The sequence below is a fragment of the Eptatretus burgeri genome, chromosome 3, assembly GCF_056783735.1.
Source record: "Eptatretus burgeri isolate ZD-2024b chromosome 3, Ebu_testis_v1, whole genome shotgun sequence".
NCBI classification, from domain to species: Eukaryota; Metazoa; Chordata; class Myxini; order Myxiniformes; family Myxinidae; genus Eptatretus; species Eptatretus burgeri.
This window is the reverse complement of record NC_140963.1, coordinates 112,897,610-113,041,788: the sequence shown is the minus strand read 5'-3', so window position 1 is coordinate 113,041,788 and position 144,179 is coordinate 112,897,610. Positions and strand designations below refer to the sequence as shown.

Below are 144,179 nucleotides of genomic sequence, written 5' to 3'. Positions count from 1 at the left end.
ACCTGTGTGATCAATTTGTGCACGGTATTTTAAACATATGCAACACAACCATATGATTATCACAACAGCACTAAACTAGATACACTTGTATAAGAACTACACAAGGTTAATTTAAGCTTCTCCAAACTCCATTGTAATTAATAACTTGAAAGAATCTCAAAATGCAAATCTCGTCTGCATCTGCTTTGTACTCAAACTAAACTTTACGAAACTGCAGTTTAAAAAACAGTCAAGTTTATGATCGAACTTGTGTTCTCCATATTGTCATAATAAAGGTTTGTTGAATATTTGGTGACAAAAGCTCAAATGGTGAAAAAAAGAGAGAAAAAAGTAGCCCGGGTGGGCATACACACACACACACACACACACACACACACACACACACACACACACACACACACACACACACACACACACACACACACACACACACACATGATTGCAAAACTCTGTCTCCCGTTGAGCAGCAAATGGGCTAATTAAAATGAAGTTTTATTCTAAAACACGAAAAAGGCCAATTTAAATTTGGCAAGTTAGCAGGAGCTTAGCAATGCTCATTGGCAGTGTATATATCCATTCATCCATTGGGACCATACTCTGTGCAGAGCGTTGGTGCTGCCTAAGCAGTCTCCTTGGCTATTGGACACAATCCTGGATGGGTGGCCACTCCAACACAGTATACCAGCAAGCTGGCGCTCATTTTGCCGACCTCAGAAGGATGATAGGCAGAATCAACCTCACCTGGTTTTAATTCAACAGCCAAACAGGATTTGAACTCAGGATCCTTGGATCCCAAGCCCACCTCCCTATCCATTAAGAGTGTGTGTATGTAAACATTGTATTTTTCTTTAAGATGCCATGAATGCTCTTAAGAGATCTAATATGCACGCTTACTACCCCTCTCTTCACTCCCTCACCCACCATGTTCAAGCAACACAATTATGGAGATATCTCACTTTAGAATCAAACCCTTCCATTGTTCCTTGCCTTTTGGTGAGATTAATATTCATTGTATGATTTTTTTCCTTTGCCTTTGTCTGTGTAATATTTCTGAGAAATGTCTTGATAAGTAGAAGTATGAGGGGTGTTCAAAAAGTTATCGTAATGACATACTCATGATTATCCATAAAATGGCAAGGTTTTATATTTTTCAATATGTGGGTGTATATAATTACAGTAAACATTTAAATACCTTTGAATATTTGAATATCGCGGGTTTTGACCAATTGTGGGCAACCTCTTGTGTCCTGATTTAGTTACTGGTGGGGTTTAATTTCGACCAATCGTGGTTTTTGAGCTGATTTGTGATGTTAATCTCACACCACGAGCCTTTTGTTGTTTTTCTTTAATAATGACATAACAAGTGTAAAACGCTGGACAAATGAAGTGATTATTGTTAACAGTTTCAACTTCACACATATAATTATAAATCAGAGGGTGACTGCTGCAAGCAGGTGGTAACTAAAACAAGAAGTGTGTTGAATACTATAGTGTACTGTACCTACCTTCATGTCAATACTACCTTGGTGGAATCTTCTGTGCCATTGTTTCAAATTCCTTTGTTTTGTTTTTTTTGTTATTATTGCCCTTAATGATTTTTATCCAAGGCTCCCAATAGGAAAACTGTTGCTAGTATTGAATCAAATGAAAAAAGTCGAAGAAAGTGACATCTCACTCAAAAAGTGGAGGTTTTGGAGAAACGTGGTCAAGGTGAGAGTGTGTTATTTATTCGCTGGTATTCAGAGCTCTGGAACGATTTATAAAAGAATATTGACAGCTTTAACAAAAAGAGGAAAGGAAGGTGGAGGATTTGGGGCTGGCAGGATGGGCTGGAGGTACACGCACACACGCCTCTAAGCTGTCTAGCCTGGGTTTGAATCCCGACTCAGATATAAACTGACATCCCGGTGTTTCACAGGGAGGATGGTTCATCAATATGTGTTCCATCACTTGAATGAATGTTAAACTGGGTGTCACATCTGCCGCCATTAGTTGGCGGATGTTTAAGACCCAATGGTATCCTTTGTGAAGAGTAAGGCAGGCTATTGCCAGCACCCTGAAGAAATTACAAATTCCTGCCCTCACTACTCTGAGAAGGCAATTGCAAACCACTAAGTATAGGCCTTGCTCAGGAAGCTGTGTCGGTGGCACCGATGCTCTGTGAGGACTATGGCACATCAATGAGAGAAAAACACAGGGGGGGGGGAGAGAGAGAGAGAGAGAGAGAGAGAGAGAGAGAGAGAGAGAGAGAGAGAGAGAGAGAGAGAGAGAGAGAGAGAGAGAGAGAGAGAGAGAGAGAGAGAGAGAGAGAGAGAGAGAGAGAGAGAGAGAGAGATATGGGGGCTTTGGATAAATTACAGAAGGAAAGGGACATGTTTAGTCTGCTTTTGAATGTTTAATCTCCTTCAATGCAGTGGGAGACCTCGTAAAACTGATTTGTATTTATTTTACAAGTTTATTTCAATTGTGATGTGTTTATTTTTGGCTCTCACCAACCTCCTTCTATTTTTACTGGAAGCCCAAGAACCTAACCCCCTGATTATCAAACAAACTTGGTTTTAACTATCATGGTATTTTCCATTAATGTAACCCCCATGATACTTAATGGTTTACTGTACGAAGAAAATATTTTTTCTTTCCAAATAGATATGCCTACATATGGCGAATTAACAAAACTCGACTATTGTAAGTATCTCATTCGTATAATTTTTGATTGGAACTCATAATATATTTTCTCCTTTAAATGGATGATGTCCTGAGAGTGTAATGGAGTACATGAAAAGTTGAAGAAAGATGGCATCCATACTTGTTATTGTCTCACTTTTTCATTAATTCACACCTTGTATAAGGGCTTGTTGTTGCTCAAATATGCTTGATTCTGAAATAGGATTGTTGATACATGGCTTTCATTCTCATTTGAACATTGTGTTCTATCTTTTTAGTGGTTATCTGTCACCCTGAAGTTCTGTTTCTCCCCACGTTGGAGGCAATATATATATATATATATATATATATATATATATATATATATATATATATATATATATATATATATATATATATATATATATATATATATATATATATATATATATATATATATATATATATATATATATATATATATATATATATATATATATATATATATATATATATATATATATATATATATATATATATATACACACATATACTCTCTACTTTGTGAAATGAAAAACAGTCACTTTTTTATCATATGCTTCCAGAAATGTGGTATGCCTTTCTACCATACCTATCAGTTCATGTATTATCTTATGGGGGCTTTTAAAGACTGCATGCGAAATGTGCCCCTTTTGCTCAAGGGCCCAGGAATACTGTCAGTCTGCCTTTGAAATGTGAAAAAATGAATTGGCTGATGCTTTGATGCACTTGGGTAAAACCAGGAAGGAGGTACTTGGTGGACACATTGGGGATGTGACATGGAATATTTGATTCAATTTTGGTGAGGATCCACATTTGGATCTGATAAATTTTTGAAGCGATTCTTCACCATTGAGAGATGGAGTCAAAAAATAAATTTATCATGATATTAAAAAAAAATGTACTGGGCCTGATTTGTTCTTTGTGGACCATACTCTTGAACAGAGCATTGGAACTGCCAAAACAGTTTTCCTTGGCTATTTGGCACAATCTTGGATGGGTTACCACTCCAACCATTTGTTGGAGCACAGCTGTGCCACTAATGCTGTGCCCCTTTTACCAGTACACTGGTACTCATGTCACCAACCTCAGGAGGATGACAGGCTGAGTCAACCACCATCTGGGGTTAATTCAGCAGCCAAGTTAGCAATGCCAGCCCACCCCACGGATACTTTTCTGACTCGTCACAATAAACATAACATGTGGACAATACTGAAGTTATCATAAATACATTTAACAGAAACTTATCACAGTGATACAGGGATGCTAATAATTGGCAATCCAAACTTAATTCACCCAAAAATATCTCCAACTCTTCCCCGTTGTCTGAGATAAAGGGATTTGAGATGGAGAATCTATTATTGCCATCCCGTTGCAGACAAATTGTCCACTATTTTTCGGCTGTCTAATATCTGGTTATGTAACACTTGCCTTCTCAGCCCTTTGTGTCTCACGACACTCCACCACGTTGTACACGCTCATCATACTGCCCACACCTTCTTCCCCTCATCAAATCAATACTGTACCACATCTATCCATTTATTTCCTTACTCTGTGGAATAACTTCCATGAGTCAGCACATTCACATTCTCCTTTAAGATGGGAAGACTCCAGCATCTCATGTTGTTCCGTATTCACTCATATTTATGACCCTTTGTATTCTCACTGACTCTTCTTTCCAGTCACCAGCACTTTTCTTCCACATTTATCTTGCTTGGCAACATTGTATAACTGCTCTCATGCCCTTTATATACTTATCATTTTCTGTTCTATTATCCTGTCTTTCCAATGAACACCTTTTCATTGTCTTACCAATGGACATATTAAAGTCAGTGAAAGATTAACTACATATCCATAAATTGCTCTGATATGTTGAGAGAATGCACATTTCTGTATTTCTATCGTTAAATTTCGACAACAATTTGCATCCGTTTATAATTAAAGCATTTAAATGAATAATTTGTCATTAATGTCATTCCAACATGTTAGAAAGGTGAGAGTTGGTTGATTGGGAGGGGGGAGAGGGTGGGCAATGGTGATTGAAGTGTGGATGTGAAGATGTGGTGATGGTGGATGGAGGGGGAGGAAAAGGGTGGAAAGGAGAGTCAATAGGGTGAAGCTGTTGGAGAGGTAGCTGTTCCAGCAGTATGCCTGCAGTGCCCATGATCAGTGTGATTTATCTCTCTAACACCTACACACACACACACACACACACACACACACACACACACACACACACACACACACACACACACACACACACACACACACACACACACACACACACACACACACACACACAATGCCAGGCACAAAATGTGAGACAGATCATTAACTCTTTGTGGCAAAGCTACAATTTAAATTGAGAAAAGTGAAAAAAAAATCAAACAACCCCGACGCGATATGACCTTGAAAACATGTCTAAGCAATAAGCAAAAAAGTTTAATAATAAAAAAACCCATTTTGCAAAGCTGGACTTGGTTGACAGAATGACAGACAAATTGTGGCGAGGGGTTGAAGACATTGTAAAAGAAGAGGCAAAAACAATCTGCCAAAAACAAATAGGAAGAAGAAGGCAAAATATCTGTCAGAAGAGGCAATTGATAATTCAGACAGAAGAAGAGAGATGAAAACCAAAGGAGCATCAAGAGAGGACATTAAGCGGCTCAATGCCGACTTCCAATGACAAGCTGGGAAAGACAAAGAGAATTATGTCAAAGAAGCGTGCGAAGAGATAGGCTGTGAAAACAGTGGGAAAGATGAGAGGTATTCTTAAAACATCAGAGAGATCACAGAAAAGTTGAGGTCTAGGATTGGGGTCCTCAAAGTAGAACAGGAAAAGATCTGACAGAAGAAACAGGTGAAAGAAAGATGGCAGGACTATCTCGAAACTCATGAGATAGCAATATGATGGCAACCTTTGAACAAAGAGAACACGAGCAAGAACCATTAGTGATATAATGTGAGGTACGTAGAGCCCCGAATGAGCTGGCAAATGGAAAAGCTCCAGATGCTGATCAAATTCCAATAAAACTCTTCAAGGTAGTTGGGGAAGAGGCAATTAAAATTTTAACAGCTATCTGTACACAGATCTGGAGCAGGACTGTACGGCCTATAATGTGGAAGTGGTCAGTCGACATACCGTTGCCAATGAAAGGGGATCCAAAAGAATGTTCAAATCACCGAACCATTGCCTTGATTTCACATGCCAGCAAGATATTACTAAACATCATTCAACACAGAATAGAAGAATTCATGAAGTGAGAAATGCTCATTGAGCAGGCAGGTTTCAGAAGAGGATGAGGTACTCGAGATCAAATTGCAAATCTGATATGGATCATGGATAAGGCAAGGGAATATAAAAAGAAGGTGCATCTCTCTTATTGATTGTCGTAAAGCTTTAGATTCTGTTGATCATGAATTGATGTGGATTATTTTGAGAGAAATTGGGATGTCGGATCACCTGATATGTCTGATAAGAAGCCTGTACACTAAACAAGAAGCTACAGTAACAATTGAGTATGGAGAAACGGAATGGTTTGGAATTGGTAAAAGGAGTTAGACAGGGGTGCATTCTCTCCCCTGACTTGTTCAATCTGCATTGTGAGCACATCATGAGGGAATCAAACTTGGATGACATGGAAGCTGGAGTCAGGATTGGTGGACAAAGTATCAACAATCTCAGTTGTGTTGATGACACTACTATGTTAACAGAAACTAAGAAAGTAAAGAGCACTTCATGAAACTGTTGGAGACAGTGAAGAAGGAAAGTGAAAAGGCTGGTCTTTATTTAAACCTAAAAAAAGATTAAACTTGTCAACTGAAAAGATCTTCGTGTTCAGATTGGGAGACGTAGAAATAGTGGAAAGTTTTATCTTCCTGGGTTATAAGTTTTAAGTTAGTGGAAAATGTGGAGAATAAATGAATAGAGAGTTAGCATTGGGGAGAACAACAATGTCAGAATTGACAAATATCTGGAAAGACAAAGATGTGACAACACAAACCAAGAGGAGGCTGGTGAACACTGGTATTTCCAATTGCAATGTATGGATGCGAGTCGTGGACAGTGAAGAAGAATGAAAGGAAGAAGATCGACAGTTTTGAAATGTGCTGTTGTAGACTAATGTTCAAAATCCCATGGACTAAAAGAAGAACAAACAAATTGGTGCTTGAAGAAATTAGACCACCATGAACATTAGAAGTGCTGATGTTAAAACAGAAACTGTCATACGTTAGACATGTCATTCGTACAGAGATTGAACATCTGGAGAAATCAAACATGCTGGGAATGAGTGAATGAAGAAGAGGAAGAGGCAGACCTTCTACGTGCTGGATGGATGGGATAAGGCTACAACCAAGCTGTCTCTGGCAGAGCTTCAGGAAAAATCTAATCATGAATGTCACCAGAAGTTGGCTATGATAATACAAAAAATAACCCAAAAGATCAACATTGGGTTATTTTGTCTTTGGTAAAGCATTAAGAATGTTGTTTGTGAAGATTAAGTGATAAATAACCAAAGCCAGGAACAAGGTGGAAAGAGGGAAACACATCAACAGCACTGTGGAGAGATACAACAGAGGGATACTTGGATGAAGAATTGGCAAGGGGAAGAAACACCCAGAAAAAAATCATCTCAGCCCAGAAATGGATGTTTTCATTCGTTGCAAAACTTAACTTGGGAGTGCAACATGGCAATAATGGGACAAATGGCCTCCTCATTTCCTTGCTTGAGGTTATATAGGATTGTGTAATCTTTCTTTTGATGCACTGACATCTTGCGGAGACTGTGGACCCTGTGTCTATTAATTTACATTCTGCATACAGAAAATATAGATACTATAGATAAATGCAACAATATACAGGATTTGGTTTCCGACAGAGCATTGATCGCACAGGTGCAGTCCAAGCTCCACCACTCTCTCGGCAGTGTGAGTCACGTGATGTGCAATCCTCAATCTCCCAAAATGAGTGTTCTTGTTTTTACATAAATTTGATGACAAATTGAATGTTTTTATTGTGACATTGATCCTCTGCATGTGAAAACAATTTGGGACAGCAAATTGGCCCAGAGGCTTCAAACGTATCATTAATAAATAAACAACAAATATATATATATATATATATATATATATATATATATATATATATATATATATATATATATATACATATGAATATATGTATTCATATATCGCACTTACATGCATGCACGCACGCACGCACACAACCAGAGTGAATTTGTGACAGGCTCCCCCTGTTGGTCAAGACGCCTGCAGTAAGTGCTGGTGTGGCATAGGTGTATATAACGGGAGGAAATTAAATGAGTCACAGACGTAGTTTCTGGATGATCTTTACAGTGACAAGCTTTCGGCCAAATAAGCTTTCTTCTATGTCTTCCTCAACGAGAGCGAACATACATACATACATACATACATACATTCATGCATTGGGAGCACGTGCTTCACAGCGCATCACTGGGTCCACTTTCCACTGGTACTCCAGAGGCCTCCGTCCGGCCATCCCCCAGGCAGATGCCTGGCCCATCCCTATCTCTGGGGTAGGACATTCCAGGCATCAACCCGAAGGGACCGCCTCAGGTTAACCCTAGGAGACTGCTGTCTGGTGGATGACACACCACACCGCTTTGTGTGTTTTTGTGGAGTGGTGTTTTATGGTGGCCGGAGTGCAAATCCTGCTACTACGCATATACTTATACATATAAATATACTTATACATACATATATCAAACATACATAGATCACACGATTTTCATTCAGACATACTGGTAGGACTCGTATGTACATTACACCTGGTGCCATACACTCCCCCACCCAAGCCATACCAAGCATATGAACAAAAATTAATAAAAATTGAATTTGTATTTGCTATTTGTTCAATTGTGATCGTGCCCGTCATGTCAATTAGCTCGGTGAATTCCTTTATGGAATCTGCTACCATCTCTATCTCTATCTTGATGCTTAATAGTGTGTTTGTAATCACAGTGGGCAAAGTGAAACACTTGCATCGCGTTGAACAGTATCGATGTGTAGATGGTTTTGTGAAATGTGTTTCCAGTTTCTGAGTGAAATATAATGCCTATCTGTAAAAGCTTCCAAAAGGAATGTCAATATTCTGTATTTGTTATGTGTATGTGAGGTAGTGTTATTAGCAAATGAGTGTCGCTTCATGAGTCGCTTTAATTTTTAACCATTGTCTGGATATATAAGGATCGCTGGTTAAGTTCATGGCTCTCTGCATGCAACAGTGTTATTTCTAAATTAAATAATCAGAACAATCCAAAATTTTCAGGACAATAAATCAGACCAAGTCTTAAGGAAAATTATCATTTTGTTTTTGCTTATGAGGCAGGTAAACGTGACCATGAATTACAGGAAGTTATTTAAAAAAATAAGTGAAGGAATTATTGTACTTTAATAAATGCAACATAGATTTATGCATCATGTGACTTCATTAACAATGACACCGACCTTTGTGGGTATGTTCTGGACAATAATTTCATCATGCAAGCTGTGATGTTGATCAAATTTAACAGATGGCAGATTTTTATATATATATATATATATATATTTCACATTGATCATGAACATATATATATATATATATATATATATATATATATATATATATATATATATATATATGTATAAAAATTCCTGCGTGGGGCGAGTGCGAAATGACCAAGGATATTAAATGCTGGTCTTACTGCAGAGGTCAAATAATTACTTAGCAAATCTCATGGATGTTTCATGGTTGGTAGTTGGCTTTGTTGATAACTTATTGGTATTTGGGTGGAAATGATTACTTTAGTTGATTATGTGTTGCATATACCTCTTGTTGAAACAACACGGCTCTTACAAGGTGAAACAAAATGGCTCTTCTGACGTGTAATTCAACATGATCTCATCAATGCGAATAAAGCTTTTTAAAAGCACACAAGTAATTCTGTGTCTATGTGCCATTCATGCAAAAAAAAAAAAGTGTTGAATAGTTAAAAAATAATTAAAAAGTCCAAAGCACTGTATAGTTCGGTTTGAATCGTAGAAAAACTCAATTTGCTTTGGTGAAAAATACGAAAATTGCCTTGTGTTTCAGTAAAGTGGAACATACTGTTTATTCTCGATATAATTTAGTTTAACAACAACAAACTTCTGGTATTTTTTGAAGTCAGGTTTTTACGTGTTATAGTGTGACATCCTTCAAAGGGAAGGGAACAAATTAGCCACCAGTCACATTTGCTTGTGTTTGCATGCTGGAGAACAAAATATCATATAAATATATCTTTTTTTGTAATGAGCATTAAACTAGTTAAAAGTCGAGGTCAAATTAGAAGCATCCTTGTCGATGTAAATCTAAAAGTTATGAATGTGCAGACAAATAAATATAGAAATCTGGAAAGTGGCCTTTTATAAATACATGTTTGCTTGCAAGGAAGTTCACTTCTGGAGGAAGCCATTCAGCCCATCAACCTTGTAAAATGGTTACTAACCTCTGGTTGTTCGTCCATGCTATATCCTTACAGCATCAAGCAAGGAAGCATCGAGTAGAGTTTTAAATTCTTCCTTATGACACAACCAGGGTTCAAACCACTGACTTCCACACTTGAAGTCGACCCTCTAATGTTCCAACCACCAACCTTCCAAACTCAGAGCGACTCTCGAACCATGACGTCACTGAGTCGAGTTAAATGAATAAGGCAATACAATATACCTCATTTATTCAAATGAAAAGGTAATATACTTCATTACACCAAAATACATACATTTATATCTATAAAACAACGTTTTGTTATCTCAATATTGAGAACACCACTCTTACCTTCATTTAATATTCCGATACACGATTATGATGCTTGGGGAGGGGGGTGTTCCATTTTCCATAAAAAAAACATGAAAATACCCTCCCTCTCCCCCCCCATCCCCTCCACCTCCCTGCTCCCCCTCTTTAATACGACCCCAGCCACCGAGACATGAGGCGGTACCGTGGACAGTCAGTGGTGAGGCGGTACCGAGGGCAGTCAGTGGTGAGGGTGTACTGAGGGCAGTCAGTGGTGAGAACATACTGAAAGCAGTCAGTAGTGAGAACATACTGAGGACAGTCAGTGGTGAGGGTGTACTGAGGGCAGTCAGTGGTGAGAACATACTGAAAGCAGTCAGTAGTGAGAACATACTGAGGACAGTCAGTGGTGAGGGTGTACTGAGGGCAGTCAGTGGTGAGGCGGTACCGAGGGCAGTCAGTGGTGAGGGTGTACTGAGGGCAGTCAGTGGTGAGGGTGTACTGAGGGCAGTCAGTGGTGAGAACATACTGAAAGCAGTCAGTAGTGAGAACATACTGAGGGCAGTCAGTGGTGAGGGTGTACTGAGGGCAGTCAGTGGTGAGAACATACTGAAAACAGTCAGTGGTGAGAACATACTGAGGACAGTCAGTGGTGAGGGTGTACTGAGGGAAGTCAGTGGTGAGGGTGTACTAAGGGCAGTCAGTGATGAGGGAATACTGAGGGCAGTCAGTGGTGAGGGGAGCGAAGGCAGTCAGTCGTGAGGGGGGCTGGTTGTGATGGCGGATAGTGGTGAGGTGGTAGCGAGGGTAGGCAGTGGTGAGAGTGTAGCAAGGGTGCAGCAACAGAAATAGGTAGGAATGAGGTCAGAGAGTTTATGTTGGTGATTAGAGGATAAAATATGTCGATTCGTCATTCTGTAGGAAGGATCGTACACAGAGAGAATTCTGTGCAGTTTTGAAGGAGCAGGAGTTAGGGACATGAAAGGAAGGGTAAACGACATCATATCGGGTTAGGACAGCAAGACGTGTTGGTTGTGGTCCACCAAGGAGCAAACGATTTTGGGAAAATTTAATCTGAGGATTTGAAAAACAGACACAGGATATTGGGTCAGCGAGTGAAAGCAAAGGGTTGTGAGGTCATGTTTCCTGGGATTCTCCCAAGATTATGGAATGGAATAAACTTTTTGAGCAGAGCAATAGATGTCAACCTATGGCTAGAAGAGCAGTAAAGGGGGAAAGGTTTGTACTTTGCAAACAGTGGGAATCATTTTGGGGGAGGGATCGGTGTTTACAGCCTGAAGGAGATAGGACTTTATACAGTATAAAGTAGGCAATTACGAGGGAATATGATAAAGATGTTTAATATAATAAAGGGTATAAACAAAATAAGTGAAGAACTCAGCAGAATCGGCACTCACAGACCCAGGAGCCATAGCCTAAGAGTAAAGATGAGGAGGGTTAAGATGGCAGGAAGGCAGGGAGGGGTCTTTCACGAAGATGATTAATACACAGAATGGTCTCCCTAGAAAGGTATGGTGGCATCAGAAACAGTCGTTAGTTTATAATTGGAAATAGAAAGGTACCGATAAGCAGTGGAGATAGAGGGGTTTAGTACAGGGATATTGGCAGCACTTGTAGGTAGATTGAGTATGGATGGGTGATTGCTTTCATCTGTGCTGAATATGATGTCTGAGAGAGTTTCGTCAAGGGATAGTGTGTGGTCAGTGTTGTGCATTCTTCACCCTAAAACCACCTTCGCCCACCCTTCCCCACAAAAGAAAAAGATTATTTGATATCCTTGAACTTGCCACACATTTCTCATCCCCAGTCCTTCCACCATCCCACCATCCCACCATCCCCCCAATTAAATTAGGTCATTAGCTTGACAGATTAATTTAATCCAGTGTTGGTGTAGTGCAGGCATGATGGGCCGATTGACCACTTCCTACATCAAATTTCGTTCTTATAGCTTTGTGGCAGGTGCACTCCGAGCCTGGCACCCCAAGTGGTCACCTGCCCATAAATGCGGCCATCACACACAACCACACACACACCTTTTGCAAGTAAAACTCGAGGAAAAATCTTCTTTTGTATGCAGCAAATAGTCATGGGGTGGCATCATGATATGAATTCCAGCGTGACGGAATCACCATTTGCGCGAGACTTTTCTGGATTCAAATTGATATTTTCAAGTTATATCCCAAAATGTCACGATGATAATGCTTTTGTAATGACAAACATGATCAATAGGAATGATCAGTCGAAAATAAATTCCAAGACAAATAGCACTTAATTAGTAATCATTAATTGAAACTGCGTGACGGAATCGCACACCAAAGGACATAGGTTACGGGAAGGTATCTTTATTACGAAAACTCTGCTCGTATGCCGAATTCTTGCAACTGCGCGATGCATATCGCAAAAGCTCAACTGATGAACTAATGAATTTCACCCGCTTTCTGCTCGAAAGTAGTCTCATCCAATTTTCACGGCTGGTAAACTGTCGTGACGGAATCACAAAATTTCCAATCTTCGAATTACAGGCTCAACATATTGTTCATTGCAAAAATGCAATAAAAGTTGAAAACGAACGAAAAGGGTGTTCGTTCTCTCTTTTGGTATTTTATTGAAATGAAAAACTAATTCTGCTGTCGTCAGAACGAAATTTATTTTTTGCATCGCTTGTCCAGTTTTACGTGGAATTCATCATCAGCTGAGGACACAGCGGCACCACTGATACAACGCCTCCTGTAGGTTACGACAGGAATTTTAAAATTGTTCAGGATGCTGATTGCTGGCTTACTCTCTGTGAAGGACACCATTGGATCCTTAACCTCCACCAACTAAATGCCGACAGACAGGAGTTTTGGCAGTGTCGACTGTCGGACGATGACGGGTATTTCTGCTGGAGTAATACAACTGATTTATCAATTAATACAAAATCCTTCATGGATTGGAACTGACACTGAAAAACAAAACCTACCGACCTGTAGTAAACATACGACCGGCGTTTTGATCTTCACTAAAGCCTCCGTTGTCACCATCTTCGTCTGAATCGATCGCATAAGGCTCGAAACGATATGGCACCATAATTTGGATCTTCACCAAATTCCCCAAAAAACCTTTCCAACACTAATTTTGTCTCCATTCGTTTCTTCAAAGTCCCACTGACAAGTTTCAACACACTGAGAACCTTCAGAACCGCTCATGACGGTGGTGGAATCAGTCTTGAAATCCGAGCTCGCAATACTCCGTTTCTCCACCTGAGCCATCATTTGGATCAAGGTGTGATCCAAATGTGTGACGTCACACTGAGTGTGATGTAACTGTAAAAAACAAAAAAATCGAAAATCGACACTTTAGGGGTTTTTTCAGCATTTTGTGATTGGCAAAATCTTTTCAAAATCTTTCTCCCTTCAAATTAGACCGATTCATTTTTCAGTTGGTTTATCAGAAAAAAGAAAACATTTGCGTTTGGGTTTCCTTTTAATCACCGAATGAAGGACCATGACAGCGTGAATTCACTCCAAGATCAAGTATATTTATTAAGCAAAACAATGGTCACAACAAGGACAACAAGGAAATCCAACACAGGTGGAGGTCATTCAGCCCACCATGCCTGCGCGAACACCACACCAACCCAAGATCCAAGAAAGAAAATGCAAAAAAAAAAAAAAAAAAAATTTGCTTTTAATTAATGAAAGAAAAAAAATGTTTCATTTTTTTTTTCGTTTTGTAGCTTTTTTTTGGCAGTTTTTTTTTTGTTGTAATTTTTTTTATTTTATTTGTTTTTTCTTTTCTTCCCCTCGGAGATGGGGCATGGGCTTGGTTAAAAACATACATCAACCACACAACCCCCCTTAACAAGACCCCCACCAACAGCACTCCGTACAAAATCACCCATGAATACTCAAACTACCTAAAAGTCTTATCAACATCCCCATACCCCTCTATCTCCATAACTTCCAGGGACATATCTAATTCTAATTTAAACTTATCTACTTTTTCTACTGCTACTACCTTTGCAGGGAAGGAAGGAAACAAAAGGAAGCAACTAGAACGGCACTCTTGACCTACTTGACTTGATTACATAGGGCTATGATCTACCCCTCCCAAATCTGCACTCCAACCCATGTCCTCCACCGGTCTGAACAGTTTACGTTTTGTATCCTACCGATAGGTCGGATCTGAATCCACACCGTAACCAAATTCTAATCGGCTTATTCTTGTCACCTAACCAACTCACCCACCAAATTTTATCATAATCTGTCCACAGCCTTTTGAAATATCGTTTTATGTTTTGTTTTTGGCCAGATCTCTCAGTTGTAAAGAATCTCCTTTTTTTAATTTCAGTTCCAGATCCAGATCTTCAGCAAACTCTATTCGGTTCGTCCTTGTCAAACACCCAACCTGTTCCCCAAGTTTCGTCCAAATCCGCCCAAATCTTTTGAGATATCGTGCTCTATTTTGTTACGGCCACAGGTCCCAAGTGTATTATGAGGGGTTTCGCCTCAGAAGAACCGGACCTGGGGCCACCGCACACAAGTAACTTCGTGGTGCGGTGGGTTGCTTAACAACCATGAATACCAATCAGTTAACCACGAGTTCCAGTGTCCGCCGTCTCATTTGCAGTTTAACCAGAGGTCACGTGGCCTCCTGACCGGAGAACGCGCTCTCGGCACCAATCTTATCTTGATTAGATCGTAATGAATGTGGCTGAGCGTTTACGGCTGGTGCACGCCGACTCTGACAGGTTAATTAGTTTGGGAATTATAATCCCCCAGTCTATTTAGGTTCGGACAATGCTGGATCAATGGAAGGAAATGACAAGCACCGACAGGTTGAAACGTCAACAAGGAACTGAACTGAACTTTTTTTTATTATTTTTTTTAATGTTAAAAAAAAGGAACTTTTTATTAAGAAAAAAAATAAACTGAAGAACTTTATATTTCCTTGTGGTGTAAATGGATGAATTCAAATCAATCAAATGTTCAATCAACAAAAGAATCTCAAATAAATAATTCAACAAGAATTTATAGAAAAATGGACAAAGAGCAGATGCTTATCACGATGCCTTACTTATCAATTAAACACAGGACATGGGTACCCAGCAGATCATTCAGGGGGAAAAGAAATCCGGTCTCAGCTTACCAAGGCAGAAGTCGTCATGTGTCCACTAAAATGACCCAAAATGTGTGAGTGTGCCTTGGTCCGCAGCCAGCGCTCTGCCTCACAGTGCATCCACCCACAAACAGGCTCGAACACCAATCGACATCACGTGGTCACTCCCAGGAGCCAGGAACGCTAAGAATCAGGTGCACCAAGAGCCAGGTACCGAGCAGAACTATCAGAAACGGCCCAACAGTCACCAACAGTCAGGAGCTGTAACCAATGGTCAAGAGCTGCAAATAGCTGTAACCAATTGTCAGGAGGTATCAGGAGCTGTAACCAACGGTCAGGAGCTGTACGAAGCTGTAAGGAACTGTCAGGAACTTTCAGCAACCGTCAGGAACTGTCGTCAGAAATCAGAGTTAGAATCCCACCAGACCAGGGGTATGGGCCTTTTCTGAACATGCATTTATGGAAATAACTGTCTGAGGACCTGGATGTTGTGTGCATTAGTCGGATCCGATTCTGAAATGCATAACACTACCCCTTCCCCTATCCCAGACTCATCCCGAGTCCAACAGCTGGAGACATCGGTTAAAAGTTAGCATTATGGTGTGACATACGGGTGAAGTTACCCCCTATCTCGCATGTTTTAACTCTTCCCTTTAGTGTGTGTGACAATTTAAACAAGATATGTCCTGCCTGATGTGTTGTGAACTACCGAACTGACTCACACAAACAGCCTTATGCTACACCGAAATTGCCAGATTTTTTGAAACTAAAACATATAACCGGTGGGCTTTAATAATCTACACAACTTTACAACTATATCCAATTTCTGACCCAGGACCTAAAGCAATTCAAAAGGAAAATTGTGGATGGGGGACACCTGCTGACTTCTTGCCACCTTCATGCTTTTCGTGCCCTTCACCAGCACACCTAACAAAAACAAACTGGCAGGACAGTGACTGGCATACAAGCCATAAACGTTGTGGAGTTCTAAACAAGAACCAACAAGAACTGAGCCACTTCCTCCACCGAGCTGCATTTGTGCAATTCATGGTGGGGGCAATTTGTGGCACAATAAGTGAAGCAGACTGGCAGGAGACTGGCATGAGGCTTGAATGAGGCCAGTATGAGGTTAGTATGAGGCTGCAGCAAAGGGGGCAGTCAATAAGTGCGGTAGCATGCTGCTGCAGAAAATGCAGTTCAAACAAAAGAAAACAAAACAAAGCCGCCATAAAAATTGTAACGGTGTCACCTGGTATGAGGCTGCAGCAAGTGGCAGTTCACAGAACAGGTGGGGGTGGAACACAGGCCATGGAGCAAATGGTGCAGTGAGGTGAGTGATGCAATGGATGCAGAGCAACTGATCCAGCAAGGTGAGTGATGCCATGATGGTCCTGGGGATGGCGAGACAAAGCAAAACGGCAAAGCAAACAGCCTGAAAGGAAAAAGGTAAACCAGGTAATGCCATCAAACAAACACCAGGTCCGACCAACATGGTCAGCCGGTCCCTGGTGTGCACATACCTGGGGCAGTGGCTGTAGTGCCGGGAGAGAGAGAGAGAGAGAGCTCGAGGTTGGCCCGACTCGTCTGCACCCATGATCACTGGTAATGATCCAATCCCTGTAGAGATCAGCCAAGGTGCAGTTTCCCGAAGCGTTGAGATTGCCATCACACATGAGGAAGCAGATACAATGATCATCCAACAAGCGGCTTCTGTTGGAGCTGCTCACGTTTTGGTTGTAGCCGATGACACAGACGTATTCGTCTTGTTATGCCACTTCGTGTTCCACGGTGATATCACTGGATATATCATGATGATATCCCCAATCAGAGGAAGGACCGTCATTGACATCAACGCCAGTGTAGACAATAATCGTGCTGTCATGGGACATCTTCTGGCAGCTCATGGTCTTACAGGATGTGACACTGTCGCAATATATCATGGTATCGGGAAAGGGAAGGCTGTGAAGGTTCTGAGGTCGAACACTCACTCTCTCTCAAAGGTTGGTGACATAACCACCTCTGTTCCCGATGTACTCCGACAGGCAACACCATTCATGTTATCCTGCTATGGCCACCCTGAGTGTGATTCAATGACTGCAGCCCGACAGAATATGTGGTCCACAAAAGTATCACGCAATATTGGTGCTGCCCCAAAGCTTCAAAGCCTTCCACCAACAAATGAGGCATTCAGAGACAATGTAGCCAGGGCACATCTACAGGTGGCCATATGGAGACAGTCGTTGCAGCTGAACCTGCCTGACATGGATCCCCTCGCACACGGATGGACAAGACGAGATGGTTCCACATCTCTGATACCAGCTACTGTTGCTGATAACGTGACTCTCGCGCCTGATGAGATATTGAAGATGATCAAGCGCTCTTGTGACAGTGACATGCCATGTAAATCTAAGAGATGTGGATGTCACAATGCCAACATGGCTTGTACTGCGTTTTGCGCGTGCCAAGGAGGAGATGGGTGTTTCATTCAGAACACCAGGGATCACATTCAGGCAGAAGATGCTGATGAAGATGATAGAAATGATGACGGGAACGATGAGATCGAGACTGATGATGATTAATTTGATCATACCAATATAACTATGACTAGGTTTCTTACTTCTACATTAAGTAAACTTGGAGAGTTATTCGTGCTATTAGGTGCTAGGTGAATATGCACGTCCAAATTTATGTAAAATGTAATCTACATGATTCCGCTGGACTTTAGGGTCCATTAAGATATATATAAATCCTATTATATAGATATAAAATATATTAATGATGATTGTTATAATAAAGTGGGGGCATTTATATCAATAACAGAATTGTTTTACACCAAAATAATCATGTATTCTGATAAATTAAAACTGTACATACCGGTATTGACCGAAATATTGTCACGGCTGTGGAAATTCGCAGAACACCATAAAGGTTCCTCAGTTCAGTTAGATTTCCCCACCGTTGTTTAATGGGTTTTATTCGTGTCACCCGGGCTGTGAATATTCAGGTCGCCGTTATTCTTTGCTATCGTTATTTTGGACCAACCGCTTCACACAACCCCCCTTAACCACAAGCGCATAACCACACCACCACGTCTCCACCTCGGCACACGGTTGCCAGAGGCCTGGTCTTCGTCGAGGAAAGCAGGCGGCCCCCTTCCCCCCCCCCTTCCCCTGACGAATGGCGTCTCCACGGTGAATTCCACCCTGCTGTGGAAGAAGACAAGTGCAGCGGCAAGGGCGCATCCCCGATTTGGTGGGAAAACGCCTCCTCCGAGAAGGTTCCCGCAGATTCTGGAAGGAGGGTGGGGCGAGAGCGGAGGGGAGGGGAGGGGTGGGGCGAGAGCGGAGGGGAGGGGAGGGGTGGGGCGAGAGCGGAGGGGAGGGGCGAGAGTGGAGGGGAGGGGTGGGGCGAGAGCGGAGGGGAGGGGCGAGAGCGGAGGGGAGGGGCGGGACTAGAGCGGAGGGGCGGGGCGTGAGAAATAAAAAGGACGCACGGGGGCATTCTCTCTCTCTCTCTCTTTCTCTTTCTCTTTCTCTTTCTCTTTCTCTTTCTCTTTCTCTTTCTCTTTCTCTTTCTCTTTCTCTTTCTCTTTCTCTTTCTCCTCCTCCTCCTGGTCTGTCTCTGTTTCTCGTTCTCTCTCTCTTTCTCTTTCTCTTTCTCTTTCTCTTTCTCTTTCTCTTTCTCTTTCTCTTTCTCTTTCTCTTTCTCTTTCTCTTTCTCTTTCTCTTTCTCTTTCTCTTTCTCTTTCTCTTTCTCTTTCTCCTCCTCCTGCTGGTCTGTCTCTGTTTCTCGTTCTCTCTCTCTCTCTCTCTCTCTCTCTCTCTCTCTCTCTCTCTCTCTCTCTCTCTCTCTCTCTCTCTCTCTCTCTCTCTCTCTCTCTCTCTCTCTCTCTCTCTCTCTCTCTCTCTCTCTCTCTCTCTCTCTCTCTCTCTCTCTCTCTCTCTCTCTCTCTCTCTCTCTCTCTCTCTCTCTCTCTCTCTCTCTCTCTCTCTCTCTCTCTCTCTCTCTCTCTCTCTCTCTCTCTCTCTCTCTCTCTCTCTCTCTCTCTCTCTCTCTCTCTCTCTCTCTCTCTCTCTCTCTCTCTCTCTCTCTCTCTCTCTCTCTCTCTCTCTCTCTCTCTCTCTCTCTCTCTCTCTCTCTCTCTCTCTCTCTCTCTCTCTTTCTCTTTCTCTTTCTCTTTCTCTTTCTCTTTCTCTCTCTCTCTCTCTCTCTCTCTCTCTCTCTCTCTCTCTCTCTCTGGCGTTCGTTCTGTCTCTCGGTGGTTGCTGGAGTTGTCGCGGCCACTGGACACCGCGGAAGGACCTGGGCTGCTTCTGCCAGAGCTGGGTGAAGATCGGGGCTCGTGGGGAGCTGGGAGCAGCCAGTCGGCGGAGGTCCGGGCGTCGCGAAAGAGACGCGGGCGGGAAGCGCAGCCCTGCTGTGACGCGCGAACCTGCGCGTTCGTGTGGGGAGAGCCGGCGAGAGCTCGCCGGCCACGAGGAAGGCCCGAGCTCAGGCGCAGCTATGCTAGCTGCCGTGGGGACGGGACGTCGAGGCTCAAGGCACCACGAGGGTGCAGGTAACCTGCAACGGTCTCGTGGGACTCGTTCGGTCTGCCAAGTCCCACGCCATAAAGACCCAAGAGGTCCAGTCTGACCCCATTGCCTTTGATAGGGTCTTTTCCTCGGTTTATTTGAATGAATATTGTGACGCCGTGTCCGTAAGTAAAACTGTGCAAGTGACTGTACATTGATAATTGCTTATAGACGGTTGTAGTGCTTTGCCTTGCCCGTGTCTTTGTCCCTGTCCCGCAGTCTTCGTAAAACAACTGCATGCATGTTTTGCTTTTGTTGACTGCATACGTGTTTTTGCATACCTGCATGGCTGCATGATTGTTGTATATGTCATACCTGCCAACCTTTTTTGAAGGAAAAGCGGTAGGCTGGCGTTGCACGTGTCCCTAGGGCGGTCCAGGGGCATGCTCCCACGGGAATTTTTCAAAAAAAAAATGAAGCAAAATGGTGCAATCTCCTGCATTTTGAGACCACAGTTCGTTGAAATATATTGTTGCGAATTCGCGCCCGCCGGCGTGCGATCGGCCGCGTAACTCGAATCGCGGCACATCGCCCACCGGACGGACAATTCAGTCGTGACCCTCCGGGAACTATTGCCCGGAGCCAGTCACGGGTGTGGGTTTAACCTCACCACGATCGTGCCAATTGGTCACCCGTGCAGGATAGGGTTGCTCGCCAAATTCGACCTACCTAAGTACCTGCGCGAGTGGTCGACCGGGTGATCACGCCACAGGCCGACTCCAGACACGAACCGCTTAAGTGGTTCGTTCCGTATTACAGGGATAACCGAGCGGAGTTATCGTCGGCCTTGACGGTTCTGATTAATTACCGGGCGTTTTAAACCCACTACGAATCTTACGCGATGCAGGATGGAGAGTCAATAAACAGGAAGGAGACTAAGCAGAGCGGGAACAGTTCAACAAGCAAGCATTTTACACGCACGCACGCACGCACGCACGCACACACACACGTATATGCAACAAAAGCAAATGCAGAGTTAAAACTGACTACACACGGAAACACTTACACAGTTCTACTTGAAAGACGGCGCCACCACAAGCATTTACGCAAAAAGCAAAGGAAGAAAGCCACCCTCACAGGCAAGGAGGCAGACAGGCCCGTAGACCAAATGAACGTGGATCCCGGAAGATTGGCCAGGTCCACGAGACCGGGGAGGTCTTACCCACGTCCTCGTGACACGATGTCGGGCAAGCCGCAATGTCCGTGCCCTGGCGTGGTCGGCGAGTCCTCTCCGGCGAGCGGTCCCGTTGGCACCACGTTTAGGGTGGGGGGGACGGGGCCCCCCTCGGCACTATCTCAGCGCGAATGGGGGGGGAAATCGTTGATGCTCAGGGAGAGGGGTATGGCTGGCCGGCCTGGATCTCACGACCCCCCCCCCCCACACCGCAACCTCGTCGCCGTCCGCTGTCTTCCCTGCAACTCCTCCGCAACTTCTCTCCAAGGTCGACTCCCCCTCTCTCAGTTCCACTTAGCTCTGCCCTGCTCTTCTCCCAACTCACCCTCGCGAGTCGCCTTGCGCTCGTCCCTTTATAGGTCTCAGGAGGAGCCGATATGCAAATATGCGGATCAAAACGCGATTGGAGGCGGGGCCACACCACCCTCTGTTCAGCCATTGGTCTGGCAAAAAGGGGCGTGAACCTCCCTTGATCCGCATATCTACATACACGCACTTGGAGGCGGGGCCTCTCGTTCGCCCATTGGTCGGAGGGGGAGTGGGCATGAAGCTTTTTGGATCCGAATTTTCCCCTCGGAAAGGCCGCCATTCGCGCTTGCGGCTCGGTGCGTTTGGCACCAATCGCCGAACGGGCCCTAGACAGCCCGACGTTCAGTGTTCACAGGTGGTGTGGTTGTTGGTTGTGAAGGAGAAAGGCAAAAGGTGGTGGAGGGTTTTCGGTGGTGGTTTGATGGTTATGGTGTCGTTTGGGAATGGCGGTGAAGTGATGTTTGCGGGATGGAGTTGTGAAGGTAAAGGTAGTGGCTGTTTGCGTTGTTGGTGGCTTAATGGTCGAAAATAACAATAGAGAAAAAAAAATGGCTTACTCAAAGCGTCGCAGCCCGGATGAGTCGCACATATTCCCTCTATACAATGAGTTTGGGCTAACTACACATGGACTTACCGAGAAATCTCACCTGAGGGCTCTTTATGGTGTAATGCGAATTTCCACAACCGTAACAATATCAACACGAGATAAGAAATAAAGGTCAAGCCCGAGTTTTGTAGAATGTGGAAGCAGCTGCGTGTGATACGATCTTGGCAGTGAGAAACAAACGCAAAACTGAAAGAACACAACTATTTTTTTTTCCAATAATAATTTCCAAATGCGGTTTGTCTGACTAACAAAATCGGTCGGCGTTGGGAGCTATAGAAAAACGGTAGGGTTGGCAGGTATGATGTGTGTGTGTAGAAATAATAATGTGCTTGTATGAATGTTACCCCATTCGTCGTGTCGTTTTCTCCTTCTTGAACTGCCATGTTGTTTCTCGGAATAGTAGTGGGTTTTAAATAACCGTTAAATAGAATCGGGTCTGGCGATAATACCCACTCAGTTATCCCAGAACGGAACGGACCGCTTAAGCGGTTCGTGTCCAAGCAGGCCTCCGCCGAAGTACGGTTCGTTACCCGCGCGAGTACTTTGGTATATCGATATTCGGCGATTGACCCTATTTCGCGCGGGTAGAATACGGACTGGACCGTGGTGGGTGGTTAAGGACCCACCCGTGACTGGTTTCTGGTGTTGTTCCAGAAAGTCACGACTGAATTGCTTGTTCGGTGGGCGAACCGGCCGCTATTGGTTAACGCGGTCGTTCGCACTCCGGGCGGGCGTAGATTCGTAACAATATTATCAAAAATGAGTTATTATGGCAGCCATTTTAAAATTAAAGATGGCTGCCATGACAAAAAGTAAGTGAATGTTATGTATAATATATACATTACTTTTATTTGATAATTTAATTTATAAAATATGGGTTTATATAACAAAATGTAGGCTTTGTATGTCTTAATAGTCAATATATCTGTAAAACGAATGGCGGACAATTATCCGAATGACGGCCATTTTGAAAATGTTGAATATATAAAATTGCCCAAGAGTGAGAACTTCACACCCACCTAGATATCATTGCATCGGTCCTCTACTATGATAATCAACAAAGAAAAAAAACTATCTCTGGGAATTTTGGGTGAAGCTCCTTCCTGCCGGACTATTATGCCTCCTGCAACTGTTGGCAGAGGCATAAAAAACTCTCATGATGTGATGAAAGCTGCTATATCTCCACATGTGGGTAGGTTTCAGGGGGTGTAAAGGAGAACCTCCATAAAGTGTGTGTGTGTGTGTGTGTGTGTGTGTGTGTGTGTGTGTGTGTGTGTGTGTGTGTGTGTGTGTGTGTGTGTGTGTGTGTGTGTGTGTGTCAAACCCATCACACACGCACAACCAACCACATCTACCATTCGTACAACTAGCAAGTTGCCCGTGCTCTCACTAGATTCTATACGGGGTAGGGATCGGGATGGCAAAAATGTAAATGTCATTGAGCCGGCAAGTTGGGAGCAACAATTCGCATTTTTCGCCATGTCTGATGCAATTTAAATGCTCTAATGTTGGCGAGGTGCTCCATTTGAAACTGGTTGTTCAATACATGTAGCTTTTGATGCCGAGGATCCACAATAACTTGCATTGGTGTCAAAGCCAGTGATCAATTGTAAATCAATAGTACGAGGATGCTGCACTTGGAAACATGATGAAGAGTTTTGATCTGAGTCCCACCGTCTATTTGTGCAGACATGACACCTACGCCCTCCTGTCTGTAGGGTATTTAACACCCGTTACACACTACCTGCATTATCACAGGTTAACACCACTTATAGTGATTAAAACGGTCGACCTGATCCTTACTTACCACCCCCTCGGCCTACTAGTCTAGAAGCCAAACAATTTTTTGGGGTTGATTCATCATCTCTGAGCTATCCTGAATCAGAATCAGCCGGGTGCCAGACTCGCACCCTGAAGAAATTTTATTTTAGAGGCGAAAAACAAAATGGCCGCCACTGACTTTCGATAAATTCTGTTTTGGGCTATATCTTCACTTCTAATGCACTTGCACACAATTTTGGTGTCTAGTACTATGTTTCATGCGACAGACAAGGTAAACATTGATGATTCTCTCAAGATTGGACGACAACAGATGGCGGAATTTGAATCTGGATGGCCAACAAGCTTCAACAGGACACTAACCAAGAAAGTGACCCTGATGACTTCGAACAAAAAGAGCATCAAGCTGGATGGAAGGCCGGTATATGATACCGAATTGATCTCTACCCGAGTCATATGTCTCCAACAATACAGGGATATTGATATCAAGGATGTCCTCTCTTACGACTGTCCCCTGTCCCAGCCTCCTTGTTTGAGAGCGGTGCGATGCAGGCTCAGTCGAAAGCAATCCTGAAGACGAAACTCCAAGTTGAGCAATCAAGTCGAATCCAAAGTGTTCTAGATACTCTCATCATCGATGGATGCGCCATGTTATGGACTGTACATTGGCCCACAAATGGTACAGTTGAGGATTATGTGATCAACTTCATGGGAACCATCAAATACCACCTGGAGTGTTGTGACATATACCTGATTTTTGACAGGTACATCAAAATCAGCACGAAACAAATGACGAGATCCAGTCGCGCAGGTCATGATTCAAGTCGCAAACATCAACTCAACTTACACACAACACTTCCAGCACAAAAAGTGGTCCTAAATGTAGTCTACACCAAAGTACAATTGATCGATTTGATCTGTCAGTATCTGATGACCCACATTGTGGACAACCAGACCAAACTGGTGATCACCGGAAAAGATCTGACACCAGTGCAAGTATGGAACAATTCCACTCTCCAGAGACAGGATCTGAAAACACACCATGAAGAAGCAGATGTCATCATCCATCACTTGGTTAGAATTGTGTCAGGTGTCAGTGGTGACTCGCACATCAAAGTTTTCTGCGACGATACAGATGTCTTTGTCCTGTTGATTTATTTCTACCTCGAGGAAAAGATGCACATTGTTGAAGTCTAAGGGCAGGGTTATGGGGATGTTTTTGAACATGATTTTGGATTAAACAACAATCTTAACGATAAAGAGCTATCAGAGATTGCAGACCCTCACCAGGACTTGTTTTGTGTGGTGTATTTTCTGTGGCAAATTAATGAAAGGATCTCCTAAATGAAAGGTCATTGATTGCAAATGAAAGGTATAAATATGTAAGAGCAAATGTCTGAAACGTTGAAGGTGTAAAGGTCGAATTGGTCCAAAATATCTAAAGGGTCTTGAAAGGTCGAAGGGGTCTCAATGGTCTTAAAGTGTCTACAAAGAGTTTAAAAGTCAAAGGGGTCTGCAGAGTAAAAGGTCTGAAATGTGTGAAGGTCTAAAGACCTCAATGTTTAAAAGAGTCGAAGGATTCTAAGAGGTCTTAAGGTTCTTCAGGATTCTAAAGGGTCTAATAGGATCGAAGGGTCTTGGAGTTCAAAGGGTTCTAAAGGTTGTGGTTGGGTTTTTGTGCTCTTAGTGGTCCAAGGGAATCTATATGGTCTACAGGGTCTTAAGGATCTGAGGATTCCAAATGATCTTTGGGGTTTGTCGGGGCTTAGGGATCTAAAAAGGTCATAGGGCTCTCAGGGGCCTGAGGAATCTCGAGGGTATTAAGTAAGGGTCTTTTTTAATGCACTTTTGAGGCTCGTGTGAGAGCTAAAACGCAGAAATGCACAACAAGGGGGCGGGAGGCAAGAGGGGCAGGAGAGGGAAGGCCAAAACAGTGGGGAACAGGGACATGAGATCTGTGGAAGGGAGAGGAATGGGGAGGGGTACACTGGGTAAACAAGATGGACAATAGAGGGACTTTCAGGTCCTTATGCAACAGTGACTTTCAGGAAGGAAAGCAGGGAATTTGAAGGAGGTGGGTTTGGGGTGGATTAGCGGTGGTAGAAAATATCGTGGTTTTGGATGGGGGGAAGATCGGTGATGGTGGTGAACAGCTGTTTTGAAGACTTGAAGAGAGTGTGGGAGTTTGTTCCAAAGGTGTGAAAAAAGAGGAATGAAAAAGTAAAGGTTAGCAGTGATTCTTGATTTTGTTAGTTCTGCCAGAAGGGGATGCTGGCGTATCTTGAATGCCCTGTGGAAATGTGGGGAGTGGGGGGGGGGGGTCTGGGGACATATCTCAGACAGAGTTGTGGGGGGGGACCTGCCTGCAGTGAGAGAGTGAGAGGCCCAAAGACTCAGCCTCATCACTGGGAATACCAATAATCCTAAATGCATTGTTTTCCACAGCGTGAGAGGTAGGAGCACCAGCCCAGAGGGGAGAGCAGTACTCCATTAGGCTGTGGATGAAAGGACAGAGTCCAGGAACAGCTGGGTGTGACTGGGTAAGGTGGGTACAGAAGGTGATGGGTTTGGGACACAAGATTTAGAAGCAAACACCGAGTTTAGGCATTCAGCCTTTTCACGTGCAGTGTCAGCTGTGCGGGGGATGGGAGGGGATGGAGGGGCAACATACACCAGAAACAGACGAAACTCGATGCCGCCAGGATTTGGAGGAGGGAGACAGGTTTGAGAGTTCAGACTTGAGATTAGAAAGAGGATGTTTTCTGGCTCTCCTGAGGGTAGATACACACTTGTGATGAGCTTTGTGGAACGAACTGAGATTGCCTTCAGTTGGATTTGCCTTCCATAAAGCGAAAGCAAGTTGTTTCAGGACAACTGTCTCACCACAAGCTTTAGTGTACCAAGGGTGGGAGGAAGGGAAGGACAACTCAAGACGAGAGGGGACAAATCTGTGCATGAGGGAGAGCAAGTTTCTTTGAAAGAATTCCCAGGACGAGTTGATGTTGGAGGGAGTAGAGATGGGAGACCATTCCAGAAGTTTTATGGCTGCTTGAAGACCCTGCCAGTCGGCCTGAGTGAAATGCCAGACTCGACGGCGGTGAGGTGGTTCTCTGATAACAGCCAGAGAGATGTCCACTTTGACAAGGACGTGGTCAGAAGAACCGATTGGAGCAAAGGAAGAACAACAGATATTGTCAGGGAAATTTGTCAAAATCAGATCCAGAAGAGATGGAGGATGTGTGAAGTGTGTGAAAGTATGCAGTACGCAGTGTGTGAAAGGCCCGAGAGGAGTGTGGCGAACCGATGATGAGAAACCTGCTGGAGAGAAGCGACCGGACCGAGGTGACTCTGGAACGAAGCAGGTACGAGGACACATGCATACATGGTGCGGACGATGAGCCCAAGTTAGGAATTGGAGTTTATGTTAAGGAGGAGACTCCGTCCGATGGGGGCACGCATGCGTGACCCCTGAATGTGTGTGTGGAGTGCCTGTGAACGAATGCTGAACCCACAGTCCAGACTACAGCACCGGTATGTGCTGCCGAGGCCGAAACATGTCTGGGTACTCATCTGGCGGTCGAGAATGTAGCCCTGGAGTGCGAGGCAGTTGGTCAGTGCACAGACAAGGTTGAAGGTGTGGAATGTCAAAAGATAACCTTGGAATGTGTGCAGCTTACTGTGTGTGGGAGCCCTGAGCATGGAATGAGTTGTGACATGGGAAATAGGTTTGAGGTGCAAGGGAAAATAGAAATGCCACCAGGACAGAACTTGAGCCAGGGGACGGAAACCATAATGGACAGCTCCGCATGGGTTCTTACAGAGTTGGAGGTGCTGCATCCAGGAGCAGGCTTTAGAAATTGGATTTTAATTTCTCTATCAGCCTCACAGGGACTTTGGAGTGGAGTTCAGATGAGTGGTGAGTGGCACTGGCGTGTGTTACTTTGTCTTCAAACCTCTCTGAGCACACGAGGGGTTTGGCTAGCTGAGTGGGGTTTATCTGTCTTCAGGGAGTTGTGGAGAAGAGGGGGAGGCCATTCCACCGATTGGGGTTTGCCTGACTTCCACGAACCCTGGAGAAAAGGAGGGGGTGGACCACAACCCCAATTGAGACGTGACCCCTTTGAGCCGTGGCGGAACGGCGGCGGGGTCATGTAATGGGAAACGAGGGATTCGTTCCCTCACTCCCCTTCCAATGAGCCAAAGGAGCAGGCCATATGGGGATGTGAAAATTTTCATTGAAAATTATACCGAAAGTGATTGCAAATTGAGATGACAGAAGGGATAAGAGTGGCACGAGTGGATTTAGGTGATTATTGGAAAAAAAAAAGTGATGGAGACATTACAAGCAGAGTGTTAAACACACCTGAAACGAGTGGATGACAAGGAGTTGCTTGTTTGAGGAAGGATTGAAATGCCTGCTTGGAACCCTGCAGAGGTTCCATGGGGCTGGTGAAGAGATTTTGATGTTTCGTTTAAATTATTGGAAATAAACAATTAGGGCAGTCTGGAGGAGGCCAGCGGACGACGGACGTGGTGACAATTTAATTGGGGTTTGATGAAAAGTGTACCAGTTAAATTTGATGACCAAGTGGGATCCGAGGGACTGGTGTGTTTTTGTTTTCACATGAAAGTGAAAGGTGTTGGATGGTGTTGTGGGCTGGGTGTGTGGCACTGTGGGGGGAATGACTACAGTGTTTGGGTGAATGGCGTGATTGTGCAGATGAGGAGAGTGAGTGCGAACAACCTACCCTGTCGGTAGGAGTCTCTTAACCAAGTTAGTGTAGGTTAGGGGGACTTGGAGGATTTGACATGGATTCTGGTTGCTGTTCCATTGTGCAGGCGGACTGCGAGGGGTAGGTGCAGGCCAAGGTATGGGGATACTGGCTGGTAGTGACATCGTATGGGAAATAGGGCAACAGGGCTTTGGGGGTTCCTGGCAGGTGAAGGCTGTCAGAGGTGCCAGGAGAGCACCGTAGGTTCAGTGCCAGGAGAGCACGGTAGGTTCAGTGCCAGGAGAGCACCGCAGGTTCAGTGCCAGGAGAGCACGGTATGGTTCGTGCTTGGAGAGCACAGTATAGGTGCTATGAGAGCACAGTGTGGGGGTGAGAGAGAGCCACCCCTTAGTAAGGAGCGCCAGAAGCACGCTCAGGTGAACCCCGAGGTCGCTGGGTGTCCTCCACCCCCGATTGGAAGCAGGCAAAGAGGCCGAGTAGTAGTCACACTCCCCAGCCAGCGAGTTATGCCGAGCACCACCAAATGGAAAAAGACAAATAAGGGCCTTGCCCAGGTTTAATAGAATGGAAGTGTGCCAGGTCAGGAAAAATGGGTCATTAGGATCATTCTCGCCATAGCAGGGTTTGTTTCGTTGTTTTGAGCTAAAAGTTAAAGGTTACTTTTAAGAGGAGATGGACTCTCCTCCGCACCATTCATGTGTGACACCTGGTACGAGTAGTGTTGATTGGAAAATTTGTTAGCAAGGGCCAGGCTAGGTCACCCTCTCCAAGTGCCAGAGAGGCCACCAGTATGTCATGAGCACACATCCACGAAGATAATGTTGTGTAAGAAACGCACCATCCTGTCTGTAAAAGAGAACTTAACCAAAACAAGTCAGGCAAGGAAGGTGAAGGGTACACTCCATCTCACCTGGTCTGAGGTCATCACACCCATTTGCATCCTCAAGAACGCCTCCAAACTGTATTTGCTTACCATCGATATCACCGTGCCACCATTGCTGTGTCGCCTGCTGTCCAATGCAGGGCTTATTGCCTGCTGCTGCTTGTGAGTAGACCATTAGGGCCAAAGCATTTTTGTGGGCCATCGAGGCCAAAGTGCTTTTGTGGGCCATTGGGGCCGAAGATTCATGCCATTTTGTGGGCCGTTGCGGCCGATGATTCATACCATTTTGTGGGCTCAGTGGGCCGAAGAACTTTGTGAGATTAGGCCACTGGACCGACTGAACTCACCTGGTGAGAGGCCAATAAGGCATGGTATTGGAACTCACCTGGTGAGAGGCCTCATGAAGTGAGGAAACCCTCAGGGGTGAATGGACGATACTGCCGGGAGGGGGCATGAAGGAGCGAACACGTGAAAGAACTTTGAACTTTTGAATGTTCTGCTCCTATGCAAATACTGGTGTTAGAAGTAAAATTGAATGCCCTCCCGTTCAAATCCATAATTAGAATGTTAAGTAGTGTGCATAGAGTGTGAATTTGTTTGTTAGATTGGTGACCCGACACACTAGGATAGGTACATGCCAATCTTACTGTGACACTTTGGTTTTTGGAGTTAAGTGCTTCTCATGTTGTGGGTCAGAGTAAATGGGGAGATCTGTGCTGTACGTTAGACAGGGCCATTGCCGTGGGCTGCCCCAGATGGAGGCTCGGAAGAGCCTCGGGAGAAAGGTGGGGGTAGTGTTGCGGAAATGGCCCTTACTGTGTTATTAACCTCCGCCATCGAAGATGGATGGAGGTTACTGTTTTCACCCCTTTCTGTTTGTTTGTTTGTTTGTTTGTGAACAGTATTCTGGAAAAAAACTCCTCGACGGATTTCGACTAAACTTTGTGGGGGGGTTAGGTATGGTCCAAGGATCATGCCATAAAATTTTGGACCTGGTCCAAAATCCAATATGGCCGCTATGGCGGCCATTTTGAAAAAATATTTGAATTTTTTTTTTGCAGTTCTACATGTTTTAAGTGATTTCCAACCCCTCCCAAAAAATTGTTGGAGAAGAAAAAAATTTTGCAACTTTTTTTTCAACAAAATTTCGATTTTATTTATTTATTTATTTATTTATTTATTTTTATTTTTTATTTTTATTTTTTGCATTTCTACATGTTTTAGGTGATTTACAACAACCCCCCCCCCACCCCCCCAAAAAATGGAGAAAAGAACTATAACTCTCAGCACTGTTGACGTCATATTTAATGAATAAGATATAAGGTTCACTTGAGTGACCCAGCAGTATTGGCGGCGGAGGTTTTGCACTCTCCCGAGTGCTCCCCCTCGAGTTAAGTATAGAATTAGTCCAGATCCCCCAATGAATGCATGTTTAGCCAGATTGTTTGGTAATTTGACGTTGCATGTGTGTCGGGAGGTGTCACAGGCTGTTATTTGTTTGTGCAGTGGTGGTGTACCGAGGGCTTCTTCTTCCTTCCCCTCTCCGGATGAGGCCCCGCCCAGTCGGCTGAGAGGGAGTGTCCTGAAGAAGGAAGTGAAACGAAGGGGAGGAGCCATTGGCTTCGAAGCCAGCGAACGAAGGAAAAAAGCGAGTGGTGATTCTGCCGTGAGAGAAACTAGAACTGGGTGTGCCGGGTCTGCCTTCTGTGACCTGGAGAAGCGAGCCAGGGCCGAAGGGAAGGCAGGGAAAGGACTGCATGAGGTCTGTCTGCCCTCGGCTGGATGAGAGACGACTGGTGGGAGTCGTGATCTGCTGTGTCGGGGACGGCTGTGTCTGTCTGCGATCTGCTTTGTGAAGGAGGCCTGGTGAACAGGCCAGGCCTGGACTTGTATGCTGTTCCTTGTGCGAAACCAGCTGAAACCCATCATTGATCTGACGGTCTTGTGCCGTCGACATTGCGTGGTGCCAGAACGTGCTGAGGAGGGCGTGCGCAAGCGGTGCCTTGAGAAGAAAGAGTTCGGCGCCGCCATCTTGCCACGCGGCGTGTTCGAGCTTGGGGCTCGAATCCGTGGACATTGGCTTGTGACGAGCGGCATTCGGGCTTTTGATACTTTCCTGTCATCCATGAAACATCACCAAGTACTCTGTCTTGTCTGCATGCTGTCCATGTCTTGTCTACATGTCGTTTAAGGCTTATCTCGTAGGGACCCCTTCGAAACCCGTAATCGGTATCTCCCTAGTTAAGAACGGGTTATAGATTAATTAAAACATTGTCGTGAATGTTTTGCTTGTGTCGTCTTCCCCAATGTCCCCAATAAATCTGGCTGATTTTGTATGAAGTTGCCGCTCTGAATTGGTCCGTGCTGCGTCGAGGAACGATCTGCTCGATTTGGATATATGAACGAAAATGGTTCCAGACTGGTAGACTCCGCTCGGTCTCTGACATAACCGGGGTCTATTTCCCCAGCTGGCAAGGTACAGGTGTATTTTGGTACCGTGATTTGAGACGCGCAACCCGAGAACTGTGCCGAACCAGCCGGCGTTATAACCCCGGAGACGGCCGGACTGGGTTGAGAATCCTTCCGTCGCTGAATCCTCAACAATATTTTTAGACATGAAACAGAGGGTATAGTTGAGAGGGATAGAAAGAGTGTGGAGGGAAAAGTGGAGAAATAAAAATTGATTGTAATAAGGAGAAAATACAATAAACACGTTGGCGCACACAAATGGGAAGAAGGATCAGGCATCAATGAAACCCAAAGTGAAAAGACGTCAAACTCGACAATTAGCACAAGTTTAAACACAAGATCGAACGAGAAACACAGTAAACACAGAGATAACAAAATTACAGTAAAAACGACCAAAAAAAACTTATCTTTGAGAAAGTCGGCAGAGACCCTGAAGAGGCACCAGAACCAAAAGCAAAGGGGTCTTAAGGGTCTCAACGGGTCTAAAGTAATTCGTACACATAAGTTCTGAAAGGACAAACAGACAAACAAACAAATGAACAAGAAGGATGTCATGCATAACACAATACTTGCGAAATCTGAATAAACCATGGTTGCCATGTTGCCAATATAATTTTGGTAATTGGAAAATTTGACCGACCAAGTGTTTCACATGATGGAATGTTGTGCAGAACAAGTTTGGTTGATACATATTGTAATTGCAGCCGAATAGGTGTTTTACATGTTTTGGATGGCATTGACCTTGACTTTTGACCAATTTTGACCAAATTTTATACACATATACTACACATACGTACAAATAAGCTGTGTAAGTTTCAATCAGATGTGTTGAAAAATTCTGAGGTTTCTGACGCAAATTAAAAAATTTTTGACGAAAAACAATTCTGATTCTGAGATTTTAAAAAAAATGTTATGAAAAACAATAAATTCTGAGGCAGTATTAAAATCACAAAAACATCCCATTTGATTATAATGGGGGGTGAAATTGTTGTCATGGACACCGTTTTCTCTTTGCCACGTGAGACTTTCTTTTAACGATGCGACCAACCAAGATGAGCAAAATCTGAAAAAAAGGGAAATCAAGGAATTGATTCTATTTTGCACCCTCTTCGGTTGATACTGATGCCAATTAACAATGGGGGTCCTTTAAATTATGGCTGATGACTTTCAAGTGTTATTGCAGAAGGCCCTCAGACAAAGGGTCTATCAGGGTCTGAGGGTTCTAATGGGGTATATAGAATCTGCAGGGTCTTCGGGTCCTAAATGGTCTTAGGGCTCAAAAGGATCTTGTAGGTCTTCAGGGTATGAGGGTATTGAGGATCAAAGGGGTCTTAAAGGATATTAGGGGTCTAATGCGTTTTAGGGGTCTGAAGGATCTTCAGGATCTTGGAGGGCTTTGAGTTCTTAAGGGTCCAAAAGGGTCTTGAGGTTATGAAGGGTCTTAGAGGTCTTGAGGGTTTTCGGCATCTTATGGATCTTTAAGTGTACTAGGGGTATGAAGGATTTTAGGAGTTGAAAGGGTCATGAGGGTCTTAAAGGGTCTTTGGGTTATGAAGGGTCTCAGGGGGACTGAGGGGTTATAGAGGGTCTTGTGGGTTGAAAGTGTCCAAAGGGGATCTAATGGGTCTACAGGTATGAAAGGTCAAATGGTCAAGGAGTAAGTGGTCTAAAGGGTGTAAAGTTCTTCAAATGTCTGGCCTTCAAAGGTCTCAGAGCATCTAAAGGGGAGTAATAGGTGTAAGGACTCTTAAGGTCGACGCGTCTAAAGGTAGACAAAACACATAAGAAAGAACGCAACTATGTACTTTATAATTTTGCATGCACAACTGAAAACATTTAATATGAGACTTTTATTTTCTGACTTATTTATAGGTGCAGTGTATCGATAAGAAACCCACAAAATTTATATAATAATTGTTTATCGGACCCGAGTATTCTGCACTCTTGACTTTACAACTACAGTGGCCTGCAAAAGTATTCACCCCCTTCCAAAGTTTTCACATTTTGATGCCCCCTCAGCTTATGACCTTCACCCAAGGAGAGGGAATTGCCTTTGGGTCCATTCGTCTTTGTTTGTTTGTTTTGTTTGTTTGTTTGTTTGTCTGCACAGATCTTTCATGTTTTTCTCTATAACCGCTTGTCGGATTGAAACAAAATTTTTTGCCATAGGTGCGACGACTCACGTAGAATGTTATGATAATTATGATGTCATAGGTCACGTGGTGTGGGAGCAATGCTGGAAAATGGGAAAACTTTGGACCTCTGTAATCTGTATCTCCGAAACAACACCAAAGAAAAAAATTGAAACTTGGCACACGGCAAGTACTCCTCATGGGGAATGTGATTTTTTTTTATAACATCATAGGTGCCTTCGTTATGACGTCATAATTGCATATGTAGAACGCTACATCTGATCAGTATGAACATTTTTGAGGGTCATCGAGGGATAAAATGGTCCACAGAAAAAAAAAATTGATGATGTCATCGGTCATGTGATTTGGCAGCCATATTGTTTTTTTTATTTTTTTTTTTAAACCCTTCAAAAATTCTTTTCTGAAGTGGCTGAACAGATTGAGGCGAAACTTTACAAGTATGACCGCCTATCCACGAGGAACAAAAGGTTCACACATTTGACATCATAGGTCACATGGTTTGGCAGCCATATTGGATTTACCCTGAAACCTATAAAAAATCTTCTTCTCCAGAACGGCTGGACAGATCGAGGGGAAACTTCAGATAAATGTTCGCCAAGCCTTGGGTGTACAAGTTTGTTTTGGAATAATTGATAGGTCACATGGTTTGGCAGCGATATTGGATTGAAGAAAATATTAAATAATGTTTTCTCTGGAACTGCTTCATCATTTGACGTGAAACTTCACAATTATGATCTGGTGTTGATGTTGAATATATGTTTTAAATTTCAACTTGATCAGGTGCATGGTCTGGCAGCCAGAAAAATGTGATTTTTTGATCTGTTGTCTTTTTGATAATTCTGATGTTTTATTTTTAATATGGCTCACTTGACTGTGCCTGGATGGGTTTAAGGGTACAGTAGGGGCATCTGAAATGCGAATCCTATCCAGGTTCTTCCTGTTCACTTGCATAAATATACAAACCCTTTGCCTCATTAACCCTAAATCACTTCAGGAGAAAAATATTTGTTTGAAAGGTTACAAAATACATGTAATGGGTTTCACCTGTATGTAATCAGTGGTTTAACTTAAAAATTAAGCTTCTCCACTTATCTGAGGAGTTTCAAGGCGCAATTCACTTGGTCAACCAACGAGGCAAACACGAAGACCAAGGAGCTTTCCAAAGAAGTCAGACATAAAGTGGTGGAGAGGCATCGTTCAGGAGAGGGTTATAAGAAGATTTCAAATCAAACTTATCCCTTTGAGTCACTCACGGTAGAATCCATAATTATGAAGTGGAAGACTTATCATACCACCCATACTCTACCCAGATCAGGTCACCCATCCAAACTCAGCAGCCGGGTAAGCAGAAAACTGTTTCGGGATGTCACTGTAAATCCAACAATGACTTTTAAAGATCAGTAAGGCTCTATGCCTGAGATGGGGGTCAGTGTTCATCAATCAGCTATATCCTGTTTCTTTCACAAAGCTGGCCTCTCTGGACATGTGACAAGAAAGAAGCAATTACTGAAAAAGACTCATCTAAAAGCTTGTATGGAGTTTGTGAAAAATCATCTTCATGATACTGCAGGAAAGTGGAGAAAAGTTTTTTTTTTTTTTTTTGTCAGACAAGACAAAAATTGAACTTTTTGTCTGATTTCAAAGTGTTACGTCTGGCACAAGTCTAACACTGCACATCATCGAGTCGACACCATCTTGACTGTCAAGTATTGTGGTAGCAGTGTCATGTTGTGGGACTGCTTTTCATCAGCAGGGACATAACCCTCCCCCCCACCTCTCTCCCACCTCTCTCTTTCTCTCTCCCACCCCTCTCTTTCACCCATTTTTTTTCTCTCCCCCTACCCCTCTTTGTATTCCCATAACCAAAGCGATGGGTGGTATTTGCTAGTTGTCAAAAAAATATAGTAGTGTCCAATGGAATTTCACAACACGCAGCCACAGGGCAAACTGAATGGTGATGCCAAACCATGCACAACCACCAGGGATGTCCACGCCCACCAATACACCAATCAAACGGTGACCACGCCCATTTACACATCATCACAAGAGACGACCACCTTCACTCGTGTGTAATAAACCTCAGGGCAACGGCGAGAGCATTTCAACAGCAGAGTACGATTCACTATGACTTTAGCTGTGCTCGTTCTGCTTTCCATTTTTGATTCTTCTCAAGGTAAGCAACGCCTGTTCGGTTTGTTATTTCTTACAATCCTTTTACGGGAACACTTGACTCCATAATTGTTGTTTAGGGAGATTAGGGGAATGCAAAATGAGTTCAAAATAGTATAGCAACCAACCGTACAGTGTAGAACAATGACTTCCTATAACATAATCATGCATGCCTGTCCAAGATCTGAGCCCACCTGTCAACACAGTCCAACATAAGTGATGAACATGATGTGCAGAGATGACATTTTTTGAATGCACAACCATTGCAAAGTGCTGAAGATGATTCGCACATGCATTTCTGTTCTTGATTCAGCACTTGTTTGTCCAATTTCAAGCTGTGTGATGAATCTGACATGGTCTAATTTTGGAAGTAACGGACTCATGTGCTTCTGTGGACAAGTCATTTTGCATGAAGCATTGCTGGTTAAACCTTCCATTCAACTATTCAGGGAATTTAATATTTGGCCAGAGTGCACACCCAGGCGAATAGTCTTCTAACAGATACCAAAGGATCTAATACATTGAAATGATGCAGAAAGGAAAGCCGGATTAACTTCTTCCCCAGAAGGAGTTTGCACCTGTGATCCTTGTGCTGGTATACAACCACACCAGTTGAACAATCCAACTCAGGACCAGACTGCTCCGACATTTTTAGAGCTCCTAACCATGAGATTCACTGTTGACATTATCATTAAAAGCAACTGAGTATCATCATGAAACTATTGCTTCACGCGCTCGTAACTGGATGGCGAAATGCAATTGATAGCTTAATGGATGTCAGCTAAAAACAACCATGGTGTAGTGTGTGCTGATTTAAAAATGCTACATATAGACAACTATGCAGTCGTTGTTAATGAAACTGGCAGCTTCATTTTTACAGGTCACGTGCATACTGAAGATGCTATCATTTCCACCAGTGCTGGAGAGAAGGTGCAGCAAGTTTCAGCACAGGTGTGTGAAGCTTGGCTGCAAACTGGTATGGAATCGTTATGTTTGTATTCCAGTTGCAATGAGTTATTCACCAGAGCTGCCATCAATCATAGACGTGAGATATGAGGGTATTCCGTTCATACAGACTAATAAATGATCATTCTTTCTTTTCCTTTCTTTCTTTAACAGCCATATTCCCACATTGTTTGGTTGGACAGGGAAAGTTGTGATGGCACAAGCCTTTCACGAACCGGCCTGCCAGGCCTGATATTCGACGAAGTAGGTTGGAGCAGGAATTTGTAACTTGTTCAGGATGCTGGCGATAGCTCACCTACTCTTCGTGAAGGACACCATGGGATGGGGACATTCCGCTGACTAATGCTGGCAGATGGGATGGCCAGTTCAACGTGCGGAATGGATAGCACACACATTAATGCCAACACCCCTGCTTCCGAAATCCGAGACAGAGAGGGGGAAGAGTGTGGATGTGGAGGGGGAAAGACAGAGGAGGGAGGTGGAGCGAGGAGGGCTGAGGGAGTACGTGTGGTAGAGCGTTAATTATGATTCATACTGTCTCATCAAAATGCTTCTGCATCGAATAACAGTGAAGATGGAAAGAAAATAATGTCTGAAATCCATTTTTGGACGGAGAGGTAGAGGAGAGGTGGGTGGGGGGAGGGGAGTTCGCAGAAAGAAAATGTTTTGTTTTATGAACAAAACACACACTTCATTTTTTTCACACACAACTCTTTCTAACAATTCTATCTTACACATTCACTGACACACTGACACACACATTTATTAGTATAGATATAAGAAGTAAAATGGAGACCGGGCGTAGTGGCGTGCGCCTGTAATGCGGCTACTCGGAGGCTTGGGTTGGAGGATCGCTTGAAGACGGGGGCTCTGCGCTGGGCCACCCTATGAGAGGGTGTAGGGCAGCCCGAAATCATGGTGAAACCCAATCCTTATCCCTGTGTCGTCAGAGGCGATCAGGGTTGCGTCAGGAAGGGCATCCGGCGTAAAACCTATGCCAAATCAGTATGCGGATCATAACGGATGATCCGCTGTGGCGACCCCTAACGGGAGCAGCCGAAAGAAGAAGAAAAAGAAGATAAGAAGTAACATGGAGAGAATGAGAGAGGAAGAAAAAGGGAAAAAATAGCAGGAAAAAAAAAAAACTTTGTGCAAGGTGATAACGGCAGTCAGTGTCGAGGAGAGAATGATCACTGAAGATGGGAAAAGAGAGTGAAATCAACCCTCCACATTAGCCCAACCTCTTACAGCAACCCCCCCCCCCCCAACACCTCTTGTCCCTCCAATTGCTGCAGGGAGTGACAGTGAGGTACACATGGAGAGTTCGAGTTGCAGATGTAACCAAGAACAAGGATATATATATATATATATATATATATATATATATATATATATATATATATATATATATATATATATATATATATATATCGGAGACCTGTCCTGAAGAGAGATGGCTGCTCATAGTCTCTCCCAATCTGCCTGAGTGAGCTGCCAGACTAGCTGGTGCTAAGGCAGCTCTCTTGGAATAGACAGAAAGATATTGGCTCTCAAGCATATGATTAGAATTCGATGAACCAATTGGAGAAGTGGAAGAGCAGGAGACATTTGTGGGGAAGTTTGTCATCACCAAAGATTTGCCATTCGCAGAAATCCAGGTTGGAAAGTTCACAGATTGAGTCAGTCCCATGGAGTCACCAAAGTCCTTTGCTGAACTGCCATGGCTGATGAGAGAGAGGTAACAATGTCCAGTCAAGTTGCATGGTGACAATTGAAGTCACCACATGTGAGGAAGAGAGAGAGTTGAGATGAGTGGTTAAAAGTTGGGCCATGTCTGAGAGAGATGCACATGTAGATCGAGTCATCACTGTTATGGGAGTGGAACAACACACAGACAAACAAGAGGTGGGAGCAGAGGGGAAGTCACAGTGAAAAGTACTCCTGGTGGTTGGGAGGTGTAAGATCAGTACAAGGACAGTGAGAAATTGAGTTATTGACGTAAAGAGAAACTCCACCACCAAGGTGGGGTTGGGCCTATCAAATCGTAGGAGACAATAGCCAGAGAGAGACACGAAGGAGTCAGGGATTGTGGGAGGAAGGATTCTGTGAAACTGATGATGTCAGCAGCAGCCTGGATTGAGAGGCCTGTCGGGTTGGAGCAGATGTTTGAGGTCCACACGGTGATAGACATGGGAGGAGGCAATGGGAGGGTCTGGCATAGGTGTGAGACTCCAGAGGGTGAGGCATGGGGGGAGGAGTCTAGGAAGGTGCTGGCAGGAGGGGAAGATAGGAGGGGGTGGATGATGAGACCAGAAGAAGATGAGAGGGGGCAAGATGGGGGTAGGGGAAATGAGAGGGGGTGGAATGAAGGGAAGCTGAGAGGGGGCAGAAAGATGAAAGCTGAGAAGGAACAGGATGAGAGGAGGAAGCATTGAGGCAGTGGGTTGGGGGGAAACTTGGAGATGGTGGGGTGGGGGGGATGCAGAATGGGGGAACATGAAGTGGAGGGATGCTAAAGAGGGGATATGGAGAAGGTTGTGGCTGGAGGGCCACAGGCTTCCAGAAGATGTGGGGGAGTCTACTGACATGGAGGAGTTTGACACTATATAAGAACTTGAAGGGGATTTGATTGTTGTGTGCAGCCAAACTCTGCAAACAGCTTCGAGGCAAATGTACATACCTCTTGGCCATCCTGCCAACCTATAGATATTACCAAAACCACAGCACTCCAAACCACACACAACCGAGCTCACCTCTGCATGCATAACATCCAAAACTATCGAATGATTTGTTGCATTCATTTTCACAATTATCAATAACTTTTGGGATTTTACAATTATCGATTTCATTTAATCAAATCAGATTTCAAAGATCGAGATTTACTATATCTGATGCTTATCAAATTTATGATACAGGCAGAGTGAGTACCCATCCTCCGGGCGACATCACATTCTTCGAACGCACACCTTTATTTGGGCGGTGTATAGGCAATTACCAGTTGCCTCAATCGCTTTGAAAATAAGAAACATGCCCTGGTTTATGCACGTGAAGCAGAACATACCTGCTATTTATAATTCAAAACACCTCACTGCGCTGAAAAACGTGGGGACAGGAATACTATACTGTAAATGGTGGGGACTTGTAAGACCATCCCCCACCTGGAGGCGGTGCTACATGTTACACATTTACATTGAAAATTTGCGCAACCCCAGCCCTCCCCCCCCTCTTCCCCTCAAGACCATCGGAAAAGATAAAAAGACCCCTACACACTAAAATGGGGTCATGCTGATCCTATGCGGCAAGTCTGGATGTAATCAGCCCAGAACTGTCGGAGGAGTAGCGCGACAAACAAACACCGGTACGTGAATTAAAGTTAAGATTATGCCCCTCTGTGAAAAGATTCTACCATGATGAAGGAGAAAATACAGTTTATTAAATTTGCTAATAATTCCCATGGTGGCAGCCACGTCAATTGTCAGGTCATGATTGGCTATGAAAACCCTTTGTTCTCAGTGTTGCTCTTTTGAGTCATTCTGCCAACCATATTTGATGTTTTCAACCTCTTATCAAGGTATGCATAAACTGACAGTCTCTTCTTTATTACCCTTAAAAAAAAAGTTTTATTGAGCTCTGATAGACTGAGACCTTGTGGTGGATTCTACAAAACATTTCCAAGCACCACAAGTAGAACTTCCAACTTTCATTTTCCTTATCATACTACCTCCTCACCATCCTTCTCCATCACTCCGCAGACTCCTTGCTACATCTCACTGGACCTGCCATGGGTGCAAGGATGCTTACGCTGCAGCTGCACGGTACATCTTATTCTTACCGTACAAAAGGTGTGGTAGTGGGATAATATGCATATGAATAACAATTGTAGATATTGAAGTGATGCATTCCCCCTCTTCTTGTGCATGCCGTTTAGTAAGAGTTGTGAGGCTCTCATTTAGCCAAAATAAGAAGGGTCTTCAGAGGCTCTCTGCATGGCAAGCACAGACACACAACATACTTTGGCCAATCGAGAAAAGTTGAGCTAAGCAGGGAATGCATTGGTTGACTCGTAGACCATAGTACAGGCATCCTGGAGTGTGGACCTGTAATATCAGGATGTTGCGGGTATCAGGAATGAAGGTGTCGGGGGCAGTGGGGGTAGTGGGAGCGGATGGAGGTGTGGAGTTGCTACAATTTTGTATAATTAACGTGTCGATATCACTGATGCAAAATGATTTTTACGATGAGGATATTTAACACGATGATGATGGTAATTGATGATGGCACCCTGCATGTCACAGGATGGACAGACGAGATGTGAACCACTGCAATGCTTACAGTACGAGTGCAGCAGTATGTACCTGTTTACATATATGGATGGAGAATGCTGCAAACAGTGCAGGCGTGAGTTTTTCTTTTTCTACTAGGTAAAGGGAAAAAGTAAGCCATGTTGCTGCATTCTGCGTACATTACTTCTTTTTTTTTTTCTTAATGGAAATTGCCTCAAACAAGGACCTAAATACACTCTCATTTAGGGGTTGGAGGAAAGTTAGATAAAGATAAAGATAAAGCAAAATCCAAGATACAGGAAGTAGAAGTAGTCAGGTGAAATGCAATGTCACCTCAAAAGTGTAGAAAGTAGGAATTGACATTCCTCTGAAAGCTGGGTAGATCGGAGGATAATTGGAAGCACGTTACCTGTAGTGAATTCCAAAGCGAGACAGCACGAGGGATAAAACTTTCCACATAGCCTTTCACTCTGCACTTTGGATCAGTTCGAGTGCATGGGTGTGCAGAGATGGCAAACTGAGTCTCGTGTCCAGGTAATTGTACAGGAGCAACCAAGTTACGAAGTCCAGCAGAACGTTTACCATGAAAATATCTGTAGAACAAACTAAGAGTGGCAACTGACCTACGGTGAGAGATTGGATGAATAGTTGAACCCATCTCCGCACCAACCAGGTTAACGATGCGCATCTGGAGCCCATCGAGTGAAGATAAGTGGCTGCTTGGTGTTCCAGCCCAAATGCGGCAACAGTACTCCATGAGGGGACGTATAGTTGTCTTATACAGGTACAAAACAGTATCAGGAGGTAAATACCTCTGCGCTCGATAAAGACAATCAACTCACTTGAAAGTACCAGAAATGTACCTGTCCCAACGGAGGTTTGAGGAGATCTCCAGACCAAGAAGCCGAAGCTCAGATGATTCTGTTAAGGTTGAAGACCCCATGTGCACAGAAGGAAAAGACCCGTTTCTGGAGCAAAACCTCGACACCAATTTAGTTTTCCTTGCAATGAAAGTTACCAGCCAGTCATGCCCCCCACTTCAACACATTCTCTTCATCCAAATCATTGTCCAGTGAAACTCCAACCTCATTACGAGTAGTGTTGAGTGAATCAGCAGATGTACAGTAAAGTGAGGAGTCATCAGCATACATGGCTCGCTGATACAAAACATCATCAAGAAGATCATTGATAAAAACAAGGAACAGAGTGGGATCGAGGACAGAGCCCTGTGGAACACCAGAATTGATGGAGCAAAGTAGGAGAAGATTGACCCTCAAGTACCACTTTCATCTTGATATTTGTAAGGAAATCCGAAATGATTGAATGCATCACTCCAGTTGCTAAACTCTTCCTTGTCTCGGATCACACAATAATTTAGAAGCTGCACTTCTTAAACTCGTAACTATAATTTCATCAGGTTAATATCAGAAGTATTATTTGAGCTTCTATTTACATTCCCATTTTTCAAATTTCACCTTCAAATAACAAAAGGGTTTCTAACTTTACCATTCAAATTTTAAGCACAGTGCACAAATAATAATTCTGGAGTCTGGGCGTGAAGCTGTGCTGTTTTTGCCACTGTCACGGGCTTGTCATTGAAGTAATCAAACATGATGATTATTGGCAAAATTAGTTAAAACCACAAAAGCTCAGAAGTCCAATGTCTCTGACAAAGAGTGAACGCGACTCGACAGAGCGCATACCTCCATCAGGCTAAACAGTTTGCGTTTTGTATCCCACTGATAAGCCAGATCTGTATCCGGACCTTAACATAAATCCAATCAGCTTGTTCTTGTCACTTACTCGACTCATCCACCAGGTTTTGTCATAACCCGTCCACAACTTTTTGAGATATCGTGCTATATATCCTTTTTGACCTCTCATATCGTGCTCTATCTCTCATTGGTGAAGAATCACTCAAATATTTCAGTATCCAGATCATCACTAACAACTAATCAGTTTGTCCTTGTGACACACCAAACCTGTCCACCAAATTTCATCCGAATCCATCCCTAACTTTTTGAGATATCCTGCTCCTCCAGACAAATAGGGGTTAAAACAGACATTATCCAGGCCACACACACACACATTTTCGGATTTTGAATACCTCTCACAAGGACCGAGACACAGGCCTGCAATAAACTAGAAGACCCAACCAATTATTATTTTTAACGTCAACGACTAAGGTGGTATTTCTAAAATCCTCAATTTTCCACAATTGACTTTAAATTTGAAGAAGATTTAAATTTCAGGCAACTGAATTCAACCAGCCAATTATTTTTGAGGTCATCATAGACCAAAAGGTCAACAACTAAGGTGATATTTGTAAAATCCTCAATTTTCATCCGATTGACTTGAAATTTGAAGAGGATATATATTTCAAGTCACTGAATCTCCATAACTTATCGAAGGAGTTTTAAGGTGAAACTCACTTTGTCTGCCAACAAGGCAAACAAGAAGACCAAGGAGCTTTCCAAAGAAGTCAGACATAAAGTGGTGGAGAAGCACCGTTCAGGAGAGGGTTATATGAAGATTTCAGTCACTCATTATCCCTTTTGAGTACGGTGAAATCCATAATTAAGAAGTGAAAGATGTATCATACTACCCAGATTCTACCCACATCATGTCACCCATCCAAACTCAGCAGCCGGGAAAGCAAGAAACTAGTTTGGGATGTCACTGTAAATCCAACAATGACTTTGAAAGATCAGCAAGGATATTTGTCCGAGATGGGGATCAGTGTTCATCAATCAACAATATCCCGTTCCCTTCAAAAAGGTGGCCTCAATGGACAGGTGATAAAGAAACCATGATTGAAAAAGATGCATCGAAAAGCTCTTATGGAGTTTGCAAAAAAGCATTTTGATGATAAAGTAGGCCTGGGGAGGTTTTATGGTCAGACAAGACATAAATTGAACTTTTTGGTCTAAATTCAAAGCAGTACATCTTTACGCAAGACTAACACTGAACATCACCAAGTCAACACCATCCATACTGTCCAGCATGGTTGGGGCAGCATCATGCTCTGGGGCTGCTTTTATTCATCAAGAACTGCCAAGTTTGTCAGGATAGAAGGAACAATGGACTGTGCAAAGTACAGGAGAATCCTTGATGAAAACCTGCTTGAGTCAGCCATGAATCTGAAACTGGATAGAAGATTCACATTTCAGCAGAACAATGATCTGTAGCACAAAGATATAGCCACACTGGAGTGGCTGAATAGGAAGAAAATAAATATTTTTGAGTGGCCCAGTCAAAGTCCTGACTTGAACCCAATTGGACATTAATGGCGGGACTGGAAGATTTCAGTCCATCGCCGATCCCTATCAAACTTGGCAGAACAAGAACGATTCTCACTTGAAGAATGGCCAAAGATGTCACCATCTCACTGTGCAAAGCTCGGGGGACCGACCCAAAAAGATTCACAGCAGTCATTGCTGTAATAGGTGATTCCACCAAGTACTGATTTAAGGGGTGAATACTTTTGGAACCAGTGAATTTTGATTTGTACATGTTTTTTGCAGGTATTCCTGACATGTAACCACCTTCAGCTATAACAGTATTTATTTAGTTTGATCTCTCCAGTTTTGAATTAAAAAGTTAATTTGGGAAAATTGTTTCTGCATTATTCGTAATTCTTCAAAATGTGGAATTATTGGGAGCGGGTGAATACTTGTGCAGGCCTCTGTCGATATGTTTTAAAGGAGAAGAGATTTTAGCTTTATATTATTCACAGGAATTACAAAAGAAAATTTACAATAAAATAAGAAAATGAAAATCATCCCTAACTCTCGCATTAAATCCCAAACCCAAACCTTACATTAAAAACCAAACCCATCACTAACCATCACATTAAAACCCTAACCCTCACACCCAAAACCGAACTCAAACCCCAAGATCATTAATCATTTTTACACAAATTTTTTTAAAACAAGCCAACAATTTCTTTTTTTTTAAACAGTTTAATAATTTTTTTAGGCAGTTCAATAAGGCCAAAAAAAAAATGTTGCATTGGCGTAACCCGCCCGACCCTAAAAATTCCGCCGACCCTACGTTTTTTTTTTGTTTTTTTGCTATCGAAAAATTTTGCCGACCCTATTTTATTGCTATTTTTGTTGTTTTGCTATCGTTTTCAAGTATCTTGTTGATCGCGATCGCAAAAACCCGGAAGTGTTTCGGACAGAACCCGCCGACAAAAAGGGTGGTACTCGAGCCGGGGGAGATTTTGAGAAAAAAAATAAAAATAAAAATAAAAAGATCCTGACCGACCTACCCTATTTTTCAGTGACCCGTTACGCCAATGCAACATTTTTTTTTTTTTTGGCCTAACAATACAGTCTTTCAACTCAACAGTTGTTTTTTTCCTCCTTCCAGTTCTGTCTTAAGAATGAAGTTTCAGTTCTTTCAAGTTTGAAGGAGTGGAAAGGAGATATATTGTAAATTTGTCTCAAGAAATCTCAGGTCTTCCCAGAACTTTCTTGATATTGCTGAAAAATAATAAATACATTATATGTCTAATATCGAACTTAATAATATATAATTTCATTAATTTTTAATCAACTGAACTTACCACTCATCAAGCACCATCCAACCAAGAATGACAAGGACAGGTAAGTTTATAACTCTGAAGTCTCCAAGATAGAAAGAGCTTTTTGAGTTTCCAAGGTCTTATGGGTCTTATTAGGTCTTATATTTTGAGCGATCAAGGCAGAACTCTTTTCCTGATTTTCCTGAATTTTGTGGGTCATCAAGGGAGAACTCATATGCTGGGTCAAGGTAGAACTCGTTTTGTGGGTCTCTGCACACATATCAGCAAAAGGAAGTGAAAACCACTCAATATCACCACCACCATCATCTTCATCATTATAATGGCTTCCGCAACAATCCTGTAAACGCTTTACATCTCTCCATTGCTTTCTGGATCTTAGTTCAATTTTCCTTTTCTTTTGCCTTCAATTTCACATCTTGAATTTCTTCATCATAAAGTCCCACTGGGTTTTGATGAAAGTTTTTCAAAGAATTAATTTTAATACAGTGAAAGTTTATAATTGAAAAAAGCTGGACTTGCTACTCGTCAGTAAAGGTGACGTTTCGGCGACAATCCACTCGCCTTGGTCACGGCAGATGACGAAGTGAGGAAGAAGCTGGAAAATTGCCATGTGACATCCGACCTACTTCGATTTAACGACAAACATTCATCGATTTCATGAATTAATTTAACTGCATCGATTTAATTAATTTTAATGATCATCCAGTTGGACACAATGACTTGTATACGGTTACATTAACACTCATGCCAGACTTTCACAAACTGTATGACCTCTTTGGTGCTTGTCTGGCTGAGAGTACAGCAAAACATTCGTTTGTTCCCAACGCTTCTGAGACACAGACAGAATGGGACATGATGGGGGCGAAGAACATGTAGTTTATACAAAGTTTGGAATAATTTGTAATGTAAAGCAAGAATCTTGGTAACTTGCATTCCAACCAGGAGGATGATTTCATTCGAGAGGGTGGAGGAAAGCTAACGAGCACCTCTTCTGGGGAGCCTTTGGAAAAAAAAAAACACATAAAACATTAAATACATCGATATCTTCATCAGTTTGATAACTTGTTCAGGAAAGGGCACAGAAGGGAATGCACTACTCGAACAGGGAACGACTAAAAGGTGAATAATCCAATCGAGGGGAGTTAAACTTGTTGTGATTTATCCTGCGTGGCGATGACCATGTCAATAAGTTACCTTCCCACCAAAATTATAATTACAATTATCTCCACAATTAAGAATATTCTTCTTCAAAGAAGGAAGAATTAACAGCAATGTCCATGAAAGAACATGTGCCAAGATGTATTTCAGCTTAACGACCAGATATTGGGGTTTGCTGTGTTTGCATCGAGTGTGGTCACCCCAACTGCCCCCAAAGTATTGAAGAGTGCTTACCTGTTGAAGGTCCTGCATGTGGTATGACCCGTCAACACCGTGCTGTTTCTGTTGTTGCTGTTACAGCTCCTCAGTAACATGTTGTTTCTGTTGCTGTCACAGCTTGTGATCTGCTTGTGATCTGACAAGGAGGGTTCTGCTTTTCCTGCAGCCCCTCAACACCATGTTGCTTCTGTTGTTGTTGCTATTGCTCATTTAGACCCTGTTGACCCTTAAGACCTTTAGACCCCATATGACCCTTTTGACTCCTTAGACATTTATACCCGCAGATTTCTTTAGACCTGTCGAGACCCCATAGACCCATTTCGATCCATTCTTTTTTCGAGCCCGTACAACCTTTACACCCTTTCAACTGCTTCAACCCCTTTGGAACCCTTTGAACACACACACACCACACAAGCATCAAAATAGTCTTTTTGCAACAAAGACTATTCTTCTCAGCAGGTGATGTGCAAACTCTACCCACCCAGATCATGGATAAACTGTGCTAGTAACCTGATCTAATCGAAAACTACTTGGAAAAACGATCACAAAAATGAAATCAAACTCCTGGAAGTTGTACAACACAAAATAGAGCCTCTCCCCCTTATTCTTCCTTGCAAACCTGATGTTCCTCGTCCTCAATGAGAATCGTCATCGGAACAAACACATTCGTCGTCTCCATCCTCTCAATGACATCCGTCATCATTATCGTCACAATGACATCTGTCATCGTCATCGAAACAGATACATTTGTCATCTCCATCATCACAATCACATCCGTCATCATCACAATCACATTCGTCATCTCCACCCTCACAATCACATTCATTGTCTCCATTGTCACAGTCACATTTGTCATCGTCATCATCATCATCATCTTCCACATCCTTATCCTTCCCATCAGGCTCATCTTCTGCATCCACTTTCTTGTCCTTTCTGTGAACACACAAGAATAACCAGAACTTCGTTTTAGAGAACATTTCTTTGCGTCGTGCACACAATTAAGTGTGGTGGCATGCATGCTGCTACAGTAAATGCAGTTAAGACAAAAGAAAGCAAACAAAACCACCCTGATAATTGGAACAGTGTCATCTGGCATGAGGCTGTAGCGAGTGGCAGTCCATAGAACAGGTGGGGGTGGAACACAGGTCACGGAGCAAATGGTGAAGTGAGGTGAGTGATGCCTTGATGCAGAACAGCCTTGATGGTCCTGGGGCAGTGGTGAGACAAAAGCGAAACAGGCAAACAGCACGAAAATAAAAAAGTAAACCAGGTAATGCCAAACATCAGGTCCGACCAACATGGTCAGCTGGTCCTTGGTGTGGACATATCTGTGGCGGTGGTGCCAGAAGAGAGAGCTCAAGGTTGGCCCTACTCGTCCACACCCATCTGTCTTTTCCCCTCATATACACTACCCTCGCCCCCCCCCTCTTTTTACAATTCGTTGCTACGTCTTGTCTCCTATATCCCACTATCCCCAGTGCCAAATTTCTACCCAATCCCCCTCCCAAGGTTCGATGGAAAGGAAGAGCAGAACTACATGCAATCTTACATTTACATCGTGACTCGTCTCATTGTCAAGTCCTTCAGGAGGGCAAGTCCAGCAGCCGGCGATCATCCCGACAGTGGATGGTGCGATGGGGTCTTTATCAATCCTAACGACACTAATATTGTTACACTTTTAAACTGTCCCTGGAGTTATACCTTGCCAAGAGGCCTTTGTTAAATGATGGGGTTCTAAAAAGCCAAATTCCCATCGCATACGTGTTGGTGCTCTTACAATTTTGGGCCTTGCCAAGCAAATTTTCTTTCTGTGCCATCGCACAATTTCGTGGCTGGGTAGTGTGGCTCCACTAGCAGGTCTGCCCACCTGCATACTCACCGTTAGTACCTCCGGGATGCTGGAGCTGCCTCTGAGCTTGCCTGCTCCTCACCCTAACATGGGGGATGCCCTCACTGGCACTCCCCCCCTCGATGCCCACATGGCATTTTGGTGCCCCGGGTCCCACTGCTCGGGCACCCGGGCCCATTGAACACTACACTAAACACTGCACTGGCACACCCGGCCCCTCTCCTCAGGTCCCTCCGTCCACTAATACACTAATGGACCCTGGACCTACCTAGGGCCTCACCTGGCCAACGAGCCCCCAGCACCCGGGGTGCCTGCTTCATCAGAACCCTACGCTCACAAGCCACACCCCCAGCAGGTCCATTATCTCCTGCACCCTACACACAAAATATATTTATTTTTTTAACTTTTTGGTGGGATCCACTCCCCCCATTCAATCCTTCACACCCTGCATTCCGTTACTCACACTCATACCGGCCATTGCCCTGCCCTCACACTCATAATTCATCAATCACCCACAAACACATTTCCACTCACCGACACAGCATCACCTGACTAATTTCCCCAAACTAACTCGTGCTCCCTCATCTTCCCTTGTACTATGCATGCTCCCATTTAACTCTACACTCCACAAGTCTCTACGTCCCCACTACATGTTCATTGTTTCCACCTCAACAGTCCCTGTTGTCGCTCCCGGTCCCTAAATACATCCTAGCTCTCCCTCATGGTCACTGCTTCGGTACCCACATAGGGGCTACCATCACTGGCACCCCCAGGTGGCCCTAACTATCGTCCCCCCTCGGCTATTGCTCCTGGGCCCCCCAATGTGTGGGGCGGTTTCACTACTGCGCTCCACACATGGTCGTTACTGTCGTCGTCTCTTACCCACATGAGCCCTCTGCATCCGTGGAGGTGCTTAGTCATATGTCTGTTGCAAGCCAAGTTTTTTTTATTTTTATTTTTTTGAATTTTGCCCACTGGGCATTGGGGTTTTCCCACGTGGAACCAAGTCGTGGAACCAATGGAGTGCGTGCAAGAGAGAGATCTGCCTTATGAACAAAACACACACACACACACACACACACACACACACACACACACACACACACACACACACACACACACACACACACACACACACACACACACACACACACACACACACACACACACACACACACACACACACACACACACACACACACACACACACACATTTGGCTGATATTGGCAAAAACCCAAAAACCTTGAGTATCTTTCACTGAAAAACAATGTTGTATTTATATAGACGTTTCAAGGATATGTTCACAAACATCACAACAAACAACACAAACAAACAACAGACCAAAAGGACAACAACTTCGGTGAGATTTCTAAATTCCTCAATTTTCATCCGATTGACTTGAAATTTGAAGAGGATTTATACTTCTGGTCACTGAATTCAACCACAAATTATTTTTAAGGTCAATATTGATCAAAAGGTCAACATAGGTCAAACGTCAACAACTAAGGTGGTATTTTAAAAATCCTCAATTTTCATCCGATTGACTTGAAATTTGAAGAGGATATATATTTCAGGCCATTGAATGAAACCAGCCAATTATTTTGGAGGTCCACATCGGACAAAAGGTCAACATAGGTCAGATTTCTAAAATTGACAATTTTCATCTGATTTACGAGAAATTTTAAGAGAAGTTGCATGTTTGGTCATTTAATTCACCACCAATTATTTTTGTGGTCAAATTTGTTTTATGGACTTTGCAAGTGTCATGCTCTGCACAATGTCCCCTTCTTGTTTGTTTGTTTGTTTGTTTATTTGGCTGTCTGTTTGTCTGCACAGAACTTTCGTGTTTTTCTCTGCAACCGCTTGTTGGATTGAGACAATTTTCACCATTGGTGCGACCACTCATGTAGAATGTCATAATGATAATTATGACGTCATAGATCACGTGTTGTTGCAGTCATATTGGAAAAACATAAAAACTTTGGACCTCTGTATCTCTGAAACCGCACGAAGGGAAAAAAAATGAAACTTGGCACATACCAAGCACTCCTCATGGGGAATGACTGATTTTTTATGATATCATAGGTGCCCTTGTCATGACATCATCATTGCATATGTAGAACACCACATCCGATCAGCATGAACATTTTTGAGGGTTATCTTGGGATAAAATGGTCCACAAAAAAAAATCATGATGTCATCAGTCACGTTATTCGGCAGCCATATATATTTTTATTTTTTTATACCTTCAAAAATCCTCTTCTCCGTAGTGGCTGAACAGATCGAGGAGAAACTTTACACGTACGACTACCTGTCCTTGAGGAAGAAAAGGTTCACACATATGATATCACAGGTTACACGGTTTGGCAGCCATATTGGATTTACCATAAAACCCATAAAAATTTCACCACTTATAAGAAGTCCTGGTGAGGTTCTGCAATCTCTGATTGCTCTTTTTCTTGTTAGTCTTTGTATGACTCAGATGGGGTCTGAACCAATGACCTCCCAAACTCACAGTCGATGTTCTATAACCATTATGCCACCGATATGTCAAAGTAGACAGAAGTAAGGCCAGCTTAAGATAATATATATTTACATTCTGCGTATCATGAGCATCATAAATGGATTCATGGCTACCACCCCTATGGAAGGATTTAATCAGACAGAAGGAAAAACCTCAACCAAAATAAATAAACAATCCAAGGAGAGATCTCCGTTGGGACATTATACATCTAGAACCACCACGATTAAAGCTGAATTGATGATCTGTAATTGGATCATTGGAGAAGAGTAATGACCGTATGTCAGCCATAATTATAAATTCCATTTCCCTGCTGGCTGACGAGCCTGTGGTTAAATAGATCATTCTTTGTACACTTTTGCTGTAAATAATCGATGCCTTTTTAACTTTTGGTCCAAGAACACAATATACCTGATATTGGAGGCCAACAGGTGAATGGCCAGAAAATGCCATTCTTTGTTTTGCCATTTTTTTTTTGTATTTTCTTAATGTGGTACCAAATCGTTTCTCCCCAGCATACTGTTACCTGGATGGACAGACTTATCTTGAGAACAAAACAATCGCAAGTAGGTATGGAGGGATGTGCGTCGTACAGAAATGCCAAGTAAACTTTGAAAATGAGGTAAGTATCAGATCACACGCGCATTATGTCTTCGCAACCTTCATGGCCATTTCAGTGCTCTACATCATTTTCAATGACATGTCTATATTACAATTGTCGACCATTTGCTGCGTTTGTTGTACTGTGGTGTCATGTTAATATCATGATGATTGTTCGGGTTCTTCGAGAGCACCACATTAGTGGCTTAATTCAATTCCTGCTATTTTATTGGCAAAATAGTGGAGAACAATTTGCAACGTCTCCTTTTGGTGGCTCTTTATCAACTTTTGTCCATGTTGGTGCTGGCGTACCGGGAGGCTGAAGCTCGAGCCGAAATTGCTCCTCTGTTTTCATTAATGTTCCCTCCGTTTCTTTGGAACATTATTTTTACCATTTTAGCGGATGACTCAACATTATCTTGAACATTTTTTTCCCCCATTCCAGTGATTGAGTGACAGCAGCTGCATCCCACAATGCAATGCACACCTCAAAAAGATCAAAGACTGGTCCAATACCTGAAACATGATTTTTAGTAAATCAAGCACCACATCCTCACGCTTTCTCTCCGCAAGGATTTCCAGGCCAAACCACATATCAACTTTGTAGTAGTTCCATCTGTTGAACTCTGGGGTCTCACCATCAGCCGTGACCTCTCTTGAGCAGATCTCCATGTTGCCAATGAAAACCAAGAACTGAATGGCCATCCATCCTTCACATGCAAACAGTTGATTGTCCTGTCCGCACTTAGATGGTGGACGTTAAAGATCTTTCAAAAAGAGGAAGCTCTCTTGTGTGCTGGTGACCCTGGCAATATTGCCTGCCTATTTGATCCAAAAATGAAACGGAATATGTAGAGTAATTACAGGGATGTTGATGTCAAGTTACACTGCTAATGGTAAGAATGTTCTTGATGAATACATTGAGGTTAATGGAGTGTAGGTATGGCGCAGGCACGATGGGCCAATGGTGTCTGTTTCTGTGTATTTCTTTGTATTTTCGATGCCACAGTGCCTTTGTATGAAGGAAATCTTTCTTACTGGAACAATGACCAAATTGTAAATTCCCAGAATGTCTCTGGGAGGAGATTGGATGGGAGTAATAGTCCGATATAATCGGATTGGAGTGGGTAATGTAACGGTGCGGTGTGATCTTCAGTGAATCACAACAAACATGATTTGTTTTACTTGGAAAACCAGGAAGGACCTCAATGTAGAACAAGCTCGAAGCCCTTGGCTTCTTGTTTGGTTTTCTGCGGCTCCTATTTTAGGAGCGATAAGGTTTTTTTTTTTTTTTTGTGTACATAGTCGAGGCTTGAGGAAGAGCTAGTACTGGTACACTGAATGGATCAGGACACAACAGGACAAAAGGTACAGTTGAGAGAGGGGAAAAACACCAACAGCAAGGTTGAAGGACAACATAGAGGGAGGCTGACAAACAATGGGTAGGGGGAGGAATGGGGGGCAGGAGAGGATGCACAGGTTGGACAAGATGGATACAGAAGGAAACTCTCAAGAAGGAGTAACTGAAAATTTGGAATGACGAGGGATTGGGGAGGGTTAACGAGGGTATAAAAGATTATGGTTTTGCATTGGGGACGATCTGAGATAGTGGTGAACAGCTGTCTTGAAGACCTGGAGGGAAGAATGAGAGTGCTGAGGATATGAAAACGAGTCGTTTTTGTAAAACTACTCACTTTCATATCCTCAACACGATGTCTTTATCATTCACATTTCCATTTTCTGATGTAATTTCCCTGTTTATTAGACATTCCTTTGCTATCAAGTGATGTGTTTAACCAGCAGAGGCGGTTGATAGGTTTAAACTGGAATTGGGTGAGTACCTGTGGGCGTTGGGGATGGAAGGGCATATAGATGCTGCCAGAAATGCTCAGACATAATGAGCCTCATGGCCTCCTCCTGCGTCTGATTTCCTTGTATTTCCTTGTCTATGACTGTAGTGATAGGGCAGAGAGCAGACACTACACCAATGGCTTAACCGAGCCAAAATAAACAATGCATCTATGCAAAAATGATACAAACGGTTGACGATATAATCAAATGTTGTCAGGTATATAGATAGATCGATCGACAGGATATCTGAAAAAAAGTTGTTGAGGAATTCAGATGAAATTTGGTGGGGAGGGTGAAACAAGGACAAAATGATGAGATTTTGGTGAAGATCTGGATCCGGATAGTCGAATTTTTAAAAATGATTCTTCACCATTGATAGGTAGGTTCCAAAAACGATACATAGCATGAAATCTCAAAAAGATGTGGATCAGTTATGACAAAACAAGGTGAATGAGTTAGTTAGGTGACAAGAACAAGCAAATTATATTTTTGGTTCAGGTCTGGATCCAGTGTCGGCCTATCAGTGGAATACAAAACGTAAACTGTTCAGCCTGACGGAGGCGTGTGCTCGTCCGAGTGCCGTACTAGTTACGTACACACCTGGAAGAGGAGCAGGCCATAATTGAGAAGAGTAAAAATGAGAAAAGAAAAGAGGAAGAATGGAGGTTAGGTAGGTGTGGAGGAGTGGAGAGAGTGGAAATATGTTAAGTTTGCAGGTGATAGGAGTAAATAAGGGAGGGAAGACAAGAGGTATGAAACACTTGGATGTGGATTTGGTGGGGGTGGATGAAGGGTCAAATATGCCACATATTTATGGACATAATAAATAGATGGCTCTGTTGGTAACCTCGGATTCTTTACTTCTGTTTCCCCAGCCACCTACAGGCCACATGGAGACGATGCCGACGGAACCATGCCCCCCAGTCGACTGCAAATCCAGTGAACAGTACACCCTCAGCAACACTTGCTGCACATTTTGTCCTGGTGAGGAATTCGAGTCCAGATGGTTTGTTTCGAATTTCAATTCACAACAAAAGCTTTGGGCTAAGTTGTGACTCGCTATGTATAGTAGTCGGTTAATGTTTTAAAAGGACAGAATAGATATGCCATCAACCCTGGTTTAAATGTACTGGTTCATGATTGATTTAATAATGTCCTGTATTTAGTAATACAATGAAGAATTATAATGATTATGGCCTTAACGATAATAATTATTAATTTATCAATGCTGCATTTCTTCTCTGAAGGACATGACTTCTGTGCCGGTGAACCATCTCTCTGCAAACAGAACTCTGTCTGTACAAACACCCGTGAGGGAGCTCGCTGCAAATGCCTCTCTGGCTACACTCCCCTCAGAGAAGATTCCGTTTTCTGCCAAGGTATCAATCATATCATCATCATCATCATCATCGACATCATCAATATATCCATCCACAAACCCATCCGTCTTTCCTTTTGTTCCTCTCCACCCAAATAATCTTCATTCCATGTACTGTATGTATATTTCATGATCTGGAAAAGAGATTTGCCATCATCAGTGACAAAACCAAATTCAACCATGATGTGCAGTTGAAATATAAAAGTTGTCCTGATGCAAATGTCCCATGAAATTCCAATGGGAAACTAATTTTCTTCCAAGAAGAAAAACACATTGGATGATGTGCTTCCCCATTGGGAAATTTCAATGTTTCAATGAAATGCCCTATGGGGAGAATTTTACACTGTGTCAAATCCCACGAATGTCCCATTAGGAATTTGAATGTGAATTCCAAAGGAGATTTACGTAAGGGTTTCCGAACAGTTGCTCAGCATCCTGCTGGGACGTCTTCCTCACATTGTCGAGCTCGGTTGATTTGAGTTGAGTAAAATGTCCAAATGATGAAGACTATTTTAATCATGATTGTTGAAACCTGAAAGGTAATTGTGGAAACCCCACTCGCAAAAATGATTAATATAATTTGAGGAACTATACCACAGTATAACTGCTGATAAAGTAGCCCTATAATTAATATGATTTGTGATACTAAACTATATTACAATAATGAAGACAATTAATAAATTGCATACACAAACAGGGCTTCCAAGTCCACTGTAACAACAAAATTTAATACAAGAAAGATGTTGTTCATAGTATGATACTTGTGAAAACCATCAAACAAATTTGACCTCAAAAATAATCGGTGGTTGAATCCAATGAACAAATATGTAACTCCTCTTCAAATTTCAAGTCAATCGGATGAAAATTGACAATTTTAGAAATCTGGCCCGTGTCGACTTTTTGGCCAATGTCGACTTTTTGGCCAATGGTGACCTCTTGGCCTATGTTGACTTCAAAAATTCTTGTTCATTGAATTCAGTGACCTGATATTTAAATCCTTTTCAAATTCCAAGTCAATCGGATGAAAATTGAGGATTTTAGAAATTTCACCTTAGTTGTTGACCTTTGGCCTATGTTGAGCTTTTGGTCTGTGTTGACCTCAAAAATAATTGGTGGTAGAATTCAGTGGCCTGATATGCAAATCTTGTTAACATTTCTCGACAATTGGATGAAAATTTAGGATTTTAGAAATTTCACCTTAGTTGTTAACCTTTGGCCTATATTGACCTTTTGGTCTGTGCTGACCTCAAAAATAATTGGTGGTAGAATTCAGTGGCCTGATATGCAAATCTTGTTAACATTTCTCAGCAATTGGATGAAAATTGAGGATTTTAGAAATCTGGCCTATGTTGACTTTTTGGCCTATGTCGACTTTTTTGCCTATGTCAACTTTTTGGCCTATAGTGACCTCAAAAATTCTTGTTCATTGAATTCAGTGACCTGATATTTAAATCCTCTTCAAATTCCAAGTCAATCGGATGAAAATTGAGGATTTTAGAAATTTCACCTTAGTTGTTGACCTTTGGCCTATGTTGACCTTTGGCCTATGTTGACCTTTGGCCTATGTTGACCTTTTGGTCTGTGTTGACCTCAAAAATAATTGGTGGTAGAATTCAGTGGCCTGATATGCAAATCTTGTTAACATTTCTCGGCAATTGGATGAAAATTGAGGATTTTAGAAATTTGACAAAGTTGTTGACCTTTTGACCTCAAAAACAAGAGGCTTCTTGCCTCTATCATGTGGTGAAGTTTTATGAAGATCGATTTAAAAATTGTGACTTGTACGTGATTGACATACAAACAAACAGACAGACAGAATAATTCACACGATCAAACAATATACTTGAAAAATCTTCGATTTTCACAAGTAATAAAAGCATCTAGGAATAAGCAGGAGGTAAAACTGGATAGGGAAAGGAAGAGTGAAAATCTATGAACAGCATTGACGATGGCTTGAAGGATAGCCTTGAGGTACGCACACTCACCTCTGAGCTGTCAATCCTGCATTCCAATCTCAGCCCAGCTTTAAACTGTCACCCTGGTGTTTATCATGTAGGTCTATGCATCAATGTGTGCGCCCTGTCCATTGGAACGACATTAAGCTGGAGGAGTTTAAAGATCCGATGGTGTCTTTCGTGAAGAGGAGGAGAGTTATCACCGGCACCCTGTACAAATTCCAAGTTCCTGGCACCTTGAGTCGAACATCAGACCCGCCGAAGCTGATCCTGAAAGACTTGGACTAAAAACGTTCCCCAGTGACATCACAAAGAAAATGGGAATAATTGGGGTTGTTCGAGTGGAGATCTTCAGCATTGAAACTGGCTCACATAACCACAGAAAAATCAGCAATTTTTGGATTGGTCCATTATTATCATTCATTGATGGAGTAAAACACAGTGTAGACTACAGCGGCACTCGGGAGACGCGCATACCTCCACCAGGCTGAACAGTTTACGTTTTGTACACCACGGATAGACCAGATCGGCATCAAGACCTGGACCAAAAATCGAATCAATTCGTCCTTATCACACACCCAACCCGTCTACCGAGTTTCGTCCGAATCTCTCCCCAACATTTTGAGATATCATGCAATCTCGTTTTTGTCCATATCTCTCAATGGTGAAGAATCACTTCAAAATTACAGTATCCGGATCGGGATCCGGATCTTCACAAAAATCTCCAAATTTCGTCCTTGTCACGTTCGCAACCTCTCCACCAAATTTCGTCCGCATCCGTCGTTAACTTTTTGAGATATCCTGCTTACAGACAGACAGAGAGACAGACAGACAGCCAGACAGACAAACACTACAGACAGACAGCCAGACAGACAAACACTACAGACAGACAGCCAGACAGACAAACACTACAGACAGACAGCCAGACAGACAAACACTACAGACAGACAGCCAGACAGACAAACACTACAGACAGACAGCCAGACAGACAAACACTACAGACAGACAGCCAGACAGACAAACACTACAGACAGACAGCCAGACAGACAAACACTACAGACAGACAGACAGACAAACACTACAGACAGACAGACAGACAAACACTACACACAGACAGACAGACAAACACTACACACAGACAGACAGACAAACACTACACACACACAGACAGACAAACACTACACACAGACAGACAGACAAACACTACACACAGACAGACAGACAAACACTACACACAGACAGACAGACAAACACTACACACAGACAGACAGACAAACACTACACACAGGCAGACAGACAAACACTACACACAGACAGACAGACAAACACTACACACAGACAGACAGACAAACACTACACACAGACAGACAGACAAACACTACACACAGACAGACAGACAAACACTACACACAGACAGATAGACAGACAAACACTACACACAGACAGACAGACAGACAAACACTACACACAGACACACAGACAGACAAACACTACACACAGACAGACAGACAGACAGACAAACACTACACACAGACAGACAGACAGACAAACACTACACACAGACAGACAGACAGACAAACACTACACACAGACAGACAGACAGACAAACACTACACACAGACAGACAGACAGACAAACACTACACACAGACAGACAGACAGACAAACACTACACACAGACAGACAGACAGACAAACACTACACACAGACAGACAGACAGACAAACACTACACACAGACAGACAGACAAACACTACACACAGACAGACAGACAAACACTACAGACAGACAGACAGACAAACACTACAGACAGACAGACAGACAAACACTACAGACAGACAGACAGACAAACACTACAGACAGACAGACAGACGAACACTACACACAGACAGACAGACAAACACTACACACAGACAGACAGACAAACACTACACACAGACAGACAGACAAACACTACACACAGACAGACAGACAAACACTACACACAGACAGACAGACAAACACTACACACAGACAGACAAACACTACACACAGACAGACAGACAAACACTACACACAGACAGACAGACAAACACTACACACAGACAGACAGACAGACAAACACTACACACAGACAGACAGACAGACAAACACTACACACAGACAGGCAGACAGACAAACACTACACACAGACAGACAGACAGACAAACACTACACACAGACAGACAGACAGACAAACACTACACACAGACAGACAGACAGACAAACACTACACACAGACAGACAGACAGACAAACACTACACACAGACAGACAGACAGACAAACACTACACACAGACAGACAGACAGACAAACACTACACACAGACAGACAGACAGACAAACACTACACACAGACAGACAGACAGACAAACACTACACACAGACAGACAGACAGACAAACACTACACACAGACAGACAGACAGACAAACACTACACACAGACAGACAGACAGACAAACACTACACACAGACAGACAGACAGACAAACACTACACACAGACAGACAGACAGACAAACACTACACACAGACAGACAGACAGACAAACACTACACACAGACAGACAGACAAACACTACAGACAGACAGACAGACAAACACTACAGACAGACAGTCAGACAAACACTACATACAGACAGACAGACAAACACTACACACAGACAGACAGACAAACACTACAGACAGACAGACAGACAAACACTACAGACAGACAGACAGACAAACACTACAGACAGACAGACAGACAAACACTACAGACAGACAGACAGACAAACACTACAGACAGACAGACAGACAAACACTACAGACAGACAGACAGACAAACACTACAGACAGACAGACAGACAAACACTACAGACAGACAGACAGACAAACACTACAGACAGACAGACAGACAAACACTACAGACAGACAGACAGACAAACACTACAGACAGACAAACACGACAGACCAACATACTTGGCGAATTTTTTTTCCCAAATAACAAGAGTGAAATCGATAACCTCCGTCCACGATCGGTGGCGGAGTTAAACATGCCAAGTATTGATCATAAGGGGTTGTTTTTTTTCTTTGAATCCAGTAAACATCAGTTGTAGTAAATGCATGCCATCATTATTTTGCATCAGTTGTAGTAAATGCATGCCATCATTATTTTGCATCAGTTGTAGTAAATGCATGCCATCATTATTTTGCATGCAGCCTGTGGCTGCTGAACGCATCATTGCTCAGAGCATGGCTTTGCCGCTGATGCAGTGCCCCTTGAAGATTATAGCAGGATTTTGTAATTTGGCCATGGTGCTGGCAATCCCTCACCTACTCTTTGTTAAGGACACTGTGGGACCTTTAACGTCCACCAACAAATGTTGGCAGACAGGACACCCAGTCTAACGTCCATCTGAGGGACAATATGCACATCAATGCATCGCACTGCTTGCAAAGCACCGGGGTGACGGTTTATAGCCGGGTCTGGATTCAAACCTCGGCTTGACAGCTCAGAGGCGAGTGCACACACCTCGGGGCCATCGTGCCAGCTCATAATTGCAGGTAGAGGATGGATTTATGATAATTTAGTAATATTATTTAACAGAGGTTAGAGCTCAGTTCTGAAGCGGATGTTGTGTTCGGTTCAATTTTCAGCTGATTATCCAAAAATCACACAGTGAGTGAATGTGGGGGAAGCAAACAATCAGAACGGTGACCATAATGTTATTTAAACTTACCTTATGATGACAGAAGAGATTTGTGGATTTATAAAAAAAGGAAATGGACTGCTGCAAAAACAAAAAGTATGGGCAATGCCCTGTGCTCACCTGGTACAACCAGGGAACCACTGGTTGGAGTTGTTGACTCTCAAATATGTAACGGAGAAGAAAATGAACACTTATCCCTGATTTTTTTTTTAATGTCGTAAACCAGGGGTCTCCAACCTTTTTGGGCGGAGGGCCACAAAACCAAAGTGGTGAGGGGCGGAGGGCCGCACCCAAAAAAGGACGCGAAATTCCGGAAAAAAAAAAATATATATATATAATTAATATGCGGAAATTTAAACAAAAATTGGTGCTGAATAAAATTTTCTTGCCAACGAATCAGATAAATGAATAATCGTGTTAAAAACACGTGTCTAATATGAATCAAAATCGTAATAAAAATTACAGAACGCTTTGATCATTGACCCTGAGAAATTGGCAGTATCACGGGCCGCATTGTAATGTAAACTTAATATGGCACCGCGGGCCGCATAAATCCGTCTAAGGGGGCCGCATGCGGCCCGCGGGCCGCAGGTTGGAGACCCCTGTCGTAAACAAACTTTAGTACATCACGGGTGATAAAAGTTGTGGTCAAGTTTAATGGACATCATGTGTGTCATGTCTGTCAGAGAAGAATATCTGAGTGTTGGCATACCGACCGACTGACTGACTGATTGACAGACACTGAGCAATGCTAATAACCACACTTGAACAATTTGTTCCAGACGAGCTAAAAATGGGTCACAATCACCATGATGGTGGAAAGTCAACATAGCCGAGTCACACTGTCCCTGAAACCAGCAGGAGCACTTGGTCGTACAAAGTGAGAGACAGAGAGACAGAGAGCTGATGTGTCGATCATACCTGAAACAGCACCTTGAAGAAGGGCTCATGCCCAAAATGTCACCGGACCAACTTTCCCACGATTGCATTTGGCATACCTCTCTCAGCATTTCCTTAGATGATTGCAAATTGTGCAGTCTGTCTGTCTGTGGGATAAAAGGTTGAACGGATATGATCGAATGAACATTTACTCAAAGGAGTGAAAAGCTCGTTCATATTTTGATTCCAACTTTCTTCTTCTTGTGCGTTCCATCTTTCTCTTTGGACTTCACATCACCGACACAGGAATGAAGTTCATTTCCATATAGTCATCTAAGATATGCTATTTTAACCCGAGATATGCTCAGTTGGAAATGACAAACAGGCCATCCCAAACCAAACAGCTTTCTTGTAAAAGCATCTTCCTGAAGCTCGGAGTCGTGTCCACCAGTAAAAAATGGCCTGTGATGAGGAATTTGTTATTGTTTATATGTGGTTATTGTAGGAGCATTTGAAACTGGCAAGATACAAATGGAACAGCAATTTAAAATGAGGAGAAGTGAGCGGGGTATGGGAGGAGGACGAGGAGATGGGACATATAAATGCGTGGCATGAAGTCACCGAGTCCAAGTAAGAAATCTTTAACATCCTCTACCCTCTGCCTAATGGGTCGAGCCACCCATACCACACTTTGTGTGTTGAAATCGTCTTGGTCATCGTGTGGTGTATTGTCAATAGCTTTACTTTCTTGACCGAAAACCTGAGGTCTCAGCATGTTGTGATTCAAGCAGGGTGATATTTTACGCCTCGCTGTGGGCACGTCGTGCTGTCTGTAATGTTCTATTGATTCCAGTGAAGGCTTGCTGGATGAGAGAAGGAGTCACTTTGTCTGCACCGCTCAAGCCTTACACTACTATCCCCCCCTCCCCCCTCTCTTGCTGCCTCATTCATCTTCCCACTCTTCCTATCTGCACTCCGTATTGCACAGGATGATAGAGTCGGGTTGAACCAAGGTGAGCTTTTATTTCCAAATAGAACCTGCCAAGCAAAACCCTGGTTCCGCAAAACAGTTTTATGTAGTGCCAGGGACCCATGGCAAGCAGCACACCGAACAAGAATGAATGATGGCTGATTTAAATGGAGAACGAATTATACAATTAATGGAAAGTCGCTTGCAAGGGCATGCTGCAATGCGGCACAGCGGTTGGCGCATGACTGCTGATGTAAGCACATTCTGCTTCCATGACCTCCACTATACTGGCGTGCCCGCATTTTGGCTTTTATAATGTTAATCTTTGAAACATGTACTTCCTTCTTTCTAATGTTTACTCTGAATTGTAATTTTCCATCCCATTTCAAAATCGGACATCAAGAAATACTGAACATGAACTTTAATTTCTGGCATCGAAGCAGGATTTTGGCTTTGGTCACAGGTGTTGTGCCGTGTGCGCTGCCGCCAGATCATGAAATTTTTTTTGAAAAAAGGTTTCCAGGTAGCATGGTCACCTTTAGTTGTGTAAAAAAAAAAAAACATTTGTCAGCGGCATTGCAGCAACATTATTTGAGGCAAGCAGGAACTGGTGGCTCAAAAAGCAAGTGTTGACAACAATAGTTGATATGATGGAAACATAAGAGTATCGCATCTTCATGAATAATTTTACAAGAATTCACATCTAATTTTCTACATCAGATTAACGTTTAATGAAATTAACAAATGAGGTTAAAAGGTACTGGATGAACCAACGCTGTGACCTCTGAAGTCCAATCGCCCCACTTTACTCGTGGCTTTACTACCAGCGCCATGTACTTGCTTACCCTCGACTTCCACGAATGAGGATCTGTCTCAGCTGATTGTATGTATTTGTTTTGATGGAGAGAATGGATGTGGCATGGTGTACGTCATGCTCATGTGGCATGAGATCTTGTGAAACTAAGTGTTACCCTGCGGATGCTCATCGGTAAAGGAGGATTGTAACCACTTCAATTCCCCCTCCATATCCACCTTCTCTGGAATAGTTACTTGACCATTATTTCCTTTCAACATGAACAATATTTTCAAAACAATTGATCAACTGACTATGTTGTTTCAGAGCACCCAGGCCACCCAGGCCTGTCCGGAGCAGGCAGACAGCAGGAGCACATAGTCATAGGAATGGAGATGTGGAGGGGGAGGACGTTCACCAGCACCCTTGTTCACGTTAAAGCTAAAAAAATAGAACGTCCTGTAACAATAGCTACAAGATTATATAAATTAATTTTTCATCTTGTAGAATATTGACAGTAGAGCAGCTTGAGGTGTGACAAAAAGAGAAGAGCAAATATCGTTGGTTATTGTTGAATATTGCATCTGGCTACAGCTACCTTTATCACGTGATGCCAAAATTGTCCCTTGATCTTTGTCATCATTGTTCGCATGCAGCACGTGGCTGCAGGTTGGCATCAGTTTTTGCAGGGGGACAGCACACATTGATGTATCACCCTGCATGTGAAACACCAGGATGACAGTTTATAGCTGGGCTGAGATTCAAACCCAGACGAGACGGCTCAGAGGCAAATGTGCATACCTCCAAGCTATTGTCCCTGAATTTGAAAAAAACGTGTGACTCGACTCGGTTAAATCACTGTTTGAACAATTTTTTGCTAACTTTCTATGAGTATGATACAACACACAAGTACACTATCTGCTGGTTAAGGCTTCTGCTTCAAAGGCTGTGGATGTCCACCCAGACAGAATTGTTCAACAGTGCCAAGCAGCAGCGTCATGAGCTGTGAAAAGGTTTATGAATGGCCAATGAGTGTGCCTGACGTGATGCTGGGCTTGGGATCAATATCTGCCAACATTTCCTGGGGGATATTAAAGATCTCATGGTGTCTTCTACAAAAGTCGGTCATTGGGTGTCAGAACGCTGGCCAAATTCCTGTCCTTACTTCGTCGAACAATCAAGCAAGCCGCCTTCGTGAACCCGGCACATGACAAGGACTAAAAGTTGCTGTGCTACCTCAATAAATTGCCTTTAAAAGTGGCCAGCTCCAAGAGAGACAGAGACAGAGACAGAGATGAAGAAGAAAGGAGTTTTGTTCATGCAGCCATAAATAGTGATGCACTGCTTGTCCCACCTGGGTAAGCCCCAAGAAAAGGTAGGGATAATAAAATCCTGTCCTTTATAACTTGGTTGCACATGCTGGTGAGGCTCGATGTTGTGCGGTTTAAATTATGAAGTGAAACCAAGTCTCACATTCCGAAACATTTGGACTCTTCTTGACAATATTAGGACTTCCTCAAACCCGAGAGAACAGCACCTGGAGATAATATAAATTTTTTTAATATAAATTACTGGAGACCGAGATATAACAAGATAGTGTAGAGCATAAGCATTGCTTATGATGAATCAAAACAAAGGTACTGCGGTATTTACCTCCTTCGTTTCAGGAAAATCATTTGAAGAGCGGCGTGAATTTGGAGTGAGATTTGCAATCTCATTTCGACTGACATCCAAGCTTGAACTATATCCAGTGTTGATATCACCATACTTAATGAAAATCAGATTCCTTCTTGTAACAGATACATTGTGTGCTTATTTGTATCTATGTGCTAACAATGACCAAACACCAAACTACTTTTCCATCAATAACTAAAAGCTTGATCAAAGTACATTATTACCTCCACCACTGAAGGTGGACTGAGGTTATGTTTTCATCCCTGTCTGTGTGTTTGTCTGTCTGTCTGTTTTCTTTGTCTGTGAAGAGGATATCTCAAAAAATTGTGGACGGATTCGGAAAAATTTGGTGGACGGGTTGGGCATGTGAAAAAGATGAACTTATTAGCTTTTGGTGAAGATCCGAATCCAGATCCAATAATTTGTAAATCAAAGTAAGACACATTACTGCACCGTAGTCCCAAGAAGGAAGCCAGACATGACAGTACACACACACACACACACACACACACACACACACACACACACACACACACACACACACACACACACACACACACACACACACACACACACACACACACACACACACACACACACACACACACACACACACACACACACTTTTATTTAAAGGATTGCTCTAAATAATGTTAATTTCACAACATTCTATATTCAACTTCATTTAAATTGTTGATCTCAAAACATACTTCCCTTCCCTAAAGTAAGAACTTTCACCTGTAAACAATTAAATGGTTTCCTGACTGCATGGATCATCAGCTGGGCACCGTACTTCCTCGAGGTTTCAACCCTTTCAGCTCAGAATCTCTCCAAACAGCGGATCCACATCAGTAGATCCACAACCTCGGTCACAGATCCACATCAGTATATCCATAACCTTGGTCACAAATCCACATCAGTATATCCACAACCTTGGTCACAGATCCACATCAGTAGATTACCTGCATCAGTAGATCCATAACCTTGGTCACAGATCCACATCAGTATATCCATAACCTTGGTCACAAATCCATATCAGTATATCCATAACCTTGGTCACAGATCCACATCAGTAGATTACCAACACCAGTAGATCCACAACCTCAGTTGCGTCCGTGCAGTCAGTCAACCCATCGATGCACATCACTAATCTGACTCCACTCGCTGTAGGATTTAATGTATTTCAACTCATATTACCTTAAATATAACACGTCAACCCCACTTAACACCAAATGAAACTGTTATTCAAATATTGAAACGGTATCTACACCGGATTTTTCTACATGCTGATCTGTCTCCGAGCAAGCACTGAAAATGGTTTAATATATATAGATTTTTTTAATCACATATATGTATATTCCTATTTATATTCTATTTTGCGAACACTATTTTGGTGTCGTTTAATAATCTTAAAGAAAACTTATATCCGTTTTAATCTGCTAACTATAGCTCCCTGTTTCAGTAAACATCTACTAATGAATTATTTTAATCTATTGGTAAGTTCAGTGCTGTTTTAGTAAACATCTAATGAGTTGTTTTAATCTATTGATAAGTTCAGTGCTGTATTAATAAACATCTAACGAGTTGTTTTAATCTATTGATAAGTTCAGTGCTGTATTAGTAAACATCTAACGAGTTGTTTTAATCTATTGATAAGTTCAGTGCTGTATTTATAAACATCTAACGAGTTGTTTTAATCTATTGATAAGTTCAGTGCTGTATTAATAAACTTCTAACGAGTTGTTTTAATCTATTGATAAGTTCAGTGCTGTATTAATAAACATCTACTGAGTTGTTTTAATCTATTGATAAGTTCAGTGCTGTATTTATAAACATCTAACGAGTTGTTTTAATCTATTGATAAGTTCAGTGCTGTATTGATAAACATCGAACAAGTTTTAATCTATTCATAAGTTCAGTGCTGTATTAGTAAACATCGAACAAGTTTTAATATATCGATAAGTTCAGTGCTGTATTAATAAACATCTAACGAGTTGTTTTAAACTATTGATAAGTTTAGTGCTGTATTAATAAACATCAAACGAGTTGTTTTAATCTATTGATAAGTTCAGTGCTGTATTAATAAACATCTAACGAGTTGTTTAAAACTATTGATAAGTTCAGTGCTGTATTAGTAAAAATCTAACGTGTTTTAATATATTGATAAGTTCAGTGCTGTATTAATAAACATCTAACGAGTTGTTTTAAACTATTGATAAGTTCAGTGCTGTATTAATAAACATCAAACGAGTTGTTTTAATCGATTGATAAGTTCAGTGCTGTGTTAATAAACATCTAACGAGTTGTTTAAAACTATTGATTAGTTCAGTGCTGTATATGTAAACATCTAACGAGTTTTAATATATTGATAAGTTTAGTGCTGTGTGTGGTTGCTCTCACAGCCCCAATTATTATGTAACCAGACCATACAATAGCTTCTTCGGAATATTGCTGTCTAAGAATGGCATTCATGCAATGTGGAATGGAAAAGCATCTCGTTTATCAAATAATTTGGTGTGAAGTTTATAATTATTGATGTCCATTTGTAATTTTTAAAAAGAAACTGAAGTGTTCGTTTGGTTTTCCTTTTTAAATTCAAGTTATTTTGGATGTACAGTATTTCACCATGAAGCTGATCAAATACAAACCCATCATCGATGAATCTAAAGCTGTTTCGACAGCTCGTGCAGTTGTTAGTTCATTTTTGTAGATGTTCTGGACCTAATCAGACTCGTACATCTGCAGGAACAAATTTGCAAATAAAGGGTCTGGATCTGACCCATGGATCCAATCAGAATGAAACCCAATCAGAAAGGGGCCGGATCTATCTATCTCTCTCTCTCTCTCTCTCTCCCTCTCTCTCTCTCTCTCTCTCTCTCTCTCTCTCTCTCTCTCTCTCTCTCTCTCTCTCTCTCTCTCTCTCTCTCTCTCTCTCTCACACACACACACACTATTTTGCAAGATTGCTTCGTACAATAATGCTTTCTGGCACAATGTGAGATTGGGGAGGTGGGGAAAGGGTGTATAAAGCTTGGTGTCTGTTATATTGTGTTGTTCCTTAATGGCCCCAAAATTATTGTGGGTTGGTCGTGGAATGCTTTTGGCTCAAGTCTTTCATGAACTGACTGGCAAGGCCTGACATTCGACTGAAGGTGGCAGGAATTTATAATTTGGCCAAGGTGCGGTCGATGACTCACCTATTCTTTGTGAGACACTGGCATTCTGAACATCCACCAAAGACCAGTGCAAGTAGATGGGTGCAACAGCTTAACGTTCTTCCAATGGATGGCACATACCTTGATGCATCGCCCTCCACATGAAACACCAGGATGAGCTTACATCTCTGGGTGAAGATTTAAATCCAAGCCTAGACATCTCCAAGGCGAGCGTGCACATCTTTAAACTTGATTTACAAACATCCATGCAGTACTCTTTTACCGACCCTTTGTTTTCTAATAATTTTCATTTGGTGGCTGAGATTAATGACATGGGAAGTTGTGTGATGTGTTCCAGATATTCATGAATGTGACACCAACCCTTGTGCACATGGATCTTCATGTAAAAATATCCCGGGCAGCTACACATGCATCTGAGGAGAAGCAAACCTTTACTTTCAACAGGTAAACTGCTGCTGGGTAGACTAATAGTCATAGCACATCTATAATTTGGATGAATGTTTTTTTTTTAATATGCTCTCAATTAGTCTTGTTGGACAGCTTTGATAAGAAACCAGAAAACGCAAACTGGGAATGATTTTTTTTTTTATCTCAATGTCATATTACCTTTGATGCAATTTTGACATTGATCAAAAGAATACTTGTACACATCACGTTGTTACAGATGATAACTTTCCTGTTGTCATGTGCACGAATTATAAAAAGAGAATCCGAAGAACAAAGCAGTTATTAATGATATTTTATTTGAAGCTAAAAACATTTAAAAATGGATAAATTCAGTGTAGAAAAGAAGAACACAATGGGGGGAAAAAAATCAAAAAGGCATATAACTTCTTCTTTGATGGCCACAATTATTCCCACATGTGTGCTTGGCTGGGGGAAGATTGGCAAAGTCTTTCACAAACTGGCAGGCTCAGACTGACGTTTGACAAAGTAGTTGGGGGAGAAATTTGGAATTTGTTCAACGTGCAGGCGATGGCTCGCGTACTCTTTGCAAAGGACACCGTGGGGCTTTGACTTCCACCAAAGAATGCTGGCAGATGGGACTCCAGTTTAACGTCCATCTGATGGAAGACACACATTGATGAATCACTTTGCCTATGAAACACTGGGATGACAGTTTACAGCTGGGTCGGGATTCAAACCCGGGATAGACAGCTTAGAGGCAAGTGTGCATAAATGTCGGCCATCCTGTTGGGCCTCAAAAAGGCATAACTGCATTTACATGTGTCCAATACATTTTTCAAGGGATTTTATGAGATTCCCAACAAATAATCCTCAAATTCCATTTCAAGGGGTGGTTAATGAATGAAAGGTTGTATGGTAAATTATTGAAAGGACATTTAAAAATTTTTAGTGACATTACGACTACTACTACTACTACTACTACTACTACCACTACTACTACTATGCCTATGCCTACTACTACTACCACTACTATTGTCTACTACTACGACGACTACTCCAACATCAATCCCAACTAGAAGGGCACTCTGTAGAGCTCATACCTGCACCATGCAATGCCTGATCCATGAGAACATATCGGGCCCAATAAATCATGCTATAAATCGTTTTTGGCCTCATCTCTAAAAGGTGAAGAATCACGTTAAAAATTAAAAAAAACTTCTCGTATCTGGATCCGGATTCGGATCTGCACCAAAATCGAACCAATTATTCCTAGACACACACAACCTGTCCACCAAGTTTTCTTCGAATCCATCCACAACTTTTTGAGATATCGTGCGAAATATCGTTTTAGCCCTCTCTCTCAATGGTGAAGAATCACTGAAAAAAATTATCGGATCTGGATCCGGATTAGAATTTTCACCAAAATTGAATCGATTCTTTCCTCATCAAACACCCAAAGTGTTCACCAAATTTCATCCGAATCCGTCCACAACCTTTGGAGATATCCTGCACACAAACAAACAAGAAAGGTGGCATGCATAGCGTGATACTTGTGAAATCCGTAAAACAAATTTGACCTTAAAACTAATTGGTGGTTGAATTAAATGACCAAACATGCAAATGCTCTTCAAATTTCAAGTCAATCAGATGAAAATTGACAATTTTAGAAATCTGGCCACGTCGACTTTTTGGCCTATGTTGACCTCAAAAGTACTTTGGTGGTTGAATTCAGTGACCTGAAATATAAATCCTCTTTAAATTTCAAGTCAATCGGATGAATATTGAGGATTTTAGAAATCTGACCTGTTGTTGACTTTTGGCTGATGTTGACCTTCAGCTGATGTTGACCTCAAAAACAATTGGTGGTTTCATTCAATGACATGAAATATAAATCCTCTTCAAATTTCAAGTCAATCAGATGAAAATTGAGGATTTTAGAATTTCAGCCTATGTTGACATTTTGGTTTCAGTTGACCTCAAAAATAATTGGTGGTTGAATTCAGAGAACTGATATGCAAACCGTGTTCAAATTTTAAGTCAATGGGATGAAAATTGAGGGTTTTAGAAACTCCACCTAAGTTGTTGACATTTGCCTATTTTGAGCTTTTGATCTTTGTTGACCTCAAAAATACTTTGGTGGTTGAATTCAGTGACATGAAATATAAATCCTCTTCAAATTTCAAGTCAATCAGATGAAAATTGTGGATTTTATACATCTCACCTAACTTGTTGACCTTTGGCCTTTGTTGACCTTTTGGTCTATGTTGACCTAAAATAATTGGTGGTTGAATTCAATGACCAAATATTCAACTCCTCTTCAAATGTCAAGTCAATCGGATGAAAATTGATAATTTTCGAAATTTGGCCGAAATTGACTTTTAGCTGATGATGACCTCAAAAATAATTGGTGGTTCAATTCAGAGAACTAATATGCAAACCCTCTTCAAATTTCAAGTCAATCGGATGAAAATTGAGGATTTTAGAAATCCCACATAAGTTGTTGACCTTTGGCCTATTTTGACCTTTTGATCCACGTTGACCTCTGAAATAATTTTGCGGTTGAATTCTGTGACATGAAATATAAATTCTCATCAAATTGTCCATTTCATGAAGATTAACATCTTGACAAACTTAATCAAAGCTCAGGTCAAACGGATGAAAATTAACTATTTTTCAGATTGAAATTGATGATTTTAGAAAGTTGAGCTTGAGTTGACTTTTGACCTTTTGATCTCAAAAAATAGTTGGTTTTGAAATTCAGTGATGCACTCTGCAATTGCTGCTTAATATTCCAGTTAATCAGAAGAAAATCGATGATTTTCCAGATAAAATTTGATGATTTTAGAAGTTTGACCTTGATTTGACATATGACCTTTTGATCTCAAAAATAGTTGCTTTCCCAATTCAATGATAGACTATGCTAATCCTGTTCAACTTTCAAGTTAATAGGATGCAAATTGATGATTTTCAGTTGAAAATTGATGATTTTAGAAGTTTGACCTTGAGTTGACCTTTGACCTAAAAAAAAATAGTTGGTTTCCTAATCCAGTGCCACAATATGCAAATCTTGTATATTGTGTCTCAATTCAAAGTATATCGGATGAAAAATAACGATTTTAGAAATTTGACCTGAAGATGACCTTTGACCTCTGACCTCAAAATCAATAGTCTTCTCAGTTGAGACAAACTCTACAACTTGGTAAAGTTTCATGACAATCAGTTTAGAATTGTGACATGTGGGCAATGAACAGACAGACAAACAAACAAATAAACCAATGTCACCCGCAGGGTGACCTGTATCTTGCCAAAAGGTGACCACGTGTGACTTCTTTAAGGTCACACTGAGGTGAACAGAGCTGCTATCCACCAGGAGCGACTCCTTGAGGAATATCTGCCTACGAGGGATTCCGATGAGAATCGTTCTACAGAGTAACCATGAAAAAAATCAGTTTTTTCGTCATGACGTCATAGCGTCAAACTTTTGACAGATCTGGAAAGCACTTATCAAGCGCTTTCATATGAGGTATTACTCGATATGGTATCTAAGATTTCAAAATTTGATCTTGGGATCAAAAACTTTCGACCTCCAGCGCTAACCATGAAGGTCAAGGCCGATCGCCACCAAAAATTAATCAGCTGAGCACCAGATGATGAACTATATTCCCATGAAGTTTAAAGACGATCCAATCAAAATTACTCAAAAAATAAGGGTTTCGTCGACTCCCCTGATTTGCTACAAAGTGACCTTGACCTTTGACCTTGACCTTGAAAATTTTATGCGCTGAAAGGGACCTCTATAGGACTCTGATATGCGAGGTTGCAAAAATTCCCAATGATAACTGTGCTCTGCAGAGTGATCGATACGTGATTACAGACAAATAAAAAAAACATACAAGCTGACTAACATATCTTGCAAAAACTTCGTTTTGGCAAGATAATGAAATTGCTCGTTGAGCAAGGAATTGCTGGAATAACTTTGTCATATCTCCATGATCTCAGAAAAAACAAAAACCTGGAAATCAATTTGGTTCTTATAAGTCGATAGTGCTACTGTTTAATGAGTTATAGCACTTAGTTTGGTCATGATCATAACTTGGAAGTCAATCGGACTTGAAACGGCGTTTTTATCACACAAAGTTTTGACCTGACCCCCTTGACATTCGACCCCCGACGATGAAGAAGGGTGTTAGTGTGACACCCCAATGAGACATATGTTTGGATGCAGAATTGGAAGATGCACATTTTGGATTTGGTTTGAAGTCGATACGACCATTTTAGTGGACGTTATTGCGAAAATAAGAATTTCGGTTTTTCGGTGACCTTGACCTTGACCTTTGACCGAGATTCATCAAAAACGACAAGTGTCTAAGTTGGACCATGGCCGATGTCTGTACCCAGTTTGGTCATGATCGCTGAAACGGTGTGGCTGCGACAGGGTAAACAAACACACAAACAAACAGACAGACAGACAGACAGACACACCGAATGACACACACACAACCGACCAACATAATTGCCGAAATCCGAAAAAATAAGAAAAATACATCGTGCAGAGCATGATACTTGCAATATCCACCCCCTTCTCCAAAGGTTGCCATGGATGCATGAAATTGTCCATTTCATTAAGATTAAAATTCACAGTCTTAATCAAAGTTCAGGTAAATCGGATTAAAATTGACTTTTTCAGATTGAAATGGATGATTTTAGAAGTTTGACCTTGAGTTGACCTTTGACCTCAAAAATAGTTGCTTTCCCAATTCAGTGATGGACTATGCAAATTTTGTTCAACTTTCAAGTTAATAGGATGTAAATTGACGATTTTGCAGTTGAAAATTGATTTTAGGAGTTTGACCTTGAGTTGACCTTTTACCTTTTGACCTCAAAAATAGTTGGTTTCTCAATTCAGTGACGCAATATGCAAATATTGTTCAAATATCAAGTCAATCAGATGAAAATTGACGATTTTAAAAATAAAATTTGATGATTTTAGAAGTTTGACCTTGAGTTGACCTTCGACGTTTTGACCTCAAAAATAGTTAGTTTCCTAATTCAGTGACGCAATATGCAAATCTTGTTCAAATTTCAAGTCAATCAGATGAAAATTGACGATTTTTAAAATAAAATTTGATGATTTTAGAAGTTTGACCTTGAGTTGACCTTCGACGTTTTGACCTCAAAAATAGTTAGTTTCCTAATTCAGTGACGCAATATGCAAATCTTGTTCAAGTTCAAGTCAATCGGATGAAAAATAATGATTTCAGACCTGAAGATGACCTTTGACCTCAAAATCAATAGGCTTCTCAGTTAAGACTACCTCTACAACTTGGTAAAGTTTCATGACGATCGGTTTGGAATTGTGACCTGTAGGTGACAAACAGACAAACAGACAGACAGACAGACAGAATAACAAGCCGGTAGGCGACAAGGGATCCACGAGGATCGAAGCGCTGGATACGATGCTTTTCATTCTGACCGATCCACCCACGAAGATTCATTGCCAAGACGTATTGGTTCACATACAATTGTTCCTCTGCCTGGCAAGATTTTTCCTATTGCGTATTTTGCCAACTGGCACTCCTCACAGGACTGCCATTTGAAAAATAAAACCTAAATAAAAAATCGGCTCGAGTAAAATTTTCTAAATATCTCGAAGTGTTTAATTCCGAAGTCTCGTTTCTCCACATTCAAAACTGTAGGACAAGTATTGAAAATAGTGAACGTAGGTCGAGAAAAAGTATTTTTTCGAATTTCGCGTATTTCAGCCCCGACACACTTGGTGATTGTATCTGGAAAAATGCTGCGGTTCAATTTTGTAGTAGTTATTAAACTCTATCCATACACCGAATTTGAACATTCCGCCGTCGACGGTTTCCGAGGTCAAGGTCACTTAACATATTCCCTGGTTCACCACCTTTCCGCATTCGGAGGGCTGCCATTCGGAAACTATGAAAGATAGAGGAACGTCATGCTGTCGCGACAACTAGGTGGGGATGCAAGGAATAGGCAGGAGTTGGTCCGGTCGCTCTACCTATCATAGAAGCCGCGCTACGTCAGTCACCGTTTGGGTTCTTAAAACGCGGTTTTTCGGCCGCTGCATAGCAACGAAACTCAAACGCGCACACTCCCAGCCCATATGGCACCTGTTCGCCAAGTTTCATCGAAATCGGTTTGCTGCTTTGTGCTGTGGAGCCTCGCATTGCAGACACACACACACACACACACACACACACACACACACACACACACACACACACACACACACACACACACACACACACACCGACAGACAGACGGAAAACCGGACAATAACGGATATCTAGCGAATCCCAACAAAATCGACTGACCAATATATTTGAAAAATCGTCAATTTTGCAAGTAACAAACAGACAGACAGACAAACAAGCAGACAAACAATAGTGCACACAACCAACCAATATACTTGAAAAATCTTCGATTTTTCACAAGTAACAGATGAAAAATCACTCATGGAGTGACACGGTGAAACGGAATGGCATTCAGAAGAGTGTATACCGCCACCAGGTTGAACAGTTTACATTTTGTATCTCACCAATAGGTCGGATCTGAATCCGGACCTTAACCAAAATCGAATCTGCTTGTTGTCACCTAACCCACTCATCCACCTAGTTTTGTCACAACTCGTCCACAACTTTTTGAGATATCGTGCTATACACTCGAGTAGTTTTTGGCTCCATCTCTCAATGTTGAAAAATAACTGAAAAAATTCTTGGATCCAGATCCAGATTCAAATTTTCACGAAAATTGAATCAATTCGTCCTTGTCACACACCCAACCTGTCAACCCCGTTTCGTGTGAATTCATCTATAACGTTTTGAGATATTTGTGCCATATGTCGTTTTGGCCCTATCTCTCAATGGTGAAGAATCACTTAAAAAAATTCTGGGATATGGATCTGGATCCTGATTCGGTTTTTCACCAAAATCGAATCAAATAGTCCTTGTCACACACCCAACATTTCCACCAAGTTTCATCCAAATCCGTCTCCAACTTTTTGACATATCATGCAATGTCGTTTTTGCCCTGTAATCTCAAAAAAAGTTTGCATACATAGTCGAGGCTCGTATGAGAGCGAACACACAATACACAACAAAGGGGGCAGGAGACAAGAGGGGTGGTGGAGGGAAGGACAAAACGGTGAGGAACAGAGACATTAGGAGATATGTGGAAGGGAGAGGGATGGGGGGGGGAACACGGGGTAAACAAGATGGAGACCACAGGGATTTTCAGGACCTTACATGACAGGGAATTTTTGGGAAGGAAGGCAGGGAATTTGAAGGAGGTGGATTTGGGGTGGATTAACGGGGGTAGAAGGGATCGTGGTTTTGAATGGGAGAAGATAAGAGGTGGTGGTGAACAGCTATTTTGAAGACCTGGAGGGAAGAATGGGATTGAAGCGATTGTGGGAGTTATTCCAGAAGTGAGGAAAAAGAGGAATGAAAGAGCGAAGGTGAGCAGAGATTCGTGATTTTGGTAGTTTTACCAGAAGGGGATTGCTGGCGGACCTTGAGCACCCTGTGGAAATATGGGAGGGGGAGGGGGGACATATCACAGACAGAGCAAGGGGGGGCAGACCAGAGAGGAGACGGGAGAAGACAGAAAGACCACCGACCTGCCTGCAGTGAGAGAGTGAGAGGCCCAATGACTCAGCCTCACCACGGGAGATACCAATGATCTTAAATTCCTTGGTTTCCACAGCATGAAGCCGAGAAAGGCGAGAGGCAGGAGTACCAGCCCAGAGGGGAGAGCAGTACTCCATGCTGCGGACGAAAGCTTTGTATGTGGTGAGGAGCTCAGGTGGGCCGAGGTGGACTTTGCACGATGAAGGATTCCCAGTCGGCGACTGGCTTTGTAGACCAGGCTGGAAATGTGGCTTTCCCAGGAAAGATCACGCCACACCGCAAAACCCAGAAGCTTGAATGAAAGGACTTTGAACTTCAAGAGAATTGTTGAGAAAGTAGATGGGGGGGGGAGGGGGGAGATGCAAATGTTCCTTTCAGAGAAACATAGTGAGAGTGTGAGATTTGTCTGGATTGAAAGACATGTTCCACGTGTTGGACCAGTTTGTGATTTTATCCAGATCTGGAGAGAGAGCGAAGAAGCTGCAGCTTGCCCGTCTGAGGGATGACAGATGGTCCGGCAGGAATTACTGAAAATGAAATAATTCTCGTATCCACATCTGGAATCAGATATTCACCAGGATTGAATCGATTTGTCCTTGTCACACGACACCCAACCTGTCCATCAAGTTCAGCCAAATCCATTCCTGGTCACCTACACACAGTCTGTTCACGACATCGTGAAAAAAAAACACAAATAATTTCAAACGATTGCTTCAAAACTGTGGCCAAAAATCGAGTGACAAACAGACAGACAAACAAACGCTGCAGACCAACATACTTGGTGAAATTTTTTTTTTCTCCAAGTAACGAACAGCCAGAGAGAGGTGAAAACAGAACCTCCTTCCACCTTCAGTGGTGCAGGTAATTATTGCGATCTTGGTATGGGGTAAACTTGCATGAACTGGCTGATGAAGTCTTATGATTTTGGTTTCAAATCTTTCCAAAACTGGCTGTCCAGGCACAAGGTATGACTGAAGGTGAAAGAATTGTCATTGTTCGGGCTTCTGGGGACGACACGCCTCATTTTTGCGAAAGGCACCATGAGATCTTTATCGTCCACCAACAGCTAGTGCTTTCAGATGTATCCTCCAGCTTAGCATCCTTCCGATGGATGGAGCACACATTAGTGGCTCACCCTGAATGTGAAACCACAGGGTGAGAGTTTGTAGCTGGATCGGGGTTTCAAACCCAGGTTAAACATCTCAAAGGCGAGTGTGCATAGCTCTAAGGCCGAAACTATTCTGTCAGCCCACTAGGTTTTTTTTTGCCTTTTGTGTTCCTATAATTGTAAATTGATATTCTGTTTCTTTGTTAAACTTCAAGAATATTTATCGCTTTTTCGTTCAACAAATGGCTGTGAGCCTTAGTCTATATGTCAATATGTTGCTGTATCTTTGTACCCTCGAGTTATTGTAATTTTCTCTTAAAAACTTCGCCAGTAAAACACCTGTTCCAATAAAAGAAATATATTGTTCGTCTTCACCTCCAGGTCCAATATCGTGATTTTTGTCATTTAATCAAAGTATTTATTTGCTTTTTCTAGCTGTCTTCTGTAACAGTTCCTTTATTGTTAATAAACAATTGTTGAGCAAAACTTCTGCTGATTACCTATCATTCTGATGAATACTGATGACACAGTGCAACAAAACTGAATTCCAAACATTCCTTGAGTTGGTCATCCCAAACACTCCTCCTTGTCCACCCTCACCACCTCCCCAAAGGGCATCAAGATAATTGAGAGGTCATACATTTTGAATAGCTGAGATTTAATCCTTAATAGGTGTCCACAGAGCCAGAAAGACAGTGATTCCTACAAATAGAAAACAAGCCATCCAAAAGCAAATCGGATCTGAGTGCGTGCCTCGCCCTTTAACACTACGAAGGCCAGAAATCTTTCCTATCAAGAACCATTTTAGCAGTCATTTTGATTGTTGCATCCTTTTTTAAAAGTTATTAATACTTATGTAATATATAATGATTAATATTTGAGGTCAAGGAACAACAACTTCGTAATTTTTTAAACACAGGAAGCAAGAGGAATTTTAAAAACACGAAAACAGTCAAAATGACTGTTTGGTCCTTCATAGTGTTAACTATGTACATAATGACCGAGTACATGTGATTATACACAATCCCCAATGAAAGACACCCCACTGCCAACACCATACTTAGCCATTCATCGCAATAGATGTACTATTATGGGTTCAGGGGAAGCACGGGGCTCACGGGGTGGGACAGGGGGGAGGGGACCCACTTCCCTACCTCCGGCCCTGAAACTGACGAGCCATGTAACTGGTTCTTAAGCAACCACGGACACCCGTCTGAGGTGACTAAATCTGGTAGGGTCCCTGCAGCCAACTCTCGCATTCCCTACCTGGTGATTTAGTTATCCCAGATGAGGAACCGTGCTCTCGACTTTCCACCTTTATCTACAAATTATGTACGACCGAGCAGACCCATAGGTAGGACGTTGGCAAACTCGTGCAGCGAATCAATGCGGTACAACTCCCATCTATTTATTGCACACTACGTCTAACCAATGGTGGAAAACAGCCAATCGCGCAGATTTGGAAAGTTTATAGTGTAGCGATTTAATAAAGCAAATACATACAGGCAGTAGTCACAAGAAGCAGTGTCACAAAGAAAGGCTTAAACCCAGCACTAGCATGTAATTAAGAACCCATTATATATTCTAATATTATCTCCAAACACAAGACAGGTGTGCCTCAGTCACTCTGGGGAAGTAGAGTGAGAGTGAGAGAGCAGATTCAGGTGAAGGGTCGGCCTTCAGCTCACCCGACATGAACCAGCGGGTTCAAGTTGGTCCCAATGTAGTGGGGAGGGAGGAAATCAAAATGAAGACCAATCACTACACCATCGCCCCAAGAAGGAAGCCAGGCATAAACACACACACACACACACACACACACACACACACACACACACACACACACACACACACACACACACACACACACACACACACACACACACACACACACACACACACACACACATTATGTACTGATAAGTACTTACAAAAGCTATTTTATTTGAAGTTAGATACTTAAATGATAAGAATACCGTTTTTCATCGAAGTTTCCATCCTCTCAGCCCCGAACCTCTCCAAATGGCGGATCTACAACCCCGGTCGCAGGTCCACATCAATAGATTACTCAATATCAATGGACCCACAACCCAAAGTTGTGTCCAGACACAGTCAACACAGCAATGCAATATCCTGATTCAAAAACATTTGATTATTCATTTCATTTGAAGTGTTACTCATCACACCATTTTAAAGCCTTTTTCCCTGAGCAGGGGTCAAATTTTTGCGGGCTCCAATCAGGATACCCTTTCTTGTGGCAATGTTTTTATGGCCGGATGCCCTTCCTGACGCCAACCCTTTAGTCGCCTTCAACACGCAGGGATAATTACCAGTATACGGGTGCTCATTTCGCCGACCTCGGAAGGATGACAGGCTGATATTTAAAGTGTTACTACATTTGAATAACCATAATTATACACCACTTTATATGATAATATATCAAGCGATAAACACTTTACCTCGTATGCATGTCCATTGTCCATGACACAGCATCCCCATCTAACCATAGACTCAAATTGTCATTCAAATATTCAAAATGTCATTAACAACCAGTTTTAACATGCTGTACTGCATATCTTAGCAACCACCAACAAATTATTTTAATGCTTATTTATAATGTATTTTTATAAATAATATATATTTATTGTATTTTTATCTAAATACCTCCATTATTTTATATAATATATAAATATATTATATATATATATATATATATAGTTTAATCAAAAACATTAATTAAAGATTTTACCATACTAAAATAATGAATTCATTATTATTATATCAAATGCAATGAGAACTTGTTGACATGAAAAACAACCAAACTTAAATAAAAGGTGATGATGGAGTCTCAAGACATTCTCTCAAGACCTGATCAAACAATCAGCCAAATATCCTTTGTTTAACATGATGGAAAAAAAAACCTTCTCAGCACATTCCACAAAATCATCCTTTACTGAACAATTTTTTGCAAGTCTAAGTAGCTGAGATGAAAAGATATTGTAACCAATTTTAATTGGTACATTGCGACGTGGAAAGGTGTTCAAGACTACAGGGAAACTGAAGTCATCAACTTTATGATATACACTCGCACTAAAACCATTCTGTCCAACTCTAACCAACACATCCAGATATGCAGCAACTGTGCAATTATTACCACTCCTGTTTACAATCAGGTTATCTGGATAAATCTTGTGAAGCTGCCTATCAAGATAATTATAGTTCGCCACACAAATATCATCGATATAACGACATGTATGAGATTACATTTTAGCTAATCCTAATTTTTTTCTCCTTCATCAGTTTCTGCATTAATGAAAATTCACAGAAAATAAGAAAAATGTCCTAATCAGGGGGCTGCAATCCCCACCCATAGGGATACCCTGAACCTTTATCCCACAACATTTATAAACATTATCCCACAAAAAGACACAAAAGTAATAAATTATATAAAATTAACAGCATCCTTAAACTTCTGCTTATTAAAACAATGAAAACTTGAGTATTTCTTTTTCGAAAAGAACGCTCGATCAAACCTGACACATTAAAAACTTATTAAAAGAGTTAAAACCTTTGTCGAGTACTTTGAAGAGTGAGTCCCTCACTCGTACTAAATCCAAATTTGTATCAAGAGTTGAAAAATCAAAAACTTCAACTGACTTGATATTGAGGCATCAAATTATATCGAAGAACTCTAAGGAAGAATTAATGCTCCAGAAAGTGTTTATACCAGAATTCTTCTCAATTGCTAAACAGTATTTCCTGAACTGTTCACTAACAACTTGTAAGCCTGAGTTAACGATAACCGATAACTGTTTAGTGGAACACCGCCCGGCACCTGCTATAAACCTATACTTGTACGCGTTCTTATAAAGCTTAGGGATCCAGAAATGTGGAGGAATACAAAGATTTACCTCTTCACATTTAATTCCGAAATTATTAACGAAAACTTCCTGATGGTCAGAGATAATATCTTGGAATGACTTATGACGAGGAGCATATGTCCTATTTCCTAAACTCGTGAAAGTAACCGTATCAATGCTTAACTCTCTCAATAAAACCACGACATAAAACATTATACAAACCACAACAAAATTATGAGCAGCCTTATCTGCTGGAGCTATTACGTAGCTATCATGGAGCTCCCGAATGTCTTTACGAACACTCTGCTTGTTCAACACTGGTTTAGATCGACCCAGTGAAAGCAAGACTCGACTCCAAAAAAACTTAATCCTATTATCCAGGACTTCCACAACTCTGTTAAACCATGCATTAAAACTGTTTACAGATAACTTAAACTTGGTGCACATTTTGTTTACAAAATTAGAGACAAAATCCACAATTGAAGACCGAATGCAGCTCCAAGGTTGAGTTGCTGGTTCCCGATATTTAGCTTCTATTTTCATCAGATCCCAAATTTCACGATTACTAATTACATTCAAATCCCCAGAAACTACGTGTCCACAAGGACCATATAAAAAAGGGGAAGATGAACTTGCACAGTCAGCTTCCAAAATGTTCTTTACTCTACCGACACGAAGAGTTTTAAGAAATTTACCATGACTGAATAAGGATTGTTGTTACCACATACAAAGCTCTTGACCGCAGCCTGATGGAGGACTGCTCTCCCCTCTGGGCTGGTGCTCCTGCCTCTCACCTTTCTCGGCTTCACGCTGTGGACACCAAGGCATTTCGGATTATTAGTATCCCCCACGATGAGGCTGAATCTTTGTCTCTCACTCTCTCACCGCAGGCAGGTCGGTGGTCTTTCTGTCTTCCACCATCTCATCTCTGGCCTTGCCCTCCCCCCCTGCTCTGTCTGAGATATGTCCCCCACATATTTCTGCAGGGCGCTCAAGATCCGCCAGCAACCCCCTTCTGGTAAAACTACCAAAATCACGAATCACTGCTCACCTTCACCCTTTCATTCTTCTATTTCCCCACCTTTTGAACAAACTCCCAAACTCTCTTCAATACCACTCTTCCCTCCAGGTCTTCAACACAGCCGTTCATCACGATCTCTTATCTTCCCCCATCCAAAACCACGATCTTTTCTACCCCTGCTAACCCACCTCCTTCAAATTCCTTGCTTTTCTTCCTGAAAATCCTTGTAGTGTCCATCTTGTTTTCCCTGTGTATCCCACCCCACCCCTCTCCCTTCCACAGATCTCATCATATCTGTTCCACACAGTGTTTTCCTTCCCTCTCCCGTCCCTCTTGTCTCCTGCTCCCCTTGTTGTACATTCTATGTGTTAGCTCATACGAGCCTCGACAGTATACAAAAAAACCCCAAAAATTGTCCTATGGTCTTAGTGAAAGGGAAATAGACCTTCAATGGGGTTCGCTCCATAACTTTATCTGGTAATAAACTCTTTGCACTAGTATCCCTAAAAATAGAATGAAGCAGAAGCCTCTGTACCTGCTTGCTGGAAAAATCACAAACTAAGAACTCGTGGATCCTATCAACTTTGGGAGTAGACTTCTTTACCAGAACCCTGTTACAAAAAGCTTCGATCAAAAACGAGCACGTGTCATATAAACCTGCTAAACTCTGGGGAGTATGTAGCTAAAACTTGTTTGGAACATGACTTCAGAAGAACATAAAAATCATGAAAAACCTTTAAGTTTCTCAATTATCCTTGGAATTTTCCACTTCTGGCGCTGTACGACAGCGACTATGACACCCATGACCTCTGGGTCTCCTTCTGATTGGATTAGCAAAATACTCGTAACCGAAAAGGGAGGAACGGGAGGAAATGGAGGGCGATGTGGTGCAGCGTGGCGGGAGAGGTACGGCGTATGCATTATAAGTGCTTGAAAAAGTGTGATATGTGTTGTGCGTTTGTGCCCTCGCCCATAGGGGTCAAGAGGTTTAAAGGTTGATGACTGATTGCTCTTTGATCGATCTTTTGTGCATCTCATGTAGACAAATTAGAAAATAGGAACAGAATAGAAAGATCGTGTAAATCAGATGGTATGGTCGCCGCGTCCAAATAACTTGTGGGGTCCATTCATTTGTGGTTCGTGGGCCTAGCCTGTTCGCCCTCGCAGAGATTCGCCCGGCCACAGCTCGTCCTGTTCCGTTTATTTAACCAAGGCAGTTCTCGTTCGGTTCCTCAGATGCGTTCTTCCGTTGAATGCACCGTTTTTATGGCCCCTGGGTGAGGCAAGGCTTCTGGGAGTCAAGGTCGCCACAGCACCTTTGGCCTGCGTGTGCCCCATTCTCATTGAAGCTGTTCAGAGGGTGTTGTAGTTCCCAGCACCGTGGCAGCAGTGTGGATTATGCACCTAACTGAGGAATTGCCTTGCAGAGCAGTGATTGTTGTGCTGAACTGGCTTTGAATGTGCGTTTTGTCATGTAATGTTAATGCGTGTATGGTTGCGCCGTCGGAAAGTGCAGGGATGGAGAGGATTAAGAGAGGTTCCTTCAGCTCAACCATGCACACATCGCAATATTTCAAAAAGTATGGATGCATTCAGACGAAAATTGGTGGACAGGTTCGGTGTGTGACAAGGACGAACTGATTAGATTTTGGTGAAGATCCAGATCCAACTAATAGAATTTTTTTAAGTGATTCTTCATCATTGAGAGAGAGAGAGAGAGGGCCAAAAACGATACATAGCACGATATCTCAAAAAGTTGTGGACGGATTCGGACGAAACTTGGTGGAGAAGTTGGGTAGGTGACAAAAACAAGCCGAATAGATTTTGGATCAGGGCCTGGATCCAGATCTGGATCTCTACCAAGTGCCCTCTAGTTCATGATTGCGATCCAAAGAACGGGCAGGATTCAATCTGTTTGGAAGTTCACAGCAGTGCAATGAATTTCATGAGATTGGAAAATTGACTGAAAACTTCACGCCATCGTCCTTCACCGGGCATTATTTGAGTGTAATATGAGATTTATGGTACACGTCGCTTTAACGCACACCATCGTCCATCGTACGGCTGCCACTCGTACGGCTGGATGGAAGGTTAATCAGGGTGCAGGGTACAGCACATTGCATGGACAGCAGACAAACGGACCAAGGGGACAAGCAATCACTTACAGCCACTGCAGTGCCCCATTCCTCCAACATTTTAATGGTATGAAATGTTCTCACATTTTAAAATCATTACCACCAATAGTTTAAATTATTAATTATTCAAATTAACTGTTTCATCCCACATCAATTGTTTATGTGCAGATTTACAGTAAGGCCAAAAAAAAAAAAATGTTGCATTGGCGTAACCCGCCCGACCGTAAAAATTCCGCCGACCCTACGTTTTTTTTTTTTGTTTTTTTGCTATCCAAAAATTTTGCCGACCCTATTTTATTGCTATTTTTGTTGTTTTGCTATTGTTTTCAAGTATCTTGTTGATTGCGATCGCGATCGCAAAAACCCGGAAGTGTTTCGGACAGAACCCGCCGACAAAAAGGGTGGTACTCGAGCCGGGGGAGATTTTGGGAGGGATTTATTAGGAAAAAAAAAAAAAAAAAAAAAAAAAAAAAAAGATCCCGACCGACCTCCCCTATTTTTCAGTGACCCGTTACGCCAATGCAACTTTTTTTTTTTTGGCCTAATTCATGTGGCTGTAAAATTATTGGGTCGTGAAACCTAATGGTGAAAGGCTTTTTTTTTCAGAACAGGAATGAGTTTCCATAAATGGTTATTTAACATGAGTACGAGGTCATTCATTTATTACGTACGGGATTTGGGGGTTCGGGAGTGGTTCAATGGTAATTACATCTATCTGTAATTCCAGCAGTGTGTGTGTGCGTGTGTGTGTGTGTGTGTGTGTGTGTGTGTGTGTGTGTGTGTGTGTGTGTGTGTGTGTGTGTGTGTGTGTGTGTGTGTGTGTGTGTGTGTTTGTGACCGCTGTTTCTCGACAACCACTGGTCCGATCTAATTGAAACTTGCCAGGTATATTGCTGGGGACCTGAGGATGTGCCTTTTCAAGGTTTGATATTAATCGGACAAGTGCTTCCCAAGTTATGGCCATTTATTTACCAACCAATGACAAGACACGTTGCTGCGTAGGCGTGGCCGAAGGGGAAGAGAACCTCAGCCGCGTTCCCCATTACGGGTTACAACGTACGGACTTCCGGATAGTGATGACTTACTGTATTCTAATAATTTCTCGATTTCTTATGCACATTTATAGATAAACACAATGCCCCAAATTCAGTCGTCGTTTATGAGAGCGAAGGAACCTGTGAAGTTGTTTGAAAGTTTTTTTTTTTTTTTTTTTGCACTTATGTTTATTTTATTTTATTTTTTTTTGCACTTACGTTTATGTTTTTTTTCCCCCTCTTCTCTTCTCTTTGTGTTTTTCCTTGCGATGACATTGCGAAAAGGCAAAATACGTTGGCGCTAATTGAATAATTGGCCATTAAAACTAAATTGCGAATAATCGTAACTGTGATATGCGAACTTCCGGACAGTGAGGACTGAACTCCGCGTAGGCCGATGCACGGCTGGCCGACGATGACGTCACGTGCCGGTTACGATGGGGATCGATCGGTGCCTTAGTTGCCATGGCATAGGAGTTGCAATGGTCAATGGCAGCGAATGTCATGGCAAGCAAAGACAGGGAGGTAAAGTTGATTTTAATTCTGATTTTAATTAACTCTGTGTGTGTAAGTATCACAGCAGTTGTTACTTCAATGCAAGCGATAATTCATGGAATGCATGTGAACATTCCGTACGGGCACGCACCACTTCCGGATAGTGATGACTTAATGTATCTATATATTAATACTGAAGGACCAATTTTGTGCTCCTCCTCGCGGTCGCGTCACGTTTTTCTCGGTACTGTGACCTGGACTGAAAGAAACTTCGTACCTGTAAGAGTGCATCGCACATAGTGGCAATAGTCAACCTTCGGAATCCGTCTGTGACGGGGTTTCGGCTAGTTCTAATAATTTCTCGATTTCTTATGCGCATTAATAAACACAATGCCCCAATCCAGTCGTCGTTTACGAGAGCGAATGAACGGCCTGTGTGGTTGTTGTTTCTGGCTCGCGGTTTGATTTTTTTTTGGTTTGCACGTACAGCCACGCACGTACGAGCACGCAAGAGTAAGTAACGGCCTGTGTGGTTGTTTCTGGCTTGTGGTTTGAATTTTTTTTTGGTTTGCATGTACGGCCACGCACGTACGGGCACGCGAGAGCTAAGGAATGGCCTGTGTGGTTGTTGTTTCTGACTCGCGGTTTGAAAGTTTTTTTTTTTGCCCGTACGGCCACACACGTACAGCCACGCACTAGTTGAGAAAAGTAAGAGAATACACGGTTCTTCTTCGTTATAATCAGCACGAGGCTGCGCGGTGACGTCATTGCTGAGGGGCATAGCTGCATCTCTCATTTAACGCCCTCTGCCGGTGAGGACAGGAATTTGGAATTTGTTCACGGTGCCCGCGATGGCTCGCCGCCTCTTCGTGAAGGATCTTTAACGTTCATCAACGAATGCCGGCAGACGGGACGCCCAGTTTAACGTCCATCCGAGGAACGGCACGCACATTGATGAAGCACCCCGTCTGTGAAACATCGGAATGACAGTTTATAGCTGGGTCGGGATTCGAACCCAGGCTAGAGCTTGGAGGCTCGTGTTCGACTGTACGTGCCTCCAGGTCATCCCATCAGCCCCAAAATGGAATATGACATAAGAGAGCGTGAGAGGATTGTGGAGAGAAGGAAAATGAGGTTGGGATAATGACTGGAGAAGACGGGGAGAGGGTTTGAGACATCTTGTTGCGTACGTAATAAATCGATTTCATCATTCGGTGACCAAGCGAAATGTTGTACGAAAAGTATTAATCATAATGAAAATATTATGGTTAACAGAGAAATCCTTACAGTAATTAATTAATACAAAGTTGCCATTTTTGGCATCACATTCACCAATCAAGAACAACAAAAGAGCACGTTTTAGCAAATGACACCACCCAGCGCTTAACAGCAGTTGAGACTGTCGGGATTTAAAAAAAAAAACTACCACACAGTATATTTTACCTCACGTCTCGTTAAATATGCTGCAATACATTTATTTTAACTTTACGTCTCGTAAAAAAAAAAAAACATTGGCAAAGTAACAACGCCAAATGCAGATTCAACGTTTACGTTCTCAAAAATTTAAAGCAATGCCAGTTGACGCATGCGCAGTAACCCTATCATCTTGTTGATAGTTTCCCACAGATTTTTTTCATATATAACTCATCGACGACTAAACACGTGATTTGTAATACTGTTTTGTTGAGAAAGAAACGATTTAAGAGTATTTTGTGTATACACAGGCAATCACTTCCGGTTCGATGGGCCTGCTCAGATAAGCATTGCTTCCGGGTCATTGTGATCCCTGCTCGGATAAGCATTGCTTCCGGGTCATTGTGATCCCTGCTCGGATAAGCATTGCTTCCGGGTCATTGTGATCCCTGCTCGGATAAGCATTGCTTCCGGGTCATTGTGATCCCTGCTCGGATAAGCATTGCTTCCGGGTCATTGTGATCCCTGCTCGGATAAGCATTGCTTCCGGGTCATTGTGATCCCTGCTCGGATAAGCATTGCTTCCGGGTCATTGTGATCCCTGCTCGTGCTCTCGTCAAAAATGCCAAAGTAAGGTCTTGTTATTCGATTATTTTTCAAGTCTTCTCGTTTCCTTGCCGAATGTTTTCCATTATATTTACAGTTACGTTGGTTTGTTTTTGTTATTTCGATATTAAATACGAAGTTCACGCAATTAGGGCCTGTTCAAAATGTATCTCGGCCTTGTAGGCCGTATGACTGACTGGGTGAGTGTTTTGTTTCGTTCCGGCGATGTTTACTATTTTGTGTTACAAAGAGCTAATTGTGGTTCGAATTATTTCGTATGCAGCTTGAGGCTGCTGGTTGCGTCATTTTTCTGGAAGCCGCTGATGCAGTGCCCCCCTGTACCCAGGAAGCCGATAATCATTTTCCGACCTTGGTAGGATGGCAGGCTTAAATTAACCCACTCGGTGTTATTGAACGGAAAAAACAGGGGCCAAACTCAAGACTCCAAGTTCTCAAGGCAGCCACTTTAACTGTTGAGCCAACAGCAGGTTTCGCTATTGTAGTGAAAGTAAAGAATGAATGGATAAAAGATGTTCCTGTCTTTGGGCCTCTTGAAAAGCTTTCCAACTGACTTTATTTTATTTTTCAATATGAATGGATTGAACAAGTTTTCGCCAGATATGAAATACACTACATGGTCAGAAGTAAATAGACATCATGATTTTAAAATAATTTATTTATTTATCATCTGAAGCATATTTGATCCATTTTAATACAGACACTTGTATTTGGTGGACTTGCCAGTTGCAGATTTCAATGCTTTTACTCTTTCAGGCATAGAACGAATGAGTTCTGAAATTTTCTCTTGTGGGATTTCTGCCCAGGCTTCTTGCAAACGGGTTCGCAATTCTGCCCGTGATGTTGGTTTCCTGGAATTTGTTCGCACAGCTCGATCCAATATGGCCCAGAGGTGTTCAATGGGATTCATGTCAGGAGACTGACTTGGCCATTGTCAGGAGGAAGTCTCTTGATCCCATTTCTGTCCTGCCATTCTTTGGTCTTTTTTGCAGTGTGGCATGGAGGTCCATCTTCCATGAACAGAGTGTTGTTTTGGACCATCTGACCAGTGGAGAAGACTGGGAGAAGTCCATCCTCAAGGATAGAAATGTGTATCGTAGAGTTGATGTTGCCAACACACTCCGCAAGCTCTGACTGACTGACCAGCACTTCAGATTGCTCCCCACACCATCACTGAAAAACCACTGTGCTTGACAATTGGCTGCAATCGGTTCAAAGAGAACTCTTGACTGGGAAGTCTTCCAGACCCATACACATCCACTGTCAGAAAATTGAGTAAATTGGAACTCATCTGAAAAAATCACAGTTTGCCAAAATTCCAAGGGTTTGGTGACCATCTCGTCAGCCCACTTCTTTCTCCTTTGAATGTTGGCCGGTCGAAGAAGAGGTTTTCTCCGAGCTGCTCTCCTATAGTAGCCCAGTTGATGAAGGTACCACACGGCAGTTCTTGAGCTAACTCGGACCTCCTCTGTAACATCTGCCTTGCAACAGGGAGTTTTCTCAATGGATCACTTGACAGCTCGAAGACACCTTTATGCGGCCCCAGGTCAACCAGAACGGGAAGATGTGGATTCCTTGCCTTCGCTGGTCAATTGCACAATCTCCCGATTGACCGTAGAAAGCGGAATGCCAAGGTTCTGAGCTATCTGACGCTGGCTGACAACACCTTCCGATTGGCCAACAATTCGTCCTCTTTGAAAATCGCAACTAGGTCGTGTGCTCCCCTGGCTTTGAGACATAGTTAATTGTCGTACATGACCTAGGAACTTGTATCTGCAAATAAATAGTTGAATATTAGTACAAATCGCTGAGTAAAACTTGCTTTATGTAGATGAAATGAATAAATTTAAGATGTCTATTTACTTTTGTCATGTCTCTGTATGTGGACACACCTGCTTGCCCACCATCTCATTCCAAAAGCATGGGCATTAATATGGAGTTGGTCCCTCCCTTTGCTGCTATAACAGTCTCCACTCATCTGGGAAAGTTTTCCGCTGGATGTTGGGACATTGCTGCAGGGATTTGCTTCCATTCAGCCACAAGAGCATTGGTGAGGTCGGCCACTGATTTTGGGCAATTTAGGTGTGGCTCACAATCTGCATTCCAATTCATCCCAAAGGTGTTCAATGGGGTTGAGGTCAGGGCTCTGTGCAGGCCAGTCAAGTTCTTCCACACCGATCTCGAAAAACCATTTCTGTATGGACCTCGCTTTGTGCACAGGGGCATTGTCATGCTGAAACAGGAAAGGGCCTTCTCCAAACTCTTGCCACAAAGTTAGAAGCACAGAATCATCCAGAATGTCATTGTTAAGATTTGTAGTTAGCGTTAAGCATTAAGATATCCCTTCACCTGAATTAAGGGGCCTAGCCCGAACCATGAAAAACAGCTCTAGACCATTATTCCTCCTCCACCAAACTTTACAAGACAGAGAACGCATTTCCACTGCTCCAGAGTCCAATGGTGGTGAGTTTTACACCACTCCAGCCGACGCTTGGCATGCGCATGGTGATCTTCGGCTTGTGTGCGGCTGCTCGGCCGTGGAAACTCATTTCATGAAAATCTCGACGAAGAGTGCTTGTGCTGACGTTGCTTCCAGAGTCAGTTTGTAACTCGGTAGTGAGTGTTGCAACCGAAGACAGACGATTTTTTTCGCGTTACATGCTTCAGCATTCGGCGGTGTCGTGTGGGCTTGTGTGGTCTACCACTTCGCGGCTGAGCTGTTTTTGCTCCTAGACGTTTGTTTGCATTTCACACTGACAACACTTGCAGTTGACCGGGGCAGCTCGAGCAGGTCAGAAATTTGATGAACTGACTTGTTGGAAAGGTGACATCCTATGACGGTGCCACGTTGAAAGTCACTGAGCTGTTCAGTACGGTCCTTTCTACTGCCAATGTTTGTCTATGGAGATTGCATGGCTGTGTGCTTGATTTTATACACCTGTCAGAAATGGGTGTGGCCGAAATAGCCAAATCCACTAATGAGAAGGGGATGGTCGGTATACTTTTGGCCATGTAGTGTATCTAAAATATTATTTACCTACGTCACCGAAGGTGAAGGAGGTTATGTTTTCACCCCTGTCTGTCTCTCTATGCAGGATATCTTTAAAAAGTTGTGGATGGATTTGGATGAAACTTGGTGGACGGGTTGGGTGTGCGACCATCACAAATTTATTTGATTTTGGTGAAAATCCGAATGATACGAGAATTTTTTTGTTTTTTTCCAGTGATTCTTCACCATTGAGAGATAGGGCCGAAAACGATATAGTACTGTATAGCATGATATTTCAAAATTGTTTTGGGCCCAATATGTTCTCATGGATCAGGCATTACATGGCGGAGGTATGTACTCTACAGAGTGCCCTTCTAATTTATTATAGGTTTCTTTAATAGTTGGAACTACTACCACTACTACTTGTATGATATGATGGAAGTATTACACTACCTATGTGACTGCTACTCTCTTGACAATACTCGGTGGTGTAATGGTTGGAGGTCGGCGGTTCAAACCCCGTCCCAGTCATGCCAAAGTCTTTAAAAATGATGCGCCTTGCTTCCTTGCTTGACATTCAGCATTTAAATGGGCAGAGCACTGACAACCAACACAGGGAAGGCAATTCCAAACTACCCAGTATAAGCCTTGCCAAGAAACTGCTTTGGCAGCACCAACGCTCTGTAAAGAGTATTGTACATCAAAATCAAATCGATCAACTCTCTGGACTAGTTTTCCCATTTTTAGCAGTAGTTGGTGTTCGAACCATGGTAACCTTCATGATAGTCGGGGATATGTGTTATTGTAAGTTAATATGGTAACCTCAACTTAACATGAGTATCCATGACACCACAAAGTTGGTTTTTTAAATCATTGAAGAGGAGGTGCAAATCACATCAAAACTTTGAACTCGGCTTTCTTGAACGGCCCTAATTATTTCCAGCCTCTTGTGTTATGGGATTGGAAATGTTTGTCTTCCATATTGTTCTCAAACCTACTGTTCAAGCCTGACTTTCAACTAAAAGTGCGATGGGAAGGAACTTGTAATTTGATAAGAGGTGAGGGGTGGAGGGGTCTGGCGATGTGTTGTCTTTATGAAAGATGTCATGGGATCTTTGACGTCTTCCAAGTAACGTTGGCAAACATTGGAGACGTGAGTATTTCTGTGGTGCACATGAGCATCTCGTGGACATTTGCTGAGAAAGCACTCCAAGGGTTGAAGTGTGGTTGTAGAAACTAGAATAAATTCCATATTTAAAGGTCAGCTAAACATTCTGGTCACGTGGTATTTTATAACTGAAAATTAAAAATATACACAAGGATTGGTGTAATAGTTAAGACACCCATTACTTCTGATTTACCAATTCCAATTGGAACAGGATTGAATTCCAAACCGTCCTGTTGCTGCACAGTCAGTTGTGATCACAGGTATGACGTCATAGTATGTAATCCCTTGGAGGGGGATACTAAGCTGGCTATCCCATCGAGCACACTTCTACATGTTTAAGATCCTTGGTGTCTTTTCAAAAGAGTGAGCGACAGCATTCTGGCACATTGGCCAAGTCCTGAATTGCTGCCTCTTGATTCCTTTTGGGAAGGTAATGCTAAACCATCTGTGCCAAAATATTAGGAACTCCTCCATTTGGATTTCTAGATGTTATCAAATCAACATATAATTAGTTTCATTTGCCTTTGAGTTCGTCAGATATTAATAGCAGGCAATCCGAATGCAGTCGTTTTTATTTCTGAAGAAGAGTTCACATATCATAAAGGTTTGCTGTAAAACATGGAATGAGGTTAGTATGATCATGCCATCCTCAAAAGTGTACTCACCATTTGTAAAAATATAAAAAATCAGAATAATACTAAAAATAAAAATTCCTACCAAATTGGAGTTAAGAATGGTCTGAGGCTCATATTTGGTGAGTGTAAAATATATATATATATATATATATATATATATATATATATATATATATATATATATATATATATATATATATTGTTGTGGTTACCAAATTCGCAAACCACCATTCAGGTCCCTTAGGTGAGGTATCTCGGCAAGTATATGTGTAGTTAGGCCCAAACCCGTTGTCTAGTGGGAATACATGTCATTTATGCGAGCTGCGACTCTTCAGGATAGCCGTTTTTCTTTTACTATCTTTATTTTGGACCAACCGCCATGATTACCACCACAACCACAACATCAACCACCAACCACAACGCCGCTTCACCACAACCGCCACGACCTTCCCGTCACACCTCGCAACCGTAGCATCGCCACCGTTCTTGCCCCGCCGTGGGTACCGGTGTTGGACTCGTGCAGGGCGCACGTTGAACAGCGTGTACAAAATCACGGATTTTGTGCTTCAAAAACGGATCAAAAACGACACACGCCCACTTTTTGCCGTCCAATCGGTGAGCGAGGGGCGATTTGGCCCCGCCTCCAGAACGATCGATATATGCAAATTTGTGGATCAAAAAGCCTTCACGCCCACTTTTTCTCGGGCCAATGGGGAGGGAGGTGAAAGGTCGAAGGGAGGGGGTCAAAGGCGAAGCTACGGGGGGATAAAAAGGACGGTGTTCGTCAGTCAGCAGAACGAGAAGGAGTCGGAGGGAGAAAGAGTGAGAAGAGGGTGGAAGTGTGGAAGTCTGGAGCCCGAAGCCTGCAGTAGCTGGAGAAGCTGAAGAGAGTCGAACGAGGAGAGCCCAAAGAAGAGTCCAGGGTGGAGAGTCCAGAGGCGGAGAGGCGGGAGCGGCGAAGGCAGACGAGGGGGTGCTCGCGTCGGTGCCAGGAGCTGCACGCCCGAGGGAGGCCGGCAGCGCGTCCTGGCCGAGGTGGAGACGCACACCAGGGGTAATAAAGATCCTCTATACCCCGAGCATCAACAACCCCCTCCTGTTTCCCCCCGCGCTGAGATAGTGCGACCAAGGGGGCCCCTTTTCCCACCCCCTGCCAGGCACTGTCCGCGAGGCCCGCGGAGTGAGGCGCCATCGCCTCCCCGCGTCTCATCACCAGACGGGTAGGCGCGACCCGGTCTCGGCCTCAGGCCCGCCTCATCCTTGAGGGATTTCTTTTCCTTGGTTTTGGGTATGTGTTGTCGGCGCCGTCTGTGAAGTAGAATTGTATAAGTGTTGCCGTGTGCTCGGTAGTCAGTATTAGCTCTGCATTGTTTTCGCTTTTATATTTGCTTTTTGTGTAAATGGAAGTGTTTTCTTTTTTTTGTGTGCATTTGGTGGAATTGTATTTGTGTGCTTCCCGTGTGCCGCGAATAAATGTGCTTTATTGTTGAACTGTTCTCCCGCTTCGCTTCGTCTTTTCCCCCATTGAACCCTCATCTTGCTTCACGTAAAGGGTTGGTAGTGGGCTGAGTACGCCCGATAATTAATCGAACCGTCGAGGTCGACGATAACACCGCTCGGTTATTCTGATAGTACGGAACGGGTCGCTTAAGTGGCCCGTGTCCGAAGTCGACCTGCGGCGAGGTGCGATCGCCCGGTCTACCCTCCGCGTGGGTACTTAGGTAGGTCGAATTTGGCGAGCAACCCTATCCCACGCGGGGGCTGATTGGCTCGATCGCGGTGAGACCGAAAGGTCCACCCGTGACTGGTTCCCGGCGTTAGTCCGAGAGGGTCACGACTGGATTGTCCGTCCGGTGGGCGACGTGCCGCGATTCGAGTTACGTGGCCGTCAGCACGCCGGCGGGCGCGAATACCGCAACAATATATATATATATATATATATATATATATATATATATATATATATATATATATATATATATGTATATGTATATATATATATATATATATATATATTGAAATGAATAAGGAGGTTGAAGCCTTTAAATTTGCATCTTGCATTATCCAAGTTTTCCCAAAATTTTGAGAGTACAATGACAAGGTGGTTCAACAGGAGTGGCAATGCAATTTGGCTGAAGGGATAAGCAGAAGATTATAATTATGATTTTTTTTTTTGAATGATGTAAGGGTGTGTGGAGCAGGTTTTACAACTATTTTTATTTGCTTTATCGACAAGACAGTTTCTGAAGTTGAGATGGATCTAACACTTTTATCACTAATTATTATTACTCTGCAGATTTTGTGGCTGTTATTGTGACGAAACCAATACAAGCAATGAAATTTGAAGTAGAGCTGAGATGATTCCATATTTTTTTTGTCTACCTTGTCGAGGCTCGAATGAGAGCTAACACACAGTGCACAGCAAGGGGGGGAGGGCATGGGACAAGAGGGGTGGGAGTGGGAAGGACAAAACAGTGTGGAACAGACATTAGGAGATCTGTGGAAGGGAGAGGGATGGGGCGGGGAACACGGGGTATACAAGATGGACATTACAGTGACTTTTACGAAGAAAAGCAGGGAATTTGAAGGAGGTGTATTTGGGGTGGATGAACGGGGGTAGAAAAGATCGAGGATTTGGATGGGGGCCACATTTCCAACCTGGCCTCCAAAGCCAGTCGCCGACTGGGTTTATTTTATATTTATTTTTGCAAAAGTAACTTGTGTAGTAAGATTTGGATAAGCACTTGGAAGCAATTGGTAATAGAGGGGTATAGGGATATTGGCACGAATGGAAGGTAGCTTGATATTCGGGCAGGTGTGCGTGCCATGCGTGTGAGTTACAGGAATTGTGTCCCAAGGTTATCAGGAATGTGGAGATTACTCTGAGTTAATTTGCCAATTGGCCTGTAGTCGAGTCAAAATATGATCCGTATCACCAAACCCCCAAAAAATCGCAACAAAACGTTTTATTGTTTTAAATGTTTTAATACGTCATGCCACGTGCCAAAAAAAAAGTCTCGGGTAATTTGACCCCGGTAAAGGGGTTAATTTGCATATTTTCAAGATGGCCACCAATGAAAATTTCAATGTACTACAAACTTTTTTTATGGTTGATTTTAGTCCCTAGAAATGTATTTGCAACATATAGGAACATGGGGTTTCTGAATCAAATGAACATAGTTTCTCCCTCCTATGACGTTTATGACGTCATAGCGAAAACCGAAAGCCAACCCCCTTTCTTCGGATGAAAGAGCACAGACAAAAAGCCCCACCAAGATGATCACAAGGTGATTATGAATAACTGCTGTTTAGGCCTCCCATATGCACTTGTGCTGCCATCTGTGACTTTCAACTAAAACAATAGAATTTCTGGAACTGCTGATATTCACCTTTTCAATGTCCTTCAAAAGCATTGTCATGATGATAATGGATTAGAACCGAGCAAGACTACAAAGACCAGGTAGGGATTAACACAGAAAATCTATAATTTCAACATGTCGATCATGTGGAAGTAATTGGAAACCACATGTGGCCACGCTCTTGAGCAAAAGTATATATGGGCAGCCAATTGTAGAAAAATTCACCACATGCTTTTAAAATGAGTGCACCATGGGGGGGGGGGAGGGGGGGTCATCCATTTGGAGACGAGCAATCCGGCAGTAAAAAGCAAGTACCAGGAAGGCTACCATGTGGTTCGCCGGAGTGATCAGTTCTGGGCTGGACTTGGGTCCGATCTTGTTATCGAACAGACACTTATGCAATCACTCAAGTCGACTGGTGGATTGACATGGGGCAGTGGCATGACGGAGGAGCAACGTGCCCTGTGGACACTGTCGCCCCCCGTATGTTCGGAATATAATGTAGCCATGCAAGAATTCAATGATTGCACTTACACGTCGAGTGAACAGCACAAGGAGGCCACCAAGTCCAGGATGGAGAGGGACCAGTCAGATCTCGCAAAAACCCAAGAAAAACTTTTCAGTCATGCAATCCGTTCTCTGATGATCCAGCCTTGAGAAATGTTCTCACTGTTGTTGTAGCCAAGGATGAAGTGAATGTCGACAACTTGCAGGTAGTGGGGAACGAAGTTGCTGAAAAGCTGACTGGACAACCAGTTTTCACCTACACATGCAAAAGGAAGGACAAAGCGAAAACTCTGGGAGATTCATCTGCTGTCCAGGTTACTGGCGACCGAACTATAGACCCTGCTCTTCTGTTTCAGAGGCTACTTGTCATTTCTTGGGCAGGGAACCTCTCATTGGAGGACGTTCTTGAATATGAATTGTCTCCATTTCCCCCAGCTCTCTTTGAGGTGAAGCACATATTCAGGAAAGCGGACAAGCCACAGCTTGCGAGAGCAATAGATGAATATGCAAAAGGTTTGTCTACCGAGCAAGAGTCGGACGATGTACCCAAGACGGACCACTAGGTGTTGGATGGTGGCTCACTGATGCATCGCGTTTAGTGGACGAAAGGGAGCACATACGGATCTATCGCTAACGGCTATGCTGACTTCGTACTCCGCAATTACGGGAAAGCTACTGTTGTCTTTGACGGTTATTCGGATGAACCATCTATCAAGGACAGCACACACCAGCGTCGTCAAAAGAAACATCATCCCAAAGTCAACTTCACAGAAGACACCGTGTTCATGGTGAAAAAAGATGAGTTCTTATCGCATGGTTCCAACAAGCGGGAACTGATAGACATCATTAGCCAAAGGCTAAAGTAAAAGGGGTGCGCTGTGATAAACGCAACAGGTGATGCAGACTACGACATCATGCAAGCAGCAGTACGAGCTTCCCAGCTGCAGTGAACAACACTGATAGGTGAAGATACAGACTTACTTATTCTTCTGCTTCACCATTTTGCTGAAGGTGGCAACCGGGACTTGTACTTCCGATCTGACAAGACGCAGGACCAAAGCAGAGTGTATCACATAAACAGACAGAAGAGCCTCTTCGGATCCCAGGCATCTACCATGATGCTGTTCGTACATGCCTTTACTGGATGTGATACGACTTCGCACATATTTGGGGTTGGCAAGAAATCTCTCTTCCAGAAAGTCATGAAAGGTTATGCTGGTTTGAGGTCATGTGCCCAATCATTTGCTACACTCGGTCAAAGCACAGATGCAGTTGTAGAGATTGAATACAAGGCAATGGTCCAGGTGTTTGGTGGAAAGAGAACAGATACTCTCACTTCATTGCGCCACAGCATCTTGACAAAGAAAGTGGTATCGGCTGTGTCGTTTGTTACCCCAGAGCGTCTGCCGCCAACTGAGCGGCTACTAAGCACCATTCACTCCGCACGTATTTCCAGATCATGACATCATGATCATGGATGGGAGAAGAGGCAGATTTGGAAGCAACAGACTCGGGGTGGAAAACAGAGGAGAATCAGTTCATCCCAGTAATGAATGACATGAATGCCGCACCAGACTCTTTGCTTTAGGTAGTTCACTGCAACTGCACTACCGGGTGCAGTACTCAACGTTGCACATGCAGAATCTACGGTCTACCATGCACATCAGCTTGTGGACAGTGCCAAGTGCAGTCATGTAGCAACCCTTTCAATCAAATGTTGGGGGATGAGAATGATGACAGTGACAATGCTGAGATGATCTAGGGCGACAATGAGCGTGGCTTGTGGTAATGCTGTGTGGCATACATACAGATTTCTATTGGATTGATGATGTCCCATTTATATTATGTAATTACAGGAAAGGGACAGCTTAACTAGTTCAAGGAGTTAAATGATAGCATCACATGTCATTACATATTATAAAACAACAGATTTTCTATGGCATACTCATTTATCTTTTAACTATGACGTCATAGGCGGATGGAACTTTGTTTATTTGATTCAGAAACCCCATGTTCCTATCTGTTGCCAATGCATTTCTAGGGTCTAAAATCAACCTTAAAAAAGTTTGTAGTGCATTGAAATTTTCATTGGCGGCCATCTTGCAAATATGCAAATTAACCCCTTTTCCAGGGTCAGATTACCCGAGACTTTTTTTTCTGGCACGCAGCATGACCTATTAAAACAATAAAACGTTTTGTTGCAATTTTTTTGGGGTTCAACCGTATATTGACTCTAAGACTGTGTCTGGGTGTCCTTGTGTGTTATTCAAAATCAGTTCTGAAATTTCAGAGCTCTTCATGCATAATGTAATTAATGGATTGTAATGAACTTGCTTCTTTCCTTGATGCTATTCCATGAGTCTGACAAACTTATTTTGACAGAATGCTGAGGCTGTTATGTGCACAACATCGTCATGGACCATGAACATAAGTAAAAGCTTACCTTTATGCATTTGATAAGATTTACTTATGATGAAATTCCCTTTGTTTAACATTAGCTCAAATGACTGCAATATAAGTTGGGTTTTATTTCTATTCCTGAGTTGACTTACCCATTTCTCTCTGTTGCTTCAGGTATTACTGTGATTACTGTGATACCTACCTCACACATGATTCGGTGAGTGGAGTCGAATGGAGTGAAGTGATAATTTTCTGCTGTAGCCTGTGAGCCACTGCTGTTTTGATATGTAGTGGAACCTTGCTTAGTTAGATTATAGGTATCTGCTTTGCATCGAATGTATAATACCTGCATACCTTGTCAATTTTAAGTGGAAGCTTGTAATTTACTCAATGAGAGAGGTTGATTGGCGTGGGATTTGTGTGCAAAGAAGTTGGAGGCTTTCTGCTGTTTCATCGTCTTTGCAAACAGAACATTAGAGCGAAGTTGATGTGCCATCTCAAATCGCTACGCTTCCCACCTAAAGCAAAATTTAAAGATGGGAAAAAGTTCCACCAGGAATGACCCAATATCAAATTCTGAGTAATATATATATATATATATTTTACCTTTTTACACCAGTGACCCGAAGTCCCCATCCCCTGGGACCTGAGCCGGGGGTCAAATCCCAAAAAATTGTTGTACATTTCATGCGTCCCCCAATGTTGATTGGATTAATAAAGATTTGTTTTAAAAATGTTTCCAAGTGTTCCCGTAATTGCATTGTTTTTTTGGTACTTGACCTTTTGGGGGTGCTGTCAGGGGGCAGTCCTCGTAGTCCTAGTCTGATATTTCAGATCAATTGTTCAAATTTGCATAAAAGCACCAAAATTGGTACACATGTAGACTAATGTATTCCGAACAATTCTAGATATGGAGCCACCCGAGATTGTGCCTTGGTCAGCTTCGGCGACCATTTTCAAAATGGCCGCCATTCTACTTTAACGAAATTGGCTATATGCTCTTATTTTCTTATTGTATTGGTGGTAGATATAAGGAAAGTGTAAAATTCAGTAAATTGACCATGAAAAGGCGTATTGAAATATTATGAGCCAGTATTTTCGGTAAAAAAGCCATTATTTGATTTGTAAATCGCTGCTCTCCTGAAACTTTTCGCTGAAAAGTACCCATTATTGCCTGGAGAACAAGAGTCAAATGATATTTATCACATTCAATGGGTTTGGAATCAACAAAAATTGCATTATAGATTACATACTTTACTCTATTTTGAAAAGGGAACTGATAATCGTGAAAATGACAAACTCAGAAAATGTAGTCAAATTATTTCACACTTCACTTTGAAGCGGCTACGGTTTACTGTCGACTACCATTATGCCAGGACACATGGTACATGCATACATCAGTCTAGTACAATATGAGTTTCTGAGCTCAAGTGTACTGACTCTGGATCAAGAAGTAAACACTTTTGCAAGCAATGCGACTTTGCATTTGCACATTCTAAGCTAGGCTGATATCTCAGTCTGCGTCTGCTGCGTCTGTGTACTGGCATTCTCCTTCACAAGCACACAGTCCAGTGCATTGCAGATTAACCTTCTTGCATTTGCAGCGGTTTCTACAGCCTTTTTTGCAGCCGCACGACACCAGCTCTAAGCAGCTTTTTGAAGCCTCAGGGAGTGTGGTCCAGAGCGGTTCGTAGGACCCATCCTCTGATTGCCGCCAGCCCCAGCTTGTTGGTGATGGAAGCACGGGTTGAGGGACCAAGACCTGCCCCCAGACATAGCCACCCTGGAAGACTGATCTCTTCACATGCTGTTCCAAAGCATCGCAGGTCGGTGGGATGCGCTGGACGGAGTTCCTCTTGGCGAAGAGTTTCTTTCTGGCCTCGTTGACATCCGTATATGGACTGGTGCAGTCATAGAGGAGCACCACAAACCTTTCAATGCAGTGCATTGTGTCATCCTGGATGTTGACTGGCGTGGTGGTCAGGGTCACAAGAGAATCTGTCAGTTCTGGCAATGAGTTCCATGTGGCCCAGGCAGATTTCTTCCCATGCCCCACGAATGCTGATATCGTGTCACATCCGGTCATGGCGTGGAAGACGGGGAGGGCACGTGCCTTCTGTGGACCGAGGGAGGCAGCTATTTCATGGGCAGGGATGTAGCGGTAGTTCTTGCCCATTCCAAAGGCAATCCAGAGTTCATCCACGCATGGTAGTGCCTGGGCTACCATCCCCGCCAAGACGACGACGCCAAGACAACGTTGATATAATAAATCAACACAAATGACATTTGCATTGTTTTCCTTTGTAAATGCACATCACATGGAGTATTTATCACCTCTGAGAAACCTACAAAGAGAATAACAATGACAGATATCCCATGTTGTTAAAGTAGAATGGTGGCCATTTTCCAAAATGGCCGCCAAAGTTGACCAAGGTAAAATCTCGAGTGGCTCCATATCCAGAATTGTTCAGAATACATTAGTCAACATATGTACCAATTTTGGTGCTTTTATGAAAAGTCGAACAATTGGTTTGCGATGCTGCAGTACTATAGGGGGTGCTACCAAAACTGGCACTGCTCTTGCACCTTCTCCCCATGTGATCATAAGGGGACTGCTTAAGTTTTTGTGAATTTCTGCCCAACTATTTAGGAGATAGCGTGATGGATGGAGCCTATTACAATATGCCCCCCCCCGTTTTTTTTTCTTCAAAAGTATGGGGTTACTTAAAGCATAATCGATGGCACGGCATTGGAAAAATCCCGATGCTTCCCACCTAAAACAGCTTGTTCCCTTGCTTGGAAGTCTCTGAGTGGGTTCAAAATGGTGCCAGGGAAGCAACTTTCAACAGAACAGTGTGAGAAGATAAAAACTGTGCGAAGAAGAGAGAATAGCAGGAAAGCTGAAGATCCCCTTCAATGGTGTGAGGTACACTGTAATGCCTGAAAGACTCTGCCTTGGTACATGACAATAAATGGCCAGGAAGACCCTGAAGAACCTTCCCAAGGTCAGGCAAGCACTTGAAGTTGCTCAGTTTGTGTAATGGAAGAAAATCAAGTCAACAACTGACAAATGAAATGAGAGCAGGCCTGCACTTCTTTTTTTTGTATACATAGTCGAGGCTCGTGGAAAAGCTAATACACTGAACAGATCAGGACATAACGGACAAAAACAGGATGCAAAACAGTACTCAAAAGGAACTGTAGAGATGCATGCAAAAGGAGCAGCAGAGAGAGGGGGGAAAACACCAACAGCAGAGTTGGACAAACATTGGGGGGGGGGGGAGGAGAGGAAGCATGGGGGGTGGACAAGATGGATGCAGAAGGAAAACTAAATTTGGAAGGAAAAGGGATTGGGGTGTGTTTAACGGAGGTAGAAAAGATCATGGTTTTGGATTGGGGATAATCGGAGATGGTGATGAACAGCTGTCTTGAAGACCTGGAGGGAAGAAATAAAAGGAAAAAGATGTGGAAGTTGGTTCCACAGGTGGTGAAAAAGCGGAATAAATGAGTGTATGTGAGCAGTGATCCTGAATTTAGGTAGGTTTGCCAGAAGGGGGGTGATGGTGGACTGTGTGAGCTTTACATGGGAAGGGGGGGGAGGGTGGAACAAAGCATGGAAAGACCAGAAAGGAGGTGGGAGAAGACAGACCACTAACCTGTCGTGATATGCCTAAAGACTCAGCTTCATCATGGGAGATTCCAATAATCTTGAAGGCCTTTGTTTCCATGGTGGCAAGCTGAGCAAGATGTGAGGAGGAGGAGGAGGAGGAGGAGGAGGAGGAGGAGGAGGAGATTGGGACCATACTCTGTGCAGAGTGTTGGTGCTGCTTAAGCAGTCCCCTTGGCTATTGGGCACAATCCTGGACAGGTCGCCACTCCGACACAGTATACCAGCATGCTGGCACTCATTTTACCGACCTCGGAAGGATGACAGGCCGAGTTAACCCCACCTGGTATTAATTCAACGGCTGAGCGGGATTTGAACTCAGGACCCGAGGATCCAAAGCCTGCCACCCCAACCATTAAGCCAACACCAGGCATAAGATGTGAGGCAGGGGAGAGAAGTACTCCTTCAAGCTGTGGATCAAGGCCTTGTAGGTGGATAGGAGTTCAGATGTACCAAGGAAGAACTTTGTACGACTGAGGATGCCCAGTCGGTGGCTGACTTTGGAGGCCAACTTTGAAATGTGGTTTGCCAAATTAACCTCTCACCCAGCACTGTGCGCAGAAGGCTGATTGCAGCAGGTCTCTATGGCAGTTTTTTTTTCTTTCAATGTCGAGGCTCATGTAAAAAGCTTGCACAGTTGCAGCAAATAAACCACAGAATAAGGTGGAAAGGCTGAAATTTGCTTGGTAACACTAGGATTGAGCGACAAATCGGGTATGCCATTGGAATTGGGTATGCTGGTGTGTTGATTCGAAGTTTGACATTTTTGGATCTAAGAGATGCCACTTTGTACATCAAAGATTGCTGTTAAACATGTGGGAGGCTGTGACTGTGTCTGGGGTTGTATCCTAGCCTTTGGTGTTGGAAACCTTGTTAAAATCAATGGGACGCTAACAAAAGGGAAGTACAAGCAAATGCCCAGTCGGTGTCTGGCTTTGGTGGACTATAGGGATCTGATTATTCTGGATATGAGAAATGCCTGCTTTCTGGAAATTGCTTTGAATATATAAAACCTGCATACCTCAAGTCAGAAACTTTAAGTGGAACCTTGTGTTTCTGCAGCACCATGCAGTTCCTAGTGGAAATCGTTTAATCAGATGAGGATTCATTTTGCAACAAGATAATGATCCAAAATGCACTTCCAATGTAGTAAAACAGTGTTTGGTGAACAAGGTTACAGATGGTGTTCTCCGAGTGTTGGAATGGTCACCCCAGAATCCAGATATAGGTTCCATCAAAGCCGTCCGTTTGGGATTCCCTGGAAATGGAGAAGAACAAGATGAACCCAACTAACCTTACAGAACTGCAGAATCTACTGCAGGATATTTGGCACAATATTCCTGTGGAAGTGCATCAGTCGTATACAGGAAGCATGGGTAAAAGAGTGATGACACTTAAGATTGAAGGCAAAGGGTGGACAAACAAAATATTGACTGTTCATGTTGTTTCCTTAAGCAGTTTGTTTCTAGCACATTTATAAATTCTGTTAATTCAGTAATACACGCTTGACTTTTTACTAATAATTTGTAATTGGTCACTGGCTTTGACAGCAAAACAATTTTTTATGGTTATTATTATGGACCCTAGACATCAAAAAGGTACATATATCAAACAACCCGTTTCAAATGGAGCACCTTGCTGCTATTGGAGAATTCAAATGGCATCAGATGTGGCAATGAATGTGAATTGTCCCTCCCAGCTTGCTGGCTTGGCGACAGAAGACTCCATTTGCAATGTTGCTGCCTCTATCCCTTCCCCGTTTGGAATCCCGTGCCGACACGGCCAACTTGCTTGTTCACCCGAAAGTATGAATATCATTGGAATAACCCAAACGGAAATGCTAAAAAAAAAATTGATGACAGGAAAATAAATAAATTGGAGAGGTAGAGTGATTGTTGGGGGAGTGACGCAATCCAGTGACATTTCCAAAAATTGCTATAAATGGGATCAGCAATGGATGAAGAATCACCAATATATGATTGCTTTTCCATTTTTGTCCAAACCCATATTAATGTCTGTCGCAGTATTTATTTATTTATTTATTTATTTATTTATTTATTTCATAAGTTCCACCGCTCTAAATAAATGTCGCATAAAGATGCCAGTTTGTTTGTTTGTCAGGAATTGATGACTACATGTGTCTTGCTTCTTGTGTGTGGCCGTTATTGCATCAGAACTTGCATGAATAACAGAATGATTTGGGAATCCTGCCAGGTGAATGGGGTTTACATAAGCCTGATTCTGGCTCACCATTTTTTTTTTTTGTTATCTTGCCAAAACGAAGTTTTTGCAAGATATGTTAGTCAGCTTGTATGTTTTTTTTTTAATTTTTTAATTTTTTTTGTCTGTAATCACGTATAAAAAATTCTGCAGAGCACAGTTATCATTGGAAATTTTTGTAACTTCGCATATCAGAGGCCTATAGAGGTCCCTTTCAGTGCACAAAATTTTGAAGGTCAAAGGTCAAGGTCACTTTGTCGCAAATCAGGGGAGTCGACGAAACCCTTATTTTTTGACTAATTTTGATCGGATCATCTTCAAACTTCATGGGAATATAGTTCATGGTCTGGCGCTCAGCTGATTAATTTTTAGTGGCGATTGGCCTTGACCTTCATGGTTAGCGCCTGAGGTCAAACATATTTGACCCCAAGGTAAAATTTTCAAGTTTTAGGAACCATATCGTGTAGTACCTCAAATTGAACACCTCGATGAGTGCTTTTTAGATATGTCAAACTTGAGACATTATGACGTCATTTGGTGACGTTATGAGGCAAAAGCATATTTTTCATGGTTACTCTGTAGAACGATTCTCATCGGAATCTCTCGTAGGCAGATATTTCTCAAGGAGTTGCTCCTGGTGGATAGCAGCTCTGTTCACCTCAGTGTGACCTTAAAGAAGTCACACGTGGTCACCTTTTGGCAAGATACGGGTCACCCTGCGGGTGACATTGGTTTATTTTTTTTTCACCAGAGAAGTTATAAAAAATGTGGATTGAGCGCTAATTAATTAATATATTGCACTGTGACCCTTGTACTGTGTGCTGACCCTACTCTCCATCATTGCTTTGACTTTGACCATGTTGCATTTTGCATCCCCCACCTTTGACATTGAGGAGTTTGTTTGCTTGTTTTTCAACTTTATCACACTCTCCCTCCCTCAGCCGTCTGTGCGCAAGACTCACTGTGGTGGGCGCAAGCACAAAGAGAATGTCCGTGATTTTTACCAAAAGTGGATGGAGGAGCAGGCCCAGAACCTCATAGATCAGACGAGTGAGTGCACCGTGTGATCATTTCACCATCACAACAATGCAAAAGTTGTTTCTGACACTTGTTTTTATTATTATTGTTTTTTGTTATTTTACACGTCACTTTGCTTGAGCTACCTTTCTGCAACTCACCTCTCACTCTTAATTTGACCTACTCTACAATCTCTCCCATTCCCAGCCGCTGCATTCCAACAGGGGAAGATTCCTTCCACAGGTGCCGGAGCGGCCCTGATGCCCCCTCCCGGGCTGGGTCACAGGCCCCCACTCCTGCCCTCGGGGCCAATGGGACGCCCCCCTATGGTGCCCCTGCTTTCCCCTCCACCTGGTGTCATGCCTGTGGGGCCAGGTAATTAACCTTTGCCTTTCCTTGGCCTCAAGAGGTGTGTTATAATGACTGATTATAAGTTTTGTAAAGATGTATTGCATGTAACATTTATTTTTGTTGTTTTTTTTTTTCAATGGAGTTGGCATTGCTGCTATGTTTCCTCATATTTGGGCAAGAATACACGTTTGTTTTGCGAGGAATATTTTCACATTTTGAAGTATATTGTTGTGTTCTTTAACCAAAATTTGTCCACTTGAGTCATTTTGCAATTTAGACTGGCAGCATGGCCAAGGGGTATGCACACTTGCCTCTAAGCTGTCTCGCCTGGGTTTGATTCCTGACCAAGCTATAAACTGTCATCCCGATGTTTCACATGCAGGGTGATTCATAAATGTGTGTGCCGTCCCTCATATGGACGTTGAATGGGCATCCCATCTACCAGCATTCGTTGGTGGACGTTAAAGATCCCACGGTGTCATTCGCAAAGAGGAGGCGATCTATCGCTGGCATCATGACCAAATTCGTACCCAAACTCGTCACATCAGGCCTGGCCAGCTGACTCGTGAAGACTTGGGCAAGCTTCCCCGAGCCGACCCCACAATAAAGGGTGGGTTAATGGTGGCCATTGAAGAAGACGAAGAATGTCATTTTGCGATTCTTTTGGGTTTTTTTTTTAACATTGCAAACTGATTTTGAAAGCCTTTTGCATTGTCGGTGGAATAAATTATTGTCTTCGTTTTTCAATAACTAGTAACTGTGGCCTTTTTAATGTTCATGTGTAATCTGTAATAATTGTCTACGTTGTCATGGAAACCCCAATATAATTCTGGTCTGTTTCATTGAATATTCTTCTTCTTGAAGTGCCATACTCGGTGTTACAAATTGTTGGTTTTTTTTTTAACATTGCAAACTGATTTTGAAAGCCTTTTGCATTGTCGGTGGAATAAATTATTGTCTTCGTTTTTCAATAACTAGTAACTGTGGCCTTTTTAATGTTCATGTGTAATCTGTAATAATTGTCTACGTTGTCATGGAAACCCCAATATAATTCTGGTCTGTTTCATTGAATATTCTTCTTCTTGAAGTGCCATACTCGGTGTTACAAATTGTTGGTTCTGCCGAAGCAGTTTATTGGTCAGGGGTTATGCCGAGTGGTTTGCCATCCCTCTCGCAGCTGTAGTTAGGGTAGGAATTTGAATTTGTTCAGGGTGTCATCGTTGGTTCGCTTGCTCTTTGTGATGGACATCCTGAGATCTTTAACGACCACCAACTAATGCTGACAGATGGGACACCCGTTTAACGTCCATCCGAGGGACGGCACACACCTTGATGAATCGCCCTGCCTGTGAAATGCTGGGATGACAGTTTATAGCTGGGTTGGGATTCAAGCCCAGGTTAGACTGCCTGTCGGTGAGTGTGCATACCACTAAGCTATCCTGCCTGCTTGTTTAGGGACATACTTTGTTTTATTATTTGTTTGATCAAGTATGTTTCACAGGTAATGCTATCAGGATTAACTAAGCAGTGAAAGCACATTTAAAACCAAGTTCTGAATGCTGCCTATCATCCCAAAATACAGCACCTCTTCCTTTTTGAAGGATTTGCTGAAATTTTGCCTTTTCTTGTTTGTAAAGCCACAAGTCTCATGCCACTTGAATTTGTTGCTTGAATTTGTAATGAAAGTTTGCGTTCTTACTCTCCCCTCCCACTTCAATCCCTGTGGCAGGTATGCGCCCCCCACACATGGGGGCCCCGATGCCGCTAATGCACGGCCCCATGATGGGACCTCCACGGCCTGTGATGATGCCTGGGCGTCCTGGCCTACCTGGGCCCATCAGACCTTGAATTTCGCTGGCTTGCCAGGTTTCTCGTTGATCTATCATATACTTTTCACATTCACATGTTCTATTATTTTTGCAAGTTTGTCATTGAGCTTGTTGCATTTCTCTCTTTAATCTAACATGTTGCAGACAAAACAGCTGCGCCATATCTGTACGAGTTATTTGGACATGCTGTCAAAGGACAGATCCTTGTAATCTTTGAGTTTTTATTTTGCAACAATGATCACAGCATAATTGTCGTGTCATCATGCAGAGGTGCTGCACGATCTCGCCCCATCTATAACTATTCCTCATATGGCATTAACTGTTCTGTACAAGTTTATATTGGCATCTTGATGCATATACTGGAAAAAGAAGAAAAAATAATGTGCATGACATTGTTTTTGGATAATAGTCTAAATCTCACTGTACCCGTTTATGATCCAAGGAGGTTATATTTGCTTCGTAATGAGATCTGGCTGTGTAAAATGATAGATTATTTCACAAAGCACTGGCGTGTTTTATTATTATTATTATTATTTTGTCTTCTTTAATAAAGACCAACTTTCAAGAATGCCTTTGTGTATTTGCCTCTTTGGTCCATACTGTTTATTCATAAGATGTTAGTCAAGTGCAGTAGCATCCATTTTTGCAATCACTGTCAAGATATGACGTGTCTGCGTGTATTCTCCTTCTGCTTTTAATGTTTTTTTTTTTGTGGGTGGGGAGGGGTTTCCAAATAGTGTCTGATTGTGTTGCAAGTGGAGTGCATGCTGCGTTGATTATTTATTTGGAAACTGAAATACCAACATAAAAACTAAGTGCTGTGTTGTATACCCTGAGCTTTGATTTTGAAATATTTATATTAAATGGCAAGCGAATGGACAGGTTTTATAATACACTACTGTGTTACAGGGTGACTCTCACCCCTTCTCCTATCACCACACACACACGCCTTGAAATAATGATCCTCGGAATAACATTTGCGATCGAAAGGTTTTAATGTGTATATGAAGCATCAATATTCTTTGTAGATTCATTTTTCATGGATATTTTTGATGTGATTAAAAGTATGACCATTTTGACCTATGCACTTCCTTTAACAGGATGAAACACGGGGAGAGCACATACGGCCAGCCTGAATGGTTTGGGTTTCGTATCCCACGGATCGGGCAGATCTGCATCTGGACATTAACCAAAATCTAATCGGCTTCTTGTCACCGAGCCAACTCGTCCTCCAAGTTTCTTCGTTCATATGCTTGCAGTCTTTTGAAAATGTCATGTTTTGTAATATGTTTTTTTGACCCTATCTCTCAATGGTGAAGTTATTGAAAATTCTTGGAGCTGGATCTTCACTAAAATCTAATCATTTTGTCTGAATCCATCCATAATTTTTTTTTTTTTAGATATTCTGCTCCCAGATACAGCCATACAGTGGTGAAAACATAACCTGTACAACTTGTGGGGTGGAAGTAATTATTTGCTATTCTGTAATAAAAGTTGTGCTCAAGAAGCATACTTTTGTTGATTCAAGAAGCATTCAATTGTTGGTTTTTAAGAAGAAAATTATAAAGATTTCATTCCTAAATGAAAGTGGATTGGAGTCGTGACTGTATTTGCACCGAAAGACAAAATGTGTTTTTTTTTTGTTTGTTTTTTTTTGGGGGGGGCGTGGAGGAAGGTTTCAGAGCCAGTCACATGACTTTCTTCATCAGTGCAGCGATCTTGGATTTCTCTTCACCACAACAGGACATATCGGTTTAGAACAACCTTGCTTTTGGTTGAATTCATACAAAAATGGCGGAGGTGTTTTAATAAAATAATTTGAAGCTCCAAGAGGGCATTTCTAAAAAGGAGAAAGTAAGTTCAATTTGAAGACAGCTGAAGGGCAACACGATGAACTGTTTGATGCCACCAATTTATGTTTAAAAAACTTGCAGAATGGAAGCTGATTGACATTTTTAAAAGGTGGCATTGCTCTCATTCAGTTGAATGTTTTTTTTTTTATTACTATTTTTGGGGGGCTGGGTGTATCAAGCAAACTGCAAAATCACATTTTTGTGTGCAGCTCCTTGCAGGACAAAAGACCATGGCTTTTCAACCAAACCATAAATATTACACCTATTATTTTTATCATGAGCTGATAGTGGATAACCATTTCTTTCATGCCATGAGTGACATATGGCTGCCGAGGAAGTTTCATTTGGCTCAGGAGTACAGTCTTGGATAGGTCGCCACTCCAACTTGGGATAGTCGAATGACTTATTATCCCCAGTAAGCAGGTACTCATTTTGCCGACCTCGGAAGGATGACAGGCTGAGTCTGTCAAAACAGGGACTCAAACTTAAGACCCTAAGGTTTTCAGCCAGCCACCTTAACCGTTAGGCAAACACCAACTTTAGCTGTCCCATCTCACAATAGGCTGGTAATAGTGCTTGCTGCGTGGTTAAAAAAAAAAAATGCCATTTTTGCATACTAAATATGTAGATGGAATTTACTGCGCCACAAAAACACTGCCGATTTCGATAAACGAGTTCACCCACCCCCGATGGCAGGAGAGGCAGGGAGGTTATCCTTATTATTTAACATTGTCAATTATTATTTCTATTACTTTTTCTATTTCTGTCCCACGTTAAAAAAAAGTTAATCATATGTGTTTGATGTTTGCAATATTTTACTTCCGGTAGGTGTTTCGTGGTTAAGGTAGCTGCTTTGGGATGGTTTCGTGGTTAAGTTGGCTGTTTTGGGATGGTTTCATGGTTAAGGTGGCTGCTTTGGGATGGTTTTGTGGTAAAGGTCGGTGCTTTGGGATGGTTTTGTGGTTAAGGTGGCTGCTTCAGTATGGTTTCGTAGTTCAGGTGGCTGCTTTGGGATGGTTTCGTGGTTAAGTTGGCTGTTTTGGGATGGTTTCATGGTTAAGGTGGCTGCTTTGGGATGGTTTTGTGGTAAAGGTCGGTGCTTTGGGATGGTTTTGTGGTTAAGGTGGCTGCTTCAGTATGGTTTCGTAGTTCAGGTGGCTGCTTTGGGATGGTTTCGTGGTTAAGGTGGCTGCTTTGGGACGGTTTCGTGGTTAATGTGGATGCTTTGGGACTTTTGTGGTTAAGGTGGCTGCTTTGGGACGGTTTCGTGGTTAATGTGGGTGCTTTGGGACGGTTTTGTGGTTAAGGTGGATACTTTGGGACGATTTTGTGGTTAGTGTGGATGCTTTGGGACGGTTTCGTGGTTCAGGTGCTCCACAAAACCCTATGATAAGCTATTTATACAGCGTTTTCCCCGAGGAGGAAAGCCCCTTCAGGGCCCTGTCACACCTTCCCAAACGTTGGCTAAAACGTCAAGGTATCAAAATGTATGTAAAACGCTGGCGTACGCTGAACTATTGATTTTTTTTTCCAGTTTTGGACGTATGCATAATGTATTAGTAACGTACTCAGAACGTTTCGATAACATATAGATAACTTGTATCAACGAATGCTGAGCATGTTGTCGGCGTTCACAACCTATGCCCAACGATAGTCTCACTTATGCATAGCGTGGCAGCGTATCTCCGACGATCACGTGGCGTAGGCTATTCATAGGCTTCGGCTCAACGATTCAAATCATAACAGCACTGGACATTGAAGTGTCATGCCGCTGTCATACCTTGACGTTTTAGCCAGCGTATGCCGACGTATGAAAAATTTGCCCAATACGCTGGCACACGTCGAATAAGTTATGGGTAAGTTTTGCATACGTTAAAAGCACGCTGGCAAACGTCGACAAATTTTCAGCATGTTGAAAATTTTTCGACGTACTCAGCGTATGACACACGTTCTGCATACGCTGGCCATAAGTTGTCGGCACGTTACGCGATCGTTGACACGTCGACACACGTTACTTGTAAGTTACTCATAAGTTGAAACACGTCGTGGTAATGGTTCGTGTCAGTGTTCCAGTCTCCCTGGTGTTTTTTTTAATTTTTCTTCGGTATGACGGTGATGTTGACACTTCGATTTCTTGTGCGGTTCTGATTTCAATCGTTGAGCGGCAGCCTATTAATTATATTATATTATAACCGCACAAGAAATCGAAGTGTCAACATCGCCGTCATACCGAAGAAAAAAAAAAAAAAACGGAGTCGAACACCGACGCTAACCATGACCTCGACGTGTTTCGACTTATGAGTAACTTACAAGTAACGTGTGTCAACGATCGCGTAACGTGCCTTCAACTTATGGTCAGCAATATGCAGAACGTGCGAGTCATATGCTGGCATACGTCGAAAAATTTCAACCATGGAAAATTTGTCTAACAGCTCGGCGTACTACGACGTATGCCAGCGTGCTCTTAATGTATACAAAACTTACCCATACGTATTCGACGTGTTCCAGCGTTTTAGACAAATTTTTCATACGTCGGCATACGCTGGCAAAATCGTCAAGGTGTGACAGGGCCTTCAGGAAAGAGAGGAGACGGAGTCAAGAATGAAGTCAGTATCACTCCGTGAAGTCCATTAACAAGGTTTATTGTAAACAAAGACCGAAATCATTCAGTTTGAGAAATAATTAGGGCAACCATTGCCATTCCCCCCGTGGTGCATTTTTCAAACGCTCATCCCTTCCGGTTCCGGAAGTATTTCTGACGATAATTCACGGACCGGGGTCTGTGTGTTTGTCACGTGACTCCTACTGTTCTGGGCCAATTGAATCCAGACTTGCTGCATGGGATCAGCATGACTCCAATTAGTATATAGGGGAGTTGTTTTTTTTTTATATCTTTGCTGGTGTTTTTGGGGGATGATGGGAGGAGACGCAAATTCTCGATGTAAATGTGTATCGTGTAGCACCACTCCAGGTGAGGGAGGGTAGTACAAGCCACCACCATTTCCAGTGCAGTGTTCATGTCCCCACGCTTTCCGGTGAAGTGAAGTGTTATGAATTGTTAAAGTCGTGGGGAAGTTTTTGCTTCGTGCACGTCACCTGGTTGGTGTTGTTTTATTTTTGCGTACACAGAGTGATCAGTTGCCTATACACCGCCCGAATAAAGGTATGCGTCAGAAGAACGTGTTGCATGCTTGGAACAAGATCACATGGAGAGGGGAGGGGGGGGGGTACTCTGTTGATATCATTAAAACTTCAAATAGCGCAATAAAACGAATTATGACCGGTGAGATTCCATAGGTAAATAAGACAACACTAACCCCATTAACTTATTACAATATCTCACACTTAATTCCCGTGGCAAGTTTGGTTGAGGTTGGATAGGTAACGACCGAAGGTCGACACCAAATCGGGTATTTTAGTGTGTGGTGATGATGATAACACGAGTTTAAGGTTTTCTTTATACTTTCGAGCGAACAAAAGATTTGGTGATTCCAGCTTCTAATTTAACTCCACCGACTCATGACTGACTCCATCTACTTCGTGAATCATAGGTAATCACGTGCTCTAAAGAACGTCTACCAATTAAGCAATTGGAGCATTCGTAACGTTTTCGTCACCAGCCGTACTGGTCGTGCGTGTTTACGTCACCAGCCGTACTAGTAGTGCGTGTTTACGTCACCAGCCGTACTAGTAGTGCGTGTTTACGTCACCAGCCGTACTTGTAGTGCGTGTTTACGTCACCAGCCGTACTCGTAGTGCGTGTTTACGTCACCAGCCGTACTCGTAGTGCGTGTTTACGTCACCAGCCGTACTCGTAGTGCGTGTTTACGTCACCAGCCGTACTCGTAGTGCGTGTTTACGTCACCAGCCGTACTCGTAGTGCGTGTTTACGTCCCCAGCCGTACTCGTAGTGCGTGTTTACGTCACCAGCCGTACTAGTAGTGCGTGTTTACGTAAGACGTGTGAAGTGGTTCCCGGGCTCGTGGTTCCACGGCTGTGGAGCAAGTGGATTGTTCTGCTTTCTCAACGAACGACCATTTTTTTCTGGATTTTTGTTGTTTTTAATCTAAACAATGTCGTCTGTATTGGAGCAGCTGAAGCAGTTTACTGTGGTCGTGGCGGATACTGGAGATATTGAAGGTACGGAAGCACAAGCCATTCATGATTCAATGTCCGTGACGTGTTCTGTTTTATATAAATCATCATTTGTTTAATTCAGATTTTTATTTTATTTTATTATTTGCATTCATCGTATTGTATTTAATTAAGTTCCTCAATGTGATTTCACTCGTTGACCACGAGCCCGACTGTGTCTTCACTGTCCAGTCGTGTTGTAGTATTTATTTAATAATGTATATATATATATATATATATATATATATATATATATATATATATATATATATATATATATATATATATATATATATATAGTGTGTAACCAGTTCGCAGCTCCACGAGGACCTGTACTCGGACCTGGGACGTTTCCCGTTAAACGGCTGGATTGTCGACGTAAAGGTCACCATGAGGGTTTACGATGACCGAACTCCGAGATTCACGATCTCTCTGTCAGCGTGGACCGGCCCAGTAAACCTTGTATCACTCCAAATGGGAGAAAGTCTCAATAATGTCATCTTGACATGTGTATGTGTATGTATATATATATATATATATATATATATATATATATATATATATATATATATATATATATATACACACACATTAAAAAAAAACATGTTGATCTTTCCCACCCACCTCCTTTTTTTAATCCACCCTTATTTATTCACTAATTTAATTAATTTTTTTTTTTTTTTAATTATTTACGAGCAAATATCACCCAATAGTTCACTGATGGAAATATTAAAGTCGGAAAGGTGGGGGTGGGGGGAGAAAGAAAGAGAGGGGAGGGGCGAAAGAAATGGGGGGGGGGAGAAGGTCTTCAACGTCAATGAGTCCACTATTCGTTCCTTTAGTCAATGTAACAGTAATATTGTTGTGGGCTGGGGGTCGGTGGCGAGGAACGACTGATAGACGGAGCAGAATGGCCGTCTCCCACCGAACACCCGGAATCGAAGGTCGTAACCCTTGCATAACTCCAAAGGTCACGGGTCCCTTAGCGGACCGTGGACACCAATATTTTGACAGCGTGGGGTAGGGTTAATTGTCCAATTCCAATATACCTAAGTACCCACGTCGTCTCCCGGGAAAACCACACCCTCGGCCGACTGTCCGAACCGAGTCGCATTTACGGACTCGGGTCCGGCGTAACCGAGTGGGAATTACCAGAGCTGCGCCGGTCCAAATGACAACTTGCAGCACAAACGGCCTCACTAATTCTCAAGCCTGAACCATGCTGGGTCAATGATAGAAACGACAGGCAATGAGCTGGTACATTCACAGGGGTTTATTTATAATAGGGAGGGAGACACAGAGCAGAGTTATCACGAATATGCAGGCAATGTACAGTGAGCAAAAGCACTTAACAATTTCTACTTGTAGGACGGTGCCACCACACAGACACAGACACAGACACAGACACAGACACAGACACAGACACACACACACACACACACAGACACAGACACAGACACAGACACAGACACAGACACAGACACACACACCTCCATCCACTGGGGTTACGTTCCTCTAAACTTCCGCGAACAGCTTATGACGCGTCAGTCAATGAGATACGTTCCAGCTTACCAAAATTTGTTGAAATAAATAAATAAATAAGACATTTAATTGAAAAATAAGAACGACTGAGTAAAATAAGATAAAATAAGAAACATTTACCATCAATAAAAAGCTTTACTACTTGGAGTACTGTTGGTGGGTAGCCCCGGTCAGTTCTGCTTGAACATAGCCATGACACAGAGGTAGCCGATCGATCTCCCAGGAGCGACTCACAAATCCCTCACAAATAATCTCCAGATGAAGGCCTTGTCTGTTCGAATTTTGGATTGGCCAAAGAAAGGCTTGGCATGACTGAGGATACCCAGTTGACGGTTGGCTTTGGAGGCTGTCTAAGAATTCTCAATTCTTTCTGTACATTTGAGTCATTTATGAAACAAAAACGTATGCGCATATGGAGAATTGAGGCAACACGAGCAACGCACTCTTCTCTCGACTCTGCAGTACATGGAGACTGAGTTCTTGTATAATATTCAGGGATAAGACTGTCTGTTCACCCTCCAGACATACTGGTGCCACAACTGATGTTTAGGGTTCAGGGGAGAAACCACTCACAGTGTTGTAGCAGCCATCTGGAGGTCAGCTTGATTTTGAAGGGCTAAGGAATATTTATGACCTGAAGATTGATGGGAGTTCTGGTCATTATTTTCACACATTCCATTCAAGTTAGTTAGTTAGAAGCAGTGGGGGAAAGAGTGGCACTGGTATATGTCGAAGAATTGCGATGCTCATTAGGTAGGTTGCCCTGATAGCTCAGATGGAAGAGCACTGGTACAGTTTGCCATATGACCTGGGCCCGTAATTTTTCCCCACTCTTTATGATTTAAGTTGGACTCGTGTTTATAGCCAGACTTTCAGACACCAGTATATAATCGTTTATATAAGAATCCCTAAATAAGCTAAATAAAATTTTAGATGATTCTATAATACCGAATAAAGATTATTTGGAAGGCCAATCTGTTTTGGGAACAAGGGGTATTTTTACTGAGCAGATTGATTATCTTCCAATACAGAAGAGATTATAAGGTCATTTAAAATAGATACATGTTCAAGCACATATATGTAATAATCATCTTGTATTTGAGTACATTCCCCATTAAAGGGTTATAATAATACATTGTGCTATATACTAAAAACATTTACTTTTTCAAGTTAATTATCAATCAAGTTTAATTGGCAAGACTTTTATTTTTTTATTTACCCTTCAACCCATTATGTTCATTTTGGAGAAATTTGCATTGACAAGGCCAACTCTGATAGTGGTTTGACAAAGATAATTTTTGCTGATTGTGAAATCCAATTGTTTAAGAGCTGAACTTCTTCAAGAGGTTTGTTAAGGAAGTAGATGGGAGGGTTTGCCAAGTGGCCCGATCAGAGAGACAATTACATTTTTTCAGGGTTAACGGACAAACTACAAGTGTTGGACCAGCTCCTGATTCCATCAAGGTCTGCAGAGAGGGAAGATGCTGGTGTCTGCCTCTTTGAAGAATAAGATGACATCGGGTGAAGGTGTTGGGGTGGGGACGGGGAAGATGAGGGTTTTCAGAAAATCCGAAAGATTGATGCCGAAAAAGAACAGCATTAGGTCCAAGACGATGTCTTGAGGCACTCCAGCCATGAAATGAAGATAAGAGAGTATTCCATAAAGAGCCAAGTGCCGAAGGAGTGGAGAAATGCAGCAAGCCACGAGAGGAGGTTGCTGTTTATTCCAGCAAGGTATGGAGAGCAAGGTGAGGTACCAGAATATCCACTGCTTGAGACATGGCCCTGATCTTCTGTCTGAGATTCAAGGTCTCCCTCCATCCATTGTTAGGAGAGCAGCATCATGTTGAAGTTACTCAGTCAGAAGCAGAATTGATGGTCTGAGATCAGGTCATTGGAGAAGAGAAAGGATTTTGTCAACTGCAGTGATGGATTCTCAAAGGTTTTTCTTCTTCAGTAGTTGGAAGTATGCGAATAAGCTTTTAATGAAGAGGATCTGTTGTTGCACTGTTTTCTGTAATGCAGTGATTACTAACTCCCAAGTCGACAGAAGGTGACAGACAAATGATAGGTTGAACAGAGCTTTTAAAGAGGATGTGCAAGAGTGGCAGAGCAGGTTTTTGAAATGATTCACTTATTTATTTATTTATTTATTTATTTTGGGACTCCAGTGCTGATCCTATCCTGGCCTGTTGCAGAATTGGTGTTACCAGAAACTTTCTTTTGTCATATGAGACATTTTGCAGATGCGGTAGACGGAGTTCTTTTTTGGGGTGGGGGGGGTGGGCTTTGTGAGATTCGGAAGCAAATATGCTTGACATTCTATATTTTCACAAGCAGTCTGGTCTCCTGTGTAGGTCATATCATATGGTCATATGGTCTCATATGGTCTCTGATCATAGATCAGAAAGATTAAGTGTGAGAAAGATCATAGATCAGAAAGATGATCATATGGTCTCTCCTGTGGATATAATTACCCCCATGCTTTGAAAATACAAAACAAAAACAAAAAATCCAGGGTATATTGTACTCAGGTGTTTGTCTGGCTGTCCGTCACCCTATCGCCTCCTCAATGGTTGTGCAGAAGTTTACAAAACTTGGCAGTAACATTTTGCCTCCGCTCCTGGAGTTGGGTCAAGGTTAAGTACTGAAAAATGCAATTATGGGTGCATTTTTGAAACATTTTTGATGAAATGTTTTTATATGCAATCAACGTTGGAGGGAGTGACATATGTAATGATTATTTTGGGGCGATTTGACCGCTGATTCATGTTCCAGGGGGAAGGAACTGAAGGTCACGGGTCAAAACAGGTGTTTTTTTATTTTTATTTTATTTTATTTTTTTAAACTCAAAATGTGATTATTGGGTCATTCCTTGTGGAGCCTTTTGCCATCTTTCAACTTTGCTTTGGATAGGGATTTTCAATGGCATGCAATCAACTTCACTTTAGTCACCTCCGCCACCGAAGATGGACGGAGGTTAGTTTTCACCCCTGCTTGTCTGTCTGTCCATTTGGGTGTGTGATGGGGACAAAATGCTTCAATTTTTGGTGAATGTCTGGACCTGGATCTGGATGCTAGAAATTTTTTAATAGCGATTGTTTACCATTGAGATGCATATACATATACATATACATATATCAAAAGGATATTCAGACGAAACTTCGTTGTGTGTGTGACAAGAATAAGCCGATTCAATTTTGGTTCAGGTCAGCAGATGCAAAACGTAAACTTTTCAGCCTGGAAGAGGTATGCTCTTTACCGAGTGCTGCTGCTGTTTTTGTATTGCTATGCCACACATGATTAAGGTATCGAGATGCGTTGACGTGTACATTACCGAAACTTGCCTCCCCCACCCCCTCCCCCCAGCCATTCAGGAGTTCCAACCCCAAGATGCCACCACAAACCCATCCCTTCTGCTACTGGCAGCACAAATTCCACGCTACCAAGGCCTCGTGGATGATGCAATAGCATTTGGAAAGGCCTTTAATGGGTATGATTAGTGAAGCTAAGTTTTACCTGAATAAGCCCTTTCAATGTACTGTAATATGTTTGAGGGCCCAGGTGGTATTGGCATTGCATCATCAATACAACTGTTGTGTAAATTGTAATTGTGCTGTTCATTGGGTTGACCCATTTGGAGTTGTCATCTGAGCACTCCACGATGGTACCCCAAATTGAAATGGTCTACTGTGGATTTACCCATTGCTTGCTATTGTCCCTGTAATGAATGTCAAATCACAGGAAACCTTCATTGTGTTCCGATTTAGTTATCGCGGTATTTCATTTCGGCCATTTGTGGGATTTGAGCGAGATGTCATTGCTTGCTTCCGCCTGTACGATTAGGTCCGAATAGGAGCCTTTTCTTGTTTCTCGTGCACCCTTAATTGCAGTAATCAGACCAGCGTACCGAATGAAGCCATATTTAATAATGAATCGTTGAACAGGAAATGACTTAGGGAGATCCTGAAATAAAAGATCGAGTTGATACACAACAGTTAATAATGGTGCCCAAGCGTAAAACAATGGACAAAATTAATTGTGCAAAAATATATGGAGTTGTTGAATAGGTTGGCAAGAGGTGAAAGTGTGGCATCTGTGGGCCGCCATCACGGGATCAATGAATTGACTGTGCAGTAAACACGAGTCAAATATCCGTGCAAGGATTCCTGCCAGCAAAGCATAAAAGGCTCATTCCAGTCCTCTGATCCTCATATTGAAAGGATAGAAAAAGTGCTTGATGTTTGGATCGAGGACCAAACAGAAAAAAAAAATGCTTTTGAGTGGACCGGTGTATGCGAGAAACCTTTGTGGATTAACCAACAATTCCACGAGGCACCCGGGACTGAGCTGATCCAACAGCCATCGCAAGTTCTACATCCACATATTTCTAACCTCCACCCCCCCCCACCTCTCCATAGCAGCATCAATTTCATTTCCAAGCCAAGTCTTGTGTTTTCAATTTATGGCAGAGTATGGTATGACCAGTATGTAATGTGTTTACTTTCACAAATAAATAATATTTAATATAAATAATATTTTGAAATATATAATTGTAATAAATATTTAAAGGTAATAGTAATAATAGTTCTTTCTGATTGCCATCGATCTTCATCTGTATTTCCTCTAAGCCCAGGAACCGAACCTCCCCCTCCCCCCCCCGTGATATTTGAGGGTTTACTGTGCACTGATGTCTCAAGACCTTGTCCTGCATGTGATTCATCTACGAGCTCCTCCACATGCCTTTGACGTTTGCAGTTCATTTTGGAAAAACTTGATGAAGTCATGGTTGTATGTGCATTTGTGTTTACCTTGTGGGTGTGCAGTTCTGAGGCTGACAAGTTGGATGCCACCATGGACAAGCTGTTTGTGAATTTTGGTGTTGAGATCCTAAAACGCATTCCTGGCCGCGTCTCCACTGAAGTGGATGCCAGGTCAGCTCGGGATAGTTGAGGATGGACCTAGAAATGCACAGCTTCATGTATAAGTAGAGGAAAATGTGTTTATAGAAAGTTGCAAGGTTGAGGACAGAAGAGACCACAGGCGTTCAGTAATTGCAGCAAGAGATTTTTTTAATTTTTTTTTTTTGTATTTGATGTCATACCGCAGGCTATCATTTGACAAGGAGGCGATGGTGAAAAAGGCTTTGAGGCTTGTGAATCTTTTTGAAGATTCGGGTGTTAGTCGTGACCGTGTGTTGATCAAGCTTTCTTCGACCTGGGAGGGTGTACAAGCTGCCAAGTACTTTCTTCCAGAACCCTCAGCCCATGCAACTGATATCACTTTCCACCCTGCATAGTATTCCTTGATATCTTCTTCATTTCTTTTTTCCTCTCTCCCTCTTCCTTCCACCACCCTCCCCCCAATCGTCATTTTTGACAGAGTACTTGAGAAAGAGAGCATCCATTGCAATATGACTCTTCTGTTCTCCTTCGCTCAAGCTGTGGCCTGTGCCGAGGCTGAAGTAACCCTAATCTCACCGTTTGTCGGCCGCATACTTGATTGGCATCTTGCCCACACAAACACCCCGACTCTCCAAACGGATCCAGGTGAGTCTTGATTTTTGTTCTTTGTACTACGAAGCAGAAATTAACTCCAAAAGGAAAAGTTTAGTTGCTTAATGGTAAAGCCTGTAGCGATTGCTCTGTGATTGCAATTTTAGTGTTTGTATGAAACTTGGGCTAATGTCTCGCTATTTAAAAGTTCCTCCCCCCCCCCAACTTTCTTTTCCCAAGGCGTGGAGAGTGTACAAAAAATTTACTGCTATTACAAACGCTTCGGTTACAAAACTATCGTGATGGGAGCATCATTCCGTAATGTTGGACAAATTGTGGCACTGGCTGGCTGTGATTTCCTGACTATTTCACCGAAGCTGCTGAAAGAACTCTCTGCGATGAAGGAATCTCTGCCTCGTTCTCTCTCTCTGGACATGGGTAATTAAAAATGAGACATTGATAGATTCCGAAACCGCATTGGGTATAATTCTTTGAATGAAGGACAGGGATTCATCATGTGACTCCAGAATATGTATATATATATATATATATATATATATATATATATATGTGTATATATATATATATATTCTCTGTGTAAAGTCAGGTTATGCTAAATAATTTGCATATCTGATCGTGGCTGCCTCTGCTTGCTTGCATCTTTGATGTGACCTGGTTTCCCTTGTATAGTCTTCGGTTTGACGACGCTGAAAGTCACATAGTTGTGTTGAAGGGTTGAAACGCAGTTTCAACAATTTATACCGGTGTTTTTTTTTTGTCTTGTTGGTTCCTTTTGTTTTTCCCTTGCATTTGCAGCCCACAATGGTGAAAGTGATATGGAGAAACTCTCCCTAAATGAGAGCCAGTTCCGTTGGTTACACAATGAGGATCAAATGGCTGTTGAGAAACTCTCGGACGGGATTCGTCGCTTTGCTGCTGATGCAAGGCGTTTGGAAACATTGATCCAGGTATGATGAAATTTTCTGCAGGTACAATTCGGCATTTGCTTTTTGACAAAACGATTGCTGTGTTAAGACAGTCGAGCAGAAAGGGGAGTATTCCCTGGTGATGCCCACACTAAGGCCAAGCATCAGATCAGGTCGTTTGTTGGTGTTTTGAGGACTAACTTGTAGGTGGGTTGCCATGTCCTTCAGCATTTTTTTCAGAATTATTGGATTATGACGGTAATGGCAAAAGGTGTTCCCTGTACATTTCCGATATCTTCATCCAATTAAATGTGCTTATGTATATAAAAAAAAATTTAATTCACAAAAATTTTCTAAATGTATTTGGGATTTTTGAGCCTGATGGAATGGCACAAAGGTAGCACACATACTTTTTGAGCTGTTTTGCATGGGTTTGCTTTCCAACCACACACACACACAACTATTGGGTTGGTGTGTTGCAGTTGCGGCATTGAGCTCGGTGACCCATCTTGTTAGCATTACTTTGTGCATATTCAGCCTCTCATGATGTCTTTTGCGAAGGTAGTCGGGTTATCACCGGCTCTCTGAATAAATAGCATATTCCTGCACCTCTTGTGGAACATCGAGCCTGGCCAACAGGTTCGTGAAAGACTTGTGCCAAAAATGTCTGCCAGCTGACTCCGCAATATATGGAAATAATTGGGGCCGTTGTGTGTGTGTGTGTGTGTGTGTGTGTGTGTGTGTGTGTGTGTGTGTGTGTGTGTGTGTGTGTGTGTGTGTGTGTGTGTGTGTGTGTGTGTGTGTGTGTGTGTGTGTGTGTGTGTGTGTGTGTGTGTGTGTGTGTGTGTGTGTGTGTGTGTGTGTGTGTCACCGCTGTTTCTTGACAACCACTAGTCCGATCTAATTGAAACTTGCCAGGTATATTGCTGGGGCCCCGAGTATGTGCCTTTTCAAGGTTTGATATTAATCGGACAAGTGGTTCCCAAGTTATGGCCATTTAATTACCAAACCAATGACAGGACACGTTGCTGCATAGGCGTAGCCGATGGGGAAAGGGCGCCTTGGTTACCGTGGCGTAGGAGTGGCAATGGTCAATGGCAGCGAATGTCATGGCAAACAAAGACAGGGAGGGAAACTTGATTTTAATTTGGATTTTAATTAACTCTGTGTGTGTGTAAGTACCACAGCAGTTGTTACTTCAATGCAAGCGATAATTCGTGGAATGCATGGCCTGTGTGGAACGGCCTGTGTGGTGTTGTTTCTGGCACGTGGTTTGAGTTTTTAAATTTTTAAATTTTTTTTTTTTATTTGCACGTATGGCCAGGCACTGGTATATATAATTTTAAACATTTTTGATATATGTATTTTTTATTTAAACATTTTTTTTTCTTCAATATTTTTATGCCTCCACTGACGAAGTCGCCGGAGGCATTGTTTTTGGGAGCGTCTGGCTGTCCATCCGTCCGTAATAGGTTTTTGTTACCATGAAGGATCGAAGTTGATCTTTGTATAAGTAGGACCAATGATGTTAAGATAAACTGATATGATTATTGGGTCAAGAGGTCAAATGGCAGAGATCCTATTAGGGTAAAAATTACCGTGCTAACTTGTGGAACCATTGATGGGATTTTGACCAAACTTCATTTCAGTGTATATTGTTATGGTCCTGGGATTTAAGGTTTACCACTAGGGGAAGCACTCAAGTTCCTCCCAAACACCCAGTCCTGAGGCTGTCGGCCATAGATAACTCTGCAGTCCAACGAACTGTAGATCTTACTCAACCGTAGCCGCTTGATTTTTGTCTACCAGCCTAGCAGGGTTGCACGACAATGTTTCTGTGATGCCTTTATATTGGCACGGCAACCAAACTAGAGGCCACACCCTTGGCACCACCCCTGGTGATCTGCTGAGTGGAACAGATAGGTGCAACACCGGCTAACAGAGCAAATCGGGTGGGGTACAACTTCCCGTCGGACCAATGAAGGAAAAGACAACCGAGACAGATTTGAAACACACATACACACTTTAAAAGTGAGTATTTCCAAGCAAAAGGCACAAAAAGCAGATTTAACCCGAAAACATTCTTATACAATCTTATTTTCACAAGACACATGGCCATCATTCAATCAAGGGAGAAGAAGACCAGAAGAACTGAGAAGAAAAAAAGTACGGAGTGTGTGGTCGACTCCTTCCTTCACCTCACACAGCACAAAGGGGCTATGCCTGTCCAAATATACTGGAAGGTGGGGAAGGCTGGCAGTGAAGTGGCTGCAGTGAGATTGGATGTGCAGCTGTTTCTCTGTGGTGTCCAGGCCCAGTAGGCAAGTCCTCTCCTGCGATCAAGATATGTGAACTGCAAGCAGCTCCATTTCTGCTGTACCCACAGGACCAGCAGCTCCCCACGAACCAAGCCACATTCTGGGCTTTCTTCCTGCCCTTGCCCACACGATGAGCTTTTTCCCTCTCCTCACACTCCGTGTACCTTCCTCCTCCCTGACAGACAAGCCCTTTGGTGTCTGTCCATACCCTCTTTATTCTCTTCCTCCTCTCCTCTGAACTCTGCACAACTGTCTGCTCCTCTCTGGACATGCTTTCAGGACATGGAAGAGGACCAGCTCTATGCTCATTTCTCTTCACAGGATGTACTTTTCTCATTTGTGCATATCTGATGTGGGCAGGTCCATGACACAGCTCATGCAAAAAAAAATTCTGAAGGAGCCTTCAACACAGCTATCAACCCCCTCCTCTCGAGCGACAGACACCGCAGGTGCCTTATAGCCCCTTCCTGTGTGCTCAACGTCCTTTGTACAGTGCCCACTGTACCATGCATGAGAGTTGTGCCACACTTTATTATGCATGGGAAAAGCATTGCCCTTTATGCGGACCGATGGGGGGTTGAAAGTAGCCTCGGGTGCGGGGGGGGGGGTTACAACGGACCGATGGTGTGAAGGAGGGGTTGTTGAAAGGAGCAGAGAGAGCGAGAGGTTAGGGGGGTGGAAGACATCACACGAGGAAAGCAAAAACTAATCTGAATGCATGCCCCCCCCCCTCAAAAAAGCACCATTTGACAAGGGGCAAAGGTCTACCTACACATAGACTGTTGAAATAACATCCTCAGGTTGCCTCCTTGTCCATGTGTGCTCTCCCCTTGGGGGTTGCCTTTCCAAAACCATCACAATATTGTGATGCAAAGTTGAACTGATTCGATTTTGGCATCAAGAGGTCAAAGGTCATGTCAGGTAAAAGTGGTACGTGAGGACAGCTGAAGGGATTTAAATTAAACTTGGTCCAGGTATGTATTGTGATGTAATAATGTGGGCAGAGGCATATCAGTCCACATCGTGACATCCAAGAGTGCCGTTCTAGTTTTTATTCCCGTGCTTTCGAAGAAAAGCGGGAATATTGTGATTGTCTCCGCCGTCCGTCCGTCTTACCCTGTAACTCCTCCTACACCGTTTGAAATAGGAACTTGAAACTTTGGGACATAGTAGATATATGTATGGGGAAGTGCACAACACTTTCCGATTTTTGATATGACCCCTAGGGTTTGGGCCAGAGGGGTTGGGGTCATGGGGGTCGATTAAAAAAAAAAATTGTCATAGCTTTTTTAATCAAACACATTCATGAGTTATACATTTACAGCAATGCCAACCCTCCCGATTTCATCGGGAGGCTTCCGAAAATTCACCCAAACTCCCGCCCTTACGATCACTATCCTTATCCTCCCGAAATTTTGATATTTTTGCACTGTTCACTAATCAGAATGTACTAGTATGAGAATTGAATGAAAAGCATCGTCTGCTACGTATAGCATGTGGTAACTCCATAACGTTCGCTGCTACCAAATTGTACGTAAAAAATTGCAAATTCAAATGAGGAGCAGCGAAACATTGGGTCTGGATCTCGCTTATGCGATCATGCACTGAGATTTAGTGCATGCGGTATGTGTGCAATACAGTGCATGCGGTATGTATGCACAGTGTATATGCATGCGATACGCTCACTGCATGCAGCTGGGCCCCGTACCAGCCCGGCGGTCGCGACCACCGTGCGGTGTTTAACAGCCGCTAGAGTTCTCACAGTCGCGCTGCAGCTGTGGAACATCGACTTCCGAAGTTACCGATGCTTCAAGCCCTCGATGTTGATTATGAAATGGCAGAAAAAGAAGCTTACGAAGACCAAGAAATGGTCTCAGAAGTACAAGACCGAATACAGTCTCCAATACCCGTGTATTTGAAAGACTGAAAGAGGAATTCATCATGCGTATTGTACAGTATGCAGCGTTGATATTTCAGTTGAGCACGGAGGTCGCGATGATATTCGGAAGCACGTTGGAAGCAAACGGCACACAGACATTGCAAAGGAGAGATCTTCGAACACGAGTACCGGTACACTTCTGAATTATTTCACCAAACAAGGGACAAGCGAGGAAGAGGATGTTACCCGAGCGGAACTTCTCTTTAGTGGATTTATTGTGGAACATAACTTGCCCATATCAGTCTCAGATCATGCTGGACCTCTATTTCAAAAGATGTTTCCAGATTCAAAAGTTGCTTCAAAGTATGGATGTGCAAGAACAAAAACTTCAGCAATAATTGGTGAGTTGTCAAATGTTACTGCTTCATCTATTGCCGATATTGCTAGGCGAGCTCCATTTAGCCTAGCTACAGACGGTAGCAATGACAGTGGTGAGGCCCAGCTATATCCTGTCCTGATTTCGTACTATGACAACAGTGCTGGGATTGTGAAGCAAGGTTTGCTAAGTTTGCCTGCGTGCAAACAAGATTCCACTGGAGAAAACATTTTCAAACTGCTTGATCATGAGTTCAGTGACAGGAAAATTCCGTGGGGAAATTGTGTTTCCTTTTGTGCTGATAATAATGCCTCTGTCATGGTGGGCAAGCACAAAGGAGTCGCTGCTTATATCCACAAACAAAATCCAGAGTGCTACATCATGGGATGCCCTTGCCATATGATGCACAATACGGCCAAGAAGGCTGCTCAGGCCTTACCCATTGAATTAGATGACTTTCTCATCGATATTTACTACTACTTGGACAAAAGTAAGTAAACGCGTCAAAGGAGTGAAAGCACTGCAAGAACTCTGTGATGCCCCGACACACAAGATTCTGAAGCATGTCGCAACAAGGTGGCTGTCCCTTGGTCAGTGCCTAGACAGGCTGATTGAACAGTGGGAGCCACTTCGCCTCTTCTTCAAAGAAGAAGTACGAAGAAAAATGCAACCAACTGTAGCCAAGACTCTAACAACGAGCAAGAAGGACGGCACTGTATCTACTGCCAGTACTGGCACTGCAGGATCAAGCACTAGTGGAGCAGCATTCACCACTACCACTGCAGTATCTGCTGCGAAGAAGACAGCAGGGACAGCACCAAAACCAATGCTGAGAGCAGGTAGCATCACCGGCCCTTCATCACGTTCATCTACAAAGCAGATCCCTTCAGAGTCGAGAAAGACTGTGATAGTCCCATCTACAGGCAAAGAAGGACCCAAGTTAAGTTCTGCTTTTGCCAAATCACTTGATAGAAGCTCAGCAAAACCTTCGAATCAGAGGTCTTCTTCCTTGGCTGCACCTACCTCAAGCTCTCTCCTCAAACGTAAAATTGGATCTGGTACTACGAGTCTGACCTCTTCTGCTGGCAGTAAACGCAAGTGTGATCGCCCTGCGGCTAAGTGTACTACGAGTTCTACAACTAAAAGCGCATATTCCTCAAACACTGTGCAGGAATCTAGAGAAAAACGTGTCAACAGGATGTTCTTGTCTCCACAAACAAAACTCTATTGTTTCTTCCTTCGATATGCTAACAAGCTTTTTGAGAAGGGGAATCTTCTGCTCCAAAGAGACGAACCCTGTATTCATCTCCTGATCTTGGTCTTCTGGTCTTCTGAATTGAATGGTCTTCTGAAAGATATCATCGTACGGTTTTTGAAACCATCGGTGTCATCGGTTCCTCTGGTAAATGTACCCTTCTCTGACAGAAATCATCAGAAGAATGATGAGGACCTCATGATTGGGAACGATGCCAAACTGTATATAAGGGAACAAAGGAGTCTCAAGAAATCCACCTTCACTCTGAGTGAGTCAGACATCCAAGGTTTCTTCAGTGCAGTTCGCTCATATTATGTGAAAGCCTGCAATTACATCTTCAAAACCTGGCCGCTAGATGATGAATTAGCCAAGCATGCTCCAGGTGCTGGATGTTAAGCTACACCAAGAAGTGGGGTTTGACTGTGTGGAGTTTTCATCAAGAAATTCCCCTGTCTGTTCAGTGGCGGTGATAGTGACATAGACAGTCTTGAGAGTGAATTCGCTCACTACCAGGCAGACGCCTCCATAGCTACAATTGCTACTGAGACAGTGAGAGTGGATGAGCAGTGGCATCGGATTTCACAGCTCACAGATCCCTGCACTGGTGCCAAGAAGTAACCTAATTTGAGCAAAGTGATGAAGGGAATCTTGGTCATTCCTCATTCGAACGCATCATGTGAGCGGGCACTCAGTCTTGTACGGAAGAATCATACTGAATTTCGTCCCAATTTGAGTGTCAAAACCCTGGAAGCTCTCTTAATTGAAAAACTAGCTCATAGCACCCCTTGCTACCAGAGAGAATACAGCAAAGACATAATCAGAAGGGGTAAAAGAGCCACACAGCTGTCACTCAGCAAAGCTGCCATGGAAAAAGCAAGCAGCAGTAGTACCAGCCAGTAAGGTAAGAAAAATATTGCTTCTTTTGTGCTTTTTGTTAATCTTTGATTGTCCCCTAACTTACTAATATCAACATACATGTAACATTAAAAAGTGCACAATTTTCCCCTTTTTTTGTTCAAAAAGTGGGAATTCTTAACATGTTAAATGCTCCAAAATAGGGCTCAGAGGGCACTAGAGAGCGTCCAGGGCCCTAAGGCGGGCCCTGGACTCCGCCGCAAGGGTCGAGCGCTCCGCGTTCGAGATGTGCGCTTCGCGCACATTATTTGATGTCGGTTGCAAATCCTCCCTAATTCTGATTTCCAAAAGTTGGCATCTCTGCATTTAACAGCATATTTTTTTAAACACATGATGATCAGAGGGTGCTTGGGCGGTAGGGGGTGCTTAGCGGATAGGGGGTCAAAATAGCTCCTCCGACACCGTTTGAGATAGGAACTTGAAACTTTGGGACATAGTAGATATATGAATGGGGAAGTGCACAACACTGTCGGATTTTTGATATGACCCCAAGGGGCTGGGCCAGAGGGGTTGGGGTCATGGGGGCTGATTTTGTAGGGGGTGCTTCGTGGATAGGGGGTCAAAATAACTCCTACACCGTTTGAGAGAGGAACTTGAAACTTTGGGACATAGTAGATATATGTATGGGGAAGTGCACAACACTGTCGGATTTTTTTTATATGACCCCAAGGGGCCGGGCCAGAGGGGGTGGGGTCATGGGGGCTGATTTTTTTTTTTTTTTTTTTTTTTTTAGTGTATTTAGTATTGTACATGGTAAATTGTTTTATAAAGAACTTAGTTATGTGGCCCCCTTGAGTGACAAACAGTCACAGGTTTTACTGTATTTATCTAATTGATTATGAATAATTATTATTAATATTATACACAGTTCATTCCTATGATTAAATTGATGCACAGTTCTATATTGCTGGACAGTGTTAAATTAATGTTTCATGAAATGTTGACATGCTTGCAATGACTTCTGATTGAGTAAACATAATAAGTCTTTGGTCATAAAGCACATCAAATTGAAAAGAATAGTCAATCCATTTTGCAAGATAAAATTTCACCTAGCGTTAATGGGACAAAGCAGTGTGTGCGGGAATATGCGATGGTGTGCCATCGACAACGTAGTTCTAGTTACCTTCGCATTCTGCGAAAGGTTATGTTTTGGTCGCTGTGTATTTATTTATTTATTTATTTATTTATTTATTTATTTATTTATTTATTTGTGTGTGTGTGTGTTTGTTTGTTATTCGCATAACTCAAAAAGTATTAAACCGAATTGCATGAAATTTGGTGGGATGATTGGTTATTATCCAAGGAACATTTGATTAGATTTTGGGAGCGATCGGGTCAAAGGTCAAGGTCATGAAAAGGTCAAAATCGTCTTTTGCCATAGCGAAGTCAATTTTTATCCAATTTCCATGAAACTAATGCCAAAATGTTCAGAATTTAATGCCTGATCTATTGATATGCGACATGACACAATGACGTCATTACTCTTTTTAGCCGTTGGGGGTCAAAGGTCAGCGTGGTCACGACCTTGCGCATGTGCGTTTTTTGGTCATAACGCGGTCAATTCTGATCCGATTCACATGAAACCAGCACTAAAATGTTCCCTGTTCTGTTCTGTTCCCTCCCCACACTCATGCCAAGAGCAAAACAGTAGCGGCGGCGAAGGTATATGCTCTCTACGAGTGCCCGTTCTAGTTAATTATGTAATCCACATGGAATTTGCTATGCTGTTTTGACATGTGGAATTGAATAATTATTATTATCATCACTTTTTTTTTTGTTTTTTAATCTTTGCATCCTTGTATGAAATTCATGATTTAAAGTGAAATAAAAGTCAGTCATATTGTCTTCCAAGAGCAAATTCCTTCATTCGTTACCAATCGCAATGACTTCGGCTTGCATATCTTGATCCATTGTTCAAAGAAAATATAATATATTGTTCATATATCTTTCGTCTGTGTTTCCATCAATTTGTTTGAATCTTTCTGCATCATGATTTTTGCCAAATTGTTTGGCGCAATTTTGTGGCATCTGTGAACCTTGTTACAAGTTCAAACTTTAAGTTGATTCAATTTGTTGTATATTTTTCAGGAACGCATGGCAGCTCATCCACCAAACTTGAAATAACAACGCTCTTCTCCCTCGGCTATAAACATTCCACTGATTTTGTTGATTAAACATATACAGTGTTATCTGATTTGCAATTCCATTTTTCATAATGAATTATTGCCCAAAATTCTTTCTTAGTGCCTTGGTGATTGGAGGGGAATAGTTGCAAAATGATGATGATGATGCTTATCCAAATTCCATTAAAATGTGTTCTCACATTGTGCTGTGGTTTTTATATTTTTAATGCTTTCCTTCCATGTACTTAACTTGCACATGTTGTATACAAGCAAGGGCTGCCCGGGTGGGGGTGGCGGGGGAGGGGAGGGAAGATACTCGGCACTGCCAGCTGGGTGACCTTTTTTTGGTGGTAGTTTCGGGATGTGTTGGACATTGAAAAGTTATTGAGTCATTGGCATCATGGTGTTAACTTTTGCCAGTGGCAGCACTGCTGACCCCACATACCAATACAGTACACACTTTATCGCAGCCTTTGGGAGACCCTAAATGGATGTCAAGGCTAATGTGTGGAAACTTAAAACCTTGCCCATCTTCTGATGTACATACACCAAAAATCTGGGGCTTCCAGATGCTACGGTTTGGCTGTGAAAGAATTACTCTTCTTCTTCTTCTTCTTCTTTTTCTTTTTTCTTTTTCTCTCTCTTTCTCTCTTTCTCTCTTTCTTTCTTTCTCTCTTTCTCTCTTTCTCTCTTTCTCTCTTTCTCTCTTTCTCTCTTTCTCTCTTTCTCTCTTTCTCACAGCGGATCATCCGTATGATCCGCATAGTGATTTGGCACATGTTTTATGCCGGATGCCCTTCCTGACGCAACCCTGGTCGCCTCTTACGACACAGGGATATGGTACACCTATTTCTAACCGGGGTATACACCGGCCCAGTACACTGGTACTCATTTCGCCGACCTCGGAAGGATGACAGGCTGAGTCAACCCCCTGGTGTATTAATTCAGTGGCCCAACGGGGCTTGAACTCAGGACCTTTTGGATCCCAAGCCGCTGCCCTAACCACTGCGCCAACACCAGGCTTATCTGTGAAAGAATTACATACAAACCTACAAAAAAAAACTATATTTGGAAGAAAGTTTATATAAGCATATATACTATCTGATCATAGCCTGGTGTTGGCTTAGTGGTTAGGGTGGCGGCTTAGGATCCGAGCTAGGGTCCTGAGTTCAAGCCCCATTGGCCGCTGAATTAAAAATACACCAGGAGGTTGACAGCCTGTCATCCTTCTGAGGTCGGCAAAATGAGTACCAGTGAACTGGTAAGGGGGACACTGCATCAGCGGCATAGCCGCATCCTAACCAATGATGGAACGAGCAGCCACAGGCTGCACTCGATAGAAAGAGTCGATCTGACCCCATGTATTTACTGTTCATAAAATATAGCCGCCTTCTACATGAGTGACCATGTGCTTCGTTTTCACGTTTAAAAAATATATATTTATTTATTTCTTTTGTTCCCCCCCCCCCCACCCCCTCGTGAATTTATATTTTTATATTTTATATTTATAAACCACCGGGAACCTATCCCCTTTTTCCTATTGAAACAATGCTTTGACATGCACAGCATTTTTCAGGAACGTATCCCCTGCAAAAGTTGGCATCTGATTTTATTTACATAAACATGTACATGTACACACACCGTGAAACCCCAAAATTCATGGTTCATAAAATGTAACTTGCTTCAACATTCGCAGCCCTGTGCTTTGTGTTGTCATAGTTTTTGCGAGGCAAAAATCTCCCACCAGCTGTATGCCTAGCACAACTGTAAAACTATCTCCCACCAACCATGTATAAAGCACTTCTATGTGCTCATAAGTCATCCCCCACAAACAATGGTCACACTACCCACCCCTTCTCAGCCTCCATGTACCCACAACCCCTGCATAACTACTTGTGTGCAGCATGTCCTGGGTCTCATTCCAAACAAGTGAAGTGTTTAAACTCCCATTGTGTGACCTAGTCCTGTCAGGACTGGTTGAGATTGGATAAGTCATGACCCAATGCATCTCATGGTCAAAAATACAATGTTATTACATGTACAGACACCAAATTGTGTATTTTAGTGTGATTATGTTATTGCTGTTCCTGTGTGAGGTAATCAAGTGCCTTGATGAATGATATGGGTGTGGACAAATACCACCCCCAGGGACAGGTGTGACTAATTTGGACAATCTGCATTCAAGGTATACATTAACTGGTACTGAAATTGACCATTAAAATGGTATGGTTAAACACCGTAGAGGTGAAAGGGTTTGCGATAATGACAACAGCAGTTGTACTGTAACCAATTCGATGAACCAGAAGGACTGACTACCTTTTTACCATTTGTCATGCCAACCTGCACTTCGAGCGAATGTGTACCTTTTAAAAAATGAAGTCGAACTCGTATTGCAGTTTGTTCTACCGATGCTGCAAGAGCTTGATTCATTACGAGCAACCTGTGCCAAGCCTATGATGGAGAAATATTTAAGTCTTTCATTGCATTTCTTGCCCCTCAATTAAGCCGATCCAGGCTCGGCCCAAATTTGCAGCTTTGTTTCAAACGTGTTCTAACCTTGTTCTTTTCTCTCCATCAACCCACCTCGTACAAGTATTGCTTGGGGCCTTTTTATAACATGTCACTTCAAATATAACAAGGCAAACACTTAAACTTACCTTTTACAGCAATTTATTGATTTATTTTAAAACATCAAGGTTGTCCTCAGTGAGCCTGGTGTGGCTTCGTGGTTAAGGCGGTGGCTTGGGATCCTTGGGGTCCTGAGTTCGAGCCCCGCTGGCTGCTGAGTTAGCATCAGGGGGGTTGATTCAGCCTGTCATCCTTCCGAAGGTCGGCGAAATGAGCACCAGTATACTGGTAATTATCCCTGCAGGGTCGAAGGCAATTCAGGGTTGGCGTCAGGAAGGGCATCCGGCCTTAAAAAAACATTGCCACAAGAAAGGGTACCATTATTGGAGCCCGCAAAAAGCTGACCCCTGCTCAGGGATAAAGGCTTTAAAAATGGTGTGATCAAGGTTGTCCTCCGAAGCCAATCACCCCCTGGGCATCTTGCGTCGTACAAAGCGCTTCTTTAGCAAACATGAACTATCCACCTACACGGCCTTTAGCCACAGCTTGGAGGACTGCTCTCTCCTTTGGGCTGGTTATGTTGCCTCTCATCTTGCTCAGCTTGGTGGTGTGGAAACACATCTTTATGAGAACTGGAATTTTCCACGAATGAGATGAGTCCATGGGCCTATTGCTCTGCTATTGAAGACACGCCAGTGGTCTGTCTTGAAGTTCCCCCTTTCTACTCTTTCCTTACTTTGTTATTATCTTGCCAAAACGAAGTTTTTGCAAGATATGTTAGTCAGCTTGTATGTTTTTTTTTGTTTGGTTTTTTTTTTTGTTTTTTTGTTTGTAATCACGTATTAAAAAATTCTGCAGAGCACAGTTATCATTGGAAATTTTTGTAACTTCGCATATCAGAGGCCTATAGAGGTCCCTTTCAGCGCACAAAATTTTGAAGGTCAAAGGTCAAGGTCACTTTGTCACAAATCAGGGGAGTTGACAAAACCCTTATTTTTTGAGTAATTTTCATCGGATCGTCTTGAAACTTCATGGGAATATAGTTCATGGTCTGGCGCTCAGCTGATTAATTTTTGGTGGCGATTGACCTTCATATGTTTTTTTTTGTTTGTTCGTTTGTCTGGCATCACGTATAAATAACTCTGCAGAGCACAGTTATCATTGGAAATTTTTGTAACTTCGCATATCAGAGGCCTATAGAGGTCCCTTTTAGCGCATAAAATTTTGAAGGTCAAGGTCACTTTGTCGCAAATCAGGGGAGTCGACGAAACCCTTATTTTTTGAGTAATTTTAATCTCATCGTCTCCAAACTTTATGGGAATGTAGTATATGGTCTGCTGCTCAGCTGATTAGTTTTTGGTGGCGATTGGCCTTGACCTTCATGGTTAGCGCCTGAGGTCAAACATATTTGACCCCAAGGTCAAATTTTCAAGTTTTAGGAACCATATCGTGGAGTACCTCAAATTGAACACCTCGATGAGTGCTTTCGAGATATGTCAAGCTTGAGACATGATGACGTCATTTGGTGACTTTATGAGGCAAACATATTTTTCATGGTTACTCTGAAGAACGATTTTCATCGGAATCTCTCGTAGGCAGATATTCCTCAAGGAGTCGCTCCTGGTGGATAGCAGCTCTGTTCACCTCAGTGTGACCTTAAATAAGTCACACGTGGTCACCTTTTGTTTGTTTGTTTTTCTGGAGGGTGAATGTGCATCACCATCAACCCACTTCTTGTGAGACTCCCAAAGTGCAGACTTTTTTTTTGTTCTGTTCTCTTCTCCCATCCCCCACACTCCCCTCTCTATGAAACCAACTTCCACATTCGCCTCAATCTCTTCCCTCTTAGTCAAGAAAGCTGTTCATCACCATCCCAAAACAAATGATATTTTCTATCCTCTGTTACTAACACCCCCCCCAAGCCCACCCCCTTCCAGTTTTTACTTCTTGAGAGTTTGCATCTGTTTCCATATTATCCACCCTATGTATCCCCCCCCCTCATTCCGATTCATTGTCCAAGTTCCCTCTATTTTGTCCTTCAATTTTGCCATTGGTGTTTCTCCTCTGTCGTTACTGTTAAGTTACTTTTATGTTGCGTCCTGATCTGTTCATTTTTCTCGCTCTTCGATGGATGGATCTGTTTGCAATGTTTTTTTTAAATTCTATTTATTTATTTTTTCAGGTGAAACCATGTCAGAGGAGAACTCTTTGTTGCTGTGGCTTCGACTAATTTGGCATACTTCCTGCATTGCATGAGTTCCGGTAATGAGCAATTCTGTGTCCCGTTTCTGAAAAGTGAAGAGCCAGCTTGTAATTCAAGAGTAAGTATTGTGAAGTACTACTACTACTCAGCGGACGCATCCGAGATTAGCATTGTGATGTAATGACATGATATCTGACCAAAGTCCAAAAAAATTAATCTATTCGACATTCTAAGGTGAGAGAAAAGTCAATGGCTTGAGTCGAGCAGGGTTGTTGAGCAAGTGGTGATGATCCATTTCAATTCCAAACAGTCCATTTGCTCAAGTGAAGGAGTTATCCACATTAAAATGCCCTCGTACCATGTTATGCCCAGAAGGAGGGGTCTTTTATCTCCAGAGGTTGTCAAGCTCGGACAAAGGGAATCTGATGAGCACTGATAATGGGACCGTCCAAACCACCCCACGTACCATAACAAAAACTGAGTGAAAAGGTCAGCTCACTCTATGAATACCATTCATTCATATGCAGTGTGATGAATCATTGCACATCAGTGCCTCTGATGCAGTGGCCCTTGCAGGTTCGAGAAAGAATTTGTTCAAGGTGCAAGAGATAACTCCCCCCAATCTTCACAAGAGAAACAGTGGGCTCTTTCACATCCTCAACTCAAACGAGCAATCAAAGATTGCACACCCTCACTCTGACTTGGTTTGTGTGGTTTTATAGACATTCTAATTATGCATACTTTCTGGAGGTACTGCGTTTTTTAAAAGAATACTCGGCAGTTGGGTTACTTCTTTTTAGGAGGTTGGTGGCAGGATTTGCACTCCAGCCACTGTAAAACCCTTCATTCTGCAAAACACAAAAACGCAAAGAAATCTGAAAACCCACTCCGTGGGAGTACCTCCTGTGCAGCTTCCCTTCGCAGGGCAGCTCACCGGACACCGGGATTGGGGCAAAGCCTTCAGGACCCCCAATCTTTCACGATAGGAGGGAAACCATGGGGTAACATTCCCGGGTCAGATTGTGGGAGAGTGTGTCAGAGTGGTGCTGAGGGGTCGTCCACAAGACTGCGGTCTCCCTGGGTTAACCTGAGGCGGTCCCTTCGGGTGGGTGCCTGGAATGTCCTCTCCCTAAGAGAGGATGATCACCAGTCTCTGTTATCATCTGAGCTCAAGCGTTTGGACATCGGTATTGCAGCACTCTGAGGTTCGGAGACCGGATTGCGGCGAGATCATGGTGGGTGGTTACACCTACTATTGGTCTGGTCGCTCTGATGGTTACCATGCCAAAGGAGTTGCTGTGGCTGTGTCGAATAAGCTGACTCCAATGATAATTTAGGTAACACCGGTCAACGAGCGTTTTATGAGACTTAGGATTCGTCACTCCTTCGGTGTCATTACCCTGGTCTCTGTCCATGCTCCGATTGAGGTGAGTGATCTCACCGTGAAAGATGCATTCTACGCCATGCTCGAGTCTGGTTGATCAGTGCCCCAGACGAGATAAAATTCTAGTCTTGGGGGATTTCAATGCATTGACTGGAACTGATAGGGATGGTTACAAGACAAGTGTTGGTCCCCATGGGTCAGGAACTATGAAGCAGAATAGCACGAAGTTCCTTGACTTTGCAAGAAGTCATGGACTTAGGGTTGCCGGTTCATGGTTTCAGCACCCACAAGCTCATCGCTGGACTTGGTATTCCAATGCTGGCGGTGTGTCAAAGGAGATTGACCATGTCCTCGTTGATTGTCCTTGGAGGATGATCCACAACTGCAGCGTCTACCAGAGTGCTCAGTTCCTCAATACTGACCACCGGCTTGTTGTAGCAACTCTGAAGCTGCACCTTAAATCCAGGAGAATGGTACCATCCCAGCCTAGGCTGGATGTTGGCAAGCTCAAGGATGAGAGGGCAGCTGAGGAGTTTGTGAACCAGCTGAGTGGAGATTTGGGGGGGGGGTCTTGGTGCTTTAGGAGGTCGTGAAGAGTTGTGGAGTGCCTTCAAGACCACCGTCCTTGATGTTGCCGGTGGATGTTTTGGAACTCACCGAAGGGCAAAGAAGAATTTTGTCTCTCAGGACACTGGATAACATTGACCAGAGTCGCAGGGCCAGGCTGAATGGCAGAGCTGAGCTGTTCAGGGAGCTGAGGCGTAAATCTGTACGTGTGTTAAGGGTGGACAAGGAGGCCTATGTGTGAGGGGGTAGAGCATCACCTGTGGTCAAGTGATTCTCGTCCTGCTTACAGGGGAATTCGCGCATTGCGTTCATCCAAGCCCATCCCTCGGAGCACTGCAGTTAGAGCAGAGAGTGGTAGGCTCTTGACACAGGAGTCCAAAGTGAAGGCCCGCTGGGCCGGTTACTTTGAGTAGTTGTACCAGGCTGATCCACCAGAAGTTGAGTTGGATGTCAGGGGTGTTACAATTCCTGTTGCTGACCCTCCCATCAACTGTGGTCCACCTTCACTTGTGGAAACACGGGCTGCGGTGAACCGGTTGAAATGGGGTAAAGCTCCAGGGATCTGTGGCATCCATGCTGAACTTCTCAAGGCTGGTGGAAGTGCTGCACTCGTGCCGTTGCATGTAGTTTTGTGCTCTGCCTGGAACACAGGCATCATCCCAACTGACTGCAAGAGGGGGCTTGTTGTCCCTTTCTGGAAAGGGAAGGGTGATCGCCAAGACTGCAACAACTACCGAGGGGTGACGCTGCTCTCTGTGCCGGGCAAGGTTTTTGCTCGGATAATTCTTGATAGGGTTCGTCACCATCTGCTTGAGCACCAGCGTCCAGATCAGTCAGGCTTTACACCAAAGAGGTCAACGATTGACCGTATCCTTGCTCTTCGTGTCCTCACCGAACACAGACGAGAGTTTCGGCAGGAGCTGCTTGCAGCCTATGTTGATCTCTGTAAAGCGTTTGATTCAGTGAATCGGGATGCCCTCTGGAGGATTCTTGGTCTTCGTGGGGTGCCACCAAAACTGATCGATCTGATGTCTGAACTCTACTCTGGTACTGAGAGTGCTGTGAGATGTGGTGGTACCATCTCTGACTTATTTCCAGTTGTTACTGGAGTTCATTAGGGGTGTGTACTGGCCCCCACACTTTTCAGCACTTGTATAGACTGGATTCTCGGGAGGATGTCGGAGAGATCAAGCTGCAGTGCATCATTTGGGAATGTCAAGATCTCTGACTTTGATTTCGCAGATTATGCAGTCATCTTTGCGGAGACTTTAGATATCCTTTTGGGGGCCCTCGAGGTGCTGAATGAGGAGTCGGAGCTGCTGGGATTACGGGTTTCTTTGTTCAAAACTAAAATCCAGACATTCAATGACATCTTGGATGCTGCTGTCCTGTCTGTGCCTGTTTGTAGTGAGGATGTTGAGGTCGTGGAGAGATTCACTTACCTTGGCAGTGATATTCATGTCTCTGCCGGCTGTGAGTCAGAGCTGAATAGACGTCTGGGTCCGGCCTGGGAAGTCATGGATTTACTGGATAATGTGGTGTGGCGCTGCCGGTACCTGTGCGGGAGGACGAAAGTCCAAGTCTTCAGGTCCTTGGTGTTTCCAGGCTTGCTCTATGGATGCGAGACTTGGACTCTGAGCAAGGATCTGAGATGGAGACTTAATTCCTTTGGTACCAGATCTCTTCAGAGAATCCTTGGCTATCACTGGTCGGACTTTGTGTCCAACGAGCGGTTGCTGAGAGAGACTCAAATGAGATTTGTTACCTGCATCGTCCGTGAGTGTCAGCTGCGGCTGTAAGGACATGTGGCTCGTTTTGCTGATGCTGATCCTGCTCACTAAATTCTCTCAGCGAGGGAGTCTCGTGAGTGGAGGAGGCCAGTGGGCCGACCACGTGCCTCGTGGTTGCAGCAGGTTGATCGGCATCTCAAGGAGATGGGGATGGGCCTGGCATCTGCCTGGGGGATGGCCAGACAGAGACCCCTGGAGTACCAGCGGAAAGTGGACGCAGCGACGCGCTGCTGTGGTGCATGCTCCCATACCTACCCTACCTCTCAGGTATGTACTGTGAGTCTCAGGGCTTTGACTTCCTTCTCAACTCTCATTGGAAGAGAATGTGCACTAATTTCAGGAAGAAATAATTATAACTAAATGAACTTTATGTTGTCATGGATCTACCTCTGATGGATTATAAGAGAAGCTCTTCAAGTTTCCCTGTTGGAGGTCCTGAAGCCACCATTCCGTGGATAACTCCGTTCTGCGACAATTTGCTAAACCACAGATTCTGTCTGAGATGTTCAATTTAAGTAGGATCCAGCATCAAAATCCTGCTTTAACTTCCCGGCAGATTAAACACCCCAGATAGGGAACTGTGCCTCCAATGCACCACTGATTCCAATACACAGCCAAGCGTTACTGTGGGTTGGCTTCCGACTACTCGTAACGGAACAGCTTGCAAGAACTCTTGTTTGTATCTCACTATATCTAACCAATGGAGGCTGACAACCAGACAGTTTGAAAGGGATTATAATTTCAACAAAAGCATGTATATACAAGTCAAGCAGTGTCACAAATACACAGGCGCCTTTCTATCTCTCTATCTCTCTCTCTCATCTTTTCCCAAAATGAGAGAGACAGAGACAAAGTTAAGGTGTATGGTTGATCCCACTATCACTCCCCCTGTAAACGGGCTGGTTCACATGTGCCTGAACGCGGTGTGTGATGTGAATTCTCAGAGGCGAAGAGGGTGAATGTGAGGGTACTGTGTAAGGTGGATGTGAGGTATAAATGTCAGTTAGCCCTGAAAAGGACCTTTTTGCATTTTGTTGATAGGGCCTGCTTCTAAAGAGAATGAGAGAGATAGAGTGGAAGGAGGAAGAAAGTCTAATTCTGTACATGGCGACCGTGCCCAGCAGTAGTTGCTGGATCAGTCTTTGCTGTGGACTGGTTCTCGTACGTGCCCAATTCCCTCTCCAGGCTTCTCTGTTCTTTCCCGATGGGGTTCCAGACACGGTCTCTGTTCTGAACTCAAATTACAACTTCAAGCCCAGTGTTGGCTTGGTGGTTAGGGTGGCTGCCTTGGGATTCTTGGGTCCTGAGTATGAGCCTCATTTTCCACTGAATGAACACCAGTTGGGGTTGATTCAGCCTGTCATGCTTCCGAGGTTGGCAAAATGAGTACCAGTGTATTGGTAGAGGGGAACAGCACCAGTGGCACAGCCATGCTTCCAAGAAATGATAGCTACGCAGCAGCCAAGCAGCCATACACAAAAACATAACAGAACTCTGACTTTTATAGGCGATGTGTCTGATTCCACATCCCATGATCCCATGATCTGGCCGTTTTTCCACTGGTTGGCTGCGTGATCCGGCGAAGCCCATTGGTCACCACTAAGCTTCGTGGTGCAAGGAGTGCTGAGGTTTGAGCAATGCAACGGGAGCGGTGGCTTCGCGAGGCAGCAGGAACCGAGCTTTGGCCAATCCTGTTAGGGCTGAGGTTCATCTGTGCAGCGGATGCGAGCCAGGGTTTGGGCAGTGCTGTTGGGGCTGAGGTTAAGTGCTGCGTTCTTATTCTTGCACTCTCGTTTCTTGCCCCTGCAATGTCATTTCATTTCGATGGCGAATGCAGGTTTTTTTCCATGTAGATTTGTTGGATTTCTGGTCTGATGTCAAGTGTGTTGGATGAGAGACGGAGATAGATATAGGCATGCCGTCTTCCAGCATTAGTTGGTGGATGAGATCTCACCGTGTCCTTCATGACACTGTTCCAGAGTATGCCAAATGAGAATATGGCTTTGCCATAACTAAGGTGTTTGCAATTGAAACTTGAACACTAAATGCCTTGTCCGCATCCTATCAACTCGAAATCGAGATATCTGTCGTTCGGTCACACTGTTAACTGATCATGTTTGACTCTAAAGCATATTGTGTCGAATAAATTAATTTCAGTAGCTCATTAATAACAAGAAAAAGAGCAATCGGAGATTGCAAACCATCGGCAGGACTTCTTTTGAGTGGTGTATTTTTATCGGTTTTTACGTAAATCCAATATGGCTGCCATGCCATGTGACCTATGACGTCATATGTGTGACTTTCGTTCCTCGTCGATAGGTGGTCATATGTGTAAAGTTTTGCCTCGATCTTTTCAGCCATTTCAGAGAAGATTTTTCAATGGTTTTAAAAATATATATTTTAAACAATATGGCAGCCGAATCACGTGACTAACATCATGAATTTTTTTTTTGTGTGGACCATTTTATCTCTAGATGACCCCCAAATATTTTCATACTGATCTGATGTGGCATTCTACATATACAATTATGTCATAAAAAAATCACCCTCATTTCCCATAAGGAGTACTTGCTATGTGCCAAATTTCAAATTTTTCCTTGGTGTGGTTTCAGAGATACGGAGGTCCAAAGTTTTTCCAATGTAGCTTCCACACCACGTGACCTAAGACGTCATACCTATCATTGTAACATTCTACATGAGTAGTCGCAGCAATGGTGAAAAATTCGTCTCAATCCAACAAACGGTTGCGGAGAAAAACACGAAAGTTCTGTGCGGAAAAACAAACAAATGAAAAATCACTCAGTGACAACTTGGCAAAACAGAACAAAGTAGAATGGCACTTGGTAGAGTTCATACCTCTGCCAGGTGTTACAGTTCACGTTTTGTATCCCACTGATGGGCTGGATCCAAACCAAAATCCAATCCGCTTGTTCTTGTTACCTATTCTACTCATCCACCTTGGTTTGTCATAACTCGTCCACAACTTTTTGAGATATCATGATATATCTAGTTTTTGGCCCAACCTATCAATTTTAGAAATTATGCCTGTGTTGACCTTTTGACCTTAAAATTAATTGGAAGTTGAAATCAGTGACCCGACATGAAAATGCTCTTCAAATTTCAAATTAATTGGATTAAAATTGATGATTTTAGAAATTTGGCCGATGCTGACCTTTTGGTGTATGTTCACCTTTTCACCAATGGTGATCACAAAAATAATAGGTGGTTGAATTCAGTGACCTGATATGTAAACCCTTTTCAAATTCCAACTCAATTGGATGAAAATTGAGGATTTTGAAAATTTGGCCCAAATTGGCCTTTTGGCCTATATTTACCTCAAAATTAATAGGTGGTTGAATTCATTGACCTGATATGCAAATCCTGTTCAAATTTCAAGTTAATCGGATGAAAATTGAGGATTTTAGAAATCTGGACAGTGACCTTTTGGTTGATGTTGACCTCAAAATTAATAGGTGGTTGAGTTCAGCGACCTCATGTGTAATGGTCTTCAAATTTCAAGACAATCGGATGAAAATTGACAATTTTAGAAACAATTAAAAAATTTGGCCTATCTTGTGTTGACCTTATGGCCTATGTTGACCTTTTGACCGATGTTTATCTCAAAATTAGTAGCTGGTTGAATTCAGCAACCTGATATGCAAATGGTCTTCAAATTTCAAGTCAATCGGATGAAAATTGACAATTTTAGAAACAATTTAAAAATTTGGCCTATCTTAGTTTGACCTTTTGGCCTACGTTGACCCTTTGACCTATGTTTACCTCAAAATTAATAGGTGGTTGAATTAATTGACTCAATATGCAAATCCTGTTCAAATTTCAAGTTAATCGGACGAAAATTGAGGATTTTAGAAATTTGGACAGTGTTGACCTTTTGGTTGATGTTGACCTCAAAATTAAAAGGTGGTTGAGTTCAGCGACCTCATGTGTAATGGTCTTCAAATTTAAAGACAATCGGATG

At 42.8% G+C, this 144,179-nt stretch overlaps 4 protein-coding genes across 8 annotated transcripts in view; all 4 read left to right on the top strand.

Moving 5' to 3' along the window:
* The window catches only part of SLC6A5 (solute carrier family 6 member 5), a 133,673-nt gene extending 131,360 nt beyond the window's left edge, over positions 1-2,313 (top strand). The window contains exon 16 of the mRNA XM_085875154.1: positions 1-2,313. This exon is cut by the window's left edge and continues 6,102 nt beyond it. The gene's annotated coding sequence lies outside the window, so the exon portion shown is untranslated.
* Positions 2,314-36,322: 34,009 nt separating this feature from the next.
* Positions 36,323-75,667, top strand: LOC147030758 (protein kinase C-binding protein NELL2-like). 4 transcript variants are annotated; one of them, XM_085875150.1, is made up of 9 exons: positions 36,323-36,452; positions 37,329-37,399; positions 41,167-41,229; positions 41,710-41,812; positions 52,510-52,616; positions 55,321-55,429; positions 55,693-55,824; positions 69,312-69,418; positions 72,671-75,667. In XM_085875150.1, the coding sequence occupies exons 1-8, from the start codon at positions 36,404-36,406 to the stop codon at positions 69,389-69,391; spliced, it is 714 nt and encodes a 237-aa protein (XP_085731276.1). In that variant the 5' UTR covers positions 36,323-36,403; the 3' UTR covers positions 69,392-69,418; positions 72,671-75,667. The 4 variants fall into 4 exon arrangements, with proteins under 4 accessions (XP_085731276.1, XP_085731275.1, XP_085731279.1 ...); XM_085875149.1 differs by having other exon boundaries at positions 69,312-75,667; XM_085875153.1 differs by having other exon boundaries at positions 69,294-75,667.
* Positions 75,668-88,547: 12,880 nt separating this feature from the next.
* Positions 88,548-110,402, top strand: SNRPC (small nuclear ribonucleoprotein polypeptide C). 2 transcript variants are annotated; one of them, XM_085875148.1, is made up of 6 exons: positions 88,548-88,736; positions 99,963-100,005; positions 106,617-106,725; positions 106,900-107,067; positions 108,773-108,909; positions 109,973-110,402. In XM_085875148.1, the coding sequence occupies exons 1-5, from the start codon at positions 88,729-88,731 to the stop codon at positions 108,889-108,891; spliced, it is 447 nt and encodes a 148-aa protein (XP_085731274.1). In that variant the 5' UTR covers positions 88,548-88,728; the 3' UTR covers positions 108,892-108,909; positions 109,973-110,402. The 2 variants fall into 2 exon arrangements, with proteins under 2 accessions (XP_085731274.1, XP_085731273.1); XM_085875147.1 differs by lacking the exon at positions 109,973-110,402 and having other exon boundaries at positions 108,773-109,440.
* A 4,180-nt stretch (positions 110,403-114,582) lies between these two features.
* On the top strand, positions 114,583-131,889 carry TALDO1 (transaldolase 1). The gene is made up of 8 exons (XM_085875146.1): positions 114,583-114,865; positions 119,771-119,894; positions 121,228-121,335; positions 121,511-121,642; positions 121,784-121,950; positions 122,137-122,334; positions 122,713-122,864; positions 131,654-131,889. The coding sequence occupies exons 1-8, from the start codon at positions 114,799-114,801 to the stop codon at positions 131,687-131,689; spliced, it is 984 nt and encodes a 327-aa protein (XP_085731272.1). The 5' UTR covers positions 114,583-114,798; the 3' UTR covers positions 131,690-131,889.
* Positions 131,890-144,179: the final 12,290 nt, after the last annotated feature.

What these genes read in the sequence shown, in the direction of transcription:
- TALDO1 (XM_085875146.1), top strand. Translation starts at nt 114,799, where the DNA reads ATGTCGTCTGTATTGGAGCAGCTGAAGCAGTTTACTGTGGTCGTGGCG. An exon ending in GGATACTGGAGATATTGAAG is followed by an intron (nt 114,866 to 119,770) that starts GTACGGAAGCAC and finishes CCCTCCCCCCAG; the next exon opens with CCATTCAGGAGTTCCAACCC. An exon ending in TTTGGAAAGGCCTTTAATGG is followed by an intron (nt 119,895 to 121,227) that starts GTATGATTAGTG and finishes GTGGGTGTGCAG; the next exon opens with TTCTGAGGCTGACAAGTTGG.
- LOC147030758 (XM_085875150.1), top strand. Translation starts at nt 36,404, where the DNA reads ATGACTTTAGCTGTGCTCGTTCTGCTTTCCATTTTTGATTCTTCTCAA. An exon ending in ATGCTGCAAACAGTGCAGGC is followed by an intron (nt 41,813 to 52,509) that starts GTGAGTTTTTCT and finishes GTTTCTCCCCAG; the next exon opens with CATACTGTTACCTGGATGGA. An exon ending in AGATTCCGTTTTCTGCCAAG is followed by an intron (nt 55,825 to 69,311) that starts GTATCAATCATA and finishes GATGTGTTCCAG; the next exon opens with ATATTCATGAATGTGACACC.
- SNRPC (XM_085875148.1), top strand. An exon ending in CCTACCTCACACATGATTCG is followed by an intron (nt 100,006 to 106,616) that starts GTGAGTGGAGTC and finishes TCCCTCCCTCAG; the next exon opens with CCGTCTGTGCGCAAGACTCA. An exon ending in TGTCATGCCTGTGGGGCCAG is followed by an intron (nt 107,068 to 108,772) that starts GTAATTAACCTT and finishes TCCCTGTGGCAG; the next exon opens with GTATGCGCCCCCCACACATG.